Source organism: Cyanistes caeruleus, chromosome 13, assembly GCF_971803275.1.
Source record: "Cyanistes caeruleus chromosome 13, bCyaCae1.hap1.1, whole genome shotgun sequence".
In the NCBI taxonomy this organism is placed as follows: domain Eukaryota; kingdom Metazoa; phylum Chordata; class Aves; order Passeriformes; family Paridae; genus Cyanistes; species Cyanistes caeruleus.
The window spans coordinates 9,565,260-9,682,807 of NC_141713.1; the positions used below are offsets into that span (position 1 = coordinate 9,565,260).

At 41.5% G+C, this 117,548-nt stretch overlaps 5 protein-coding genes and 4 long non-coding RNA genes across 19 annotated transcripts; 5 read left to right on the forward strand and 4 right to left on the reverse strand.

Annotated features, from left to right (window-relative positions):
- The first annotated feature begins 292 nt into the window (after nt 1-292).
- On the forward strand, nt 293-38,503 carry HDGFL3 (HDGF like 3). Its single transcript, XM_086849851.1, has 6 exons — nt 293-717; nt 22,974-23,050; nt 26,256-26,394; nt 27,685-27,843; nt 29,402-29,548; nt 36,172-38,503. The coding sequence occupies exons 1-6, from the start codon at nt 634-636 to the stop codon at nt 36,175-36,177; spliced, it is 612 nt and encodes a 203-aa protein (XP_086705977.1). The 5' UTR covers nt 293-633; the 3' UTR covers nt 36,178-38,503.
- TM6SF1 (transmembrane 6 superfamily member 1) lies at nt 37,317-58,534 on the reverse strand. 6 transcript variants are annotated; one of them, XM_086849847.1, is made up of 10 exons: nt 58,360-58,534; nt 56,357-56,460; nt 55,762-55,859; nt 54,707-54,810; nt 53,799-53,881; nt 52,294-52,415; nt 47,715-47,819; nt 45,611-45,703; nt 44,545-44,664; nt 37,317-38,989 (listed from the first exon to the last, which is right to left on the reverse strand). In XM_086849847.1, the coding sequence occupies exons 1-10, from the start codon at nt 58,449-58,451 to the stop codon at nt 38,918-38,920; spliced, it is 993 nt and encodes a 330-aa protein (XP_086705973.1). In that variant the 5' UTR covers nt 58,452-58,534; the 3' UTR covers nt 37,317-38,917. The 6 variants fall into 6 exon arrangements, with proteins under 6 accessions (XP_086705973.1, XP_086705972.1, XP_023802990.1 ...); XM_086849846.1 differs by having other exon boundaries at nt 37,317-39,109; XM_023947222.2 differs by lacking the exon at nt 58,360-58,534 and adding an exon at nt 57,882-58,118 and having other exon boundaries at nt 37,317-39,109.
- Nucleotides 58,535-60,599: 2,065 nt separating this feature from the next.
- Nucleotides 60,600-66,153, reverse strand: LOC147650689 (uncharacterized). 2 transcript variants are annotated; one of them, XR_015276035.1, is made up of 3 exons: nt 66,070-66,153; nt 63,546-63,576; nt 60,600-61,790 (listed from the first exon to the last, which is right to left on the reverse strand). It is a non-coding gene; the product is annotated as an uncharacterized LOC147650689 (long non-coding RNA). The 2 variants fall into 2 exon arrangements; XR_015276034.1 differs by lacking the exon at nt 66,070-66,153 and having other exon boundaries at nt 63,546-63,597.
- Nucleotides 66,154-67,043: 890 nt separating this feature from the next.
- On the forward strand, nt 67,044-80,187 carry BTBD1 (BTB domain containing 1). Its single transcript, XM_023933932.2, has 8 exons — nt 67,044-67,475; nt 72,292-72,448; nt 72,691-72,796; nt 74,215-74,412; nt 74,683-74,875; nt 75,414-75,501; nt 78,269-78,415; nt 79,294-80,187. The coding sequence occupies exons 1-8, from the start codon at nt 67,081-67,083 to the stop codon at nt 79,450-79,452; spliced, it is 1,443 nt and encodes a 480-aa protein (XP_023789700.2). The 5' UTR covers nt 67,044-67,080; the 3' UTR covers nt 79,453-80,187.
- On the reverse strand, nt 75,383-81,493 carry LOC147650690 (uncharacterized). Its single transcript, XR_015276033.1, has 2 exons — nt 81,239-81,493; nt 75,383-78,685 (listed from the first exon to the last, which is right to left on the reverse strand). It is a non-coding gene; the product is annotated as an uncharacterized LOC147650690 (long non-coding RNA).
- Nucleotides 81,186-83,898, forward strand: C13H15orf40 (chromosome 13 C15orf40 homolog). Its single transcript, XM_086849855.1, has 4 exons — nt 81,186-81,296; nt 81,377-81,503; nt 82,241-82,368; nt 83,245-83,898. Exons 1-4 carry the CDS (start codon nt 81,225-81,227, stop codon nt 83,335-83,337), a joined length of 420 nt encoding a protein of 139 aa, XP_086705981.1. The 5' UTR covers nt 81,186-81,224; the 3' UTR covers nt 83,338-83,898.
- Nucleotides 83,899-100,149: 16,251 nt separating this feature from the next.
- On the reverse strand, nt 100,150-104,456 carry RAMAC (RNA guanine-7 methyltransferase activating subunit). Of its 5 annotated transcripts, none has more exons than XM_086849854.1 (3): nt 104,325-104,456; nt 102,872-103,046; nt 100,150-101,291 (listed from the first exon to the last, which is right to left on the reverse strand). In XM_086849854.1, the coding sequence occupies exons 2-3, from the start codon at nt 103,036-103,038 to the stop codon at nt 101,102-101,104; spliced, it is 357 nt and encodes a 118-aa protein (XP_086705980.1). In that variant the 5' UTR covers nt 103,039-103,046; nt 104,325-104,456; the 3' UTR covers nt 100,150-101,101. The 5 variants fall into 5 exon arrangements, with proteins under 5 accessions (XP_086705980.1, XP_086705979.1, XP_023804598.1 ...); XM_086849853.1 differs by having other exon boundaries at nt 104,311-104,370; XM_023948830.2 differs by having other exon boundaries at nt 103,946-104,333.
- Nucleotides 104,457-104,705: 249 nt separating this feature from the next.
- Nucleotides 104,706-108,001, forward strand: LOC111934079 (uncharacterized). Its single transcript, XR_002867010.2, has 4 exons — nt 104,706-104,941; nt 105,319-105,408; nt 105,778-105,838; nt 107,864-108,001. It is a non-coding gene; the product is annotated as an uncharacterized LOC111934079 (long non-coding RNA).
- Nucleotides 108,002-112,937: 4,936 nt separating this feature from the next.
- On the forward strand, nt 112,938-116,629 carry LOC147650691 (uncharacterized). The gene is made up of 3 exons (XR_015276036.1): nt 112,938-113,048; nt 113,607-113,735; nt 114,110-116,629. It is a non-coding gene; the product is annotated as an uncharacterized LOC147650691 (long non-coding RNA).
- Nucleotides 116,630-117,548: the final 919 nt, after the last annotated feature.

Here is a 117,548-nt window from a genome sequence, read left to right on the forward strand (position 1 = left end):
TTCAGCGGGGAAGGGAGGGCCGGGCGGGACTGGAGCGCTCTCTGCTCTCCTATTTTCATAGAAACCGATCTGTGTACCTAGAAAATAACAGGAAGGGAAAGCGCGGGGGGAGGCGCGGGCGGGGTGGGGGGGATAAGAAGATCCTGTTTTCGGTCGCTGCCCGAGGAGCAATTCGTCGGAGACGGCTCCATATTCCCGGGGCCGCGGCGGCTGCGGCGGGGATGGAGCGGGCGGCGCGGGCGGCGTAGCCCAGCGCGCACGGGGGGGCCGCGGGCAGCGCCGCGCCCGCCGCCGCCGCGGGGCGAGGGCTCCCCGGCCGCCCCCGCCCGGCCAGCCCGCTCCCTGGTACCGGGGGCTGCTGGGGTTGTGTCCAAGGCCTCCCCCTCCCCCGCGTACACACTCACACACACAGACACACGCACACACACTCACACTCACACACACACACACACCCCATCTCCTCCAGCCGCCGCCGCCGCCGCCGGAGAGATCGGGGATCGCCCGCGGCCCAGCCCCGCTCCCGGCTGCGCCCCGTGCCCGGGCGCATCGCACCCCGCGGGGGCTCGCCCGGCTGCCCCCGGGGCGGCGTGCGCGGGGCGAGGGGACACACGGCGGCTCCCGCGGCGGCTCCCGATGGCTCGTCCGCGGCCCCGAGAATACAAGGCTGGAGACCTGGTGTTCGCCAAAATGAAGGGGTACCCGCACTGGCCGGCCCGGGTGAGTACCGCGGCGGGGGCGCCCGGCCCCGCCGCCGCCCCCCTCGCCCCGCGGCCGGGCGGGCAGCGGCCGGGCCGCGGCCAGGAGCCGCCGGAGGCCCCGGCTCCGGCCCCGCCGGACGGGGGGCCGCGGTGCGCGCCCACCCCGCTATTATTGTGCATCTTTTCTTTGATCTGTAGATTTCTCCCCGGCCCCCCGGGAGGAGGAGGAGGTGGAGGAGGAGGAGGAGGAAGGGGGAGGGAGGGGGGCGAGCGCGGGCTGTACCTGGGTTGTTATCGCGGGGAGGAGGCTTGGGGAGCCGGCAGCCCTGCCTGCATGAAAACGATGCTATTTATTATGCGCCCTCCCTCGCCCCGGCCCCCGGCTCCCCCGGGAGACAGAGGGGCCCCCGCCGCGGCCCGGGGCAGGGTAAGGCAGGGCAGGGCGGCCGCCGCCCCCGGGCCACCGCGGCCCAGGGACCGGCCGGGACAGCGCTGCGGGCCGGGCCCGGGGACCTGCGGGGAAAGGGCACGGCCCGGGGCAGGGACAGGTCCGCAGGGGGCGAGGCCCGGTGCCAGGCTGTGGGTGTCCCCAGGGCGGCGGGCTCAGCTCGGCTCGGGGAGGTTGGGTGAGGTGAATCGGGGTCTGGCCCAGGGCAGCTCCCCGGCCCTGGTGCCACCCCGCTGCACCCAGGCTTTTTGAGTCTCCCGCACCTCCCGCCTCACCTTGCCCTTTCCTGGCTGACTTTCTTTCATAGGCCTTTGTCATTTTTTGTTGTACGCTGCCGTGATACAACTGAGGTGCAAAGGCACCGTGGTCATTTGACGGTCAGATAAGCGCTGATTGTACTTGAACATCCATTTCTGGTGTTGCTACAATAACGCGGGGCAGAGCTTTCCCTGGGGGGTCTGGTGCTGGAACACTTGCATGGCCTGTCCCTTCCCTCCTCTTTGGTCACTGTTGTGTAAACTCTCTAAGGAACACGTGTTGTGGGAACTCTTGGCAGGCACCAAACAGTGAGTCTGTATTTACTTGTCTTCCCTGGCCTTGCTGGGATGATTGGGTAGTGCTTCATGCCATCATTCGCTAGTCAAGGAAAGTTGCTGTTCTTTATAGACTATAAAGAGCATGAAGATAGTGAAGAGTTGTATGCAACCTGCAGGGGAACATGGATGAGCAGGGTAGTGATGGACTGACATTTAGCATTACCCTTGGCAAGACAGCCCTGGAAAAGGATGGGTGTAAGTGCTGGAAAGGTGTCCTGAGTAGAACTGGGAAGCAGAAGTGCTGTTGAACAGCAGACACCATACAAGGAGGGAAGGCCAACACAACAGGCTTAAGCAAAGGTTGGTGAAAAAAGAATAGTGACAGGGTTCTAAACATCCAGAAGCCTGGTAATGAGGTGGTGCATGCAATTATTTTGGCAGAGCAGGCTAAAATTAGCATGCAAAAGGCCGAACATAATCAACAACGGGTTGTGGTTTTGTAATTCTATCATTATACAGGTTGGTGGATATACTACCTAAAAAATGGCAATTTATGTCAGCAGAACAGCATGAGCCGCTGAAAATTGACTTCTTTCCTACCTCTGTCATGGTTTAATTTACTGTGAAAATTTTAATGTGAACAGTTGAGACCATTACCACGTTGAAGCATGTTAATCCCTTTCCTTTTTGAGCCTTTGTAAAAGTCCCATTTGTTTACTCAGAAGCAGAACAGGGCCTTTTGTTTTAATGGCATTTTCTTTCCTTTCAAAAAATCATTATATGCCATGCAACTGGTCATAGTTTTTGACTGGGTTACTAAATAGGTACCTGAATGTCAATAATATCCAACAAAGTACATCTTGACTAGGACAAAATAGGTGTGCTCTTCACATAACTCGCTTCCTTTGTGCATTCTAACAGGATGTAAAGTTCAAGTGAAGACAAAGCAGTCTCTAGTTTTAACATGACTTAGCAAGTAGAGGCTGAACCTGTAGAGAACCCAGTCTACCATCAGGTAGGAAGAGAGCTGTCAGGAGAGGGGAGCATTGGTACTGGGTGTTAGTTCAGCTGAGTGTGCACAGAATGTGCTCCTGTACCTTGTGATGCCGTTACATACAACTTCATGGTAGATCAGGCTGATGTCTGCCTGAACCTTGTTAAAATTACAGTTCATGCCACCTTTGCTAGGACTCATCTTGGTTGCCAAGTTTTGCCTGATTCACTTTCTTCAATGAAGGAAAAACCTAGTGAAAGCATTAGTCCTTATTTTGCTTCTCAAAAAACATTATGGCAAACAAATAAGGAGAAAAGAAATATTTGAGTTGAAAATGCAACTCAGATACTTCTGATTAACTGAATGCCTTTTATCTAGGGGATTCACTTGCTTCCAGATCCTTGAGTGGTTGCTAGCTACTTCTCTATTCATTATGCAATTAGCGTGTTTGATCTTTGAATTCTCATAAAAACTTATCTATTTCATGCTAATATAGTAGCTTTAGTAATATGAGTAACAATACATTTAAATGGCAGTGTTATTGCCCATACCAAGTGGTGTTTGGCATCGATGAGACCTTTGGCATGAATTTCCTGTCGAGGGACAAACTTCTTAAACTGTGTTTAATAAACCTGCAAAGTGTTAGAGCAGGACAGAAGTGATCTGCCTGCCCTTTAATGAAACACACAGACATAAGTGACCTGGCTCAGAATCAGCCCTATATTTCTGTGCACATGGCTAGTGTCATGCAGAGGAGGTACCTCAGATCCCAGAGGCTCCAGCTCAGTGACTCCTGTCTCACAGGGACGGTGCTTGTGGGCTCAGCCAGCTCCACGTGCCACAGCACTGCAGACAGACCCAGCTCAGACAGCCCTCTCATTCCCTACATTAGCTTCCCACCCCCTCTTTTTAGAGCTATGTTGATCCACTGATCAGTAAGAACAAGCCTGGCAAACCTGACTTCCATCCCTGTGAGTAAAGAGAGAAAAAACATGCAGAAAGTGGCAAAATAGTGATGAAATGCCAGGGCACCATTGGAAAATTGTGTCTTATAACTGATGGAGTGCTCTGGCAGTCAAACTGCATTTATGTTTCTTTGTGGATTGGTCTTGAATTCATTTGAGAAGGACAGAATTTGCCACACTTAGCCAAAACAATAATGGCCAGATACGTGATGGCTGAAAGAGGTCACTTAGGTCTTATTATCTGGAAGGGCTGCTTTGCATTTTGATATCACATTCTCTTGTGCAAAGCCAAAATTTACTTTAGCTTGACTGGAGGACAACAAATAGGTTTAGAATTAGATTTTAATAATTCTAATTATTATTTATATAAAATTAAGTTTAATAATAATGGTAAAGGAAATACAGTTTGGTTTATCATGGTTTTTATATTTGTCTGTGATGTCTGTTGTCTTCAGATGCTCATCAAAAAGGCAGAATAAATACAAACTGGCCAGGTCATCAATCCAACAAATAAACAAATGTGTTTCCAGAGAGCATGCAAAGAAACAGGGAAGATGCCATTGTGGTTAAAATATAGAAAATAAGAATTTAATTAGTTGTACATTTGATGAGTGATCTTTGCCTTTGAAGCATTAAATCCCCCTGTGTCTTTCTTGCTTGTTTGTAAAAGACAGTTAACAACTCTTGTCCCTTTAAAAAGGTGTTGTGGAGACAAAATCCCTAATGTTTATGAGTTTCTTTGATACTGCTGTGATAGGAGCTGTATTAGAACACATAGACAGAAAAATCTCTTTCTTCAGATGCCCTAGTTTATCTAGGATAAATGTCCTGATTTATTGAGAAATTGCCCCTTGAATAGTCACTCAGATGAGATAAAAGGGAAAAACTAGTAGTAGATTCAGAAAGATCAATAATGGTGTTTGTTTTATGAGTGACCCTGAAGAAACAATAGGCACTTAGTTGCTGAAATTAGCTGCTGATTTAAAAATAGGAAGGAAGCTGTTAATGCAACTGTAGAGAGCAGAGAAAAAGTCTGGAATGACCTCAATAAAATAAGAACATGCCCAAATAAATGGCTGATGCCATTATTGAACAGAAGTCTAGGATTGTGCAGCTGGGGAGACAAGAACTGTATTTGGATAGGCAGCAGGAGGTTGTGTAGGGATGGCAAAGTTTATTTGGGATAGTACAAGAGACCCAAGCAGGTAAGACAATGTATTTTGATGTAAAACACATGGATGTTTAAAGCTGTTTAGAACACGTTGTGCTGGGAGGGGAGCACAGCATTTAAAGTGTTGGTGTCACACCATTATGAAGGTGTATTTCCTATCCTGTCTGGGTGAAGTTCCTATTTCCTGGGCTCCTGTTTGTCTTGTCCACTTCCTTTATTGTAACTCTGAATGAACACGTGCTTTAACTCCAAATTTGCTGCTTAGCTAACAATACTCCTATGAATGCCACTGTTAAAAAACATCTGGCAATAGCAATGGCAGAATGAGATTTGGAGCACTTCAATGTATTAGTTGCAAATGGATGTGGAATTTTCAGTATATTGCTTGGAGTAATACATAGTAAATGCTGTCATTTTAATGGGAACCAATTGCAGTGGCAGGCTGAGCCATCGTAATGTAGTGATTACATGGTGGTTTTTAGCTCAGTATTTTCAATATTGTTGACTGTGCCCCCCTTCCAACAAAGCAGGAAAGTAAGGCACATGAAAGTATAAACTAAAATAATTCAAGAGAATGGTTTAAAGGTAAGCTTATGCCTAAAGACTGTTAGACAAGAGCCTAGAATGGCTCATAACACTATGGTATCGTAATGTAATATAATGTTAGACACTATTGAAAGAAATTACTACTAAAGAGAAACAGAAGACTTTCAGTATCAGTAAAAAAAATTCAAAAATATATTTTGGTCACCCCTATGCAGGCATTTTAGTAAATAAACATCTGCCATGCTGTTCAGTGAAGTGTGGATGGAGCCAGCAGGTTGATTTTGGTTCAGGCGTAGGTGCAGGACCAAGGCTTATGTTCTGACATCATTTGATAAAATACAAGGTACAGAACCAACTTTGGTCTGTTATAATGGCCAGTATGACAGCTTGCAAATATCAAACTCTCCAACACATCATAGAAGAAAGGTTCTGCGTTTTTAAGTGTTTGATATTTAAAACAGACCATTTGTTTTTGTATTAATAAAAGAATAAGGGAAGGTGGGTTTTTCCCTGGCAGAGTTTATCTTTTTTGGCAAAGAATGACAGACAAAAATCAGATTAGATCCAGAAAACTTCAAAGGGTCCATTGAAATAGACAACAGATCTTTCTCTGTGTTTTTCTGCCAAAATTTGGTCTGCAGTCTTTTGAGCTTTTCTCCTTGGCCATTTGGGACCTGTCCAGTCCTTCACCATGTGCTTTCCTCCTTTCCCCCTTCTGGTTGCTCTGGTTTATGACCTCACTTTTGCCATCTTACTAAATATGAGTCCCCTGTGACTTCTCCTTTACCAACTCAGAGCTTCTTCAGTCTCTCTCCCTCTTTAATTATGTACCTCACTCAACATCAGTCCTTGGAGATTTGCAGGCATTTTTTCCTGGCAGGTCTCTGTTTGTTCCTTTCTGAGATGAGACATGAGTTGCTGATCACTGCAAAGGTGTGGTTTATCCTAGGAACTGATGGTGAGGTCGTGGCTTCTTCAGGCAACACTTCCATGAGCTCTGCTCTGGTGCATGGGAGAAGAGCACATTTAAGGCAATTAGTCCTTTAGGGAATTGTTTGTCATTTTTAATTCTTCTGCACCACATTGACACATGTTGCTTACACAGCATTTAAACTTATTTGCAGATACCTGGTCATATCCTAGAGTAGGGATGAATGCATTTTCACTGACTTTATCAGTTCATTGAGTACTGATTCCTTCATTTCATAAAACAAAAATGACAAGAAGTGAAGTATTAATTTTCCTACTGTTTGGAAAGTAGGGAACTTAAGTAGCTGCAAGTCTTTTTCTGTCCTCCTGCAATCAGTTTTAAGTGTGAATTAAAAAGATTTCATCTGAGGATTGTAGCATAAAATATCATCCTTTTTATGCATGAGGTTGAACCATAGCTTATAGTAAAACCTTTGCTCTTGTTTGGCAAACGAATCATTTTGGGGCCAAGATGTTCCATGTTTGTTGTTAGCACAGCAGGGGTATATGGGGAAACATCTTTAAAATTCAGTTCTTTAAATGTCTCTACTGTTTTGTTTTTTTTCCTTTTTAATTAGTTTAAATAATTAGCCCCAAATGTGCAAGTCTGATCTTTTTGTGCATATGACAATAGATGAATACATTTTCTCCTGCAGTGTCACAATTTTAAGTCCAAATGAAGCTAGCACAGAATAAAGACAGTTGTCTCAGAAGTTTTGAGGCAATCAGCAACTAAAGTTTTTCATACTCATACTCTGCAGACTTGATAGATAATTTTCCTTGTTACTTTGAAGCCACTGAATAATTTTCATCAACTGATCTCATGGAAATTGTTGGATATGTATTTTGAATGAAGGAATAGTGCCCCTTTCAGTGAAATCTGTAGCCTGTCAAGTCAATCTGTATGTTGCTATTACAAAAAGATAGGAGAAATATTTTTTCCCCTCATTAATTGACAGATCTCTTTTTTTATTGGGTGAAGAAGCTTTTAGGACCCCCAACCGGAACCAACTTTTTATAGACAACAAAATGAAGACAGAGTTTTCAGGCTTAACTCTTAATTTCCTGATTTTCCTGTCATATTAACACATTAACAAGTCTTCCTGCAGTCAGGGTAATAAAAATCTTGTAAGCAAGAGATTGCTGACAGTAAGTACATATACAATTGTCATTTGAGGATAGGTGAAAGAACTTCCTGATAATGCTGGAGAAGTGATAACAATGGGGAGAGGTTGGACATTTTAACTGTTCCAAATGATGGTGCTTGGGCAGCAAAAACCTTTCCACTGTGTACTTGAGAGGCACGAGGGAGAACGAGGCTGCCTGAGACCTCTCAGTAATACTGTAATTTGAGTGATAAATATAGCAACAAACACTGGGAAGTAGTCATTGTGGAGCAGGCAGGAAGAGGTTGTGGAGATGGCTTTCTAAAGGTGTTAGGAGTTAGCTGACCATCAGTAATGTGCTGTTTCTTTAGGTCTCTTGGTACTTTTCAAGGCTGCCCCTGTGCCATCCATCTCTGATCCCTACTTGGACATCCCATGGATGTGTCCGTGTGTTTGAGACATGCCTGTCCTGTGCACAGGTACACATGGTCCCCTGGAAAAGATTAGATGTTTAAAACACAGGTGTAGCACATGGGCAGGGCATCAGCTGACTCTGGACTCCAACAGAGGCAGCATCAGCAGCCAGTAATTTGGCTGAAGCACAATGGAGCAATGAGAATGAGCCTTTATTTGAAAGATTCCAAGAAATATTTGGCAAACAAGACAGTATCATGAGGTAAAGCTTTTAAAACTTAAAGAAGGAAACAGATCCTTGCTTCCTCCTCTTGGGAAGGTCTCTGCAGTACTGGCTTTGCACATCTGAGATTTTTTCATTCATTTGTGTAGCAGCCAGTTCTAAACCTGATACTGAAATTGGATATAAACTGCAGATTCATTTCATTTTCCTTTCTTCTACTCAGACTGTTTGACATGACAGGCTTGATAATACTTTTGCCTGAAGGGTATATGAGACCTGACTTTGGGGATTGGTTTTGTTTGTTGGTGGTTTGGGTTTTTTTGGTTCTAGAAAACAAAAGGAAGGTAAGAAATTTGGGTAAATACTGCAGTATCTTAACAAAACAATGAGCTCCCCATGTTATGAAGTAGCTCCTATTGCCCCAGTCTGAAGTTTCCCCATCCTTCAAGTGGTCTCAGGTCAACCCAAATATTATCCTTGGCATCAGTGTTCCTCCAAAAAGACAAGTAATGTCCTTGAATTTCTGAAGGATTTTATCTCTGCCTCCTGGCCTTTTGTAAAGCTCTGCTGAAATCTGAAAATGCCTTTAGAGTCAACATAAAGGGAGGACATGATGTACTCTGCTCTGGGCCACACAGAGCCCAACATTAGAAAGGACAGGTGTCCATAGACTTTGGTCTCTGCCTTAGAAAAGTACATTTAAATCTCTTTCAGCTTTCCAGCAGCAGATTGAAAGGTTAATTAGCATACATCTGTAGCTCTGACAATGCAAACTGGAAACAACTGTTTATTTTGCCTTGCAGCAATGTGTAAAGAACCTAGAGAGAGGCTGTTTGCCAGCTCTGGTTTGGCTGCTTGAATATAAGACATCATATAACAAAAGAGGAAAAACAGGGCGAAGAATTATCATACACCAAAGAATTTCCTTAAGACCATCAGTTAACAAAACATCCTACATGCAGCAGAGTAAGGAGAGCCAGGAAGGAAGGAAAAAATTCCAGGCTGTAGGGACCTTACAGATGTCATGGTGGTGTCACTGATATCAACTAGGAAACAGTGTGTCAGCCTTTAAAGTCAGGAACTTTGACCTTCTTGGGCTTGCAAGGCACCTGCCTATGAAGCCACTTAAAATACAAAGAGTAAAACTACACTGAAGGCAATGAGTAGAAGAAACTTTAAGTCTGGGAGAGCTCAAGGTACAATTGCACAATAATGCAAACTATTTCTGGGAATCAATCCCATATCAGACTGGATTACTGAATGTACTAAATATAAGTACATATTGAAACTTAATAATAACACAGGGAGTGACCTTACAGAGATCTGTAGCAGCAGTCTAGAGATGCAGTCCAGGTAGGAGAAGCAGTTCAAAGAGAGGAACAAAAGCTATAGTTGCAAAGAACAATTCTGGAGTTGCTGATGCTTGATATGCTGATGTGTTTTACATATAAAGTCATTGGAACCAAGCAGCTCTTTTTTGCTAGTTTTTCTTCAGCTTCACAGAACTTATATTTTACAGCATTCAAACCTCCATAAAGGGTTATGGTCAACACTTTCTTTTAATTCTTGGAGGACAGTGTATCTTCCTCAACTGGATCTCTTCCACATGTAGAAAACAATAATCCAAGTCTCCATTCCTGACTGTTTCCCTAGTCTCTAAGCTGGTTTTTGGTAACTAGGAGGCAGGTCCTGCAGCTCCTCTTCCACTTAATCCTCTGGGAGATGTTTGGATGTAGGGCACTTACAGTTCACCTTTTCTATGCACTGTGGGTATCTTCTGTGGTGTGGGACCAAGGGAGGGAGGTGCCCATGGAGCAGAGTTTGGACTCAGATGTGCCATGGGTTGTCTGTCCTGACACAGCAGATAAGGTGATGCCAGGAAGTGCAGCACTGTACCTTGAAAGGAGATTTGTATCCTTCCTTCTCTTGAGTTTTGCTTTTCTCTTTCCTACCTCTGCTTGTGCAGAGACCAACCAGGCACGATGGCTGAGGGGAGGCTCTAAAGCCAGCACACATGGAGGGCTGTGTTTGCCACCCCATAGGAAAAGCAAAGCTGTCCATGTATGGCCTCCTTCCTCTCTTGGGATTGAATTGGTTGCTGAACACTGAATCTACCCCACCAGCCTCGCTGATAGTTTTTGGTGTGTGCATTGCCCTAATTATCTGTGTATTTTTCCTTAGCTCCATTTAACATGTTCCCAGTCTGTCCATCCCTGTCCTGCACAAGGGCTGGATCATTCTCCCAGGTGCAGTGGAACCCTTGGGGCTCTCTGCCCACGCTGGCAGGACGTGTGTTTGTATATGGGATCGCTGCAGAGTGCCATGACCTCTGCAGCACACTGGTTATTCAAATGTAACTTGTGGTCCACTATTGGCTTCCTGTAGTATTGCTGCTTCCAGCTTTCTCTCTCTGACATTGCCAAGCCTTTTCCCCAGCTGTGTTGTGTTTTTCCCTTTGCAGACTGAATTCCAGTTTACGTGCAGCTCGTATTTCTCCCAGACCCAGGACTGTGAGTCAGTTGTCACTGGGTTTACAATCACTGGGTGTAGGGAATTAACTGCACATTTCTGCATGCACACCTATGATCCTGAGACTATTTTTGAATATCTGCAAAGGTTTCCACCTTGCTTTCCCAAATGCCACTTCCAGAACATGGAAAAAGGTGCTGAGGGAGGCAGATCCTGGCAAGAAATACACCTAAGCAAGGCATCTCATGCTAGGCACTGTGTCCTAATGTAGTGGCATGTTTTTGTCATCTTTTTCTTAAAGTAATTAGTTGCTTATTGGTTTTCAGCCCAGATGTCATAGTTTCCATCTGAGCCAGTGTAAATTTGTATTTCTTTAAGGATTTCTTCAGACTCTATTATCTGGAATCCAATTAAGTAGCGTTCATTCAGGATTAATCACATGTGGAAGTGTTTGCAGAACTGAAGTTCCTGTGTTCTTAGCAGCCTACTATTACTGCTGTATTTCATTATCCCCCAGTAGGAAAGGGCTGGGGAATTTCATGTGCTAGTTGCCCTGCACAGACCCACTGCAAGGCTGTCCTGGGTGTTAAGGAACAGCAGGAAGAAGATGATACCTTATCCCAGTACTTTGCTCTCTAAAGACCATGTCCCAAAGGCACAGAATGAGTTTGACTGCATAAAGATTCCTTGATTTCAATAAAACTGCTTACATATGTGCTGCCATGCCTGTAGAAACATAAAGTAGGACCACAGCCTACGGGAGAAGGCAGACATTCATATTAAAAAAGAAAAAATAAAATCTGACATTCCTTACTGCAATGCCTCTCCAGATACCAAGACTTTTGAAAGATATTAGTGGTGCAGCAAACTCAAAAGATAATTCTTTTCGTATGGTGTCTGGATCAGGTGACTTGCATATGTGCACATTTTCAGGTACCCCTTTCGCTGCTTTTTATCAGAAGTTCTTTTTGAAAATCTTCCTCTTGTGCAAATTTTATTTACCTTTGTCACAGTCAGTATTTCTATCACAGCTTGTAGAAGAAGGTAGCACAAAGCTATTAGGCCTCATGGTTAGAATTTTAATGTCTGCAAAGTAGTAAGTTTGTTCTGTCTGATAATATTTTGTTTTCTTTGCATTTATTTGTGAGATTCTGCTTTTGGAGCTTTTTAATGTTTGTAAGGTAGTGGGTCAGTTTTGTGAACAGATTTTTTGAATTGGTACTTCTGGTAAAATGACAAGAACTCCTTGTTAAAAGATGAAAACAGATTAGAGAAGACACATTTGTCAGATGGGGCTCTTCAGCATTAAAATGCTGTGAATGTTTGCTCCTTATCTTTTAGAAGATGCTTTATGCCATCTCCTGCCTTACAAATGAATGGATTCACCTGTGTATATAATTGCCATGTTATTGTGCTGGATGGGATCTGATCATACAAAGACAATGGCTTTGTTTATGCTGCCAAACTGTATGCCCAGCTGTGCTTGCTGGATCAAGCCTCTAGCTGTTAACGTTCTAGAAGGCCATAATAATAAAGATTTTAGTGGCAATATGTTCTGAAGAAATGCCAGCTTCTTTAGCAGATGTGGGAGCAAGGGGAACAATTTTTTAATGAGAAGCTTATACTTTTTCTGAAACATTTGCTGCTAGATGATGGTGTTAGTTTGCTTGTCAAATGTCAGCTAGGCAGTGACCTGCTATAATGGCAGGGGTGTTAGGGTTGGAACCAAGGCAGATTTATTGAAAATGATGCCATCCTGAATGCTGCATGTGAGGCTGAACTGGGGATCTTGACAGGTGAAAGCAGTGTGAACTAAAGCACTGTGGTTGTGCAGCGTGGTTTGGACACATCATATGTCATCACCATTGCATTAGAAAGTAAAGGCAAGTGACAGAATTAAAATTTTCAATACTGACAGAAAGGCTTTTTGTCTATATAAACACTCTGTCTGGATCCCAGTACAAATCTCTATGTGCAGTGTTCCCTAATGTCCTTCCTAGTTCCAGATGTGTGTATCACTAACCAAGTCCTCTTTGTTTGTAATTGCCTTTTCCGTTTATTTGCAGAAGATGAGTTAAAATAATACGCTGTTTTTTTATAGCTGCTTTTTAAAACAAAATAGCAACCTGATTTAAAACATGCTTAGTATGGATGCCATCCCTGATTCATAGGTTTTAAATATTTAATATTAATGTATGTGGGAAATAGTACAGTTCCACACATATAATTTGTTCCTTGACAGCCTGGATCCTTAAAATTAATCTTCTGGTTACCTCTCCAAGACTGGGATAGAAATGAGCAGCAGTGATGGCCAGAAGGTATAGAGATGGAAAGGTGGAGAAAGGTAGAGAAAAGGAGGAAAGCAGGTTCTGGAGTAAACTTTGTGACATAACTGCAGCTTGAGTTACTGGGCTTTGTAGGTAACTTGTGTTCATGGCAACACCATATTCTGAGAGGTTCTTTGAGAGTAACACAAAATACTGACACATGCTTCATACATCTATTCAGCTTAACATACTGGATAGAAACAATGGATATTAAAAAGTAACTCTTCATCCTACACAAATATAAACATATAGGCAACTTCAAGCTCATGATTAATCCATGTGAATAAAAAGACTATTCACATGCTTAAATACTTGTATTAAGTGGTTTTGATGTAAAATATATTCCTTATGATGGGCTGTCACCCTAGCAAATCTGGCCACTACCATATTGATGTATTCATCTTGTCTCTGACATTAATGCCACTTAAGTTTCTAAAAATACATCTTTTTGTATTTCATGTTTTCATTATTTCATTTGAGTTATATTTTTCTAACATGGTTTAGTAATTAGGATTTAAGTTCATAGGTCTACAGTACATAATGGAGTGCTTTGTATGTTTCAATATAGTTTCATTCCTGAAAGCTGCTGCTTGAGTTTGGGGGGCTGGGTTTGAGAAAAATGTTAATTTTAATAAATAAGATTGTTATTATTTTAGGGACTATCTAGGTAAATTTCACTAACATAGTATTTAGAGTCAAAACTAAATGAAAATTCTCATTCTGAGGTTTTGGAAGCAGAAAAATGGGCAGGTGGGGAGGGGTATGACTTGACTTGGAAAAACTTGTTCCCAAGTCTCTTTAGACAGGAGGATTAAAATTCCTAAGAGTTTAATCTAGACTGGGGGACTTTGCAAAGAAGGCATTTTACACCCTAATGGCAGCTCCTGGAAATACGGGTAGAGACTGAAAGCAAACCCAGTAAAAATACCAAAGCTGGGTCCCAGTGCTGCACAGAGACCACTGTGACTCCATGAATCTTTTTTCTATCCATGGTTTAGCAACCCAGACGACACAGGCAAAAGTTCCATCTTACCAAAATAGTATGGGGGTTAATGGCTTGTTTTGTGCCATAGAGGGTGACTGAGGCTGGGAGGGTAATGGGAACAATTATTTACACACAGTTGTTAGGTTTAGGGCAACCAGGGGCTTTCAGAGACCCTGAGCCCTCCTGCAGGTACAAGTTTGCTCTTTGGCAGCAGACTGAACAGAAAAACCTGCCTTTGCAAAATTATTGCCAATCACTCCATTTCATTGCCTTTGCAATTAGATTTCATTGCTTCTCATTGCCCCCAGCTCACATACACGTTGTTGTTTTTTACGTGTCGCTTGCATCACAGCAAAACACCTGACTGTGTGCCAGTGATGCTCGGCCATGAGGCTCATCCATAGCCCCAAATACGGGCTGAGGCCTCTCCCAGTTCCTCCATCGACCCCTGGGCACTGTGAGTGCTGAGGTTTGGTGCTGTGAGCGTGGCTGTGCACTCACAGCAGGCTCCAGAGCCACCTGCACCCACCGGTGCCTGCAGAAGCGTTCGTGTGGCTGGGCGCCGCGCGTGCAGCTCGGCCGCACAAACGCGTCTTGTTTGTGCCTGCAGAGGGCTGGGTGGCTAACAGGGTACGTCAGCTCAGCATCCCAGGAAACACAACTTGAGGTTTGAAGGGGGTTCTTAAATCCTGCAAATAGATGTCCTGGTGTGAACACATTAAGACCGTGAGCCTTTATGTTCTTGGGTCCACAGAGAGCAGCGTAATGAAGACAAATACATGCTCGGCCGTGTCTCCATTCCCTCTGGAGGACTGATAGGACACTCATCTCATTTCTGCTGCTGCACCTGAACCTCAGAGGGTTGCAGGATGTACTTTGTGTGGGACAAAGATTTTGTGTTCTTTTGCCAGGTGACAGTGAGCATTTTCTGTATGCAGGCGCTTGTTGAGTGGCCAGGAGTGTTTCAGGCCCCTGATGTTATATCCCTTGTCACAGAGGAGACAAGCAGGAGGGTTTTCTGTACCCAGAAGCCCAGATAATAGTGGAATAGTGGAATTTCCAGTCTCAAGCTTGAATCCACCCTAGCAGGAGCCAGGGGCTGCAGAAAGTGAAGGAGACTGTTCCTTTCTTTGGTATGTGTATGTCCCCCTGTCACAAACTGGAGGGTTGTGTTCTCTGTCCACTGATCATGTTTCCTTATCCAAAACAATCTTAGCCACAAGTCATAGTGTCATTATGGTTCTGTAATGTCATTAGGGTTCTGTGTACTTTTTTGGGAAGATGGACCAAATACTGCACAGGGATGTTCTGTATTCTTCAGCCTGGAAATATTGTGTAAATCCAATTTTTTCAACTGACTTTTTTTGGGGTAGAAAATAAGAAAATAAATGGTAAATTAAGCCAGCCAAGTTTAGGGAACTGCAGTCTTTTGGAAATTTTCTTACCTTTTGGTTTTAAGTGTGCTGATAGGGGTTTAAGGACTATCAACACTTCTTTTAAAAGCTTGGACAGTGGAATATGGAGCTTTGGATGATACAAACGAGCCTCAAGTATAAATTCAGTTGTGTGTAGTTGACCAAATGTCAACACTCTAGGCCAGCTGCATCTTATTGAAAGTGTTTTGATCAAGTTACTGGCAAAAAAATCCTACCTCATGAATATAAAACCTTCCTTAAAACCAAACAAAATCAATGAAGTACTAGCATTCTAGTGTAAATATTGAGAAGCAAAAAAATGTTCCTCAGTCTAAAGGGTTCTTTTACCATCCATGCACTCCTTTGAGCAGATGAGATACAGAAGGTGACAGGGTTTATCTGAACATTTTGGGGAAGGAGGTGATGTGATTTTTAAAGTCTCCTTGGCTTTTAAGAAGAGAGTAGGAGGACAGAAATACAATGTTTGTGAATGTCCAGTCCCTGAAATTTCTCACTTATTGATGTTTTGACTGGTCAATTAATTTTTATTTGCTGTATGTCTTCTAAACACATTTTTATATGTGCATTTCTTGCACACTTGTATATTTCAAGACAAAAATATTTGTGGTAAGATGGTAAAGTAGGATAACAAATTTTGTCATCAGAAACTGCTTTCATTAGGTGCTGGTGGGCTCACTCTGATTTGCTTTGATGGATGTACATGGCAAAAAATATTTTGATATCTGAGGAATAATTCAGATGAAGGAGAACCAAGCTTTCACCGTGCTTAAAGGGAAGGAAAGTAAATGTTAAATGCCTCAGAGCCGGCAATATTTGTTTAAAATAAACAATCTCTCCCCACCCATACACAAATAAAAAGTAATTTTGTGAGCCATGAAACTTAAGAAGTTTATTTTTCTCTGGCTTGCTTTTGTGTGGATTTCCCAGTGTCTGATGTTTTGATTCAGCCTGTGTTGCAAGCTGTCTCTCAGCATATGGACTACTTGTCTGCCTATCTTCTGTTGGACAGCCTATTTATCACAAAACATGGGGGAAACTTAATATCTCTCTGGCCTTTCTCCTTTTGCCTGGTTTGGCAAAATTGTCTGATGTGTCCCTGAGTTATTGCAGATAAGAGTCAGACTGAAAACAGTGTGATCACATCCTTTTCTTTCCTTAGGGGAGAGACTGGGGGGAAAAAAGAATCCTAGTGGTAGCACCAGTGCTTCATTCACAGTAGCAGGGAAACACTTCACTTGGAGAAAACAGAGCATTTCTGCAGCAGCCCGACTTTGGGGTGTACACTGGGAGGATTACAGTGTGGTAGCATGAAATGCAACACTGACAGAGCTGGAAGTATGTGTTATTACTAATTCCTCTCATTTTAGCAGTGGCCATCAAGTGCTTAATAAGGAGAAGAGTCCCATAGTCCCCATTCATAAAAGTGAGACCAGAGGAGAGGCAGTGATTTGTGTGGCCAAGGTCATCCCAGGGGCCAGTGGCAGAAAGAGGACTTGTCTTTGTACCTCTTTAGTCTCCTCTGACAGTCTTCTGTCCACCAGCCCCAAAAGTGCAGAGAGGACTTGAATCACATGAATAGATCAGTTATCTACAAAGTCATGCATATAGATACCAGTCACGCAGAACTAAGCTCTGGCCCCATTTTCATACTGGAGATTAAAGCAGCTCTGCAGAAAGTGTATTTCAACTTTCTGTCTTAAAAATATGCTGCTAATTAGGGATGTAAAGGGGCTGAACTCAGCTACAAGACTGCTGATCTTTCCTAGTGAGACATTGCTGCCAGCATTATTTGGACTCCAGCTAACCCTTCATTGTCTTCTATCTCGTTGAGGTCCTGAGCATGCACAAAAAAAAAAAGGAGGATTGATGTCTTTATATTGTCATTTCTGGCTGTCTGCAGGATACCCTTCAGCCATTTTCAGCAGTGCTCAAAAGTATGCTCTGCTGGTTTTAATCTTGTTTTGCTTTTTGTTTTTGCTGGTGGCACTCTTCTGTGCCCAGAGACTTTTTTAATTTTTACTTTTGTAGCTGTGCAATTCCACCTTATTAAGTTGGATTCTGCTTCTAGTCTCACCCTTCACAGGGTTATCTTTTTTAATGGGTGAAAAAGTGCATATGCCAGCATTCCACACTACGAGTTCAGGTATGTGATGTACACTGGGGAGTAGTGCTCTGCTTCAAATATCAGTCCTGATACATGAGAGAAGAAGTCAGCAGTCTCCAATCAGCTTTAGTTGGATTGCTCTTCAAATTAAGCACTATGGAATTTGAGTCACCGTTTTTAGCTTGAAGCAGGTTGGATTTTTTAATTTTTTTTTTTTTTCATTTTAGGATCCTCTGGGGAAAAAAAAATTAATATTTTACATCTTATAGAACAGTATTTTAAATAATGGTTTAGAAAAGATACTGCTATACTGCTGACTCCCAGTAGCATTAGCTATTAAAAAGCATAATAAATCCATTGGAATAAAAATGTTGTAGTAAAGCAAAATATCCTATTTTAATAATGGATTTTGAAGAGTATTGCTTTTATCCATCTAGAGTTCTGCTAATAAGCTAACTGCAAAAGATCAAGCTGCTCACATGTGTTGGGCAATAATAAGCAACTTGAACCACTTTTCAGCAAATACCACAGGCCTCTGCTCGACTGCTGTGCTGCAGCTCCAGGGATTTCAGTGGGAGATACGGATCTCAGCAATGGTTCTGTGTGCTTTTGCCAATCAAAGGCACTCACACTATGTCAAAACAATCAGTGATTACTGCTCTGCAGTCTTAATTCCCTCTTTTTGCAAAATAAAAGGACTTGTTCTTGTGGTTTCGATGTCCAAATAAGCATCCCCCAGATGCTGATGTAAAGTTTTCTATGCTGTAAATGGGGACCTGATGCGTACTTTTGCATAGCACCTTTTTTATTTTGGTGTAAAATTCTGTTGCAACGCAGTAGGACAGGGTCTGGTCGAAAGGCACCCCGAGAGCCTGGAATTCCTGTTTCTGAGCAGCAGCCTGTGGACAGCACGGAGGTTTTGTGATGCCATAAAACACGACACCTGCTGCCCCTGCAGCTGGCAGGAGCTGCTCTGGGCTGCCCTTCCGCCTTGCTGGGCAGAGCATCCCCTTCCTCCTCCTCTGCGGTAACATCAGCCCCCCAGAGCGGCTGTGCGAGCGCGGCAGAGACAAAGCGCCTCTCGCAGAGATATGCTTCCCATTCTGCAGGGAATGTAGAGCTCTGCAGAGCACAACACCCGGGAGGGGGTGCAGCTTCCTCTGCTTCTGCACCAGCCCTCCCAGCGAGCTCCTCCGCCTGTCAGGAGCACGCCGCGTTATCCCGCAGGCAGGCACGGGATGATTCGTGCTTGCGGGAGCCGCTGCTGTCCCTTCTCGCTGGGCTCCGGCTCTGCAGAGCCAGCCCGGCCCGGCCAGCGGCTCCCCAGGGCCCCCAGCCTCTCATGGCAGCCGGGAAGGGAGCAGGGCGGTGTGAGGACTGCCAAACCCAGCCTGGGAAATGCTCCCTGGGAAGGCAGCGATTGCCGGGCGCTGCCGAGAGCAGAGCACTTGGGCTGCACACACATCCTAAGCAGCTCCTAAGCAGTGAACTGCAGCGTGAAGATCCCGACACGTTCCTTGCATTTCTCCACATTGGTAGTCACTAGCAACACGGCTTGATAAAGCCCCGCTCTGGCTGCAGAGGACCGAGGTGAATTTTCTGTTCAGTGCTCTTGACCCTAGAAGCCTGGCATTTGTTTACTGGAAAAAACCTCGCAGTTCCATCTTTAAAGCTCTGCTGCTTGGTTGGCAAACAAACGCTGGGCAGTGCAGCTCTGCTGAGGTTGTGCAAAAAGAAAGCAATTGTTATTCATTAAGCAGATGACAGCAACGGGAGCTAAGGGGATAAAACTGGAAATCTGAAACCACCTGCTTTAATTTTAGCCATAATTGAAGCGGCTGCCCGTGGTGTTGCTGATGCATGTATCAGATTTGCACGCCATGCAGTGCTCACACTGATTTCTGTGGCAGCAAGCTCCAGCCCGCCCTGGTTCAGGCAGGGATGGAGCTCCTGTTTGATTGCAGGTTACAGCGGGTACTTGAGAATCTGTTTGTTTCCTTCCAGGAGCAAAACACAGTCGCAGTCTGGCTCTCTGATAGACAGATGCTTTAGTCATTAGTGAGGTTTCTGTGACTACAACACGGTGTTCTAGTATGGGTGCTCTTCCCTCTTTTGTTCATGGTTCAAGGCAGCGATGCTTTTTTTGCTCTTGTGCTCATGCGCTCATTCTCTTCCTCTCCCTCCCTCCCTCTCTCTTTCTGTCTTTGATCTTGCTGATATGGGGGAAAATATCGGATCCAAATCTGCAGCATATTTAACCAAAACATCCTGTAGAATGGGAATAAATTGTGACTTGAGTGCAGCAGCAGGAGATTGCAGTATGGTTGCTCGTACTGCTCGCTTTCTGCTACAACAAAACAGCAGCAATTGTCATGGAGTGCCGGAGTTGTTCTGCAGCTAAATAAGCACATAGAGACTCCACATTCACAGAGGGCTAAGGTGGCTTTACTGGGAATAGGGAGACTGAGCAAAGCTCTCCTCTGACAGTCTCTAATGCAGGGATTTGTGTGAAAGAGGTAAAACGGGAAGAGATCGTTCCTAATGGCAGAGAGGGTCTCATCCTTCACTAAATTCCCTGGAGTTTTTGCCACAGAGTTCAATGGCCCTAAGATAACACTGTCACTTTATATCCAACCTTGTTACAGTACTAGCAACATAAGCCCCAGAGCTGGGGAGCTCACAGCAATGTCAGTGAAGTCAGGAAAAGTCTTGACCTCAGCTGCAGAGTGAAATGTTAGAGTGGGAGCATTAACAGTCTCTCCTTTAGCTGCTTGGTGCAGATTTATACTGCATGTGTTTATATGTGTATGCCAACTCCCAAAAGCTATGAAAAGCTTTTTTATGGTTTCCTGTGATGATACATAGTCAGAAGGGATACTTGGATGAATAAAGAAATGCACCACGAAATGGGGAGCAGGTGAGCTGTGTGACAGATGTGTGTTCTGTCCTTTGTTGATTTGGTGCTGCTCCTTAGCTAACAGTATTAAGTGCTGGGAATGAGACAGAAGGCTTAACTCCACTTGGGATACTGCTTAGAGATCCTCACTGCTTTAGAGCATAGCACATTGTGTGATGTAAGATCCCAAATCCCTTCTGATCAGCATTCCCTAGTAAGCATGTCTTCATTCCCCTCCTTTGCTGATCATTTGCAGCTGTTTACTTCATTTCATGAGAGATTCTGAGAGGGCTGAGGCAGTAACTGGGCTGTGCTGCTCTGTAATGCAGCCCAGAGCTGGCGCCGTGTTTCAAGTGGCCAAATGAGATTTGCACTCAAGTCCCAGCAGATACTGTTTGTCTCAGTCAAAGGAGTCCACATTTTTCTGGGGTCTGGTATCTGGACATCTTCCTTGTCACAGTAAAAAGGAGGATGACTATGGCATCCAGACAGTTCAGTGTTACCTCTCCCTTTACTTAGTAAAATCTTGGTAAAGATTTTAAAGTTTACAGCACAGTCTTTTTTCCCTCTGACATGTAGATACCTCCATATTTAAGGAAGGCATAAAATGCTTTACAGACAAGCAGTATCTCCCTGACTTGCTATCAGTTTGGGAAGGGACTTGCAGTGTTTCTAACCTTAAGTCTTTTTATCACTCTTGTAATAAGTCTACTATCTGTATTTAAATAATGAATTCTGAGCAAATAGCAACACTATGGGCACTTCTTTAAAAAACAAATAGTTAATGTTAGAGCTCTGAAGTAATATTTTCAACAGCCTTTCCTCTATGTACTCCTGATGACAGAGGACACCAAAAAGCCTGTCATGTTGTTTCAGTTCCTCCATTCACACAGCTGAGCTGAAAGGGAATGCACGTGTTCATCCTTCACCAGTGTGCATCTTCCTTCTATGTGCATTTCAGTAATAGATTCTCCTTTCATTTATCAAATTATTAGCTTTGTTAGGTACAAGAAACAGGCAATTGCTGTGACCACAAGGCATGTGACACTTGTGACAATCCTGGATTGTCTCCTGCAGACTGTGCTGGGCAGTGGGTGCATGGTGACACATGACCCAGTGTGCCAGAGCCCCACCACACACACCCTGAGGGAATGGTTTGGAAGTGCTCTCAGATCTCCAGATTTTGGTGCAGCTTCAGAGAATGTTCTGGTTAGACCTACAAGATAGGCATCCATTTCTTCTACAGAAAGGAGTCCTGTGATGTTACAGTTCCACACATGGCTCTCGTTTCTCCATCCTCAAGGGGTGTCCTTGCAGAAAGACCAAAAGGGTTTGAATTCTTACAAAAGCTCATACTCCTTTGAAAGCTACGTAACCAAGCAGATGCTTTACTGTGAAAGAGGACATCCTTTCAAAACAATCTGATGCTTATTAATCAGTAAGAATTCAGTGTTAGGGGTCCTTCAGCAAGAAAAGAGAAGGAAAGCACATGTGGGTCTGGCCTCCTGAGTGAAAACCTGCAGGTTCCATCCCTGTGCTCTGCTGAGGAGCAGATTTTGTATAGCACTGTTATGTCAGCACTTTGCTCTCAGTTGCAGTGACATTTGGCAGGATTTGATATGCTTATGTTGAGGCTGAGTTGCCTCAGATCAGGCACCAAGCCATTCACCTGCTCACTGGTACTGCCCTGTAGATACCTAGATTCATTAGCCAGAGAGTTCTCTGGACACTTAATTTCACACACCCACATACACTCAGAAGTGCCATTTCTGGGAAGGCAGGCTCTTAGATCTTATTTAAAGCTTTGTTGTGTTTTTGGTTTATGTGGGTAGGCACCTGGACTCTCTTATTTCTGTTGCAGAGGACTACAAAATTAGACACAGACAAGATTAAGTCCTGGCCCTCACCTCCTGCATCACAAACAATGCTCACCCAGACACTGGGAGAAGGGGTCTGGGCAGTGCTCATCTTGAGGGGTTTGTTCCAATACCAGCTCTGTCTCAGGAGAACACCCTCAGCACCCCTCCTGTCTCTGCTCTGCAGCTGTATCCTGAGAAATACCAGGCCAGGATTAAAATGTGAAAGAAGAGAGAGGGTCGAGAGTGGAGTGGTAACCAAAGCCATTTATCAGGGTGCTGCAGGGGAAGGAGAGCCCCTGGCCCTCCTCCCTGGTGTGCATTACACATTTTACGCTCTGTACCACCATCACCACAGGAAGCACCACTGGGAGATTGTCCAGTGTTCCAGCTGCAGAGTCGAAGAGATATCATCTGTTCCCCATTTGTTGCAGAAGTTACTGAGGTGGCTGTGTGAGACAGGCAGGATTTCCCTCTGGGCTTCGATGCCTTTGATGAGGCAGCATCTGAAGTTAACACTTAAATTAAGCGGACTTGATTTTATTGCCTTTCTGTATTATAATGCCCATGAAATCATTAAAATCATTTGTGTGTGCTCCTGGGTCTTCTGCTGTCTCCCTTCAGTACTTCAGTCGTATTCTGACTTTGTATGACCTGCCTGCCTGAAAAACCAGCAGCTGTCTTCCCTTCCCCACCCCAGCACACACACAGTGGGACTTCCCAAGGCTGCAGGATACCTGTGCTAGAACCTCCATGGCTTGGAAGGGACTCTTGGATGAGGGACACCACTTCTGGGAATAATCTTTTTTCCACTGCTTTCTTTCTTACAGATTGATGAACTTCCTGAAGGAGCCGTGAAGCCTCCAGCAAATAAATACCCCATCTTCTTTTTTGGGACTCATGAAACGTAAGTGAATGAACGTGACCTGTTCCTGTGAAAATGTCTTTTTCCACTGCAGCTGACAACATTTCCTCTGATTTTATTGGAACAAACCCTGACTGAAGCCATTGGGAGCCTAGAGATAGGTCCTGCAAGCCCAACTCATTTGTATTAACAAATGGGAGTGAAAGCTGAAAGTAGTTGGGAATGCTGCTGCCTTCATGGTCTACCATGAGGTAAACAATAAAAGCCTGTGTTTCCTATCAAGAAATGTGTTGGCATGAATTCATTAAAGGGTCCAAAAAAAGCCCTGAACTCAGAGGCAGACATTTTTTACTTGAATATCCACGACAGCAGAGATCAGGCTATCATGTTTGGACTGTGTGAGAACTCACTTGGTAGTCTGTAATATGAAAGGAAGCAGAGCCCAGAGTCTCAGGCAGTCCTCACAGAGCTTTAAAACATGTGCATTCCCAGGAGATTTGTGCTGAGGATATTGTAGGATGGAGCTCACAGAAGTGATAGAAGAACTGAGCTGGCTGAGCTGATAGGGAAAGAAAGGAATCATAGCACAAGAGGTAAGTTAGGTCTCATCATTATTGCTACCAAGTACAGAGTTTCAAGATTATAATGTACATGTCTCTAGTTTGAAATATGTCTGAGTCACATTCCATTTTACATGAAATATTTTAATTTTAAACTTTTCCTTCCCCATTTTCAGGTAACATGTTTTCTAGAATTCATTTAAAACTGGAAAAAAATGAAATTCTGATGATATTTTAAATTCAGTGTTAGAGGCTTGAAGCTTTATTAAAAATTTATTGTTTATTTTTGAATTTTAATATTATTCCAGAACACAATAAGCTCCATAGCTCATACATCACATTTTATTAAAAAAAAAAAAAAATCTTCAAAGGCAGTTTCTGCTTTATAGCGCTCATAATAGCATTTCTTTAGTTAAAATAGTTCTTCCCATTGCTAGAATGAAACAACCTGGTATTTTGATATATTGTTGTCTACTAGTACTGTCAAAAAATAATCTGAGAAGGATAAAGTTCAAATAAACTTCTGATGCTTTCAAACCAAAAACCAAAAATTTATGTAATTCTTTTTGAATGGAAACATAATTTTTGAGAAAAATTTAAGAAAAAAACTGACCACTTTTATTCCAAAATAAGTGAATCCCAAACTGATAATCTCTTTTGGATTTTGTGAGCTCATGATCTTACTGTAGCATCTGAAACAGGAAAATATTTTGTAGTTCCTACCTTGTAAATGAAAAGCCAAACTGTTAAAAATGAGCTGTAGATTGCAGCTCCTTAGTTTTATAGCAGAGCAGTAGATACTTATACTCTCCCAGTGGCAATGAATGCATCTCAAGCAAAGATGTAGACAGTTTTTCAGTGTTTACTTTACACAAAAGGCTGTAGAAACATTTCCATACATTACTGTTGAGCTAAGGTAGCTTATACCAAGTTTCACCCACTTTTCCTTTTGTGTTAGAACTGTTTGTTTATATTTTTGACAACAAGGAGACATCTCCTGGTATTAGCAAAAGTGTAGATAACATAATTTTTTTAGTGTAGCATTTCATATTAATATGACATAGTTTGGAAATCGCTGTTTGGCTTTCAGGTAGAAATGCATTCTTGGCTTTGAAATTATATAATTAAGGTATTTCTCAATATCCAGCTGAGTGTGGATCCCATGCTTTCTCACGTGGAGTTAGAAGGAAGCTCTTTCCTCAGGGACTTGTCATCTGATGCCTTTTTAGCGACCAGTTGGCTCTGCATTGGCAAGCTGCTTGGCCAGTGGGATGATTTAAGTGAATGGAACTTTGCACATTCATAAATGCTGGGCATAAATCAGGCATTAATCTGAAATAATGATTTCAGAAAAGAAGAAATACGATCTTGTGATTAAGGTATTAGACTGAGACTGAATAGAGCTGATTTTTCCTCTCTGCTATCAGTTTGAGTTTGACCTTGGACAAATCTTTGTGCCTCAGAAGCCCATCTGCAAAAAGGGCAGATTCCCAACATCATGGTGAAGTTAAAACAATAAATGTGTTGGACATGGTGGAGCTCCACAATCCCACAGTAATGGAGTCCAGAGAGTTAACATGAATTGTGAGGCTCATCAGGAAAGTAGGACAGTGATTATGGTGAAGGACACTGGGACTTGCTCAGCTCTGGTCATTGATGACACAGAATCTTTACTTGTGTGAATGAAGGGGTCCTTTTGCCTTCATTGTTTTAATTTAACTTGTGATTACAATTTCAACATCATGATGCAGAATACAGTAGATGCAGGTACCCAACAAAAAGAAAGTTATACTTTCTTCAGTTTAAGAGTTAAGAAGTTAGTGTTTTACTGTAATGTGTGTAGAAAAAGCAGGACAAATCATCACTTCTTTTTTTTATAATTATTTTTCCCTGCATTGTGGTGCTTGTTCCTGAAATTAGTTGGCCCAGTGCATAGCTGACTTAGGCAGCAGCAAAGCACAAAATCTGTCCTTCGCTGCGCTGTCTAAAAAACTATTTGGCCACAAGCACCCTGTGTGTCTCATTGTTTCCTTGTATTACTCATCTGCCTATATTCATCCATTGTTTTTGTTCTTATATGAAATTATAAGATTTTTGGGAAAGAGCATTTTTATTGTGTTTGTACAGAATTTGGTATGTGGGGGGCTAATTCCAAGAAAGCAGCTCCCAGGCTTCCTGGCAGTATAGATAATGATAAATGCCACTGCTTTTTCTATCCCAGAGTACAAGGGATAAATTTTGGCTCATGGGTCCTAGGCACTTCTTACATGTTTAACTGTTCATGGGGCACTTTTGAGGCCTTTCTGGATTTAAAATACTAGGATTGGAAGTTTGGTCCCTTACTATGGCAAGCAATGACATCATAAACTCTTCCATAAACTTTCATAAACTGTTCAAGTGTCAGTTCCCAGCAGGAGTTAATAAAATAGAGATGTTTCAGTTGTTTCTAGAGATACCCAGCATGATTTTACTACATCAAACATAGTGATGGTGAGCCAATCCATTAAACCAGACTCACAGCAGTAACTGAAAGGCAGTGTGACAAATAAATAAATAAATAAAACTAGAAAATAAATGATGGAATGAGCAGGAAAAATAGGGAAAAAATTTGCACTGTTCATGTTTTGATTTTTTTGAAGAGGAGAGTGATAAGTCCTTTTTTGAATGTTACCTCTGTTAAAATGCAGTGCGTTCCTGGGGCCCAAAGACCTTTTCCCATATAAAGAATATAAAGATAAGTTTGGGAAATCGAACAAGCGAAAAGGATTTAATGAAGGCCTGTGGGAAATAGAAAACAACCCTGGAGTAAAGTTTACTGGATATCAGGTAAATGAGTTTCACACCTATTCCTCCTTATCTTTCTTGTTTTCTTCTTTTACTGCTTGTCAAAGTGAGCATTTTAAGAGTGATGTGTAAGGTTTTGATGGAGGAAGAAAGTTTCACAGCTCTGGTAATTGTGTAATGTAAAGACAACTGTGGTCTCACACTCTGTGACAAATGGAACTTTAATCATACTGCAGAGCCTTTTGCTTTCAATGATATTCTGGGGTGGTGAAGTGGAAAATTCTGCAACACATTTAGTTAAATTAAAAATGGATGGTTTTATTTACTCCTGTACAAACATGAATAATTTCTGACTTCTTCTTTCTGTTGTTTATTTTTATATCAGGCTCCGTGTATTTTACACAGACCTTAAGGTCACTGCCCTTTTGATTTTTACATTGGTAATGTATAACACAGAGTGTCAAAGCTAAGAGGAGTGAAGAGGTGGAGGGCTAAGCTGCTGTTAGGAGACAGCTGCTGCTGTACAACAGCTCTCCCTGTTGGGTGTCCAGAGCAGAAAGTCAGTGAAGCTGGAGGGGGAGAGGAGTAGTTGGTGGGCCGTATAAAACAAAGAACTTTTCTCATTAAAAAAATGTGGTCCTTTGAAGGCAGGAATCACCTCCAAAAGAAGGCAAACACCTATTACATTATTACCTCAAAACCCTACAAGCCAGAGATACAGACCACCTGCAGAAAAGCTGCTGCCTCTCTCAGTTCCTGTTTCATATTTTCAGCCCAACACATGTTTTGCATACACTTGGGGATTTTAAAAAAATCCAGTGAATAGTTTGTGGGAGATGGGCTGTCAAAGAGTGTTCAGCCTGCTGGTCAGGGTTTGCTTTCCCAAAACACAGAGATCTTCCTCTTTGAGAGGAGTGTAACAGCCATCTTCTCTCACAAAAAAAATCTCTCCTATTGCAGCCAAAGTCTAAAAGTTTCAGTAGTTTTTCCCAAAGCAGAACATGCCAGGTCTCTCCACTGAGCAGCCTTTAGTTCTCCTCCAGCAAACACATTTTTGTTATCAGATCTTCTGTTTCTGTGTAAACCCTTCAGAACATGCTATCCCAGACTCTGCATCTGATAAATGAGTTCAGGTGGTGACTGAGAAAATTGGCTTTGCAGCCTGTTTTCCTGATAATTGCAAAAATAACCTGAGCTCTTCCTAACTACAGCAATTAAAGTGTAAGATGTCCATTTTCACTATTTCTATCTTCAATGCAGAACAAAAATCAGCTAATAGGTATTACTGATATTTTTATTGTTTATGTTATTATCGTTGTTGTTATTTTAAAGGCGATTCAGCAACAGAGCTCATCAGAAACTGAAGGAGAAGGAGGAAATACAGCAGATGCCAGCAGTGAGGAGGAAGGTGATCGGGTAGAAGAGGATGGAAAAGGAAAAAGAAAGAACGAAAAAGCCGGCTCAAAACGGAAAAAATCCTACACTTCAAAGGTTATCTTCTGACTTTTCCTGTTGTTACCCATGGGCATTTATAATTGGAATACTCTTCACCTCATGGAAATTTGTTCTTCCTCCTTTAGCATTTTGATTCTGAAACCACAACAGTGGTGCTCAAATAGGCAAAGGGGAGTGCTCTTACTTGGTAGACAGCCTTGGTGAGACACCAGTTGAAATACTCTGCCCTGTTCTAGTGCCCTACACTGAGAAGGAGGTGAAACTATGGGAAGGAGATCAGAAGGGCTGGAAAGAAAACCCATGCAAAGATGGATTGATAGGTTTGATCATCTCAGATAGATGTCTCCCCAAGAAAAAGGAAAAAAGCCTTAGGAGTGGGCCTCTTGAGTGTCATGAGTTCAGGTTTGTTTCCTGTCCTGGAGAACTGAAGCTTCCCTCTCCCATCTCCCAAAAAGATCTGGTATGGTCAGATGTCCTCAGCTGCTCCTCTTGTAGCTGAGAGTAAAATACCTCAGTCCAGAATAAAGAATGGGAAGGAGGAAGAACTAATTCATGAAGCAGGGAGTAGGATGCTCAATTTGTATATGTAAGGTCTGCACTGTAGTACATACCAGCCTTTTAATGTCTTAAGTAACAGTGTAGATCAGAAGCTAAGAGTAATGTGCCTGTCTTACAGTGGCTGGTGGACATAATCCTCTGAGAAGTGCCACCTTTGGGTTCAGATAAACTTCTCACTTGTCACCTAGGTAAAGGGGAGCAGCTTTATAGTCACCTCCTCTGGTTCTGTGTGTGCCTCCAGGGAGACACTTTGCCTGAAAATTTGTGGAAAGTGTGGCAGAGTCAATTTATTCATATTCATGTTATTCCCTTCTCTGAAAGTGAAAACTAATTGAACTGAGAAGAAGCAAGCAAACAATCTGATCCAGGCACAGTTTGGGGGAGAGTGTGAATTTTTGTGGTTGATCCACCGAACAAAATGTATTTTCACCCCTTTTGTGTGTTTTACATTAGAAATTCAGGTCTGGTCTACCATCTTCTTTCCAGAAGACTCTGGGCAAACAGAGGATTATGAAAATGGTGGCTTAATGCCACAATTTATCCTTTTGTACTGTAGAATTGCATAACATAAAGGGAACAGAAAAGATGTATTGGTTCCACATGGCTCTAATGTTAATATATTAAAGCTGACAGCACTAAAAAAAAAGTATGGAAAGCAGCTCTGCTAATGTTATTCTCATTTTACATCTCTGTGTTTAATCAAAACTTTTGTCAGGCTGGCACCATCTGTTTCATTAACTAACAAAACCTACAGGTGACCCAACACTAATACCCAGCTCCTATTACTGTGTCTGTCTTTCAGTCAATTGAGCTGCCAACCTGTGCTGAGCACAGAATCTCACAGAAATTTCCTTCATTGGTGGCAGTAACTCCAGCTACTTCACCTGAAAAATGCTTTTCACCCTATGTATCCTCCCCAGTATTCACCTTGAACAGGGAAATGCATGATCAGACAGCATTCCACATACATTTCAGAAGTGTCTTTCTATGGCTGAAGCTCAGGTTTTAATTTTAACTTTGTTGTTGATCATTTCAGAAATCCTCCAAGCAGTCACGGAAATCTCCTGGAGATGAAGATGATAAGGACTGCAAAGAGGAAGAAAATAAGAGCAGCTCTGATGCTGGGGACGCAGGCAATGACACAAGGAACACTTCTTCAGACTTGCAGAAAACCAGTGAAGGGGTAATTCCTGTAATTCACTTCCCGTACACTTTGCTCCCGGGGGTCTTTGGAGCCAGGGATGACCTGTGTCTACCACATGCCACCTTCTTGGCTTACATTTCAGTGCTCAGAATGTGTCTAGAACAAAAACATGGACTTGCTGCCTGCAGTGGTACAAATTTTGCTCTAGAGAAATCACTGAAAAAAGAGCATTATTTTTGTTCTGACACTTGCATAGATGTCAGCTGAGAGGAGCTACTGAAAACCATGAGCTGGAATGATGTAAAATTGATGTGAGAGCAGAATCAGACCGTTTGCATAATGCATGTTGGCTCACTAACAGGGAGAGCCTACTTACCCTCTCACACTTGTTTAATTTGTGCAGTCCCAGTGTCTTCTTCAGAGTTCATGAGGGTTCATGTGCACATTACAGACTCTGCACACTGCAGCTCCCAGGGCAGATGCTGCCCTGGGCTGTGACCTTACAAGGACAGGATATACAGAGTGTATATCCAGAGCAGCTTCATATAATCTCCTTGTGTGTTTGTGTCAATTGTGTGTTCATATCAATATTACTTTGTTGTGACCACAAGACAAGAAGGCTGCTGAGCAGGGGGATTAGCATGGCAACTGGTTACTCAGCCACCTTTAACAACCTCTGCTGTTTCTGAGCCTTTGGAGCAGCAGAAGCCTCTGCTCCAGCACTTACAGCTCCAACTCAGATCCAGTCCTTGTGCAGTTCCCATGCCAGGGCTCTGCCACGTGGGCAGCAGCCGGGCTGGGCTGTAGCAGGAGCTGAGTGACACAAATCCCCAGGTGTGAGAGGCAGCCAGCCAGCACAGGCTCTCATCTGACACTGCTGAGGTGCCCTAGCACCCAGCTGCGTGCTCAGCCACAGCCCTTGCTCACAAAACACAACCTCTGGGGAGCTGCTGCTGCCTCCTGCTGAAAGATTCCTCCCAGAGCTTCCTTCCCCCATGTCTCTCTTCCTTATAAAGACTTTGATAGGTAGCTCATGGGGTCACGAGGAAAATGTGCCCTGAGTGTCTCCCATTCACTCTGAACAAGCTGCTGGCTTGAGGCAGAGACTGATGCAAGGAGACACTGCCCAGCTGTGCCCTCCCAGCCTGTCACCCACAGGGTGTCAGAAGCTGATGAGTGTGGCCCATGTTCTGCCTAGAGAGCTCTGTGACACTTCTATGTCTTCTGATAGGTATTTGAGTGGGAAAACTGTTTGTAAGATGCATCTGAGGTAGCAAGAGATTCAACAGGGCCTGCTGTGTTTCCTGTGTTTGTAGCAGTGACAGGGGATATGTCTGTGAACTTCAGACACATTTTCCATGTAAGGACAAAATGCTTACTGAGTAAGTCAGTCACAGACTAAGTGGCTAAAATGTCACACAGGATGTTGGCTTTGTGGCTGTTGACATTCATATGGCTCTTTCTTCTGGGTGTGACATGCCTGGGAGGTGGAGTCCAGCATGCTACAACATTGTGATGCTTCTCAGCATTTTTAGGATTTACAGGTATTTTAGCCTCTGTGCTGAAATATTGAAATACTGAAACACTGTCAACAGTCTTATGCTTCCTGCCAGCACCAACTTCAAGAAATACTCACAATCAGTACTGCCATACCCATGTGGGGAGATGGCTCTGCTCTGCTTCTGCATCCCCAGCACCCAGCCTTGAACTCAGACCAGAGCAACCACTCCGTTACTAGGTCTTGGATGCTTTTAACATTATGGACAGGTGGAGTTTTAATAATATGGATTAAAGAGACAATGGGCATGTGGTTTTAAGGGCAGAGATAAAAGCACTGATAAGTTTGGAAAAGTTCACATCCTGATCCACATATTTCACCTTGGGTATTTCTGCTGCAAAATCATCATTACACACATGAATCTCCAGCATTTCATCGAGGTTTTGTCAGTAGTGCAATTCTCTTTGAGGACCAGGAGGGGACACTCCATGTCCTGCTGCTCCTCAGAACCACACCAAGTGGCTTTTTAGAAGTTCTGCCTTCAGAAGATACAGGACACTTGGGGGAGGAGCAGCAGGTTCTCTCATTTGGTGTTAAACAGCAGTCCTGCAGCAGGTCCACATTGGCCAGCTGGGCCACGGGGCCAGCTGTCCTGCTGGACACTGCAGCCACGTCCTGCTGGACACCCAGACTGAGGCTCTGCTGCAGGGCACTGAGCTCCTCCAGCCCACACTCTTGGACTTCTCTGCTGTAAAAAGGAAGGCTGAAGAAGACCGACATGTGCCTGCAGAGTTCTGTTCACACACATGAATTCAGAAGAATGTCTCAATCTGCTAAAAGACACCACCATAGATGGGAACATGGTCTCTTTAGAGTCACTCAGCTCATGAGAAGAGCCCTGGGCCAGCAGCAGGCAGTGTGAAGAGGATGGGCTTCCTCTCCTGTGGTGTGCAGACCTGCCCCAGGTCGGCTGCACCGGGACCTTGGTGAGGGCGTGAGACGGCACCAGGACCCTCCGGAACAGCACGGGGTGCAAAGCAGTGCTCACTCAAAATAAAGTGTAGAAAGATACCCTGAAGGCACAGACAAGCAAAACAAGGGTTCAGGGCCCTGATCTCTAGGAGAGGAGTGTTTCATCCCCATGGTTTTGCCGCTGTGACCAGCTGCTTGAGAGCTGCCTGCTCATGGAGGCTGGGCCACCTCTGGAAGGCACACGGGGCTGGGCCACCAAGCTCTTCTCTTAATAGTACTATTAATAATGAGGTAGTAATTACCTTTTGTAATGCCTGGACTGTAGGCTGAAGGCACATTTCTCCTCCTCAGATCAGATGGAATCTTGCCTTTTAATCACACTCTTACCCTCAGCATTATAGGGATCTTCTTGAAGGGCTAACAGCTGAAGCCAAATGATTGCAGAAGCACCTTCACCTATATTTTTTAATGAAAATTCTAACCTCCAGGTGGTAGAGGTAAGCTTGAAAATGCGAAGTGATGGCTTCCTGAAGACTCAAACCCAGAGCAAATAAAAGTACTTTCAGAGCTATTATATTTTTTTTTTCAGACAATTTCATACTGTTCAAGGGCTCAACTTGTGATTTTCTTTTTATCCCTTGGGTAGACAAAGGTGCTTTCTGTTTTTATCTCCATCCCTTAGTTTCTGAGCTGTTCTGCAGTACTACAGGCACTCTCAAGAAAGAGACATTTTCTCAGACCCAACCATAGTTGGTAATTGTGTCCCATCCCTACCTGTTTTTCAAGCTCTTTTCTTAACTGCTGTTCTTTGTCTGATTCCTTTCCCAGAAAGAGGCAGAACCTGAGCCTCAGGGGTTAATCATCCAATATTAAGTAACTAACTAACAGCTAAGACAGCCCATCCCAGAATTTGCTCAAATCTTGGTCATAGAATCACCCCAGAACTGTTCTCTGCTGTTAAATGCTAAATTGTTTTGGCTTTCTCAGAATACCATGTAAAGAGAATTTTCTGTGGAAAGGTATTCATGGCTCTATGTTGTTTACTTTCATGGTATTAAGTTAGCTCATAAATCAGTGGATTCATGGCAGCAGATTTACATTCCTCATTTAAATATCTGGTGACTTGTGTCTTCAGTTCTTGACTGGCATAACTCTGAATCTTTGTAACTGAACACCTAAACTGCTTTTTACTTTTACTCTCTGGATGACCATGTACTCATGTTTGAAAGCTGGCTGTGGTTCTGGCCTTCTTAGAGAGTTTGAAGGTCAGGGTTAGCACACAGGGTATGTGGCAAGTTTTCATTTTGCTATTCACTGTTTCAGTGACAGTCTGGTCAGTGTGCTGGTAAAGGAGGCATTTGCTTGGTGTACAGGTGCAGGAGGTGAATGATTTTACTGTCTTCAGAGAAGAATAAATTTGCTGGAAATGAAATACATTTTCTTGCTCCTGGTACAGCCTGAATATTAAAATGGAGTAAAGGACTGTGATCCTTTTACTCACACTGACAACCAGTTACCAACTGAGTCAGTGGATCTATTTGTGGAGGCAACTGCCAGCATGAATAAGGGGATCAAAATCTCGTCCAAAAGTATTGCCACCTGACACCATTGCATTTGGGAGAACATATTTAAAACAGCCTGTGTCTAGGCTTTTTTGTTGTGGTGTTCTTGTGGGGTAGCAACAATCCCAGTTACTGCTGTGAAGTACAAGTGCAATGGCCAGAGAAACACAGGTTCACTGTGTCCTTCTGATGTGGTTTTGAGATGTTTGGTTACTTTGCTCTTCTTTACTTACCAAGAATAATATTGGTCAGGCTGCATAACAGGTGTGGGGGGCTATCAGCATTGAAAGCATAGCATTTAATGCTCGGTTCAATGTAAAAGCATTTTGTACAAAAAATGAAAACAGAGTATGTTTTTCTGTCTGATTTTATTTTTCTGCAATTTGAGGCATGCTAAAATTAACCCTTCAGAGCAAAAAATAACATTTGTAGGAATGTGTCTAACTATTGCACAGTAAAGATTTCTATGTAAAAATCAAATAGTAGCATAGTATATGGCGTAAAGAGTTGTGTTGTCTGCTGCCTTCCTGTAGCTCAGAATAACAGCACTGCTGGCTAAGGACATGGGACATAACTCAGAGGAAACATAAATGTCTGAATGCAAGTTCAGATTAAAGCAACCAGTACAGATGAAATATTTGCAGCTCTGTGTACATCAAATCCCATAACCACTTTGACCTCAAACCAGCATGGAATAGCAATTATTGTACAGAGCAAGTAAACAATTATCCTTCTGCCCATGCAGTTTTAAAGTACAGGATGGCTGAATTAGTTGCCAGACACTGTTAAGGAAGAAATTTTCAGTGCCAGAAAAACAGCTGGCAGTCTGTGGGTTTAGTTTTGTTCCCTGCTCAGTTTTCTCTGTGCTGTCGTTGATAACAGAAACTTTGCACTTGAATCAGTCAGATCCTGTGCTCTTTCCTCTGTGTGCAGCAGTGCTGGGCAGCATGGCACACGTACCATAGCTTACAGTGAAGCTGGGAGACTTGTTCAAACAAAGATGTTTGAGAGTTGATCTGTTTCTGAAGAGATGTGAAACCATGGAGACCAGGGGATGTGCTCAGCTCTGCCGCATGCCCGATCAGCGGCTGCGGCAGGGCCGGCAGCGGGAGCTGCAGGGCAGGGCTGGCAGAGAGGCCTCCAGGGGTTCTCTCTGCTTCTGGGGACCAGGCACCTGCTGACTTCTGGGGCATCTGCACTGCACCCAGGAGGCAAAATGTGTGTCATGATGGAACATGGCACTGGAAACTGTGAAAACCCTAGAGAATGACTTGCATTATCTCTCTTTGTCGTCCCTCCCATGCCCAGCAGCTGTGTCTGTGAGACAGTGTGGAGGGAAGTGTTAATGTTCCCAGCACCCCACGTAAGAATGATCCTACCCAATCTTCTGGACATAGCCCAGAAGGGAATTGTGGTTAATAATTGCAAAGGTTTCATAGTCTAAAAGGACATCTTTCTGTGCTGGATCTGAGAGTTGCAGCATAGGAACCAACCGTGTTAGCAGTGGGAACCTTAGCAGAAAGCAGGGTTTGATTGACTGATCATGTATAGTTGTTTTAATGGTGTCTGAATCTGAAGGGAAAGGAACAGCAGTGAATCCCCTCTCAAAGCATCTCTAAGTGTGATCTCACTGACTGAAACAGGAGAGGCCTCTGGAGTGTGATGTACTGGATGGGCAGCACATGGTTACACCTTTTGTGGGAGTCAGGGCTCCGGTAGTTCCTGTAAACCATGGCTGCACGCTGAGCACTTGCTAATAACCCCTGATTGTGTGTTGTTATTTAGGATGTACCAGGAGCTCCCACACAGAAAGCACAGGTTTCCATTTTTACTGTTCACAACCACTTGTCATAGGAGAGAACTTCACTGTCCAAACACGGGGTAGTGTTGTACTGTAGTAGTTGTAGTGCTGTAGGAGAAGGGGTGCCTTGGTCAGAGGTGGGTGGTGATGGTGCACTGCATGCTGTCATGTTGCTGGCTAATGTAACACGTCCCAAGGCCATCAGGTGAATTCTGCCATCTCTGTTCAATTTGAGGAAACTGAGGCTCGTAGATATTCACCATGAGCAGAGTCTGAGCCTGATCCCGCTAATGTCAGGGAAAGCAAGAGCTGACCTTGACTCAGCCGTGGAAGTAGGAGTTCCTTCCTTTTCTGTCATCACCTTACAGTGAACTGGAGCCAAACTGTTTCCTTTTCAGAAGCAGCATCTGAATCCCTTAGAGATGAAAATGTTTATCTTTGCTCATGCTTGCTAAGCTTTTGTGTATTTGAACAAGAGGGTGTTCCTGTGGCTGGACATCCAGGAATGCAGCAGTGCCCAAGCTCCTGCATGAAGCCCATCAGTGATTTAGTGCAGTGAAAAAACCCACCTACACACATCACTGGAGCTGCCTATTGAATACAGCCCTAAATGTTTACTTTTAAACTGTGCTCATTAATATTTTGTAGTGTTATGTTTAGTTGATGTAGCAAAGCAGTTTTCTCTAGGAAAAAAAAAATTGTTTGAACAGACCAGGTGTCACTTGTACCTGTGACTTTTAAGTGTGGAAATATGCCATCAGTTGTATCAAGTTTGATGAGGCATGTTATTTCTTACATTAAATGTGACTTTTTTCTCTTTCTCTTTCAGACTTAACCAACAAAATGACTGCTGAATATTAAGGGAAAATACAAGAAGGTTACATGTTTGGTTGTCTAATATTCTTGGATTTGATATGAGTCACCACATCTGTTCATTAGTACCATCAACAGCATCCCAGTTTGTATGCACATTATTCACATTCCTATCTGTTGTGTTTGCAGAAATGACATTTTTACCCTTTTTTCTAAGGGTTACTTTTTGATTTTCATATTATTTGGTTGCATGAAGTTGCCCTTTTTCCAGTGGCTGAGGTTAATGAAGATATTGCATACTTGAACATGTTTTAGATTCCTTTTCTAGACAGAAAAGGCATAACTCTAAATTATATCATTCTAAATCAACATTTTTTAAACACAACTAAATCTTAGAAATTAGTCCCCTCCATACAATGCTACAATAATCTTCCACACACAAACATAATTTTAAATTTTCCTATATCCATTCTCTCTTGGGTTTTGATCAATTTACAACATAAAAGAAAAATTCTTCTTCAGCTGAAATCACCGCCAAGTTCAATAATATAATAAAATACCTTTCCTTATTAGAAGTACCTAGCTAGTTATACTCTTAATACTTCTCCAAACCATGATGTAATGTACACTATCTGACTTAGTTCCTATATGTGGAGTTAGTGAAAGTCTTTTTGTGTTTCTTTAGATTAATACAAGGATTTTTCCAATGCCAACACAATTTGAAATCATTCATTTGGATGCTTTCCATTTTTAAGCTTACTGTGATATACAGCCCTATGGGAAACCAAAACAAAACATCAATTTTAAATAACGAAAGGCTTAAAAAAGGATGCTGTCATTCTGGCTTTTTTTTTCCTTTTGGAAATAGAACTAGACTAGTAAGTAAGCATTCCAAATCCATTACTCTGTGTACATTATTGTTGCTATTGTGATAATAGAGATTTTTATTTATTTTTATGCCAGCTTTTATTGTGAAAACATATTTAGTCTGGTTTTATCAATCCTTGTTATGCTTGTCCTTGGAACATCTTTTGCGTATTCAAGGTTTGTAGTTGATGAGTTTACTGTAAAAAACTAAAAAAAAAAAAAAAAAAAACCACAAGGAAAAAAAAAACAAAAAAACCACCAAAACAAAACAAAAAAGGAAACAAAAAAAATGTATTGTTTTTACAGAATAAATTTATTGGAATGTGTATTGGGAGTAAGGTTTGAGGTTGTAAGCAACTAAGTTAGCGTCATATTTGGCTTCATACGTGTAATAATGTGAGGTATTAATGTAAGTCAAGTATTAAAGCAAAACATTCTGTTAACATGAGTTGACCATAATAGATACAAGTGCAGGTGAGATCTTTATTTTTTCTGTACTTTGCCTTTTCTGGATAACAGGAGGTCATTAAATTCACCTTGAATGTATTCAAAGTTTCTTTAAAGACACCAGAAGTAACATCAGAGGCTCGAATACCTGTTTGTGAGCCAGCACGTCCTGTGACAGCCCGGCAGCACTGGGTTTGTTTCCCTGGGAAGAGGCACTGGGATGGAGCTATCCCAAAGCCTGAGGAGCTGCACCAGGGATGCTGGGTGCCAACAAGCATTGCCTGAGGTGAGCTGTGGTTGTTTTGAACCTGCCCCTTTGGTTGGAGGTGTAAAACCTGGGGCGTCTCCTCTGACTGCTGGTGGGACCTGCACGGTGGTGTTCAGCAGGAGAGCGTTACAGCCTGAATTTCTCAGTGCTCTGAAGGTCCCCTCGTGCAGGGTGCAACACACAGCCATGTGAACTGCTTCCTTGTTACTGATTAGGCTTAAAAATAAAATTCTTTCTATCAAAACACCAAGAAGTCAACATACCCAAATAAAGTGTTTCCAGTTAAAATGTTTCAGCTAGTTTCATCTGTGAGAAAGGCACTAGGGGTACTGCTTTTAATATAAATACACATAGAAGGCATAGAAATAGCTGTAATTGCAAACAGAAGCATAAGCTGCCCAAACCAAGGTCGCTGTGTTTGCTGCTGCTTGTTTCTGAGCCAGCAGCATTAGCCAAATTAGCTGCAGAGACACAGCCAAAACCCCTCCTCTCTGGAAATGCACGAGCCAGAGCCCACTGGCTCATGGCCCTGAGCCCTCTGTGCCCAGCCCACAAGTGCTGGTGAGCACCTGCTCGGCTTCAAGCAGGTGAGCAGTCCTTGCAGAAGTGAATCCTGAAGAGAATTAACAAAACTATATGATTTGCTTATCATATATGGAGTCTTACCATAAGAGTTGATTGCTTCTTAAAAGATTTCTTGGGATTTTTAACAAGGTTGACCCACAAGACATACTTTTTGACAAATAAAACATGTGCATGTGACAGAGTTATGTATGTTAATTTTTCATGCTTCATAATGCTGACCTTCATGTTGTGCAGTAGCTCTGTGCAGGGACTGCTAGCACTGCTATTCTTCAGCGTGCGGAGGCTAAACACTGACATCATTATTATTATTTAACTTCATGCAGTATTTCTAAAACTGTCAAAGCAGCTTACTTAAAAATAGCTGTGGAAACTGGCAATCCACTGCTGCGCAAAGTCACAATGTTGAGAAGTGGTGCTAAAGGCAGTTGTCTTTATTTTCCCTTTTTCAGTAGGATAAACAAAGCAGACCGTGCGACTACACAGTTGTGCAATTTTACACATCTTACACGCTTCGTCTGGGTTCCATTCAAGCAGTTCAGTTACATCCCAACCCAATTATATACATAGCCAAGGACAGGAGCTGGAAACAGTTCTGCTATTCTGTTTTTTCTTCTTGTTTTGGTTTCATAAAAAACTCTGGCTTGTTGACACACCTGTAAGCGAACAGCTGGGGAAGAATCCCATACATTATGTTCAATATCAGGAAAAACTCTTTTGCTTCTTCAGGGACTCTGTAGATGTAAGGAGTTCGAGCATGAAGAGAAGCACCAATATGGGAAAATTGAGCCTGTGGTGTGTATATAACACATATATTAAAAAAAGGTAAAGTTGATGTATATTTTTGGAAAGATGGCATAATCTGCATGCAAGTCTGCATCTCCAGTGACATTTTCCAAGCCAGCCCTTATTCTTATTTCAGAATTATCCATCATACTTTTGCACAGTGGTATAAAAATATAGTCTAAACTAAAATCATTAATATCTTGGTGTATGAAGCATAACTGGAACCATCAGTGGCATGGTAAGAGGTTTGTCTTATGCACATGGTGGCACTGATCATTTCATCAGGATTCCACCCCGGCTTTCTGGGTCATAACTTGTGATAGAGGGCCCATGATCCTTCACCAGAAAAGTGGCCACTGAAGGGCACATCCCTGCAGAGCCCAGACATGGGGAGGGCTCTCACCCACCTGCTTGGGAGGGTTGTTGGGAGTTAGGCATCAGTGGGAGCAGCCAGACACTCACTCTGAGTAAAGTTAGAAAGGAAAGTCTTGGAATCTATGTTAGTTCTGGTTTGGGCTTGGATTTTTTAATTCTTAACCTAGACTGCTCCAGATTCTGATCTCAGAATCAGGATTCTGAAATCCTGATGATTTCAGAAAATGTCTTCAATATTTGGGTTTTGGGCTGGAGCTGTTCTGAAGTATAGACTGAGCATACAGTGAAGGTTATAGGCACAGACAGGCTTGATGGCCTGAAGCATATTTTTAGCATAAACAAACATTTAAAGATAGAAGTGTCAGGATAGTTGGTGTCTTTTGTTTCCATCTGTTACCTGCTATTTCAAGCCACAGCTCATTCACATTAACTATTGTATGTCCAATTTTTTTATTACTATTTAGTTAGTTAGCAGTGGAGGAGATCTGAGAAGATAAAGATCAGTTTGATCATAAGGAGTGCACTGGGACACCAGGAATTTAGAACACAGAGGAGTACACTATGGCCAAATCACATCCTCTGCTCTGGCTTCAGCAGGAGTCATTTTGGCCTCACATAGAGCAAGGTTCTGGTCACAGCAAAGTAGAAAGGAAAATAAAGTGCAGGTGTTTTAATACACCACCCTAGCAAAAGGTTAGGCTGAGACCATCCATCAAAAAAGAAACGGAAATTGGTTTTCAGGTGATTCCAACCACCTCAACTGAATTGGGAGAGCTCATTGAGCAAACCTGAGCCAGGAAACAAAGTAATCAACGAAATCAAATACAAACACACTTCAGCAGAGTGCCACTTAGTATGTTTCTGTAAATAGCTATTGCACAGCAAACAGATGTTCAGGGGCACACTGTCACCAGCCTTTTTATATCATCCTGGTGATTCACTCTGTCTCTTGCAGCCCATTTGTTCTCACCTGCCTCAGGCAGGCCCTGCCTTTGGCACCTGGGTGGGCTTGCTCAAATCCCTGCTCCCTCTCCTGGTGTGGGAGCCTTCTCAGCCCAGGCAGAGCAGGCTGCAGGCAGGAGGCTTCGGCTGTCTGGTGTTCCCCCAGACACTTGAGAGCTTCTGAGTTGCATTTTAAAGCCTTATCTGGGGTGAAGAAGCTGCAAAGCTGCTACTTCTCTGTGGAGGATTGTGAGGCCTGCCTGTCTGTGAGAGTGGCCAGCTGTGCATCAGAGTAAGTTGATAGTAAATTTCTCATAATTCATAGTAAGCTTTGTCCAAAGGGACTGTAAGGGGATGCTTCTGAGAGACCCAGAACTCCCAGAGCCTCCAAGATGCCTGAGTATCCAAGCCTTACTGTGTGGTCTTGTCTCTTACAGGAGTTGTGGCACATTAGTGAGCTTTAATTGTTGTAAAACCAAAAAGCAGTAACATGATGTCCTGTCTGTAACCTAGAAAGATTTTAGTAGTTAATGATGCACCATATAATGAAGTTATTGCTTATTAGGCTTGTTTTTCACTGTAACACATGGCTTCTTTCATTACCAAGGAGGCTATTTATGCCTGTCAAGTCTTTTTGTTTTTTTCTTTTTATTTATTTGCCTCTGTGAAAATTGTGTTATGCCTTTAATCTCCTGTGTTTCTCTTCTATTACTGTTCTCTGCTGCTACTTCTTTTTTCTTTCTTTCACCTCTTTTTTTTCTTACTTGGAGCAGGGGATATGTCTTAAAAGCAGATCTCTCACTCATCAGTAGCTCAGGCCTGCTCTTCCTTCAGGTACCAGGCAGACTGGCACCAAACCCCTAATTCTGAGCTGTCAGTCCCTGCAGAGCTCCGTGCCTGTGTGCAGTAGGGTGGGCTCAGTGAGAGAAACCTTGAGTCTGTTACCTCACCGTGATTGGGGTCTCTCAGAAAATAAGCCATTCCTCGGTGCTTTGTTACTGATCCCCTCTCCAAGTGGAGAATTTTGAGGTTCCAACATACCCCTGAGCCTTGGCTGAGAAATCAACCAGATGAGATGCTGCAGGTAACCTTCTAAGGTAGCCTTACATGCCTGACATCCAGCCTTTGTTACCTGAAGCCTTGGCTGCTCTGCTCCTCGGGCGTTCCCACAGCAGCTGGAAGCTGCCTGGTGCTGGATGTGGCACTGCCCAGCTTGGCAACTGCAGTCTGTGTCTGCCTGCTTCTCATTCATCTGCTTCTCTGTATGAAGCAGTCTGGATTTGGATTTTTTACAATATTTTTTGCCTTCTTGCCTAATCATAGGCAATACTTAAAGTATTTTTTACCCTGAAGTTAAGGACAGAGAAGGACCCAGAAAAAGGTTAGGTGTCCTTCTTCACTCTGTGCCTTCTCTCTAAGGCTGACTAAAATCAGGCAAAGACTACAACTTTGGAAGGGTTTGGACCTGGTTTCATGAGCCCAAGAAAGCCATCAAATAGAGGGGGAGTAACCTAGAAAAATCCATTCCTTGGGTTTAGGGTCACTGGTAGACAAGAAGCACTGCAGAAAGCAGCCACCAAAAATGGCAGGGTTATGGAAAACACTAAGAGGGAGCAGAGGTAAACTTTCTGTATTTGAGAAAACAGAGAAATGTGCTACAGAGAGTTGGGACAGAATGATTTTGGCTAGCAAGGCTGTGACTCTTCATCCCTTCTCACGTGGCTCACTTGCATAGGGAAATACCAATTTCATTAAGTTCAGAGGCTGTCCCAACCCTTTCGTATCATCAAAGCTCCTGGTACTTCACTCATCTGAAATTCAAAGAGCTCCTCCTGAAGCTTCAGAAAGTCTAGAAATTATTGGGTCACAACTGATTTTGGAGTCTGAATGTTAGTAATGGAGTCATTCAAGCTGAGAGTTGTTTGTAATTCTGAAAATCAGTAAATGTGTGTCTGTGTGAAAGGCTAGTAGGCACTTTGGAGGTTCTTAGTTTAGATGCATCACATGGTATTTTGTGACTTGTTTTTGTAAAACGTACATCATAATGATAGAAATAAAAATAATTAAAATCTCCATGTTCCCCATCTGTAGGAGCAGTGTTCATTCCCAGGGAGCAGTGCCCACTGCTTCCACCATCAGATACTTGCCTTTATTGGACCTTTGTGTGTCAGAGGAAGCAAAATGTGTTTTGGTAACTACATATGTTTTAATTATCAATTAAACAAGTGTTTTAACTTAAGATAACAGTAAACAAACCTGCAAATGTATTTTTTGCCTCAAAATGACAAAACACCCAAGTAATCTAGAAAGAATCCTCAATTCATTCTCACATTTTACATCCCAGGTTGGTCACAGTTTACCAAGCCAAATCAATTAAATCATGTTCACTTGTAGGATGACTGAGGTTCATCCTGCAGTTCATTAAAGTAAAAATGACAAAAAACCCTCCCAAATGTCAACTACTGTTTTTTGAAGCAAGAAAAAATATGAAAAGTGCACAGCAACATAGAGTTCTCTTAATCAGTTTCTGTCAGCCCACAGCATTTGCTGGTGCCAGGATGAGCTTTAAATAGTGAAATGGGAAATTTTGGGTGTTAGTCTAATGTTCAAATGGACATCCTGAGGCCAAACCACAATGAACAACAGAGGGGTTTTAGACTTCAGCCACAAAGTGTAGCGTTCACACATCTAAAATGTACAAAGGGCTGTTTAAAAAAGTGATTATTTGTTACAGGAAACATACAGAAGGGGGAAAAAAATATAACCCCAAAACAACAAAAAAAAATCACCTCCAGACTGGGAGGCTGAGCCTTCTGGTAAATTTGCAAGGTTGTGATAGTTGGCACACTCTGACTAATGATTTACTGTTTGTTGTGTTAAAAAATCTTTGAAGGAGAGGTTCCTTTCCCAATTGTCTGGGCAATTTACGGAACGTGACAAATCTCAGAGGACAGTTCCTGACACAGCCTTGCCTACATAGCTAGCTTGTGCTTTTTTTTTAATTAGATTTTGGCCAAACACAGTTGTAGAGTATTTATTATACCTTTTGATCATCTAAACTTCCTCATTAATGTTTGCTAGATTCTGTTTTGATATTACATGATAGTTCAAGATTCTCTATAAACTTATAGGGAAGAAAAAAGTCCTATTCTCTGTTAACTGCTCCCAGATAGAAAATGTCACTCCACCCTTCTTACTGGGCAGTTAAAGTGGATTGTGGTGTGTATCCATGATTATCTTAGACCTGAGGAACCAAGTGTTGGTTTGTGTTTGTCTCATAGTGGTATTTGAATTACAGTTATTGCTGTGTCCCTATGTTGTCAATATTGTGGCAGGATTATTGTGCTTATTTTCTGCATTTCCTGGATGTTCTGAGCACACACATTTCATTTCCTATGTACAGAACAAACCAATTGTCCCTGTGTCTCATCTGTTTAATGCTCATCTGTCTGTCATAAGTAATTTACTAGTTCCTGTTGAATTGTTTTGTTTTTGTCAGCCTTCTCATAAGCATCAGCCCCATTTAGTAATTAACTGCAGTTGTTTATTTAAGAGAAACAGAATGAAATGAGTAAAAGAAATATGATCATTGTCTGCCTTTGGCAACACAAACACATCTGGGTGTTACTGTGGTTCGTGGCCCAGGAGGTTCCCTGAGTTCTCTCAACATCATCCACTGATGCCGTACATTTTGTATGACAAGGAGATACTATTTCCATTTATATATTTCAAACTACCTACTTGGCCAACACATATTATGGAAACAATGTATTGTGCTGTTGTGTCATGTTTGGGTTTTGTTGGGTTGTTTTACAACTGACTGTCACAGCTTTAAGACGGGCTTCCTTCATGATCCCGGCTAAAGAGTGTGTGGTGCTTAATAAGTTTTAAATGAGCCCAATAAAAACATTGTGTAGAAGGAGAGAAGTCTGCTAAAGCAAGAATGTGGTCATCAGAGGGTAGTACATTTGATTCTCCACCCCCTTAAATTAAGGGGTTTTTGCAGATACTAAAGGTGATCTGGATTACATCAGCACAAAACCTGCATGGGCTCCTTACTGATTCTATAGGTCTCTACTTATTATTATGTAATTTAAAAGAGAACATTTTGCAACAAAATACCTGAGCTAGTCCTCCAGCATGTATAAGGGTCAAATCAGGCATCCAGGAGCAACCAGGCACCAGCAGGCCATAGAGAGCAATCACATAGTATGGCACCGAGTAGAACATGTACGCCAGCATCTGCATTTCAAACACAAATATTAGTTACTTTGCAGTGTGAGGGAGATGCATTTAAAAATCAGTCAGCTGCTTACTGAGAAGTTGAGACTACTCAAAACTACACTTCTGGCAGCAATGATTCCCAGGCTTTTTTGTCACACCTGGATACCATTGACTGGATCCAGATACCCGAAGGTCTCTCCTAATATTGGTGGCTGTTGTCTCCTTGCCCCATCCATATCCACTTCATCCAGGACATGTATTCCTGCCCCTTACTATCTTGAGAGCATGCCTGGCTTAACTCCTTGTCCATACAACACAGGGAGATTTGTCAGGCTCCACTGCACTCTCAGCTGGGAGACACATCCACGCCCCCCCTTTCCCAGAAGGAACTCATCCAGCAGTGACACTTGGTTTTTGCTCATTTCTTTACCCCTGTGTCCTCTGACTGCTTTGGGGCCTGTCCCTGTGCAGCAGCCAGGCCTGCAAAAGAATGTCAACATCAAATACTACAGAACTGAAGCAACACAATCCCTCATCTGCACTGCTTTTTGTATGAAGTGCCCTTTTTCAAGAGTGTGCCAGTGGGGACAGAAGTGCAATGTGAGCTTAAGGAATCTAGTCTTATTACACCCCTTCTTGCTCCATAATTCCAGACTGAAAGCCTACTTTACCTTTCTAAGGAAGAGAAATGAACATAAAAAGCATGCAGATCTGTTTCATGGGCTGTATTAAAAGAACCCTGAGTAATTAGATGTGTAGCTCCATGTAACCAATCTGAACCTAAGATAAGCTTATCACAGCAAGGCATTTGTATCCTACAATGGCTAGAATTGGTACTAAAAATACCCTTTAACTTGCCATGAATGAGAATTCCCATATTGATCTTGTCATGTCTGAAACCCATGGCTTCATCTTCGCAGCAGTTTACAAATCACTCCTTACCACTGCACAGTTGGTGCTTTACCTGGAGCTTGGGATAGGCAGCGGGATCCTTTATGTAGGGCTCGTGCAGTTGGATGTACAGCCGGCAGAGCTCAGCAGGGCAGTCCAGGGCAATCTGAGAACAAGTTTTAAAACTTCCAGTGATCAATTTGTTCTGAAACAGCCAACCTGATGTGTGTTACCATCCTGAGAGGTGCATTCACAGTCTGCAGCACAGCTACCCTGGAGCTTGCAAAGGTGATTCATGTGATCACCAATTAAAAGGTGAAATGCAGCCTCCTCTCAGCCCCTGCTCAGTGGGCTCGTGAGGAAATTCTGGCAGCCTGCAAGAAGATTTTGACTGGAAGAGAATTTAGTCAGTTGGTTATGCTGTTGTGAAGGTATAATTGCTATTGATCTGCTCTGATAAATAGCCTTTGATCCCACCAAATGAACTTTCCAATGGAAAATTTCTCTAAGAGTGGAAACTTCAGGATAAGCACCCAGTTTTAGGTTAGCAAGATATGGATGTAGTCCAAGAAAAGAACTGCACTGGGACAAGGTAGCAGTGGAGAGCAGTGCATGAGACAGGTGTTACTTAAAGTAATAAATTTTGAGAGTAGAAAAGCAGAGATTATTTGATTTTACATTCTGGTAGGAAGAAAAAGCTCCAAATGAACATGGAAAGATTGCAAAAACAATTCCTTTTCATGGTAGGCCTTAAAACTACTACAGAAAAGTCTGCTCTAGATTGAGCTATCCATGTGAGCAGCTGTCCCTGGGTGTATCTGTGGCATCATTAATGCCTGAGTTACAGGGCTGAACTGTGAATTTTGCACAGCTTGATTTTAAATGATGCACATTTTATTGTGTGACTCTGAGGGGGTAATGCAAACCTTTATAGTCAATTTTCCTCTCTGTTCTTTCCAACATGGACATCCAAAAAGGAGGTCTGAGTGGACTAAAATGGATTGTGTTTTATGAACTTTTGCACAAAATTATGGTTCCTGCGCCTCACACAGAGATGTTCAGTTGGTCTCTGTATGTAGAAGCAAGGCCAGTAAGCAATTCCTGCTTGGTGAAGGAAATATATGAGGAAATTACCCCAGTTTCAAAACCAACAAAGGAAATTCCTCTGAGAAATTAAGAAAACAGTCCACAGGTTTTACAGTTTACAGGTAAACTGTAAAAGCTGATTTAACCTGTATCTGTGGTGTTCTGAAGTAACATGATCTGTAAGGTCAATAAGAAACAAAGCAGTCTGACAAATCGGAAGAAAAAAATGTTTGAGAGGCAAGTTTTAAGATAAACAGGAGGTGAGAGAGGAATGTGAGCAGCACAACTACAAAAGGACAATCTGCACTAGGTAAATAAAATGTTGCTGGGTATATATCATCACCTTCTACTTGAATTATTCTAGAAAGGATCAAATCTACAAATCAAGCAAGCAGGCAGTTATCTGAGATGCCTAAACATTTGAGCTGTGCTCACTGAATGATACACAAGCTTCATTCTGCTTAAGACAGAAAATGCATTAGAGCTGACAAGGGAATAGGTTTACCTACTACTGGATTTACTCCTGAAAGCATTTTCACTGCTGCTTCCTTCCCTCAGAAATTTTAATTCGATCTACTATGCTTAGAGAGCAACCATTTTTAAAACTTGTCTCTTGGTAAGTAGAAACAATGTGTTGTTCAGGTAACACGGATAATATTTTTTCCTTTTAGGTGGAAATGTTCTCTCTCTCATGCAGTGTAAGCTAACTTGGTTTTGTATATAATTTTAAATATGCATTATTGCTTGGAAACACATGAATACAGAATTACTTTAGTTGTTTTGTCTCCATGTTGGCCATAAATGGAACAGACTAGAAAACAGTTTTAGGTGGTGTTGATTTTCTCTTGGGATGCTATTTACTCTGGTGATTGTGCACCTTCTTTTGAAAAACATGCTGCACACAGCACAAAATGGAGAAGCAAAGCACCAATAGTTATCATGTATAATTTATCCTTTTATATCTGAGGCTTACTTGAACCCAAATGTTACAGGATTTCCCCTGACCACAATGTACATGCTTTTTCATACAGACTCAAATTTAAAAGTTCAACTGAAAATTAGCTTAAATTATTAAAATATGTTCAACTTACCATGCCCCTAAATATGCAGAACCCCGTGGCTAGGATGAGGTATGCAGCTAACATTAAATCTATTGGTCGTCTTAAGAGTCCTTTCTTCTGGACTTCCTGAACCACCTGCAACACAGAACGAGTTCAGTCAGTACATCCTGGTCCCATGTCACTCCAGACAAGTATTTCACTCCAGATCAGTCACTGCAAAGAAGGTGGAGTGATGGAACACCATGAAACATCACATCTATGCACTGATTTCAGACACAGAAAGATTTCCACCTAAAAAGGTGGCTCCAGACTTTACAGCATGTAGTGAAGAAAATTAATCTGAATAAAGTCTAGAAATGGATGGATCCAACTGAAGCCATTTCAATAATTAGTGTCATTTCAAGCCACCCAAATCAAATGAACACTAACTGTGCAATTACCTAAGGCTTTAAAGCAGAGTAACTTCTTCAAAGTTGTCTTTTTGTAATTGGAAATAATTTGTTTTCCTGAATGTCCCTCTGTAGAAAAGCCTTAGAGAAATGTAGGTTTGTCTCAAACTTATTGAAGTTAAATCTAGTATGCTTTGTAAAAGGATTGGAGGATCATCTCATTATTGAATGCTGGTTTTCAGCAGCTTGTGACACTATTAAAATTAATGAACTATCACTGGCATAAAATAAAAGCTTTTCTGTGGCTGGTTGAGTCCTCTCCTGAGTTCAGTGAGCAAATAATGTATCTTAGTGTGCAATGCAGAAACAGACAATGAAAGGTGTGTGTATTGAGCGTGTGGAAACCCTTCCTTTTCCACTTCTGCCACTGAAGGCTGTGCATTCCTGGGCTGGCACTGAGGCACCTCCAGCATCAAGCTCTGATCTCGTGGCTGCTTTCCTCAGCACAGGAATCCCCCCTGCTGCAGGGCCAGAGGGGAGGGGATCACACTCTGCACAGCCAAGGCCATTTCCATGTCTAACAGGGGCTTGGGGGAACCAAAGGCATCTCTTTGCCTACACAGTAAAACCTACAAGGCCCATGGAAATAATTTGAGCTACACTTTCTGCACTGTGTAGTCACAGACAACATTATAAACACATCAGAGTATCTTTCTGTAGCTCAGAGGGAAAACTTCCCCATGAATATTTGTTACTCATTTCCTTTTCCTTTTTATTGGCCGTTTGTTGGCATGTAGACAGCAAAAGAAAAACCTGCTTTCCTTCCTGTTATACACTTGTGGAATTGTCTCCAAAGTGCAAAACAAAAATTAGGATTCAGGGGCACAGTTACAAGCACACAGGATCAAGATATAATAAAGTTATTGAAACAGGAGAACCAATGTTGCAAGCACAATTTCTGAGTAAATACTACAAGATCTGGATTACAGATTAACAAAAACAAGGCTGTGGCAAACATATAAGCCATCCCTTTCATAGCAGTATTTTTCTGATTTTCTTTTAAAGGATCTTTTCCAGAAAATAAAACTGACACCTTTGTTTGATTTTCAAACACAAGTAACAGGTTTTGGCAGTATGGTGTCACTTCACAGTATTCAGTGTACTGGTGTGGGAGTATTTTTTAATATTACCTGCAAAGAATGTCTATATTCAAATATTTCTTCCTATAAAAGAAAAAGGTAATTTATGGATGAGTTTCAACTAGAGACTACCTAGGATAATGGAGAGTTGATACATTTTCTTTCCCTTTTGGACTATGTATGAAGCTTATAGACACATGTAATCTCCTCTTTTCAAATATTTCAATATTCCTCTTTAAATGTTAAATGGATGTGCGTATTTACTGTAGTCACAAAGCTACAATAGAACTTTGTGCTTAGAGGGTTTTGAGACAAAGCCAATGTAAGTGGAATCAACCTTTGGTGCAGTACTAATTTGTGAAATTGCCAGGGTACAGAAAATTCACACCTTTTTTCTTTATGCAGGTGTGCAAACAAAATAAAAATGCAAAGCTTAAAAATAAAAAGGAAAAAAGCTGAAGTAAGGATTTAAAAGACAGGATGCACTTTGCTGACAGGCCTCAGCTACAGAGTAGTTTTTCCTTACCTTTCTTTTACCCAGCAAAGTCCCATCACCCCATGCTAAATTGAATTACGTGTTCAGAGCACTGGCCAAGCAGAGCTGGCCTGCCACAGGTTTCCCATGTACCACAAACAACGCTGAATCTGCACAGATCTCCCAGGGGTTCTTTTGTGCAGCAAGGAAGTGGGTAGGCACACTTGGCAATTTCCCTCACTTCCAGGAAAAAGCTATTTTCCATAACTTCTGAGAGGCTTCTTACATCATCAGTTTTAAGGAACTGGAATAATCTTGTGTGCTGTCTGTAAAAGTCAGTCCCTTCAGAATTCATGTACAAATCTGGGTTTGTGTATTCTGTTAAAGAATTTTAAATTATATTAAACTTTTCTGAGCTGATATACTTGCAGATAAATCTGTTGGGCTTTATAAAGACTGCAGCACAGCTTGGCTTGATTCCAAATGAGGGCATAGCTCCATTCCACTCCCCTGCACGCTCTCCTCTACTAGAAAACAACCAAAATTTGAATACCTCTCCTCTAGCCCCACAGTGATTATATTTTTTAACAAATGGGTTTGTAATAATATTATAGCAATGTATACCTTGGCCAACAGAATACACTTTGCTTTTGTTGCTTTCATGTATGTATTTTCCTGTATACTAACAACAGCATGTTTAAAACCATTGTTATATTTTCTTCCTAAATCTTTTAATGCCAACTCTGAATAATTATAGTTAAAAAAAGTTTAATTTTACAGCTAATTCCAAATGATCTACTGATATGTTCAGGACTTACAGTGATTAGCTCACTGATTAGTAGCATTAAACACAATTATTTCCTGAAAACAATTCTTAATTTGGGACTGAAAGAGTCGCATGAAAAATTCATGAGTAGTCACATTAAGGTTTAAAGGCATGCTCAGATATGGAGCATAACTTATCTGTGAAGATTAAATGCAACTTCTGAAAAACAAACAGCTTGTGTGGGCTATGAGGTCCCAGTAAAAGGAATCAAGGGTTTTTCTACAACCTTCTGGGCAAGGAAGTTTAGGTTTCCAAAAAAGTATTCACAAAGAAGTGTAATCTTAAATTTTCAGGTCACCAGCTTTTCCTGCACTCTCTTTTTGGAATAGACTATTAAATCTAAGTTCCTCTGAAATACTGAATGAATTAAAATATCAAACCTAGGTAAGCACTTTATCTCTTGGCAAGCCCAGGAGACATGGCTATATTTCAGCAAATAATCAATCCATCACATATTTTCTATAATTTCTATTTCTGCAGTATTCTTAATACCAGGAAAACAAACTGAAACCTTCATCCATGCTCCACACAAAGGCTGTTGTCACTAATGTGTGCAGTAGAAGTTGCCATCACTACCTTTAACTACACCTGATGAGTCTAAAGAATGTGTTCCTGGCCAGAATTAGTGACTCCTTCAAATAAAGCAGCTCAAAAGGCTTTGGAATGGGACATGTGGTTTCCTATAAGCCTGTGCAGAAGGTTTAGCATTTGAAGATTCCTCTAATTTGCCTTCCATTGGGATTTGCCCTAAAAGGTGTGATTCTGCAGGTATTCTTCAGCCCTGAGGGGATATGAACATGTCTCTATGCTCCTCTTTCCTCCTGAAGAATGGGTGGGTGGCTGGCTGGTGTTTCACACCTCTCTGGGAAGGTCTGTCCTGCCTGGCCTGCTGTCACTCTGTGCCACAGGCTCTGCCACTCGCACTCTGGCTGCCTGCTGCCTCTGAGCAGCCACTAATCCTTCATCTCTGCCCATGTTTGCAGGTACAGAATGAACCTGACTGAGACTCAGGAGCTCTTGGGATGCAAAAATAATAATTCATTATATTGCTTACAACTGGTACAGAGTGCTGTGGCAATAAACTGGCTTGCTTACAGCCACTAAAAGTTAAAATATCTGTTCTGTGCTATGTACTGCAGGGATTTTTAGACTTTTTTAAAAATAAAACAGTGCATGAACTATTAATGCATTGTTTTGATGGCTCAGTTAATCTTATTACAACCCATCTAGTTATTTCAAAGGCAAAAGTCTAAGAAGTTTTAAGTAAACATTTTTACAGATTTTTTTATAAGAAATGTGTAAAGAATTTTCATATCAATTTATGTACAGTGTGTCACCTGTAAAATCTTACATTAGAGAAAGGACATACAAAAATTATTAAATTACATTAAATCTGTAAGTCATCTGCAGAAGAGTACTTTACTGCACTGTTTCTACAGGATTTTGTGGTGCTTTATGAAGCTGGTAAATGCCAGTATTTTCATCAGCTAAGAATCTGACACAGAAACTGAATAGATAGAGGGTAGAAATACAATCACACCTATGAATGGCTTCTTTACTCTAGACATGAAATTCTTTTGCTTTTTCTTTATTCCACCATAATGAAATAGTCCTGCAGTATAGATATTTTGCAGTCTTCAGAGCCAGACAACAATTGTCATAAGAGTGAACAGTGACAGCCCATTCCATGCTTGCCAAGGGACCTATAAAACCCACCAGAATCAGCCAGCACATTTCAGCTGCCCTAACAGTAGCCAGCACTGAAATACAACAGAATTACCTTGACTGGAGTGTCATGAGTCACTGAAGGTTGGTTATAAATCCTGAACCCAGCCCATATGGGGAGGCACACATATGGTATGCTTAGGAAAATAGCAGGACACACTTTTGCTCCATATTTACCTGTTAAAAAATTATTACAAGATTTATGAGAATTTGTAAGCTCTGTTGCAGAGGAATTAAAAAATATGCTATGTAACATCAAACCTGAAGCAACTATGGTAAACAAACATAAAACATTAGAAATCGCTGTTAACACACAAATCCTCTTGAAAATCACGTGCTCAATAGAAGCAGAGATGCAGGTAAAAGAGAGCCTGTGAGACAGGAAGCCATTTCAGAACTAGGGACTTTTTGAGAAGATGGGAAGCCCCATCTGTCACTCTGCATTGGGTAATCCCACAGGATGAGACAGCTTCCAAATCTCTCAATGGAACCTGCTTCAAATAGAGACCTCATTCTTTCTAAAATGGGGGGAAAAAAGTATCCATTTTTCAAGATCTGATACTGCATTTGTTTTCCCAAGTGCTGATTTCTCCCAAAGGGCTGTATTGAGGACAAAACTTTCAGAGAGCTCTCCTCAGCCTCAGGTAAACCAGAGAAATGTGCTGTGGGTCAGAAAGGAAGGTGGAAGGCATGCTCTTGAGAGGCTTTCTAAGAGGAGGGAGGAAGGGACAGTCCCACTAAACCTGCTCTTCTCTCTGTGGTGAGCGTATCTGCAGAGAAGGGAGCTGGGCTGGCCCCAGCCTGCACCATGAATATTCCTCCTCTGGCATAAAAAGCAGCACCAAAGAGACCTTCCCAAAAGCTGGCTGCAGGATTCAGACACATCAACTGTGTGTGTGTTTTTCTCAGCTGAGCATTTGTCAACTAAAGCTAAAAAGTTTAAGTTCAGCTAAAAAGGAAATCTTTTCTTCAGAAAGGTTTCACCCTTAATGGATCACCTGCCAGTAACAATGATGTAACTATTTTTATTGCAATCCTCACCTCTAACAGCACGGCTATGCACATGTTTAGAAATGCACGTGTTTATGTTAGAAATCTAGGAATGTTAAATTTAGTTTGAAAACAGAATAACTTCCAGATTTTACTTTTAAAGGTGATTTGGATGCCCTTTGTAAGCTGCTGAAAAGTCAGACTTCTAAGCAAATTGGAAATTTTATGCAAAGTAAGATTTATATTTTTTTGATACTAAGAGACATTATTGTCTCATTACTTAAACCTGGTTTAGATGAAAGCCTTATAGATATATCAAAACACAATACTTTCTTTTTTCCCCTTGAAAGCAAAGTAAATTTAAAGGTGTATTTTTTTCCCCAGTCTCCATCTTTTCTTCGTCACAGTTAGATTTTAGAGTATCTTGTGTCTCTTTACTGATATTCCTAAAATTCCTCTTTCATGTTATTACAGAAATGAACCAACACTGCACTAAAATATAAATAGCACAATGCTGAATTTAGAAAATGTTTCACAGGAAAAAGATGGTCATATAGATTACTTCCTTACCCACAATATTTCCAGGCATAAAGACAATGATGCTCATGATAATGGAACCCAGCCAGTAGAGACCAATGGTTCTATAGCTTTGTCTGTTTACAAAAGAAAACAAGACATAATTATTGAACTATTTCTAAAAATTCCCTACCCTAAATATTATACTCATTGCTGGGGTTGTATTTTAGCAAGCAGAGGCTTTTAAAATCTGTACCACAAGTCAAGAGTGGATTTTGCCTCTGAGAGAGGTCATGGAGAAATCCTGCATTGGTGTGGGACAAGGTTATCACATGGACACCACAGGCTTTGGGCATACTCAGTTATTTGCTGTTGTGTCACTCCTCTGAAGTATGACTGCATGAGTTTGCACATCACATTCCGTACAGGACAATAAAACAATTAATAATTAATTTCATACTGTTAATGCTATTATTACCAGCATGTACATTTGCCTCTGGAATTTAAGTACTTATTCTCTCAAACTCTTTATTCAACAGCAAGAAGCATAAGAATCTTTAGAAATAACCATTTTCTCTTAAACTTCCCATCACTTTCTAACAGGGATAAGAGATCATCATGGTGCTAAGCAATACATGACTCTTATCATAAATTTTTTATTTGAAACACAAGTTATTTTCACACATGCACATCATCTTTCAGCTTTCAGCTAACACAAAGCCATGTAGATGTGCTACATTGCTGCAGGGTGAAGACAGGATACATCTTCATGCATGTTCTGGGCTCAGTCAGCTGAGCGGAAGGGTAGAACCCCTGAAAGTAATGAAATTTTAACAGCGTTGCTTCAGCCTATGACACGAAACCACCCCAAAATAAAAATGTAAATAGTGCATGGGAAAGAAAGGCTTTTGCAGATGATATGAGAATGCAAGCCAAGTGAACAGTGCCCAAATGAGACTCACTCCCATGCAATAGCTGCCACCATCAGCAGGTACATCAGGTAGTGCGCGGAGCCGTCCCAGTAGCAGATGACGTGGCCGTAGGCGGTGTTCAGGTACGGCTCACCCTGCCATGGTCGTTTGGGAACAGATACAGTGCTTAGAGCAAGAGTAACAATTAATAAAGAACAGCAAGAAACAAGTTCAGAAAAGTAACTGGAGATCCTTCTAGCAGTGGTAGGCTTCAGACTGACAATAGACATTTCCAAGCAGAGACCTGACCTAGGCAGGACCAGGCACAACTGAATGAGTTCTACATTTTGCAATAAAGGGTGCAAGATGGAAGGGAAACTCCTGTGTGTGACTGTCAGCATTACTCTGCCACATTATGAAAATATGACTTTTCCATATTTTAGTGATAAAAAACTATGAAATAAAGACAGATTTAGCATAGAACAAATGCAGATATATTTAGCAACCTGGAGATCTACAGCAGTACTGAATATATGGATGTCGACATATAACCTTGTAGGATCCAACTCATTTCATGCTTAAGTTGATGGAATCTTTTCAATGACTTCAGCGACTTTCCTGTCAAGCTCTTACTGAGCTATTTTTGGTGGATGTTGATATTCAGCAGCCAACAGATTCTGCTGACTAGGTATCTGGCATCATCATTTTTTAACTCTACTTTAATTCCTTTTAGTAAAGTGATTAGGCAAAAATAAAGGAGTAATTTTGTTTTCTTGTTAATACATTTTGGTGTGGTAACTCATCCAGTCCTGAGTGTTATCTGCGGATTTCTGCAATCACGTGCAGTCCCTTCAGTTCCCACAGAAATTTAACACAGAACGGTGTTACTGAAGTTAACTGTGACAGCAATGGAGCTTGAAAGCTACGTTATTTCTCCTGGTAGATTGCAAGGCAATGAAGGTTTTATCCAGAACAATAATGAACCAGGTCCACTATAAAATTCAAGAAGATCATTTTGAAAGTATAGTGGCTATTTTTCTGTGACAAATACACAGAAAAGTTATTTATAGTGAAGATTTTATTTACATTTACAAACTATTATTTACCTCTCTCAAGTAATGAGTCATGAATCCATCAATAATTCCATCTTGTTCCAGCCCAATTATTAGATTCACTACACTGGTAAAGGCAAATACAGCATAAACTGTAATAAGAAAAAGGAAAAAAAAAATAATAAATACTTGGAATCACACAGTTTCTTTACAGTCCAATAAATTGTCAGGCTATTCAGATCTATCGAACTGGATGTGTCAGCTTTGAGGTCACAGATATTTAACACACAATATGACTTTTCCATATAGCTCAGGATTTTTTAGAGGTTGGTGAACACAGCTCTTAGGAAGCTTTTCTGAGGAATGTGAAATTCTGTAGAGCTGTAGGCACAGCCTCCACAGAAGTCCAGTGTCTGTAGAAAGGACTGTGCAACCTTTCAAATATCTTGGGCACATGAAGTTTACAGCCTTGACTGTTGTCATTACTTGCAAAGGAGAAAGGACAACCAAAAGGAGGCGGAGAGGAAAACACAACCTGCCATTTTTGCAGGTGAGCAAGGTAAAGTGCACGAGCCACAGCAGCCTAGAGCAAAGCTATGAGTGAGCCTCACTGCTGTGAGCCAGGACATTCAGCTTTCCCAGGACATACCATAAAACAGAGGGTCTTTGGGTGGCTTTCTCTTGACAAGAACACGAGCCGACAGAGCAATAAGAACCAGAACCAGCAATCCAACTGCAACGATTACCCAGGGACTGTAACAGTATGTAAAAAAAAAAAAAAAAAAAAAAGGGGGAAAAAAGGGAAGAATTTAAAAGATAAACAGAATTTTACTTCTTCAGCCAGCTCTCCTCAAACACACATACTCATAAAGTAACTTTGAATAATTTAAAATACAGATATTAAAGTTTATTGCCTAGTCTACCATAATATTCATGCTATAGTTTTGCAGAATTCATGTGCTTCTCTTTTCACATGTGATCAGCTAAAAAAAGAAAATATGAAAATAACTAGATAAACAACATATCCAGAAATCTAGATTTATCTGACTAAAATCAGTTTTTATACTAAGATAAACAGAAACTATGGGAAAATTAAAGGGCAATAAAAGATGAGGATCAAACCCACAGACATTCCAAAGCCAAAAAGGATCATTTGGGACATTTTGTCTAACCTCAGCAATAAATTATCTATTCAGGAAATTACAAATTCAGAAAGAAACTACATCAGTCCTGTGAAATAGGAGTAGCAATGTGGGGCACCTCTGATGGATCTGGGCTGAATGGTCAGTTAGGGAAGTGCTACCAGAGATTTCTCCAGCCCTACAAGGCAGGACCACTTGAGTGGGTTCAGTGATCAGTGCAGGTGGGCTCAGGGAAAAGGATCTTTTCCCTGGAGATGGAGCTATAATGTTACTGCATTTACAGTGGGAGTGGCATAAAGCACAAAAAAATCTTTGACACAAAGCAAATTTGTCTCCTTCTCCAAGAAAATGAAAGCTAGGAAAATCAATTTAAAATTGTTTCATAGATCTAAGGGTGTAAATTATCTTTAGTTCTCTTTAAGGGAAGATTCTCCTCCTCAGTCTTCACTTTTGTCCTTGTGCAAGGGAAAAAAATGAAGGGGAAAATTTGGTAAAGTCCAGAAGCATAAGCTAAAAATATCTGGTACATCATTTCATGCATAGTACCACCCTGTATCAAGAAAACAAGTTGTGTATGAACGTATTATATTATGACAATATCAACCTTAGTGAAACTTGACTTAAAATTATTGCAAAGAATTCGCAAGACCAAATATTTCAGAAAATATGCACACATACTTTCTAAGTCAGGATGAGCAGTACTAGCTTGTTGATTTATTTTATGCTTTGAATCTTCTGCTAGTCTGTTTTCCCAGTGATGAATTTCTTCATACCATTACAGCTGTTAATATAGCAGTGACTTTTCACTGCAGTCTATCAATTTGAAATAAATATTGGCAGTTAATCAAGTCAGTCACCATGTGTTATTTGACATTACTCTAGCAATGAGAAACAAAAAATTCAGTTATGGGCCAGAAGGAGGAAAATGAGGAAGGAACAGATGTAGCTAAGCCCTAAAAACAAGAAGCAAATATTTGTGCAGTAAAGTTGCAAAACACCCCGGGCTGTGGGATCACAAAATACCACACAGACCTTTAAGCGAAGCGGTTTTTGCTAGGAGGAAAGACTTTCCTTTTCTAGACCTGCGGTTTCTCCCGGGATCCTGGTTTTTGGCAGAGCGAGGGCACAGGGTCATTTCCAGCGGCGCTCGCCGTGGTGCCCGCGGGCAGCCCGCGGCTCGGGAGCTCTGCGGGGCCGGAGCTCTCCCACGGCTTTGACACAGAGCTGGATTCTGCTGCCGGCTGTCCGGGGGAGGCTGCGGGTGCCGGCGGGGAGCGGGAGCCGCCCTCGGCGGCAGCGCCGGCCCGGGAGCCCCGGGGGAGCGGCCGGGACGCGCTGCGGGCGGTGGCCCCCGGCGGAGACGGGGTCCCGGGCCGAGCGGCCGCCGCCGCCGCATCCCGGCTCGGCTCCCCTCAGAGGACGCGGGCAGGACCCGGCCGCTCCGCCGCCCGCCCCGTCCCGCTCACCCCGCGCCGCCGGTACCGACCCCGCCGGGCCCGTCCCTTCTCACCTGCCGGTGGCCGCCAGGCAGTTGAAGAGGTACGTGACGGGGATGGCGGTGAGCGAGAGCACGAACACGCCGGTGGCCGCCGAGGCGCTCATCCCCGCGGCGGGAGGCGGCGGCCGCCCTGCGCGCCCAGCCCAGCCCAGCGCCGTGCCCGAGGCGCCGCCTCGCCCCGGCCCCTGCCCCGGGCCTGCCCCGGGCCCTGCCCCGGGCCCTGCCCCGGGCCCTGCCCGCCGCCCGCCCCATCGCTGCCGCCCCCCCGCCCCGCGCCGCAAAGGTTAAATCCGCCTCGGAAACCGGAGCCGCCCGGCGCTCCTCCGGCGGCTCGGGGAGCGCCTCCGCCCGCCCCGGGCTCGCCCCGCTGCCCCTCGCCCCTCGGACAGGGGGTGCGGGTCCAGCCCCGAGGGGACGGACGCTCCTCCGGTGACCGAGAGAGCCGGCGCTGAGCAGCGCCACAGAGGCTCGCGGGTCAACCGCGGGCTGAAGGCGCGGCCAGCAACCGGGGCGGCCGCGGCCCCGCGAAGCGATCCGGTCCCATGAGAGGTGCTGGATGGAGAGAGGATCCCTTGTCCGGCTAGTGCGGAACTCCCTGAGAAACCCGTAAAAAAATTACGCATCTCTTTTGAGTCAGTATTTAGCTGGGTTATTAAGAACATGGACATTAGCGTTTTTAAAATATTGGGGGAAAAAAGACTTAACCTTTTCCATTTAAGTGCCAAAAGAATTTTAGCAAAAGCTAGGTATATATTTGACCTTATCCATCAGCCTTTTCTTTCTGGCTTCAAACTTTGCCTATACCTCAGTATCAACACTGAAGTGTCAGTGGTGGAATGAGCCTTGTGTGCAAGGCAAACAGAAATGAAAACCGCTGTTCCTAGAAGTTACTGAGTGTTTAATTCCAGGACCTTGGCAAGTGAGAATGCGTTGCCTGAAGAAACAACAAATCCACTTCTAGCGTGCCAGGCAAGCTCTTTCTGGAAGAATTTAACACCATTGTAAAAGCACCCTCTGCAATAATGGGCACAATTCAGACTCCCTCGTGTTGAAATGATACAAAGACTGCTAAGGTGGCTGAGGCTGACCTGTCTGTCAGGAAAGGCTGAAGAGCTTGGCTTAGAGTGCTCTCTGTAAATACTTGAGGAGTTAACACCAGTGAGAGGAAGAACTCTTTAATTTGAAGGACGAAGCTGTGAAGAAACTGTCACTAGTTTCCAGAAACAGCTACGAGCAGTAAAGAGTATTCTAAGTATTTTACAGTAAATTTGGTCAGTTTAAGCAATAGATTGATATAATACTTCTCACAGAAAGAAACTTGGTGACCCAGAGTGTATCTATGTCTTACCTATTCTATACAAACAAATTCTTGCATAGTTATTTCAAGTGAGAAAGATCTAGAATCTGGCCATAGGTATACAAATGGGTTAAACCATGCTCAATCAAACTATCTGGTAAAAACATGATGCAACTCCTAAAAGTAATTTAGTCCACCCAAGTGTCAAAATTGCCATTGGATGAGTCAGGGCTAAATTTACCACCTCCAAATGCCTACCTTTCAATGCACAGCCGGTTTACTTCTCAAGCTTTCAAATGTATAGGCTGCTTGTTTGTATGTGCTGCCACAGCGCAATCTCGAGATTCATGTCTCAAGCTTTGCTTCTCAATTCCTGTGCCTCTGAAGTCAAACACTACATGGGAAACTTCTTCCTTGCCACTCTGCCAGCATATTCCAGCTCTGATTTGCATCCAGCTTGTTCCTCAAGTCCTATTTAAACTTCAGCATAGAAAATGTCAAGGCACATCCTGTGGTAATCACATAGCAACTCAACAGCAGAGATGCACTGTTTGAGCCTTTTGTGTTGAGACCTATCCACTTTTGATTTGAAAAATAATTATGAGCACCTGATAGCAGGAGAGACCCCAGAAATACTCTATTTGAAATGTTTGTTCAAAGGACATGTTTTCCCCTTTCATTTTCATCTCTCACCCTATGAAAGAAACATTAGTGAGCCCTCCAGCTCCATTGCTCCTTTCCATGTCCTGACAGAGGAGGCCCCCAAGTCCCCCCATGTCCACCCATGATAATGCTGAACATTTGATTGAGTGGATTCTGGTGTGCCACACTTTCCATATCAGAAACCTTTTTTTTTTTTTTTCCTCATTACAGTTCCTTCTAACTCTGGCCTTCCTGCTCTGTGCCAAAATATCCTGGCTTCTATTTCAGGCTTTAGGAAGAAAATAAAACCACCAGCATTCTCGTTAACTTTATTTTTACAGATGAAACCTATTCTAGAGAAAAAGGAAAACTTGCTTGGTTGGCACAGTCCAAAAACCACTGGCCATATTCCCCAAAGGCAAATAGTTCAAAATTTCGCTTAACTTAGAAATTAAGTTAAAGAACAAACAATCTCACTGATCAAACAACACCTTCCCTTGAAAACCAGGAGTCCTCAAAAACTAACACATGCATTTTTTGACAACTCCGAGTGTTCTTGTGGGGGAGGAAGGGGAAAGAAGAACTTCAACTTCAACTGCTTGTAACACCACCCTCTATTCACATGTACCAGAACAGTGATATAAAAATGAAGGTAGGAATAGGGTGTCTTTAACAACATAATTACTAATCACAGTGTTACATGAAAGCAGTGTTGATAAGCTGCTGTCACCAGAATAAATGTAACCTCCCAGCTCCCTGCCACATACTCAATTATATTCATTTCTTGATGTTGCAAAATCTTTTTCTCTTTATTTTTTCCCCCAGATTTTATAAATGGTAACATCAAATTGAGACATGTGAATGCCCTAGCTTGTAGAAAATCAAACAACTATTTAACTATTTAGCAATACTAGATGTCAGGATAAGATAGAAAAATACATGTATCCTACACAAACTGCATTGAAGCTTAGGAAAGCAAAATGGAGTAATGAAACATGAAAACATGAAAATGGAGGCTCCTTCCCATGCAGAAATTGTCAGAGGATCATATTTACAGATGAGATTCCTAGAGTTCTGAACTTTTGTTTCATGGGAAAGACAGTCCCTTCAGCAACACAGTGCCAAAACTGGTGATCCTTGACCACACTGCAACATTCTTGTGTCAGAGGCTATGTAATTTCTGTCTAAACAGCCATTTTAAAATAGGCAACCCAACTCTCTGTCAAATCACAAGTATCAGCCTTATGGCACATGTCAGATTCCTCACTGGGGATCCTGGCCACAGCAAGAAGCCAGTTCCACTTGTGTGGCCCCTCAGCTGGCAAAGCTCAGCTCACGAGCAGTAAATATGCTTGGGCTGGCGTTTGCTTGCTTCTTGATTAGAACATTAATCACATCTTATCATATGGAAGTTGTTTCTCTCCAGTCTCTGTACTAAATGGTGGCAGATCAGTTCTGATGTCAGGACTGAGAAGGCATTTGTAAGTGTGCCAGCAAAAGAACACTGTGGAGGAAATAAAAATAGGTAATTTATTAATTGTCAGCTATAAAGTAGGAGATTAACTTGCCATTAGGTCTTTGTGTCTACTTTCAGCCTGAGAAACAGCTCTTACTTTTAATTAGTGCCCATTAAATCATGACTACTTGTAGGATTTAACATCATATTAAAACATAGTTGTCTTAATTTTAAGTCAAAATCACAGTAATCTAAACAAACATAGGTAGCTGAACCTTAAGCAAGTTCATGAAGATCAATGCAAGGATTAAGAGACACTATTTATAACTCTTGGAAGCACTGCTCATGTGTTCACACAGGCCTCTGCCAAGCAGCAAGCTTTCATTGCATTATGATGCCAGCTACAAAATGCCATCCTGCTACAAAACAACTTGTGTCATTCAATTTTTATGGAGCTAAGCTGCTACATTTTGGAGGTTCTGCTTTCCTGTATATGCAAGTGAGTTTCTAAGGCAAGAGAAGTCAGTAAGCAATAGACCAGATAAAGATTGTGGATTAAAAGGTGAATTAAGAGATGAATTAAAAGCTTCATGTTTGGGTCTTTTGTTAATGTTTTGTTAATGTGTTAATTTGCTGAGGGAGCATCTTAGGCCACACATAACTGCCATCCTCTAACAGTTTTAATGCCAACCTCTTCTGTTTCTGAATTTCTTGTTAGCTGAGGGTGTAACAGGTAATAAGGGATGCTGTATTGTAAATCTCAGACTGCATGGTGCATCAGAGGCAACATAATGCAGCTCACATGGTATGCACTGGGGGTCAGGAGGCCATGTGCTGATGATCTGCTGAGGATTTGGGGGGATTCACCAACAGCAACCACAGCATCAAAGTAGAATCCAGAGAGGAATTAGTGATCTGACCATTACATTTACAAATCTGAGTATCAGTACCTCAAAAACAGAGCTGATTTTTGTGCTACAACCTCTCTATTTACCAAACAATGATGTTAAGAGGGAAAAAAGACATGCCAGAGTAAAATTAATAGGCATTTCATTAAAAGGGAGGACTACAATTGTACTATTTATCTTAAACTGGAAATGGCAAGTGCGATTTCTTGTTAATTATGTGGAAATTAAGCTGCTAGCTAAATACCCTGGTAGAAGTGCAGGAAATAAGGATTCTGTCTGGAACACTGCTGTGTCTCAACACATTTAAAAGGGATTGAAAGGTAAATAGCTTCACAAAATAGCCACTGCTCAGTTATAAAGACATGAGGGTAATAACAAATAAAATAATTTCCTCTACTTTGTTTCTTCAGCTATGCAGTAGCAGAGTATTTTTAATTCTTCAAACTATATGTCAAAGTATAGCATTTTTCATAGAATCAGCCACATCAGTATCTGAAATTATATGTAAAATAGGCATGTGGTGAGTAGAATCTTCTATGGCTTAAATAATTGGTTTTGCATTTTCAAGAGAAAAGATGTGATGAATGTTGCTGTTGCCCCTTGTTGTATGTTTTTGAAATGTGTAAATGTGCCAAATGAGAAATGAAAGAGCCACTTCCACAATTGGAGTCCTCAAAAACTTCCTTGTCATATTTGTATCAGATGTACACATCTCTAAGCCACAATTCTGAAAAAATTCACAGAAATTCTTTGATCAGCAGGAATGTTTATGGTAACAGTGTACTGTAAGTAATAATTACTATACAGTAATAGAAATTAAAGTACAAACCATTAGTACTGTCACTAAAAATGAGAAAAGTATCACTATAATAGAGGGCACAACATACATAATTACCTTAATACTCCAGGACAGCTAGCCAGCACAGCTGAAAATGTGAAATAAAATGCTCAGATACAAGAATTACTTGTAGAAATGATAGCCAAAGAATTATTATGAATTTTAAAAATTCTGAGAATGTTGCATTCTTATGGTCAGTTTTAGAATGCAGGGGAATTGATACCACAGAAAAAACCCATCAGTTTCTCTTATTATGCCTTTTTAAAATCAACATTATATAAGCACTTTACAAGACATAAGAATAAAACTTAACCCCTGCCCTTAGCATTACTCAGATCTAAGACTGAATTTTCTGTGCATGAGTGGATCCTGTGCTCCACAAACTGAAACTGTTATCTGCAGACCCCACATCTGTGCTCCACAAACTGAAACTGTTATCTGCAGACCCCACATCCCAACAGTACAGGCTAATGCAAGCCAGAGAAAAGATAACCATAAATACCACGAGGAAAAGCCCAAGGATACAACATTGTTTTTGTGGTTGTTATTAACTGTAGTTATTAAAAATTACACATTTGAGCAACTGTAATGCTACTGGTTATTCAGTGATGGGAATAGTAATATGCATGTCTGTCATTCACAGCAGTGGCATGGATCAGATGTAGGCAATTTTAAGAGTCTAATTGAGCATGGAAAGGAAAATATGTCACCAAATGGCCCCAGCCAGGAAGCTTAATCAAAAACAAATCTGTGATTTACTCTGAATTATTCCCTTCCCTCCTGAAGCAGAGAAAGGATGCTCACTGCTTATGAGAACAATTGCTAATCACTGTGAAAATATCTGCCAGCTCAAAAACTCTGATCTTAACAACAAACAGCTCCTTGGAGCACACACAAAGCTGAGTTCATGTGGGGAAAAGAAGGAAAGGGAGGAGAATTTAAATCATTTCAGGAACAAATGGTTGAAAACAATACTCTTAGTAACCTAAACCTTTTTGATGGCTCTCAGAGCTGGCCCTGTTTCAGGGGCAGGGGAGGCCAGGGCCACTGGGCAGGCATTCCTGTGTCCCTGGGACACCCCTGGCATCACAGGTATCTCAGAAATCCCTGCAGTTTGATCACGGCATTCTCTGCTACTTCTTCAGTACATGTAAACACACTTTGTCCTCTCTCTTCCTGCTGACAGGTGAAGGAACCTCAAGACTTGGAGAGAACTTCTTTCACGAATTTCCACAGAAAAAGAGGCACCAGGTCAGCATGGGCTTGCTCAGGCTATTATATAGACCTTGAAAATTAGCTGCTCAAAAAGTGGAGACACTCCCTGACCTTCTGTTTTGCTGGCTAGAGATCAGGACAATCTTCACAGCTACATAATATAATACTGTTGAACTTTTGTTTGCAGCCCTTGATTTGTAACCATTTTGATATGTGAGATCAAACAAAAAAATATCTTCTTGAACTGCTTATATAAATATTTTTTATCCTGTACTAATTTCTGCTATATTTCCTAGACAAAACTCGAACACATCAAGAAAGCAAATAATGGGATGGCATTTTAGTGACATTCATGTGTAGCCCTTTTGGGAAAAGCATTGTGTATTATTTCTGATCTGGACTGGCAAATACAATCCTATGACATCACATTTAAAAATGGCTGTGATCCACCCACTGAGAATGCCAAAGAAAAGCTGGCTGATTTTTATTTTTTTTTTCCAAGGAAGCTAGCACAAAGATTACAAGGTGAAACAAATGTCTGAGGCTCATTGTCTACATGAAGAAAAGCTCAGTGTGAAAAGGAAATATGTTACTTAATATTTTCTTAGTTGCCACTTTCAAAACTGTTTCAATTAGTGCATTTGGCATTTAGCTGAACAGATCAGATGGACATCCTAGTCACATTCCTCCTTTTCTTTGTCCTTTGCCTTTTTTTCCCCTCATTTTCATTCTCCATTTTCTTTCTCAGACCATCACACAGGTCTTTCCATTTTTTTTTCCTACGTTGCATAGCTTTTCCTTCTTATGACTGATTTTTCATCCCTGAAGCTGTCTTACACTTTTTGTCTGCCCCAGCCGACCTCTTTTACTTCTCTGGTGTACCTTTCCCTTTTTCCTCAGCCCACTCCCATCCCCATTAACTTCCTCTAGAGTGTTACTGACACTTTCTGCAAACAAGACTCTCTCTAAGCAGAGCAGTCATGGCTTGTTGGCTCTCAGCCAACAGATTAACCTGTGAGTGAGCACAGAATGATAAAAGAAAAAAGAGAGCAGTGACAGAAATGCTCATTAATACGCAGGCCCTCCCATCACTGAAATAAAAGGTCCCATTTAAACGAAAATTATCCATTTGTGCCCAAGGTGTCAGTGTTTCACATCTCTGTCCCTAAACTATCAAGGGTATGTGGGGCTCTCCTTCCTTCTGTTCTTTGTCCACCTTGGGACAAGAAAAGTGCAGAGATGATACCTTCATTCTTCTAACTCAGCAGTATGATTTTATTTTTAAATATAGCCTCTGTGCAAAGCTATCTGCTGCTTTCTGGTTGGTACTCTATATCTTCTGGTGCCCTTTCCCACTGTAGTTTACCCTGTTGAAATTGCTTCCATCTTGCTAAAGGTTCTCAAAAACTTGTTCTGCGAAACGGACCACATTCGCTTGGTCTCAATTTTGTCCTAATTATAAACCTGAACGCAGAGCGGTGACATGTTCTATTCCTCTTTTAGCCACACACTTCCATAAATGCTGACAAGCCGGGAGCGGTGACAAACATCTCCCAGCGCCGGTGGAAATCGCCGCTGTGGTTACAGCACAACCCCAGCAGATGGCAAAAGGAATCGCCTCAGTTCTGCAGCGGTTTGACACGACTGGGAAGATGCAAACACCTCTTATTCCTTTCCCTTCTCTTTGCTAAAAGCCAGCACGGCAGTGCACAGCCCCCGAGGGTTAATCCACCTGCCCACAGCCCTGCTCCAAGGGCGGTGAATTGCCCGGGTGCTCTGGGGCACGAGCGGCCTCTCAGCTTTGACTTCTCCAGGTTAAACACGGAATGTCCGGACACACAGTACGTGTGTAAGGACTGCGAGCTGTACGTGCCTGAAAGCCGCCGATGTTTCAGCTCCACTTCACAAGTATCTAAAATAGCTCACCAGCCCTTGTGCTCCCTGTTACAACAACGAAACGGGCGTTGTGAAAATGAATTTGCACTTCACGTTCCTAAGCACGATCGATGCAATTTATTCGCTGCCACGGGTAGCGTTATCAGCTCCGCGCCTGCCGCGGCGCTCTGTTCCCTGCCCGCCCGTGTGTTCCCTCTCCGCGGCTCTGGCAGCGCATTCCCTGTGCACGGCCGCTCCCAGACGCCTTGACGGGCCTGGCGAGTGGCACAGTCCCGAGGTACATCCCGAGATTCATCCCGGGGTACGTCCCGGGCACACCTCGGGCCCGTCCCGGGCCCGTCCCGGCTCAGGCCGGGCGGCGGCTCCGGCGGGGCCTGCGCGGGCAGCGGCGCGTGCGCGGAGCGGGGGCGGGCCCCGCGGTGACGCGGGCGGTGCTGACGGAGCGCCCGGCGCGGCCCGGCCCGGCGCGGCCCCGAGGGCGATGGCGGCCGCGGGGGGCGGCCCGGGGGTGCCCGCGGAGACGCCGCCCGCCACCGTCGCGGGCGTCGCCGCCGCCGAGGCCGGCGCGGTGTTGCAGCGGGAGCCGCTGTACAACTGGCAGGCCACCAAGGGCTCGCTGCGGGAGCGCTTCGCCTTCCTCTTCTCCAACGAGCTCCTCAGCGACGTGCACTTCGTGGTGGGCAAGGGCAGCGCCCGCGGCGGCGGCGGCGGGGCGGCGCCCCCCGGGCCCGGCCAGCAGCGCATCCCCGCCCACCGGTTCGTGCTGGCGGCCGGCAGCGCCGTGTTCGACGCGATGTTCAACGGCGGCATGGCCACCACCTCGGCCGAGATCGAGCTGCCCGACGTGGAGCCCGCCGCCTTCCTGGCGCTCCTCAGGTCAGCGCGGGGCGGGGGCGGCCGCGCACGGAGGGGGCTCCGCGCCGCGGCCCCGCTTGGCCGCCCGTGCCTTTTCCTCGCTCCGCGGCCCCTCCCGGCGCCTGTCCCCACAGAACCCGGCCTGTCCCTACTGCCCGTCCCTGCAGGGACATGCACGGAAGGCGCGGAAATATCTTGTGGGCTCCACGCAAGGTCACACCGCCCCTCCAACGTGTTTTGGTCCCTTCTCGCTCTTTACCCTGCACTCTTTTCCCAAGAGAAGTGCCCTAATTCCATAGCAGCTGACTGTCCGTTTAGGGAAGCACTCGGTGGGTGTCTGGTTGGGTTCTTGGATTCAGTGTTTTGGTTTGTTAAAGTAAAATGATGGGAATTAGTGAGCCCCCTTGGTATGGCAACTATCCAGCCATCTTCTAATAGTAACTAAGAAGAGACAGAGGCTGTTGTACCAAGCTTTTAGTTTCATTTGATACTTACTTTGAAATTTGATACTTACTTTGAAGTCTTAGTCATCTTCCTGTTCACTTTTCTTTGTCAGCGATGATAGTAAGTTGTTATATCTTTTTGCCATAATGACACCCATTGTAATCATACTTGGGCAGAGAGGGAACATGCAGCAGAAGGCAGTAACCAGCTGATTTTTACTCCCAGAACTTCCTGAGTATGAGACTGGGAGCACAGTGATAGCAAAAAGGATCTAAAGTGTGTCAGTGATTTCTAATTTGGGCAGAATAGGAGCCGCTAGTTTGCATGCTCACAAAACTGATGAGTTTGCCTATAATTTCTCTTTACTCAGTGTAGTGGCAAATAAAATTTATGGTGTTCATAGAAACAATTACTAATAGTTTATTTGTACCTCGGGCTGTGATGTGGTAATACAACTAAACTGCATAACTTTAAGGTTTTTATCAAAGAAACCACTCTGCTAGGCAAAAAATATAAACTATAAAATATATAAAACAGTTCTCTGTAATGAATATTAGGGTGAAAAGTAATACTGTCTGGAAATAAATATGTAGTGTCTCAAAGATTTTTGTAATAGGAATAACTCCAAAGCCTTGGCAACTTTCTTCTTTTGCTGAGGCCTAGGAGATAGGAAAAATTAGAAGGGTCACCTGGTCCTTAGGTAGTCACAGGCACAGGAGTTAAAGCAAGTGATGTGCACAAAACCCAACAGACCCCCATGCAGATGCAATGTCCTTCTGTTGCTGTTGGCATTCTGTGCATTTTTTTGTGCAGAGGAGCGAGAGGTAGTGGGAAGTATCTTTCAAGCAAATTGGTTTCAAAGGTTAAAAGTAAATGACAGTGCACATGTATGCGTTTGGCTATGTATATGTGGCAAAAAACACTGGACGGTGGAAAGTGGATATAATAAGAGAAGTTTGGGTAAAAACAGAAACACAGAAACGGAGATTTCTAAATAAAGATAAGAAGGATGGTATTTGAACACTGTGGAAGTGAATGAAGAGATGCTGTTAGAAGCAAACAAAAGCATCTTGTGTTGGTAGGGCTGCCAGTGCGTCATGACCAGGGGACTTGCGTCAGTAAACTGATTGTGTTTGTATCTTGTCAGAACATCACCACACTGGTGGACTGCTGAAACCTCTCAGGTGTGCTGTCTATGCCAGCTCTTTAGGACATTCTTCCATGCTATGTATATTTCTTTGAATTTATATTGAAATAAATATACATTGCAATATGTATAATGAAGGGAGAACTTCTGTAATACATGCCAGTAATAGATTTTTTCCATGCTGGGAACAACGTGGGGTCTTTTCTTGACTGAAAGGGGCAGGAGTGATACCTTGTACTGTTGGCCTCTTTTATCTATCATTAGTAAATCACTCAGATAATGATAGTTACCTTTCACAGGGCATTTCTTTAATGTTTGTAAATACCAGTTTGAGGTATATTGGCTAGAAATTAAGTCAGGATCTTTGAATACACATAACAAATGAGCATCAAATAAAGGAAATGTTTAAGTAATGCAAAACTTTCTAGGCATAATTTGCTAATTATTTAAATTTAATATTTATTTTTAATATTAAATTTTAATATTAAATTTCCATTTTATTTACTCATGTTGTTTGTTAAGTCATGTCTGTAGTTTGTGTTTCATGCAGATCTACTGACAAATGCTACTTGTAAATTAAAGGGAAATATTTTTTTATAAAAAAAATGAAGTAGTTTGACAGATAAATCCTTAAGAGCTGAAATAATATCAAAGTCACAAGATTTGAATATATTTCCCAATGAAACAACTGTTTCTAACTACAAATTGAATAGCAACAATCAAGAAAATTCAAGTTGTCTCAGTAGGGTTCTGCTAAGTTTGTTATTTTTAATTTTCATTCATATTTTACAACAAGCTAACTTGTCCTTTGATCACAGAATAAAGGAAAGTGATGATATGGCACAAGTTAGCAGTTTGTCTTCCAAAAATCTTTTCAGAGAATTTTGGCATGCAGTAAATAAAGGGGCAATCATGACTAACTTGAAAAAAAGATTCCTCTGTGCTTTTATAATGGTGAAAACATTTCAGCTACTGAGAGGATGCTCACACAAGGGTAACCTGAGAGTAAAGAAAAGTAACATAAAATGTATGAGAGGCTTATACAGAGTGAATGATTGATTGGTCACTTAGAAAAATTGTTTGTTCTTGTCACTAAAAATGCTCTTCCACTATGCACTTACACCCCCAGCTTCCCGTTCCCTCATCCTGGATGCCAATAAAATTAGGTTGTTTCTGTCTCAAAGGGAAAGAGAGAGGGAAGAAGGCAAGGGGGAAGGAGAAGTGATTGTCAGTCCCACTGAGTTAAGTGGAGGAGGCACAGTGGTGAAACATAAAGCTGTGCTAGTTCAGGCGTGCCACAGAGGGGAGAGTTAACACAGAGAACTCGTGGCACGTATGAGCAGGGGATTTTTAGAGGCAAGACACACCTAGGACTGCACCCTGTTTCTTTGGAAGGTACAGCAGAAAGTAAAACACAAGGCAGATGATCCCCTCTGGTGTGTTGCTTCATTGGATTCACTTGAGGAATAAAACCAAAATCATGTTCCAAAACCAATTTGGGATTTGGGGTTTTTTTGTTAGGTAAAATGCATACTGTAGTTTGTATGGCAATATTGCTTTTTTTACAGCCTGATAATCAACTTTCACGTGATTTGGACTTGAAGCTCCTATAAAGTCATACCACAAAAGTTACAGCATTTTAAAGTGATTATTTTAAATATTAGAACCAAAAAGTAAATGTACTGTTTTAGTGCTTTAATGAAGAAAACTTGTCAATTTAGTATGCAAAAGTGCACCTGTGAAATATTTGTTTGTTAAAAGTAAATTTGTCAAGAGTTCTGACAAACAAGTCAGCCCATCGTTTTCATTAACAGGTAATAATAGTTCATAGCTTTCATAAATCAGTTCTAATTGAACTGTGTGAAACTTCAAAAAAAAAAAAGTTAACATTTAATTAAATTAATTCTCCCTAAACATTGTTTAATTTAAATCCAGTTTAAAAAAAATAATCTAGAGCATCTTTCACATCTCCAAAGTGATGTGCAAGCTGGCTGTTTGTATAGACTGGAGTCTCTTAATGGTAAATATGTACCTGTGTTGTGGCAGCAAATTTAATGCTGAACACTATATTTAGTTGTGTGTTCGCAACTCGTGAGCATTAGAGTTTTCTTGGAATATAAGAAATATAAACAGTGACATTTCAGTTGAAACTTTAATTCTGGGTTTATATTACTTCAATTTCTCCATGTTGCAAGGAAGTTTAAAGAGTGTTATTTTTACAAGTTTCTCTTGTTAGATACAAACTGATTGCTACATTTAAAAACCCTTCTAAACACACCTGTCTCTGTGTGTCATTCATTTTCAGGATGTTCTGAACAACAAATACTAAGAAATATAATGGAAAGACTTGGTTTTCATTGTGGAATTCTTTCATTCACTAGTGTGCCCTGATTTATTATGTTTGATGACGAATGTATGTTGGGGACAAATGTACTTTTGTAAATCACAGATTACACTTGATTGTTATCTGAAAGGCTGATGAAATTTTGCTAAAATTATCTTAAATGTCACCTGTAAGAAAAGTTATTTTTAAAATGTTGTATTTTCCATATACAAACTTAAAACAAATCTTACCTTGTCTAGTCTCAAATAACAACTGCTCAGGAAACAGGATTTTTTCCTGGTATTGGTGGAGGTTCCTATCTTGTGGTTCACAGCTGATGCTAAAATCTCAACCAATCCTCTTGCCTCAAGCAGTGGAGACAAGCAAGAGTGACAGGAATAGAAGAGTCAAGGTCATCTGCTAGAATGTACTCCCTTTTCTCTCTGAATACTACAAAGGGGTAACTTTGACATAAGATGTTCTCACAGTCTAAGTCCTTGACACTATTCCCTTATGGAGGGGAAGCCAGTGTGCACTGTCAGTAAATTAATTTCAGGAACATTGCCATAGAGGATTGTGCATTGATATTTTCCTGATAAACTGAGAGCATGCATTCATAGGTTAAGTAATTCTGCAGCTCAGCTGTTGTTTACAGTTGGGGAGCTATGTATAACTAGTACAGCCAGATCAGTCCTAGGGAGTAATACATATTTAAAACAAATGTATACCATTAGGTTATCATAATAGTCTTTCTTGAAACTTTTAACTTACCTTCTTTATTTATAAAAAAGCTATGAGGTCAACTGTTGCACTGTTCACAGTAGAAATCTTTGGCCTCTTTTCTAAATGCAAAGAGACTGTTGTGTTTGGCTGCTTCTCTAAAGATATGTTTTTATGATCTGTATTTGTGTATTGATTTATAGGTTTCTTTATTCAGATGAAGTTCAGATTGGTCCAGAAACAGTCATGACTACTTTATACACTGCTAAAAAGTATGCAGTCCCTGCCCTGGAAGCGCATTGTGTGGATTTCCTAACAAAGCATCTCCGAGCAGATAATGCCTTTATGCTGCTTACTCAAGTAGGTAAATTTAAGCTTAGTTTTGATTTACTAGGAGAATTCCTAATTGGAGAGAAATTACTAATTCTCCTTAATTATGTACTCCTTTGAGATTTCAAGTGCTCTTTAAGGTATAAAAACAAAGAGTGCTTAGACAAATTAACTTATTTTAATTTATATCTATACTAGAGGTAAAATGCTTGCTTTTTAAGATTAGCAGTTTGTCATCTTTATGCTTAAGATGTATTTCTTTATCTTTCCAGGCTCGATTGTTTGATGAACCTCAGCTTGCTAGTCTTTGTCTTGACACAATAGACAAAAGCACAATGGATGCCATAAGTGCAGAAGGCTTTACAGATATCGACATAGGTAGGTCACTCTTTGTGTCCTAAGCATGAAATGACAGTACCCCAGGATAGTTCCTTCCTCCACCTGAGTATGCAGAGTTCCAAGCACTTCTTCCCTTCTTGGCCATCCAGCCCTGCAGTGCTTTCCTTTGAGTTTCACTCCTGAGCTGGGTTCCACTGCACGGTGTCCCCATTTGAGTAGTGGTGGTGTCCCAGGGCTCACACTGTGGTGACACCACACTTCATTGAAGCCAAAGCTTTCACTTGCTGAGGGTTGTGCCACATCCCTGAGGCATCTATACCTGCTTTTCATGTGCAACAGGAATCACACTGTTCTGTTGCCACATGGTAATTATCTATTCAAAGTTGCACAGATCAGGTACAATAAAGGAAATCTGCTTTGAAAAATGGATGCATAAACTGCTGGTTCTCTGTTTAATCTTCTATCAAAAGCTAGCAGTTGTAAATTTACTTACCCAATTTCATTGCTACTACATGTATCTAAGGTTTTACTCCAATTCAGCTAGATTGTGGGAAAAATTCAGACTGGAGGAAAGTGTTTAACTGCATAAAGAAGTTTTAAATCCATTGTTAACTCATCTTCAGTAGGATTTGTACTTATATTGTGAGTGATCTTTAGTCTTGGTCTGTCTCAATCTGTTTTGACTTTCTAATATGCTATTTTCTTTAACTGCACACATGCTTTACTTAAATTCAATGCAGATAAAAATTCCCAAAGACAGAAGATTCAGAATATAAAAACCCATTAATTTTTTTACTTGTATTCTGTGATAATTTGTGCATACCTGTTATTCAAAGAAGGCCAGAAGGAGTAAAAAATACAGGATAAGTTGCTTTAAAATGTACCTTGCCTCAGATCTTGTATTTCACCTTCAGACTTTGTGGATAGCAAATATATCAGGTCTTAAGATGACTTTCTTGTATCTTTAAACTGGTTTTTGTGTACCACTGCTGCTTGTGGCTATAGCTGACCCAGATGGGCAGGTGGCTGCCCTGATGAGAGTATGACACTGTCATCTTGAGTAACTTGGTTTTTTAGTGTCATCATGAGTAACTTGGGTTTTTAGTAGTGTGCATTCACTGGTCATTTTCAGTTTCAATCTTGCCTTAGCAATGGGAATTCTTCAGGATATTTGTTATCACTACGGAGATTAGTTACACTCTTAGGAAACAAGAAGAAAGCTCATATCCTGCCTTCATAGCAGGAAATTGAATTTTTAGTTTGAAATCTCTGTGTCATTGAAAGATTACTTTTTCTGTAGGATAAATGATATGTAATATGTGCACACATATAACATATAATAAGACAAAGCTAATAGTTTTGTTATGAATATTCTTAGTGTGTAATTTGTATTTTAAGCTTACATAATGTAGCACTGTTACTGGCCTGATCTAAAGCTGCTAACTTTTTTTCTTTAGACACATTATGTGCAGTTCTAGAAAGGGACACTCTCAGTATTCGAGAAAGTAGGCTCTTTGGAGCTGTTGTTCGCTGGGCAGAAGCAGAATGTCAAAGACAACAACTGCCGGTGACATTCGGGAACAAACAAAAAGTCCTTGGAAGAGCTCTTTCCTTAATCCGTTTTCCATTAATGACTATTGAAGAGTTTGCAGCAGGTGAGTTTTGGAATTCTTTGTCTTACTGTTAGACCATCTCTCAGTGCTGTATAACTGTGTTTAGATGCTTAACACTCAATTCTGTCATTAATATTTTACTGATAAGAGTTGTGATGTACAAATGAAAGCAAAACATTCTGCAGATTATGCTATGGCCATTGGAAAATATTATTGTTGTCTTTGGTTTGTGAGTATTTGTGGTTTATACACAGCAACTGGAATAATGCTTCAAATAATTTTAGTTGTTTTACAAGTTTTATGTTTTCACAGGCCCTGCTCAATCTGGAATCTTGTCGGATCGGGAAGTCGTAAATCTCTTTCTGCACTTTACTGTCAATCCTAAACCTAAAGTAGATTATATTGACCGACCAAGGTGTTGCCTTAGAGGAAAAGAATGCAGCATTAACAGGTTCCAGCAGGTGGAGAGTCGCTGGGGCTACAGTGGAACAAGCGACCGGATTAGGTAGGACTTCAGAAACTATTTGAAGGAGAGACAGAAAGACGTGGGGAGAAAGGGAACAAATCATTCAACTTTGACTTTTTGGTATAAGATACAATAGCAAACATGCTAGCTCTGTTGCACACATTTGATCTTTTCCATTTTTTTTAATAACTTAGGCTATTGCACACATAAAATACAAACAAGAATGAGGTTTAGGAGGACTAAATGGGTGCATTCTAGAATGATTGAGTGTTATATGTATATTTCTTTATGAAATGCCAAGTCTTGATATCTTTTTATTTTGGAGATACTGAAAAGAATCCGGTTATGTTTTGTTTAGTAATACTAAATATCTTGAGGAATTAGCAAAGCTTTAACCTATAAAGCTGGCAAAGCATTTTTCCTAGTATTGAAATCTAAATAAAAAATGCTATTTTAAAAAATATGCAATGCCATTCTCAATTTATTTCCCTACTCTTCAGTGGGAGTTTTTTCCCTACTTGAAATAAGGTAACACACTCACCAAAGTTGTTTGAATTCCTTTCTTGTGTCTTACCAGGTTCACAGTTAACAGAAGAATTTCCATAGTGGGATTTGGATTATATGGATCTATACATGGACCCACAGATTATCAAGTTAATATACAGGTACAGCATATTAAGTTTAAACAGGCTTGTACACTTGTAGGAACTTGCAAAAGGAAGCTACACTTGTAGCATTAATAAAAGGTTTGGTCTATATTTGGGAGGGAGCAATTGATAGGCCAGGAGTCTTAACTGTGTTTTGTCACAAGTGGCCATAAGTGGGTGATCAAGCAAAAGAAGGACACTATGGAACTCTGCTCCCTTTCTCTTGTATTCTCCTGTCCTTCGATCATTTTCAGTGTAGGTGTTTCCCAACATCCAGCTTTTTCTCCCTTTTCTCAAGCCTCTCCTAATATGAAATATGTACTGATACTGTACTTGTGTACATTATGTCCTTCAGTAGCCTGCATGCCTCTTAAAAAGATTTGATTTTTGTAATTATTCCTTTTAGTTTCTTTTGAACAAGCTTCTTCACTTTCCTCTTTTTGAAATTTAGCACAGCTGTGGGGGATTTGCTTTTGTTGTTCATGTGGGAGTGTTGTCTCTAAGTATATTATGGACACTGTTACATAGTGTTTCCATTATGAAATTTTGAATCTGATCCTGCTCATCACTCAGTACCAAATCAAGGGTTGCGTTTCTTCCTGCTGAGCAATTGGTTAGCAGGCTCATGAAGTGGCCAGTGATAGCATCTAAAAATGTCCCCCTGCTTCGTATCCTGATGTGACCCTTGCCTGGTCCCAGCAGGTAATTGAAGACGCCACTAAAATGGTATTTCCTGCTCTTGTAGCCTGTTAGATCCTTTAGCATGTTGTGGTCAGGATTGTCTTCTAGTAGTATTGATCCAGCACTATATTTTTTTCCCCCTTTTTGAGTGTGGAATTTCAATCTATTTGAATTCTCTTCTTTGAATTTCTTGTAGAGATCAGTTTGTTTTGATTCTAAACTTTCTAACAAGATATTAGGATTCCATGACTGGCACAGTTTTACCCTGTGCTGAGCATTTCATAACCTGGTGCTATCATATCACATTAATTTACTAGGTGCATGAGAAATTTTGTGAAATAGTCTGAGACTTCATATAGGGGCAGAAATTCTATTGTCCCTATCTTTCCAGATTTCTAGCATGTGCTGGAATTGCTGTTTCAATTTATTAGTGGACATTCTGTTTAAATGACAAGTTGTCTTCTGCTTCCTATTTGATGATTGTTATCTGACTACTCTGTACTTAAGGACAGGGATTTTGTGTCTGTCTCCTAAGGAAAAAATGTAGTGCCTTTCCTCTTAATGATGTTCCAAACAGAATATACCTGAAATGACATTTTGAAGAAATTTGGCTTTTCCACATTCCTCACTTTAAAAGCTCACTTGCAAATTCCTCTCTTTGAAGTGTCTTTAGTTTGTGTTTGTCAAACTATACATCCATGTAAATTAGTAGCATAGTGCACTAGACAGGATCTTTAGAACAAAAGAGTTGATCCTGGGAACCTAGCAGCTACATACCTGGGGATTTTTACTTCACTTTTTTGAGCCTCTCAGCTGAATTCTTGTTAGCAGATGCAAGCATTCGGTGTGTTCCCTCAGGATGTTTGCTGGATTTATTTAATCTGAAAAGAATGTAGATTTTTTTCAATGTAAAACAATGCATATTAAGTGGGAATGATTGGAAGATTCACTTGAAAAAGATCCTCCTGATTCAAAATGAAAGGCTAAGTAAACCTTTATGGTTCATATTAAGGCCATCCATCTTATCTAGGTTCTCTTTATCCTGGAAGGATCCCTAATAACTGATGAATCTGAAACTTTCTTGTCACAGTCTTTTCAGACAGTTATTTAAGTCTTGTGCCTCTAGCTTTCTTCTTGGCTCTGCAGCAGTACTGTCAGAGCTTCAGAGAGTTAAACATTTAAAACTTGCCATAAAACAATGATAATGTATACTGCAAAAACATCTGTTATGTGAAAAGGGCTTAACTCTTCAGCATTTTAATTGTTAATATTTCTATTTATTGTGGGTGGGGAAAAAAATTCAGTACACTTTGCCTAGAGTAAAGCTGCTTCATCTCATGCATGGGTAATACTAAAAAGTATATGGCAAGTTAATAAAAAAATATAAAAACTAATAGGATTCTTCTTAGTGCAGGAATCACAAGAAGTGCTCTGCTATAGAGCTCTGATATCCAACTTCTGCAAGAGGTATTGAGCAGCATGGATCCAGATTTCAATCCAAAATGGGAAGCAATCTGCTATTACTACATTGGAACTAGTGGTTCTTACTTGCCAGTGAAATTGAAGGCAAAATAGATACTGTGTCATCTGAACAGAATTTTTATAATGAATCAAGAGTAGAAATAAATTGTATAAGACATAACAGCACAAGTTCTTGTTTTGTTTTATGAAGGTGTCATTGACTGCCTACATTATCTGTAAAAACTTGTTTTCTAAACTGGCCACAGGCAGCAAATGAGATTCCCTCATGTGGGCTGTGAATGTGCACAGAGATCAGCAAATCTAAGAGCAGGATTACATGTTGTTTATGAAGGTTAGAAGCTGAAGGCTGAGAGCTATTCCCCATCTCCCAAGCACAGACTTTAGCCTGGCTGGAGCAGTGCCCACAGCCCGTGTAGAAGTCGCGAGCCGTCGTTCGGAGCTGCTGCGTCAGCTCCAGCGGTATCAGGAAATCACAGCTCCTTTCCAGCTGAGATTGCACTGTCCTTGCAGTTAGGCTGGGTGGGGTAGGCAAGTGTTTGCTTGTAACCTTCTCATGTGCATACAATCAGAACCATTCTCACGCTTGTAAACATAAAAATACAATGTTCATGCTTTTGTCCAGATAATTGATTATGAGAAGAATCAGACGCTGGGACAGAACGACACTGGATTTAGCTGTGATGGAACAGCCAGTACCTTCAGAGTTATGTTCAAAGAGCCCATAGAGATCCTGCCCACGGTGTGCTACACAGCTTGTGCAACTTTGAAAGTAAGAATGTCTAGCAGTGCAGAAGAAAGTGTTACTTTGATGCAAGAGTTATTCTTTTATCCATCTTCTGATGGGAAAGTGTCTTCTAGATCTTGAATTTATTTTAAGTTTAGGGCTAAAGAAGGACGTAGTTAAAATTCCACTGTAATTTGTAAGGCTCTTGTATCTCTTCTGTGTCACAGCATGGAATTCATAACTTGATCCTTTGTGCGTTCCCACTTTTTTGGTTGATGTAAGAGTTAGAATGAGTTCTAATGGAACTCTCTGGTTCTGTGGGGGAAAAAAAGCACTATCTAGAAAAGGTAATCTGGCAGTTCTCTATCGAAATTTAAGTTTGATTTATTTTATCAAGGATATTCTAACAGATAGCTAAATTCAAGAAAACAGCTTTTTTTTCATCTCTTTTTATATACTAGTGCTGAAATATAGGCAAGAATTACTTGTTCTCAGAAAGTCTCCCCATAGTGTTGTGGACAAATGTATTTCTCAAAAAAAATTTAATATTCATCTAAATAAAATTCCCTCTACAGAAATCAGAATTTGGTGAGTTGTAAAAAATACTGCACATTAAAAGCAGCTGAGGCAGGGAACTATAAGAATACAGACAGCCTGTGTGATAAGGAGAAATTCTAGAAAGTATTCATTACTAGTTGGATAAAATCAACTGGTGTAAGTCTGCTGTCAGAGAAATACAATTTTGTTATTTAGACACAGGACCCTTGCTTCTGTTGCCTGTGATTTTTGTATATAATTTATATGATGTGAGTACACAAATTTTGTACTTCTGAAATAACCCAAGTCAGCTGTGTTTGACCATCAGCAATGTTTGGGTCTTGCCCACTTCCATTCTGTTGCTAATCTCTTGTGATGTTTTTCAGGGTCCTGATTCCCATTATGGAACAAAAGGTTTGAAGAAAGTGATCCACGAATCTCCTACTGCTAGCAAAACATGCTTTGTCTTTTATAGTTCACCAGGTAACAACAACGGTACATCAATAGAAGATGGACAGATACCAGAAATAATATTTTATACTTAGTTTCACATAATGATGTGGAATATGTTGTTGTCTCAGTGGACTTCAGGTCACTACTGGCAGCAGTTGAAAAATTCTGTTAAATTACTTTAATGTGTAAAAACAAAACTAATTTGTTTGAGGGGTACCAGAAAAGCTATTTTTTTTTCTGCATCGTTATTGGTAGATTGTAATTTAGATTTTCCTCTAAACAAAATGTAAAGTGGAATAAGTACTCTGTATATTGAACAGTTTGTTTTAAGTAGTACCTTGTGGTTAATTATTTTGTGTTTTCTCCCCTTTGTTTCTCATGTAGTAAAATTCATTTTTTGAACTGGAAAATCCTTATTTGTTATGAACAACTTGTGTATGTTTTCTCCAATCTGTCCTTAAAAGACAGTAAAGCTGCTGCTATAGTCCCATCTTGCGCTTCTTTCCAAAATGACCTTGGATTGACCTTATGGACATGGATTGCTACTGTATTTTTTTTTTTTTTTAAGTACATCAGCAAAGCTGCATTCATATTTCCATCATCTTGACTTTTTCCAAGAGCCGTGGAGAATTAATGGACTTTGCACTGCAGAGAACATCTGCAGCTGCAGTGAAGAAATAAATACCAAGTCAAATTCAGCAACAAACAGATCTTTCCAGAATCTCTTTTAATTCAGAAGGGCTGTTTTGGAATATAGAAATGGTTATGCAAATAGCCACTGTATATACATATGTGCCTATAAAAAATGTATAATGTGAAAATGAGAATATGAGCCTTGTAATGCTGTTATTTTATCATTGGATATTCTAGTACTAAAAAATTAGTATAAACCCAACCATTATTGATGTGCAACGAGTTTTACAGATTGCATACAATAATTTGATGCAATTGCTGTATGTATATAGTATTCAGCAGTATGTACTGTGTAGTAAGAGAATGGCTTCGTGTACAAAGACCTGTAGCTCCCCCACGTTATACTAAAGTAATAATTTGAAAATGCAAGAGAAAACATTAGAACATTTCCTTTCTTAAGGGGGAAAAGGGGGAGGTCACGCAGGTTTGGGGTGTCCAAAGGCCGTGTGTAGAACAAGTGTCTTTCAAACGGCCAGCTCTGTGCCCACACTGCCAGCGCGTTCCTCTCCCTGTTCCGAGCCAGGGATGGGCACAGGGCCGGGCCGTGCGGGAGAGCCGCTGCGGGCACAGGGCCCGGCCGTGCGGGGAGAGCCGCTGTGGGCACAGGGCCGGGCCGTGCGGGAGAGCCGCTGCGGGCACAGGGCCGGGCCCGGCCGTGCGGGGAGAGCCGCTGCGGGCACAGGGCCGGGCCGTGCGGAGAGAGCCGCTGCGGGCACAGGGCCGGGCCGTGCGGGAGAGCCGCTGCGGGCACAGGGCCCGGCCGTGCGGGGAGAGCCGCTGCGGGCACAGGGCCGGGCCGGGCCGTGCGGGAGAGCCGCTGCGGGCACAGGGCCGGGCCGTGTGGGGAGAGCCGCTGCGGGCACAGGGCCGGGCGGTGCGGGGAGAGCCGCTGCGGGCACAGGGCCGGGCCGGGCCGTGCGGGGAGAGCCGCTGCGGGCACAGGGCCGGGCGGTGCGGGGAGAGCCGCTGCGGGCACAGGGCCGGGCCCGGCCGTGCGGGAGAGCTGCTGCGGGCACAGGGCCGGGCCGTGCGGGGAGAGCCGCTGCGGGCACAGGGCCCGGCCGGGCCGTGCGGGAGAGCCGCTGCGGGCACAGGGCCCGGCCCGGCCGTGCGGAGCGCGCAGGCGCCTCGGGGCGGGCTCGGCGCGGTTGCCGGAAGAGCCGCCCCGGCTATGCCGAGCCTCACCGGGTTCCTGCGGGGCCGGGCGGCGCTGGTGCGGAGCGGCCGGGCCATGCCGGGGAAGGTGCGGGCAGGGCCAGGACAGAGAAGGGGCGGCGGGGGTCGGTGGTGCCCGCGGTGACCGCGCCTGTTCCTCTGTTTCAGGGCAAAGCAGCCGCCAAGGGCCCCGCGGAGCCGGGCGCCGCCGCGGGACCGGTGGTGGCGGCGGGCGGCGGCTCCGTGAGGGTGGCGGTGCGCGCCAAGCCCGGCGCCCGCTGCAGCGCCGTCACAGGTGGGTGTGTGCCCAGGGCACCCTGAGGAACAGGGGCGGAGGGGGGGAACGCACAAAATCCCACCCGGAAAGTAAAGCGAGGAGTTCGGCTCTCCGGGAGGAGCTCGTTCGCGCCCCCCTCTATAGCGCTGGGTGGCGCGGTGAGCACGCGGTAAATCCCGATCCTAAATCCTTCAGTTCGGCATCTGTGGTTTCGTGCAGGCCGTTTGTGTCTCAAGGGTCTGTGCTGTTTTATTAGAGCCATAAAAGTTGGATCCAATAAAACGTGTTCTCCGTCTGCATTCCTGGGCTTGCGCCCGCACGGCCCGGGGCTGCTCTCAGCGCTGTGGCGGTGTCCGGGCCCTCGGGGACACGGGGAATTCACTGACAGCCAGCTCGCTGAGCAGACTGCTTGAACTTGCGGCTTTTCCGGGGGTACCCTGATTTGAAAAGTGTTACGTGGTGCCAAGCACCACCTGCACGAGAACGGGCAGCTCAGAGCGGTGAGAAGGCTGGTAACTCATGACTGCACCCTGCTACAGCATGAAGGCTTCACTGCTCGTATTGTCTAGAGTTTATACTTGATTGTACTGGCCGAGGGAATTTATGAAATGTGAAAATGCCATCACCTGCTAATCTATAAATTTACTTGGTTTTAAAGTAAAATGCTTTTGAAAGCCTAAACATTCATTTTTAAGAAACTATGACTAGATGTTTTGAATATTTTGAGCATAAAATTCTCCAACGATTTGTTACAGATGTGACAGCTGAGGCAGTAGGAGTAGCTATTGCTGCACCTCCATCAGAAGGGGAGGCAAATGCAGAGCTGTGTCGCTACCTCTCTAAGGTGCTCGAAGTGAAGAAGAGTGATGTTATTTTAGAGAAGGTACTTCCTTTTTTCCTATTTTCAGTTTTACCCTATTGCAGTTGAAATTCAAGATTTTGAAACTTACACATTGAGTAGAGTACTATGCCAAGTTCAATCTGAAACACACTTTGAAAGGTTTCGTTGAGTTAGTGGAATGATTCATTGAGAACAAACCTATTGTAAGAAGAACTATGGCTGATCTTAAGATCTTTTAATCAGAGGAGTTATCCTGACAATGTTTTGCAAATCTCTGTAGTTCATGTTTTCTGTGTTCTTCAAAGATTCTCTTCATTTCATGTCAAATGAGTTCACAGAATTCATTTTTTGTGTTCTGCTGAGAATGTGCATTTTATTAGTAACTTTTCACTTTTTTTTAAAATACCTTCTGTATTTGAATCAAAAGATTCTGACTTTTAAGTGTCACACAAACAAGTGTATGTAAGCCCTTGGGTTGTAGCTGGGCCTCAAGAGTTTCTCTGTATTAGAATTTATATGTCTTACTTTGGTGAGCAGAAACTCTTTGTTTTATTCATTGCACTGAATAAATAATTTGTTTTATTAATTTATTATAATTGAAGTCAGTCTTTCCAGACATTTCCATTTATAGTTTATGAGCATAAGAGCACAATTAAAATTGGTGGATTTTGTTTTTATCTGTTGGTTTAATGGAGTAGTTGTAGAAGTCTTTAAGAGTAGTGGTGAAGGATAAGATGACCAATGAATTGAGCACTGTGTTGTGAAAAGGTAGAGACAGAACGATATTAATCTTGTTTTTTCTGAATCATGGGCAAACTGCTTAATTTGTTTATCAGTATTTTATAAATAGTACTGTTTTCTTACCTTAAAGGGTGATTCTCTGAAAGATAGGTTTTTCCTGTGCTTGTCTTAAACCAGGGGGGTAAATCACGTGACAAAGTGGTGAAGATTTTGGTATCAGCAACACCAGATGAAATTTTAAAAAAACTGAAAGAAGAAGCTTCCAGTTGACCTAAAACAAGAGCAAGAAATAGGAAAAAGCATCTTGGTATATGGACTGGTATTCTGTCTTACTTAATGTAGTGCTGTTGAGAATGTGGGTAATGACTACAGGAAGATACTTCTTCCCCTCCCCTCCCCTCTAAGTGAAGCAAACGTTGGTTAACAAAGCAAGAGGCTTGGAGTGACGCCTGCCATGTGGGAAGTGGTACCAAAGGACAAATCTGGATGGCAGAGACATAAAGGAGACTGATCTCTCTGGTATCTCACAGTAGGTACTGTGTGCAGCTTTTCACTGTGGGCACTTACAGAGATCTAAAATAAATGTCTTTGAAGCCAGTGTGCTGTTGTTGATTACACAGACAAGCTGAAAGTAGAATCACCTGAACAACTGAAAAAAAACCAGAAGTTTTCAGTATGAAAAGCCAGTGCAGAACCTGGTCATTGCACATGTGGGGTCACTTTGTAATAGTTTGTAAATAGTTTCCTTAAAAGTAGAGATATGTTCATATATATCTTTGCCAATTGTATGTCACCTGTAATGACTGTTTTTAATAAAAGAGGTAAAAAGGATTATCAAACTTTGTTTTGTGTTTATATTTTTAACAGAAAAAAAAAACAGAAAATAAAGTTGTTTCTTAGAAGTCTCTTCATAGAATGCTACTTTCAAACAGCCTTTTTTTTACCATTTTTCTTTAGTCTGAAAATGAGTAGCAGTGTGACCCCTAGAGAGCTGAGCAGAGTAATTTGTAGAACAGAACAAGTCTGAAACAAAATTGGCAACTATACTTCAGTTTCAGGGCTGATGAGAAAAAGGCTGAACTTCTCTATTTATCATGCTTCAGAGATCAGAGTAAGATTTAACTGACATCTCCCAAAAATGTGTGTGATACCACACATGTTTCTGGTAGTTTGTTTTTTCCTTCTGCATCACTGTTGATGTCTGAAATAATCCCGTATTTGTTCTATGACTGTCATGGTAAAAAAAAAGTAATGGCTAAAGGAAAAAAGATAAACTATTCTGAAGGTTTGCTTCAGGTTTGTCATACATTCTCCTGGAGAACAATGTTATGAATGCATAAGCATTTATGCAGATGCATTTCCACATTAATGCAGTACAAGCTTCATTGCTCATAATTTGGGTTTTTCATGGGCAGAAATATTTTGCTTTAGGAAACTCTTTCAGTGTCCCGTTATCCTAATATTGCAATAGCTGCTATTGGAGTTAGAGAACTGGTGTTTGTGAAGATTACAGTTCCTTCAAGGTGACTCATTTTAAAGGTGTTATGAAAAATGTTAGTTTCTGGAGAAATAAGTCTAAATTCTGAATTCTGTTTGTTTAATGGTTTTCACCTGAGCCCCTTATTTTCTCAGGCATTTGGGCAGCCGTACATTGCCTCTTTCCTTACTTATCTTCTCAGTCTTCACAGGCTGATTTTGTTTTACTCTTCCATCAGTTTTGGTTCACCCCTCCCTGCTGTTAGATCTGCTCTTGCCCAGTAGAGGGGTGCCGTGTCTTGCAGAAAAATTAAGGCAGAGCAAACCAAAACAAAGTGTTAGTGGTTTGTCTTTGGGAGTTTTCCCTCTTACTCCCTAAACTTCTTATTATAAGTAGAAAACAGCAATAAAAAGACTGAGGAGTTCTGTATTTATAAATTACATTTAGAATTGGATGCTGCAACAGCCGTTATAATTTTTTTTTGAAAGCTTATATACTCTGTTGAATTAATGTATTTCAATACACTTTCCTGTGACTTCAGACACAGCCTGAGGGAGGAGCTGTGTGGACAGATACAGTCCCTCAAGTACAGGATGATACATGCAGAGTGGTTGTGTAAGTAACACTGGGGTGTTACCGTATAGAATCACAGAATCTTATCTGACAGTCTCTTATGTCAATGTTTTTTGTGCTGTCTTCCAATTATATCCCTAATACCTTGGTTGTGGATTTATGTAACCTGGTAAAATGCCTGGGATGGAGGAACTGCTGGTCCATTGTATATCAAAAGAGGTAGAGAGGAGCTAAGAAACTTGTATGACCAAACAGTGCCAAAACTGTGATTTAGGCCTAGGTCCTGCAAGTTTTGCATTGAAATCCTAGCTTGTCAACTGTTTATTCATGAAAGTAGTAAAGTGTATTTAATTCTATTAAAAAAATGTGGTAGCAAATATCCCTTACTCCAGCAGAGTATGTTTTAATAGAGCAGAGCTTTGTGATATTGTAAGAAGCTTCTTCCAAGAATTACAAAACACTTTACAGATCCCTGCTCAAAATGAATTCTTATTTCTGGACCAATTTAAAAACATGGTGGTGCCGGTGGCTGCCTAACTTTTACCTGTTGATACCTGCTTTATCCACATGCATTAAGCTACATGATTACTCAACTATTGAAATCAAACACTGTCCTCTTTCCCTAATGCATGGTCTGACCAATTCCAGTAAAATTCATCTAATGGTGATTTAATGTCTGACTGCTTGCAGACCTGTGCTGTCAGTGCAATTTTTAAGTAAAATTAAGTTAAACATTAGCAAAATAGAGGTTATCTGAATAAATTTTATGCCAGTCTTACAGCATAGAAGAGTCATAGTCTTTCATCCACTCAGTTATATTTATTTTCTAAAATACAGCTTTGAAAGTCTGTTTCATTGTAGTAGTGTAATATACTAATTAAGGATATTTAATTGTACCCTCTGAAACTGCCTCTTTGCTCTTTTTCTTTCAATCCACTCCATTTATCATCTGCAGCACATTCCTTTCTCCCCTTTTAGTCCCAAGTGTTTCTAACTCCTCATTTCTTTGGATATCATCAGTCTAAATAATCCTGGATAATTGACAACTTTGTCAATAACTGGCAGCAGCAATTTAGCAGAAAGCACAGTTTAATATCTTCCTGCTTCCAGGAAGATAAATACACCTGATCTTCCTGCTCAGTACTTCACATCTCATTCTTGTTCCCACTCTCATAATGTTTATTTGCATGTGTAAAACTTGAACCAGCTGAGTTTTTAATACTTTTTTTCTGCATTACTTCTACCTACTGTATTCCCCTCTTAATGTTTTAACCTTTATCCTGGGAGGATGATTCATTGCAATTTTTGACAGGTTTAAAAATGGGCTTCTCTTGTCTCCTTTGGGGAACACAGTGCTTTATCCTCCTGTAAAACCTGTCCTGGTTGTTACTCTCTAGGAGGGGGCTGCACTTGAGGCAAAGTGCTTTTAATACAACTGAGGCACAATAAAAAAAGCTGCTGAAGAAATGAAATGCTTGCCTGAAAGGAGGAGTCTTGTACTTCTCTGAGATATTGGGAATTTGTTTCTTTCTGGTCCCTTAGGTATTGGCTTCTCAAGTAATTGTTACTGAGCTGTGACAAATTTTCTTTCATCTATAAATGCTGCATTTATTTGTTCTTCCAAGAGCTGGGGAAGTTAGAGTGATGATTTTTCCACTGTGCCATCTTACTACAGCCTGAGGGTGAGTTTTTGGAATATTGTTTAAATAACATTCTGAGTTTCCATATCTGAAGTATGGCAGGTGAAAAGGGAAATATATTGAGTATCAGTTCAGCAGTTGGTCACTATAGAAACGTGCTGTAAAGAGAGCAGTTAGCCATGGATCCAAGGAAAAAAGAGCAAACAACAGAGGGTCAAAGCCTCATTTCATGCTGCTCTGATAAAGCAGTCATCTGCCTTAAGAGAATAACCAGGGTTACTACAATTCTGGGGTGATTGTCATTAAGTTGATTTTTTCTAATACCTCGTAGGTGTGCAGTGCATGTGGGAAGGGCTGCAGCAATGCTGTTCCTTTGGCCAGCTTTTGTTGCTGTAATGCTTTGCAAACCAGGATGCACTGAGGCATAATTTATAACAAATTTCTAAGCTCTCAAAATGTCTTAGTACATACTTTGTGCCCAGCTGTGTGACAGGGGCATTGCCAAGTTGAATTTTATGAAACAAGCTATTTGTGTGGAACCTTTTTTTTTCCACCAGTACTACTTTCCAAAGCTTGTCTTAAAATCTGTGAAGTTTTTTGCTTCCTTTCTGCTGTTCAGAAGGTCTGTGGGGTTACATTTGATGGAGGTATCAGCACATATGGTCAGCCCCAGCACCTTCCTACCACATCTGGGTGCTTTTGCTGCCTCCCACCTTCAGTTCTGCTGCTGCTGTTGCAGGTAAGTGCCCTTCAGCAGGACCAGGCTCTCTGGGGTTGTTTCTGCTCTCTATTTGACACATCAGCATTGTTGCTGATGCTTATCTCCTTAGATGCCACCACATTTTCTGTTCTTTGGGCCTGACAGCCCTTAGAGATGCATTCATTAAGGAAGGAGGGAAAAGACTTTGTGATACAATCTTTGCAATCAGAGGGCAAACCTGTCCCTTCCAGTGAGGCCCTATGGCAGCTCTTTGTAGCCTCCTGGCATTTGCCCTTTAATGAAATGTCTCCTTTTGTCTCCAGTCAATCTGACAGCAATCAGCCAGCACGTATGTGAGGTCATGTTCCTGCTATGAGGAGAGATTGCTGGTACCTACTCAGATACACTTCTGAACAGGCAATTTTCTTCAGTTTCTTAACTGCCTTTTTACAATGGAAGTGCAAACTGTTACTAATAAACCTGATAGGTTTATGGGTTTTGAGGAGATTTTTCCTTTTTGTTCGAAAAACTTGATTAAGCTAATCACTGACTGAATATAAATGCTAATACATAGAGAGAACCAGCCAGGCAAATTGCACTTGGCTAATTTCACTTAATGAGAATGTCTGATTCTGTTCAGTCACTTCCTCCCTGAGTTAGGGTTCAGCTGCTAAAGCAGACCCAGGAGCTTTTTGTTAAATATTTTTAAAAGATGATCAGCTTATAATAATGTTCTCAAAGTCTATGACTTCTGTTTGCTGTGATTGCTGTGACGTATCAACTAGAATAATTTTTTTCCTTTATTTAATATCATGCCAGACAATATTTCTGGCAGGAGATAAATGCAAAAATAGAACATCTGAAAACATGAATTTGACAATAGCTGTTGTTAAATTGTGGATGTAAGGCAAGGCCTGTCTTTCAGTAGTCAAGTGCCTGTGTGTATAAAAGCAGGGAAAGTATAAGATATAATTAAACACTACTTTCAATAGTCTGAAGAGTATATAATCCTAAATACACAAAAACAAATGAAGTGATCCTGTCAGAGGAAATGTTGCTATACATTTTATGCACTTAAAGACAAAAAGAATGAGTAATACCAGAGCTTGCCATAAGCTGTTCTGCCAGCTTTATGGGACCACCTTTGCAAATCTGAATTTGAAAGGGTTTTTTTCACTGATCTTACTGTAAGGTAGGCCTCCGCAGGAAACCTATAGAAAACCTTTGGATTCTCAGCTGCATATAATTCCTGCTCACTTCAGTGAGCCAACTTGGTATTTTGACCTTTGGGGAGGAATTTAATGAAGTGCTCCAGATTTTACACACTTGGACTTCCAAACCTAATAAGCAAATCCTGTTAGCTCATTTTCAGGACTTAGTGATCTTCAGGCTGGGTTTTAGGCTTTGCCCTGTGATTATCCAATGTTACCTTGATCAGACCATCTGAAGAAACAGACCTTATTTGTTTTATATATTTATATATTTATATATATGTATTTGTATATTTGTTTATATAACAGGTTAACTTCTCAAATCAAAAAATAAAGAAAATAAAACATGATGGGGAGGCGTGGAATAATTTGGTGAAGGGTAATTTATTGGGCTAGGAGCAATTTTACTGGGTTTATGGGCTTTGCAGGCTTGTCCTGCATGTCCTTCTAAACTCTGCTGGGAGGGAAGATACACATAATAGAGGATGTGATAGACTCTTGATGTTTTATAGCACCTCCTCTGCTGTTTAGCACTCAAGTGAGAAGGGGAAAAAAATCCTGTCTGGTTTTCAAAGAGTGTAAATCTAATAATTTACAATATAAGTTTCACAGTTATTTCTTACTGGCAATCTGTGAATCTAGGTGGTAGAAGGATATTACCTATGGCCCTTTTAGTGTGACTCCTGAGTCTTACCAATCTGAAATTTTCAAACAGGAAAGATTCATCTTCTAAAAAGATATGTGCATGTGAGGGCCATTGATGTGAAATATGGAAAGAGCATTTATTGATGAGTTTGTTATTGAGAGTTGTGTGGGTTAAAATACAAATTCAGATGAAAAAGCTGATGAACTGCTCATCTATTCTACCTTCCCATCTTAGGTAAATTGATTCTACAAAGGCAGCTACATCTTGCCAATATTTTTTTGTGTTGGTGGTTGAACTGTTACTGCTCGCAGCAAGGCAGGCCTAACACTCTGTAATTGCTGTGAGAGGCTGGACAACTGCAGCTCCTGGCTCTTGTCTTACCTGCAGAGCTTTGTCCAGAGTGTTGTGCAATCTCCCACAGGTTCACCTGAGGCTGAATTGGCAGTCCTGGGAGCCCAGCCTGCAGCTTTTGCACCGGGAGGAGCTGCTGCCAGAAATGCTCAGCCAGGTTAGTGGATATGGTGAGCTGGCTCTGCCGGGGAAGAGAACTCTGGACTGTATTAAAAAATATTTCAAAATACAAGACATGCTCTTCCGTGTCAGAAAAGAAAGTGTTAAGATGGTAATTAAAGATTAATTTTAACTTGGAAAAATTCATGGCCATCATTGGCACCTTTCACCTTGGAATTTCATACCTAGCCTCTCTGCTGCATGGATTGTCACTGCTGGAAAAAGTGCAAATACCAAAAGAGGATGACACTTCACAGTTTAAGTGAAATCACTTGAGAATGGTTAAATCAGGTTTTCTGATTAACTGACTCACTTGATAGTGTAGTGCATGAGACTGCAAACACTTATTTTCCTTTGCTCTGCTGTCTGTGAACAGCACTGAGCAGAAGAGACACCCGTCTGTCTTCCAGATTACATGCTTTCTCCACAAAGGAGCCTTTGGTCTACTGCTACATGCTTGTTCAGTTTCAGAGGATAAATACAGCCCACAGTTTTAGAGGATAAATAAATCTGTGACTTCTTAGTTGCAACAAAAAAGTATGACTGGAGGCAGGTTTGGCAACAGAGAATAAGCGATCGAGGCTGTCACAAATGCTGGATTGGCAGCAGAGGAGATAACTATATTTAAGGGTTTTAGAGAAGAGCTTGTCCTAAACAATAAGGTTTCAGCCAATTGTAGAGAGTAGGACTGCTGATTATCCCATATGCCTTATGTGTCCATTTTCATCAAGGAAAGAATCTTTTCAAAAGAAAAGTGTCAGCATTCTAAAGTAAGAAAATAAGAGTATATAAACAAGGTATAGCAACCTCTGTGTTTTGCCCCTATTCTCCATTCTTTTCTGTTTATAATAACCTACAAATTCTCCTTCTAGATTAGGTGGGGGTTCTTGGAGATGCACATTCCTCTGTTCCTTTGGTAAAGCTTAAAATCTCTTGTTGCCCCTGTAATACAAATAATAATATGAGCATAATCAAGGTTGTATTTGTTTTGTGATTATTCTGAACACTGGAGAATAACAGTAATTATAATACCATTAAATAGTAATGGAAAAAGATTTAAGAGTGAGACTCCTGGAATGAGATGAAAATCTTACTCAGTTTTCTTCAGTACTGCATTGCATTCCTCTCTTTTATGGCAAAAAGAGGAACCTAAACTGATTTCTGGAATGGTAGGGATCAAAAGTGCCATGTAAAAGACAGGATTGTGTGGGGAAAACTTAACAGAAATTAATTCAGTTACAATAATTCTTTTCCTGTCATTTTGGCAGTGCAGTAGTGGTCAGAGACAACTGCATTTAGAGCTCAGAAACAGGAATATAAGTGTGAAGAAAACAACTCTTCCATATACCTGTATACCTCTCACCATGCAATCTGATTGCTTTATGAATCCACACAGCCGGTGTTTTCTTGGAGTGTGTGGATGTGAAAGCAGTATGTGATACGGCTCTGTGACCCAGATCTTTGCTCCATGAAACAATACTCATTCCCTGTGATTTGTACAAGGTGCTGTGAGGTGGTATTTATCTCCAGTCTCCTTTCATAATGTGTTCATAGTGTAAAGCTCCTGTCACATGCTTGAAACTTTGTGTAATCCAAGGGATAAGGACACTGTCCATCTGGAAGCCAGTAATAGAATTTTGTGATAACTCTTATTGGCAATATCCCTTGGGGCCAGAGGTGTCTGTGTGGGTTCTGTGCTTTGCATGTAGGATAGACCAGCTCCAAGGAGCCTTGCAGCAGCTGTGAGGCCATTGCCTTGCCCTTGCTTTGGGATGGGTATGTTCCAGGGAAAAACAGATTTCTTTTGTGCAGTTTAGTCTGCCTGCTTTGTCGTGTGTCAGCCACAGTGTGTACACTGGGCCCTGATTATACAGTGTCTCTGTGGCTGTTGCAGTGTTGACAGTGATCATTTGTGAGGGAGAGATGATATACATGACCCTGGTTAATGATCCTCTTAACACACAGTGCTTCCAGTCCAAACTGGAAGACAGCATCCAAGGAGGAGGACAGCCTATGCATGATAAATACCTCTTCTGCTGCACAGTCAGAGTAGGCTCATCACAAATGTGAGAAATGGAACCTCATTTTCCTTGATCTTTTCAATTCCTTGTTAGTACCTTTCACAGAGGAAATAATGTTCTTTGTCAAAATCATTATTATTTAAAGCCATATAAATTTGAAAACTTTCAGAAAGTTACAAATGTGAATTAAAATACCCATATTAGTTGTTTCTTCGGTATATGATCTTTGGTTTCTTCCTTTATTTCCTGCTGTCTATAGTGAAGTTTCCTGAAAAAGAGTCAATGAAGAGAATTTATAAACTGAGTTTAGTATAATCACAGTCTGGCTTGTATCAGTATTCAGGATGTATTGCTTATCCTAATCTGAAGTGATGTGTTAATTTGTCTTGGAATTGGGTAAGATGTGGACACAGAGTAAACAATTAAATTAATTAAATAAAATCATAACTACAGACCAGTGATTCTGCTACAGTGTTTTGCTAGTTAAAACAGGAGTTCCTGCTGTTCCTGCATGGGAATGTGCAGTTTGTCAGCTGCTGGCAGACCATCAGCCCTGTTACCAGAGTGTGCCCAGCTCTGCCTGCAGGCTGGCAGTGCCCCGGCCCCGGTGTGGCACTGCCCCACCCAGCTGTGATGCAGATGTTTCACACATAAGATCCTTCATGTGGTATAACATTTGTTTAGGCTCTCAGCATGCTGCAGTGCACTGACTGCTCCTATATATTTATGTCTGTTATGCTCATAGAAAAAAATGTGGTTTATTTAGCAGCTTAATCCATAGGAATTCAAATAAATTCTTCTCTTTCAACCCTTTCTTGTTTTCAAGTCCGCAGTGTTCTCCACCCTGTCTGTATTAACCCAGGCAACTCCCAGTGAGGTGTCAGTGGTTTTTATTACCTACAGTAATTTTCTTTGTTTAATAACCTTCCCTCAGCTTTTGAAACTGAGGCACTCTTGTTTAATTTACTGAGATTGTATTATTAAGCTCCTCTTGTCTTTTAAAAGCAGTGGTAGGGGTGCTCCATGGAGGTGTTGGTAGGTGCTGTAAGGATGCTGAACTCAGCTGGGATCTCTGAATAAGCTGTTTTTATCCCAAATGGTGCAGACAAAAATACTACAAAGTCACTGCCACACATGAAGTTCCACAATGAAGCTGTCCCAAAATAACCAATCCATAGCTGATGATAAACAGTGTAGTGGGTGAAGAGCTCTCAGGCTTAAGCTATTGTTGAGAGAAGGAATTGGCAATGAGCTCCAGGGGTTCAAAGAACAGCTTTCAGAGGGAATCCTAGTAGCAGAAAATATGAAGAATCTGAGAAGGTTTTCTGAGCCATGTCTTGGGTGGCATGGTTAGGGACAGGTTCCACCTTTTCAAACGTAGTATGGGAGGTGTGATGGGAAGAGACAGAAGCTGTTCATCAGCCCATGTTCCTGGCACTGCTGTGTGCATTATGTTCAGCCAGAGAGCAGCTGAGTGTGGACAGCTTTGAATCCAAAGTCACGACAGGACCTGCTGGGATGTCTAGGATCCTCCCCCAGACCATTAATGAGAAATAGATGCCATATGGAGGAATTCTTTTGCCAACGGTCTGTGATGCTGTCTTTGTCTTCCAGTTCTCATCAATTACAAATTACTTTTAAATAGATTTTTATTTTTACCTTCAGTTATATGATTTAATCTTCTCAGCTACTAAGGACACTGACCTTCCAGTAGACTCTTCTAGAATTAAGCTTTATTTCTGATAAGAGACTTTTTTTACAATGGCTGATCTGTCACTGTCACTCTTCCATTCCTCCCATCACCACTGTATTTTCATTTCTTTTCCTATAGGTGCAAAGAACAACTTTACATTTTATGTTTTTGAAACTCAGATGTTTAACTATGTAATTTTAGTTGTTTGCATTAACATTTTTGCATCCATCTGGGTTTTTTTTAAAAAAAGCAAGCACTGTAATACTTCTAAGTATTTTGAATACTTAGAATTTTGCTCATCTTTGGTGTGACTGTATGGTGTGTGTGAGAATGTTTATAAAATCAATTAAGTATACAAGAATAGCACATTCAAAACAGTAACTGTCACAAGTTTTATTGATGTGAAATATAGTTTGAGTAGATTGTCCCCTTGTTTTTAATTCACCTCTATATAATTCAGTGTTAACTGTTACGTTGGACTACCCACACCTCTTAGCTACAAAGAGGCTGTGTTTATGCTATTTAAATTTTTAAGGCCTTTTCTACTATACTCATAGGATTAGGATTACTTATATATATTCTATATGACTGTGGAGTGACATAAAGACACTTTAAAACAAGTCACTGCCTTCATAGTATCTTTGGGTATAGTTAAAAAAAAATATTTTTAAATCAACAAACAAATGAATTTGTTCACCAGAATGTTTCTAATACATTGTGTTGCAACATACAGACCCCAGCTGAGATTTTTACACCATACCTATGCTTTATATGAAGTAGCTGCTGCCTAGTAGGTTTTGTAGCCAAAATGCAAAGCACAGAAGAGGAAAACAAGGCAGAGAACCACAGTTTTACAGATGGAAGCTGACACGTAAAAGCATTAAATGTGGTTCATAGCTGAGCATGTAACATGCATGTCTGGTTCTATTTTTGAAAACATCCTTTTCACTTTCTTTTTAGTTCTGGAAGAATGACTGGAACTAACTGTGGCAAAATTTTCTTTTTAGAATTTTAAAGTAGCTTTAAGAGTTCTTGTCTTCAGAAGTGCTCAGAATATGAGAAACTAGGAAAACAGCTATATCTGAAATAAGCAGCCTGGTGCCAGGAAGTGGCAGGGATAGGAAGGCTGTAAAAACAGTATCAGATTAAAAAAAATTTAGGTCAGTAGTAAGAATATGTCTAATGCAGGTATGGAGAGAAGTAAGATTAGGCTTAGCTTTTATTATGTAGCACTAAATCCATTTTGTCTCTAAAAACTAAAATCCTTCTGGGTGGGGTCTAAAGTGCTTCTTCAATTGGATTTACCCAGACTGCAGGATATGTAATAAACTGTGATTTGTTTATTGTCCCTTGGATCTGTCCTCCTTACTTAAGGACTTAAGCCATGCCAGTGTAATGAGCCAGCTGCTTAACTGCTACCAGATTCTGCATCCTGCCAGCTTGTTCTATGATGGGAAGGTCCCTGGGGTCTGTGGAGGAAGGAATTTTCTTTGTTGTTGGGGTTTTTTTTAATTTAGTTGGTTTTTGGTTTTTGTTTCCCACCCTCCCGGCTGTGATGTGGCCATAAAGTCACTTGATGACCAGCAGTCAAATCTCAGCATTTACTCCCTTTTGCAGGATACCTGGGAAAACAGCCATGAAAGAATCATTTAACTCAGCCATGCTGCTTCCCTTCATTACCAGCCCTGTAACAACACCTCTCCACTCCCATTTTCTCTTAGAATATAAAAAAAATAAATTACTCCTGATGGAAGTATCCTCTGAGCCACAAGCCTGGAGAAATAGGATTTGCTCATGTTGGCAATTTAAGGTAAAGCTCCTTTCCATTCTTACAGGAGTTTAGCTGGGGTTTAGAGGAGCATATGGGTACCCCAGGCTTGATGCTCCCTCAGCTCACTTCAGAGCTTGAGTTTCAAGTGTGTGGCTTGTAAATGAGTAATATGAGCTTCATCTGAGGAGAATGTGTGTCCCCACAGAGCTCTTGCACTGAACTGATCTAAACTCCAGAGGTTTTGTATGCTGTATTTAAATGCTCATACCATTAAAACCACTGAAGCAGTATTCTTGAATGTACTTTGGTTTAGGTCTCAGTGGCCTTCATAAATCAAGATGACATGGTGACTGAAAACCAGGCCTTTGCTGTGGAAAAAATAATTTTCTTGTTACGTAAAAAGATATGTAATCATTTGGGGCTGGTTGCTTTTGGCAATTACTACTGTAATTATATTTTTCTTGAGCACATTTTCAGCAGAAAAATGATCATTTCAAGGATTTCTTCAGAAACAAACATCAGGCATGACTTTGGACAAAAAGCATCCACTTTCTGATCATGTTAAACATGGCCAAAAGCTGTGTGAAATGTCTTACAATATAGTTAGGCTTTTAACTTTTACCTCAGCAGTACTGATTATAATCTTAAGTATATAATTTATGTGGATATATAAGTACCATATTGCCTTTCCTCACACAGAACAAAAGCAAGAAAAAGCTTAGTGTCTTAATAATTCTTTTAACATGTAACACGCTTCTGTTTGAAGATTCTGCTTGAATCCTTGAAGGTTTTTTTTTCATGGGTGAGATTGAGCTTTAATTATTTTTGTAGTTCTATAACAAATAACTAAGTTATTTTCATGACTTTAACTCATTTCTTGAATAGATAAGGTTTTTTCTTCAAACAGTGAGCAGAAGCAGTTTTGATCCTTGTTACTGAGATACCTTTTATTAATGAAGCAAAGTTTGAATTATACAATATACAATATCCCACAATAAAAAGGAGACCATACTTGGGGGGGAAAAGTCAGCTGCTAAAGTGTGATTTGATTAAAGAAAAGGTATCTCTGTGTTAGGATAAAGACAACATTCATTTTTTTTTTCATTCTAGTCACAAATGACACAGAAGTTATGCACTGAGGATGATGATATGATTTCTCCTGTTATGTGTTTATTAGACTTGGATTAAAATGTAAGTATTAGCAACTTTCACCATCTCTTGTAATAAATGTGCATTTTAACAGGTCAGGGTACTTAGTCAGGGTGAGCTGTACTGAAATAACACTTCAGCATCGCTGTTTCACACAAGCAAATGAGGACTGACAACCACTAAGTGCAGTCCAGGCTTTCTGAAGAAAAATATAGGCCATGGTAAACACAAAAATACATTCCAGCCTGCGGGGCCTAATCGAAAAATAAAACTCTTGAGAGGCAAGATCATTGTGCACCACCACAGCACGGTTGCCATTGACTCTCCTGGCAGTGCTGGAGCCCCTGGACTCAGTTTTGATCTCTAGATTTACCTTTGTGTGCCTCGAATCAGGCTGCATTTTTCCTAGGTGCTTTCAGGGAAACCTGATCTGCCCTATAATCTTGCCGAGCTTCTGGGCATTAAAGCATCAGCGCTGTGCATAATTCAAGCAGGGTTATGTGGCTCTCTTCTAACGTTCAGGGACAAGGGGACAGATGAGAGCAATTTTTCCTGATTGGCAAATGAAAGGCAAATAAATGCAGTTTTGCCAAATTGCTCCCAAGGTGGTCAGCACCTGCAGTAGGGAGCAGTCCTGTTTTCCCTTCCTTCTTGCTTGATGTTCATACTCCTCTCATTTGGGCGTTAGAGAAGGTGTGACAGCACAGTTGGACCAGACAGAAAAATTCCCCAGTGTTGTGTAATACAGAGATTTTTGTTTTACCTAAGAAATAAGGGTAGTGGCAGATAAAACCTTCTTTTTTAATTTCATACAAAAAGCTTTTCCCTTCCAACATCTCAGTATGAAGCAAATGTGGACGTGTTCCTTGGTTAAGTAGAATATTTATTAGCAAATTAATAGTATGAGTTTAAATATAGTCAAATGTAAAACTGCTGCAATATATTAAAATATATTTAAACTGTAGATTAAATATCTTCCTTGTTCCAGGAGTTGAATGTTGATTATATTTATATTGCAAATGACATTTGTCTACCCGGCCTGAAATGTCTATTAGAGAGCTTTTTGAAAGTAGTTCAGCCTCTAACTAACCTTTCAAAGCACATCTGCACATTTCTGTTCCCAGCTGCACAGACAGAATAAAATAGAAGTTGAATAGCACTGAAAACTTGAAAACTGGATCTCACAAATCACAGTGAGATTTTTAATTTTTTTACTGTGCACGTTCTTTTGCATTCAAGTTCTTAGGGGCTTAGCTGTAATTTGAAAGCCTTTAGCATTTTTTAAAATGCTAGTTAAGAAATTGTATAAAAGCTATTGATTTTTCTTAGTTAATTGCCAAAGTACCTGTAATTTAGCATGATTATTCTTCAGTATCAATTAACAATCCATGCAAAATCACTGTGTGTGTTCAGGAGTGGATTTAGAACTACTGCAAAGCCCTATTCAGAACTCTGCATTCACACTCTTGGTAACATGGCAGTCATTTTAAAATACATAACACTTACCTTTGTTTTATTCATGATAATAATGATGTCTAGCAAATGTCAGATTCCAGACACTGAATTTTAATGTTTACTCTGCAATCTCCAGCATAGTTAAAGCAAACAGTTTCTGTAGTGTTTGAAGTTGCAAATATTAAAGTTACCCAGTGTCAGTTTTATCACCTGTAACATACTGTAATGCACAAACTGTAATTGCAGGCAATTCTCAACTTGTTTTATTTAGCTTGACAGGGACAGTAAACTGGACTTTATCATAAATGCAATTAATCTAAGTGGAAAAATTAAGTAATATATTTTGAATTTTATTTATCTTTATGTCTGATGCATATATTTAGCAATCTATTCTTCTCCCCCTACCTCCCCAAATTAGACTTTTGCCATAATTGTTTCAAGGAAAAGTTTTGTAAATACTGACCTTTAAAGTTGAATTGAGAGGTCCTCTGCTGGTAAGGAATCATGAATATAAAAACACAAAGTGGGAAGTTGCACTGGCCTCTCTCCTGATCTCGCTCAAGAAACTCAAAAGAGAGCCAAAACCATGGAATTTCTAATTCATAACTTCCACCTAGACTATCCTGATTTATCTGCTTATACAGTTCACCCACAACGCTGAAGATTGGATTTGCCATTTTCTAGAACACATTTTCTAGAACAGCACCTGGCATTTTTTGGCATGCTTTGCTGCACAGCCAGCAAAGTGGGATTCATGATGCTGTCATGAAGACAGAGCAAGAGCTGGAAAAGAGTTTGGGGAGACCTTAGAGCACCTTCCTTAGAAGAGGTGCTTTTCTCTTCCTAAGAGACCTTAGTGTGCCTACAGGGGAGCTGGAGAGGAGCTTTAACAAAGACATGTAGTGACATGACAAGGGGGAATGGCTTCAAACCGAAAGAAGGCAGCTTTAGATGATATTGGAAAGAAATTATTTCCTGCAAGTGTGGTGAGATACTGGCACACACTGCCCAGAGAAACTGTGGATGCCCCATCCCTGGAAGTGTTCAAGGCCAGGTTGGCTAGGACTTGGAGCAACTTACCTAATGGAAGATATGACAGGAACTAAATGATCTTTGAGGTCCCTTCCCACCCAAACCCTTCTAAGGACTCTTTATTCACTAGCTGAAAGATAATCAAAATAATAAAAGTTACTGAGCTTGAGGAAAGGCAACAGATGAAACAGATCTGTTCTTTCTGCTGGGTTTCATTTCAACCTGAGATGCTACTCCAGATGGTGTGGAATCAGAACATCCTGGCACAGCCTGACTTCCGCATAGCTGGCAGCGTCAGGCTCTTTGCAGGAAGAGGCTCTTTGCACTCCCTTCTTGGAGGGGGAGCCTGGGGTATTTGGCACTTTGCACATGATTCTGAATTAAACAGAATTCCACCAAAGGTACCGACTTGCAGGCTCTCCACAGAGCAGACGTAAGGACTTTGCATGAACTCCCTTTGTAAAGGCTCCAGTGTATTAATGCGGGTTCAAAGCAGTGCATTTCATCCAGTACAACTCCTTAGCAGAAAAACAAACCTCTTGTGAAAGGTTTCTAATGGAATTTGAGACCAATACTTCAGGGAGTAGGATACTGAAACCTGTATCAGAGCGAACAGTGTTGTATGAAAAGCAGAAAAGAAATACTTAGCAGGTAGGTGAAGACACTTGTGTTATCACAGCCTATGTAAAAGCTCCATACAGTGGCTCTTTCTGTGTAAACACACCCTTTAGCTCCTAAAAGCATCTGATCAGCTAGGGAACTCTGCTTTTGAGTTCTGTACTTTATCTTTAAATCAAGATGCACTAATTTGTGCTCCTTTTCACATAATGCCATGACTTTTACAGCAGTCAGCAGGGATGGGGCCCTGTTTCTGCACAGCAGCTGAAGAAAATGTCAAGTACAAAGACACACATTGCTCCCTTGATACAAATTAGCTGGTCACGTAAATGGGGAAACAGGGAACTCTGACCCTATTAGAGCAGAATGCAGAGAGTGGATTAACACTCCAGACTTCTAATTAATCACAATGTGTCTCATCCTTCTGCTTGCAGCTGAGTAGGCCGTTCTTCTAACTGAAGCCCACAGCTGTCCAGTATTAGCACTTCCCTGTCAGTCCAGCTCCTTGTTCAGCTGCTGGCTGAGAAGACAATGTTGCAATCCTGAATGTCTCAAAAGTAGGTTTCAGAAATGCTCAGAAACATCCTTACATGTGAATTATACTTTTATTGTGTGAATTCTTAAAAAAACCCATAAATCTTAAATTCTAAGGACTGAGTAACACTCTGCACTGTTTATGCTATTTTCCCATACAGAAAAAAGTACAGACCAGTACTGATCATAGTTCATTTTTTCTATAACATGCACAAAGTATTTCATACAAACTACAATAGCATCAAAATTTTACAGCTTTACTGGAATGGGAATTCCAAAATTTATTACGCACACACCAAATTTATTTGAAGATGTCACGTATTAATCTAAGTTTGATATTACTTCTCAGGTAAAACTTACATATCACTGAACTGCTACAAGAAGATACATATTTAACTACTTTTTTTTTAATTCAACGTTTAGACCACGCTTCAAGAGGAATACTGCAAATGCATTGAAGCAATTGAGTCAACAGACACTATGCCGACCCCATAAAATATTCCAGTAATAGGATCTCTCTTCTCAGTTTTAAGGCATCTGAAATTCAAACCAAAATGAGCTTCTCACTGTCAAAAGCCAAACTAAGAAATTGTCTCCACAGAAAGACACAGAATGTTATTTTCCAAAAGAGCTGTCTTAAGGCAATGTGCCACTGCTACAGGCTGTGTACAAACCACAGCAATCCTATCCTCCCCTCACCTATTCTGGTTTCTAAAATGTAACACAGAGAAATCTCAGTGATGGAAGAAAAAACATGCACAATACATATTCAGACAAAAGAAGGAGATAAAAAATTAATCTAGAATCTACAGACTCTAAACAAACTCCATATAATACACTTTTATTATTCATAAAAGGAGTTCACTTTTTCACACTACAGAAAAACAGCACTGGACTGTAACACTGATTCTTCAGTTATCTATAAAATGGTGGAAAAAATAAGAAAACTAAAAGCTAACTGAATTTGTTACATAGCATCACTGGACTTTGAACCCACAAGGATGTCAGTAGGGATGGTAACGAGGCCCTGGGTTGTAGGAGTTGTAGCCATATTGTCCGTAGTGGGATGAGTAGGATTGTCCTTGTCTGTACTGCTGGTAGTTGTTACCCCAGCCTCTATCTGGTCTCTGATTAGCTCTGTAGTCACCTTGCCAGTTGTATCTGTCCCCTCTAAAATATCTGCCATCTTGAAACCTGCAAAGAGAAGATATATCAAAGCCTGACATAAATTATATCAAGTCTAAAAAAATGAATTATAATGAACTCTTATGTTTGGCAGTTTTCATTAAAACTGTCATGGAACTGTAAATACACTCAAATATTTATATGTTTATATGACAGACTCATGAAAACATACCTACAGTCATCTGAGATCACTCAACACAACATTTGGACAGTCTGTTTCCTAACACAAAGCACTCCCAGGCATTAGGTGAACTGCTGGAAGTTTTAACAGAGACTCAAACAGACCATAAATCTAAAAATCAACCCCAAGGCACATCTGTAGTGCATCAAAGCCAGTTTCCATCCAGAAGCTTCATGGCTGAAAGCTTTGGCAAAGCAGGCTTCAATACAGTTACAGCTACCTAACAGCACTGAGTCCTGGAATTTGAATATTCCCTAAAATACATACTACTGCTAAAACACTGCTACCACAGTCTCCTGTAGATTCCCACATTCAAGACACTCTACTTTATTAGTGTATTTAGCCATTGTTCAATCTAAATTTTGTCTTTTCAGCCCTATCTCAGTTCCTCTCAATGTCTGAGCTGCCTCATAGTCATTCTGTTTGCAAATGGTGTGGTGCAGACAAATAACATTTGCAAAAAGCTCACTTTGTGACTATAGTGTAGGTATAAGAGTTCATCAGTTCAAAGAGCCACAAAGTTTTTAAGAACATATTAAACAATCACCTGTTTTTAATCTGTGGTTCTGTGTTTAACTTAATGACAAGCTTCTAAGGTGAGAAAAAATTACAATGTTGTCCCCCTTTTCTTCAGATAAGGCACAAATCTTATTTAGATATTTAGCTAAGGAGTTTTTCTAATTGTTGGCTGGACTGAGTTTAACTGCTTTATATTAAAGGCTGATGTTAGTATTACCGAATGTACTATATGCTGTAATTTTTGTTTTTCAGTCACTCAAAATTCTGTCCAAAATTCCGTAAAAAGCTGCAATTACATCTTGAAGAAATAATTCAAAGTATTCTGCTGTGGCAGGTAACACTGTACTTTCCAGACAGATGGGATGATTGATTTTACAGTCACTTCTACTGAATAAAAGAAATACAGGCTAATCTTAAAAAGTACAGGAAATATTTAGCTTACAAATGAAATGTTTTATGGGCAGCTAGTAACAGATAATCACACTAGTAGCTGCTTCTTTTGCATATCTTTCTGCCAGTTATCAGCCAACATAAGATAGGCTGCTTAGTTTTGCAGAAATCTCATCTTTTTCCCTCTGGAAAAATGTTTCTGGCTGAGCAATAACAAACCCTAGAGCAATGGGTTCAGTGCTTCTAGCTCCTTCTTTACTAAAAAGCAAATAATTTAGTACTTTTATACACAATGCAAAAACTTTCCCAGTCAATATAGAGGAAATGTAAAACCTCATTGCTTTTCAGAGAAGATGGTATTTCTCTTAAACATTGTTACTTACAAAGTAACAAGGAAATACTTCAATGAACAGAACAGACTCCTATGCTTCTTCTGAAATCAGTTATCATTTAACTGTATTTATGTGAAATTACCACGATTAAAAGGAAAAACCAGTACCGATCTCTGTTTCTCTGGTTGCCACCAGATCTGTTCCTCCACTCTTCAACTATAGGAGGGGGATCCGCAGGGCGTTTTAGATATTCTTGGTATTCTTCATCATCCGATGTGAATCGATGAGCAAACATCATTTCATAATCTGGGGGCATGTCAGCCAAGGAAGCCATTCTGAAACCTTTGAACATGAACACAATGAAAATGGCTTTAGCAATGTATAAGACTCTCATCGTAAAAGCGACCAAAATCCATGCAGTGAAAATGAAGGACAAGAGAAAGCTACACTCAGATTAACACAGCTGTTGGGCTTTGGGAAGACAGCATAGATGCCTCAGGAAAAAGTACTTCAGAACATGCTCCCCATCTACTCCTGATACTGACTTTGGACAGGAAAAAAATTCCTACAGTCAACTTCAAACGTTTGCTAAGGTAGAATAACATGCAAAGCCTACAGATACACATAATCAGCACGACAGGCAAAATCATCAGATTTATTCACAGTAATTTATGTGTTAATAACTTGATTCAGGGAAAGGTTAGCACCTAAGAGGATGCTAAATTACCTCATAATATGCCTGTCTGATGGGATTTGTGTTTAAGGCCTTAGTTTCCTTTTTTTTGTATATATGCATTTGCCATTCAGATGGTGGTGTTATCTGGTACTGTACATCAGCAAATTCTAGTCTTAATAGCAAATCAGAAAGGCTCTAAACCCATTGTTTTAACAAGTCACACAAAATTTAGAGCATTTATAGTATCTGGCTCTGGACTTCCAGAACAAGCTCTTCTGCTGTCTCCCAAAGACTTGCTGGCAGGACCCCAAGAGCTAAAAGATATAAAATATACACCCTCAAAGACCAAGCCTGGTCTGGGGCTTCTCCATGAGCAGCCTGGGCCCCAGGAAAGTGGGGTGTTCCCGGGGAATCGCTGCAGCGCTCCTGTGCCCCAGCTCCCCTTCAGCAGCCTCAGACATCCGTGTCTGCTGCCTCCGGAGCCCCGGGCAGCCCTCCCCGAGGCGGGTGTAGGAGTTATTCCTGCAGGAATAACTCATCCTCCTTTCCTCTGCCAGGAGCTAACCTCATTAGTTTTTTATTACGGGCTATCTCCAAGGAACTTCTCTCCCCAAGTCTATGGCGGTCGGGCTGAGGGCGGCGGGGGTAGCACTGCCCGGGGACCCGCCGCTACAGCTTCTCTCCAGCTGGAGCTGCTGCCCTCAGTTTATCCTGTTAATACCACCTTCATCCCGCGGGGCCCGTACCGGGACAGCCGGCACCCCCCTGCACCCAAGGCCAAGCAGAGAGCGACGGAAGGGGCTGGCTCCCCAGGAGGGCTCCGCCGGAGCCCCGTCCCCTCACAGCGGGCCGGATAAAGCTGAGGGCGGACGCGGGGGTCGCTCCCGCTCCCTCCTCCCCTCACGGCCTCGCTCCCTCCCCCGCACCCACCCGCCGCCCCTCACCGCGCCTCAGCCGCCGGAGCCGCCGCCGCCGCGATCCGCCTCTTCCGGGGCGGGACACGGGACACACCGGGGAGGGACACGGGGACACCGGGGAGGGACACGGGACACACCGGGGAGGGACACGGGCACACCGGGGAGGGACACGGGCACACCGGGGAGGGACACGGGACACACCGGGGAGGGACAGGGCACACCGGGGAGGGACACGGGACACACCGGGACACACCGGGGCGGGACAGGGCACACCGGGACACACCGGGGAGGGACACGGGGACACCGGGGAGGGACACGGGACACACCGGGGCGGGACAGGGCACACCGGGACACACCGGGGCGGGACACTGGGTCGGGCACAGGTGGTACCAGCGATTCCCTCCGGTCAGGGCTGGATACAAAGCGCGTTGGCAGGAGTAGTATTGAGGCTTGTGTGGCGCTTTCTTTCGCTGCCACATGGCTTTTAAAGAGGCGACACCTGAAATGTTTGGGTTTTAAGCCAAGGTTAAAGGTCCAAATGAAAAAGGCGAAGTCAGCATAGCGTCTGTGGCTCTCTATAATGCCATTTAAGTGTATTTCTAGTATAAAAGACTTCGGGGTGTGTTGACTGCTACCTGAGGAAGGTAAGATTACGTGAAGCGTTTTGGCAGGCAAGTAACTCGGTGTAAACCAAAATAATTCTGTGCTGGTGCTTGCTCCAAGCAGCACATTTGCGCTGCCGCCCAGTGCTGCAGACAGCGGTCAGCCTTGTCACCCTTCATGATGAAGATGAAGTTCTGTGTGGGCCTCAGAACTTCAGGCTTGTCACCTTTAATGCGGGTGAGGTTAGGACATCCAGACCTTCCCTCAGCAGAAATGGTGTCGGTGTCCCTGGTCCCCAGTTTGCCTTGTTCCCACAGCGACGATGTCTTTGCAGTGCTGACTAATTTCCCCAACACTTAAGCCAATGAATTTTAAACGATCTCCTGTGCTGTTTATAAGAAATGTTTTTTTTTTATAGGACCCTTACAGAAAACAATGGTTTTTTACAAGCTCTGCTAGAGATTCTATTGCTCGCAGGCACAAGCAAAGCATGGAGACTGATAATCAGGTAGATCACTTGAAACAAAATACCCCAGCAACAGCAATAGCAGCATCCAACTCTCCAAAAATACTAGAACGAAAAAGTGTCCTTTGTTTGATATAAACAGCAGAAATTGCAGTCTGCTGTCCTGTGTGATCTACAGCAGGTATGTATTGTCACTTGCAGAATAGAAAATGATGACCTCAATCCAAACAGCATAATGCAAGCACCTTTGCCTGGGTAGCTAGTTCTAAGCCAAACAAATTGTCATTGAGCCTGAAAAATAATATCTTTTCGCCTAAGTTTCCCCTTATAATCCCTCTCCTACTGATTGCCTCTTTGAAATGGGCAGAAGTAGGATTTTATTTCTTTTCCAGACATGTTTCATTATTGCAGTTTCAGGTGTGTCTACAGAGGATTTCACGCATAAAGTTAAGGAGATGATTCTTAATAAAAGGTACACACGCCTTTATTTTTGTGGCTCTAGTCTGCAGTTTCATGGGTGACATTTTTCATTAAAAGATCAAACTTTAATATTAAACCTTTAATTATAGACTCAAGTCATCCATACAGGTAAGTATTTACATAATTTAGGCATAAATATAAGTTTGGTTGAAGGCATGGGCCCCTTGTAATCCTATAAGCAGTATATTTCCAAAATTACAGTTTTGGAAAAGTGCTCTCATCATATTTTGCATAGAAAAACACTTGTAGGGAATGGCTAAACAAGAGTGGCAAACAATTATATATAATATATATTTATGCATGATACTTTTGATTTCCTTTTTGTCACATGTGTTTATGCCTACTTTGGGTTATATCAAGAAGGAGATCATGATCCAGTCAAATTCTAGGATTTCTCATAGGTGTTATTCTAAAATTCAAACTGCATATGAAAAACCTGAAGTGACAGATGATTTTTAAAGGAATAAAGGCACTCAGAAATGAGTATTGTCACCGAGTAGAACTTTCAACTCCCACGAAATGCCTCACATAGTGCATACCTACAGACTAGGTGCCTGAGTGCTTTAAAGGTCAAGCTCCAAGTGTTGTCAAGACAGAGAAATTGATAATCCACTCTTGCAATCTTTCTGCTCACTTCAAGGCTCTCTATGTAATTAATGTGTTGTTTCTGTGTGAACACGATCTCGTAATCAGCATCTCTGAAGTCTACTGCAGTGTGATAAAGCCTCAAAGGGTTTGCTTTTTTCCTGTGGATTTCATTATGTTAAATAACGTGCTGTTAGATGAAGTCTTATCTTCTAAAACTTAAAGTAAGACTTCTTCCTTGTAGCCTATTGGAAATTAATTAAGCTTTTGTAGAATGGATCTTCCTGGCTGAACAAAGGAGTATGTGCTAAAACTAGGGAAGTCTTGTTTGCCTTGAAACAATGGAAAATGACAGGGGTTTTAATAGCTATTTAGCCTTGCTAACTCTTGCTGTTCTGTCACAGGCCTTTGTGTGTGATATTTTGCCTAAATCCCCAGCTTCAGTGGGATGTGTTTTCATGTATTTTCATTATACTCAGCTTTCATTTGAAAATTAATTTCTAGCCCTTCTTATTACAGACATTTCTTGGGTAAAGAGGTAAATCTGATGTAGAAGATAACCAGCCTATACCAAGGAGCAAAAGGAAAACATTGTTCAAATTTTATTTGTTTAAAATCTTACATATTTTGCAATTTTCTGTTATCTTTAAGACTGTTTTCATTGCTCTGTCTCAGTAGAGCTTGACAGCTGTGACATTTTTAATGAAAAGTCAGCATGTGTCTATCTCAGTAGCAAGGGAAAAGGAAAATGACTTTTATTGGGGGGGCATTTCTATATCTTTAAACAGGAGGAATTCTTTTTCTCTAGTGTTAATATCTACTTTGAGAAATCAACTAGGAAACTAACATAACTTGTAATCACGGCCTGTCTGATTGAGGGAATATTTGTGTATAAACAAATAAGCAGCAAAAAAGCATCCATAGATGGTTATGGATCCTGCTGGGGATTTTTAATGTCAAGGTAACATATCGGAAAAAATTTTGGTGAAAATTTGTCTTCAAAACTCTGATTTTTTTCTTGGCTTGCTGAAACTTCTCAGTGGTTTCCTGTCAGCCAATTTTCCTCTCCCCACGTTTTTTGAATGTCTCAGTTACTGTGTAACTGAAAGCCTGGCTTGTTTGTACAAGGAAACCTGATTTCCCCAGGTAATTTATTCTAGGAAATGGTGATGTCTGGCACAGCTAGGGAGAGCAAGACTTTGTGTTCTGGCTCCAGCAGGTACAAAGGGCATGCGTGGCAGCCTTGTTATTGATTACACATAAAGGAAAGCTGTGTTTCTGTGGGCACGAGAGGCTGTAAGACCACCAGGGGACATCTGACAATAATGAGCACCAAGTGTTTGCTCAATCATTCATTGCACTGGGAGATAGGTAAGCAGAGATACTGTTTAGCCAATCTGCAGAAATATTGGGGCTTGTGTTCTTTCTCTAGGACCTCCTGCACTCAGAAGATGAGTTCTCATAGTGGGATTTTATTCCTTTGGCTGGAAAGGATTATTGCCTAGATGAACCTCACTTAAATAACAAGAAAGATGGAGATACAACAGCTGCTGCTGACAAATGCCTCTGAAGCCCATGCAGCTCTTCTGTCAGATCTCTGCTTTGCCTTTGCTGTTACACTGTACAGTGTCACTGAGCTTTAGAGTGTCTCTCACACACCTCCATATGGTGTTTTAAAGTCCATAAAGGAGCAGACCGCACGTTTCTAATGACTTCACTAAACTTAATACAATAAATGTTTCCTTCCCATAACAATGACCTTTAAATGTTAACTGGCTAAAAAAAATAACATTATCCTTTTTTAAAAAAGGGGGGAATGCAACTTCTGGTGCTTGATTGTGTTACAGAATGACAATTTCGGTGCTGCAGGGCCCAAATCCTTTGCATTAAATTTGAAACAGTATAATGTTTGTTTAGAAGGAATTTATTCCTAATTTATGCCCTTATGAAAGAAGGCCTTTAATTTTCCAAAGAGCTACTTCTGCTGTCTGTCTTTTCAAACTCACAGTCACATCAAATTATATTTCTAGCATATTGTTCTTAAAATCTGACTATCATTTATCCATATTTATATACATATATACAAGTTTAAAATCACTACATTCTAGCTGCCTTCTTTTATTTTCACCTTTTAAACTGACTAAGCCAGCTGTGCCCTTTGGGGTCTATAAGAATGAATCATTTTTATTATTTTTTTCTCTCTTAGACAGTAATTACAGGGTAGTATGCTGTCTCTGGTTTTTAATATTGTGGTGCCATTTCAATCCAAGGTGCAACACCATTAACTTCAGCAGAGTTACACTAGCTATGAATTTGACCCCAGGAGGCTTTTCTGAATGTTTGGTTCTTTCCTCGTGATTACCCAGAGGAATGGAGAAGAAGAAGGCAAGACAGAGGACTCTTTGATAGGAGGAATGTAGTTCAAAGTGAAGTCTTGTTTCTGCCATTCATGGTGCTCCATATGTTTCTCATTTGGGGTGGAGGTGGGTTAGACCCCGTGGGGCACACATGCTAGGGCTGGGGGGCAGGCAGAAGTTTTACACAGCACATCTGGTGCACAGGTTGTTTCCTAGATGTAGATACTGTACAAATTGGAAGAAAAAAAAAAAAAATTAAAAGAAAAAAGTGGGAGGAATATTCAGGCACTCTGCATGTACTTCTGTGGAACTGCTTGAGAGTATCCAAATGCTTAGATATCAAATTCATCATGATCGTCAGGCTGTCTCAACTCCAACTCAGATGCTTTTTAGATGTCAAGTAATTCTGCAAGTGGGGACGTATGAATCAGTGCTACCATGGATTACCTATTGTTAAGACAGTTGCAAAATACAAAGAAGGTACTTGCAGAAGTTTCTAGCACTACATTCTGTTCAAACTCAATTTTCTTTTACAGTTGGATATTTAATTTCAGTTTTGTCTCATTTCTCTTGTCCATATCCAGTCTAAAACATTCAAATCCCCTGCAGTATGGAAACACCAGCTTTTAAGTTAAATACCAATCAGTAGCACCCATCTGTGTTTGGAAGGGGAATTTAGAGCATTTCCTCTTTGCTGTCAGGGAGCAGAGAGGGACAGGAGGGTAGCATGGCCAGCAGGGTGGGGGCCCATCCCACAGCCCCCGAGCAGCGCTGGCCATGCTTGGCAGCTGATGCTTGTCAGCAGTGCAGACAAGTTCACAGGCATGAGACAAGTCCAAGGCAAGGCAGAAATTCAGGTCAGCACGTGGGTCACTGCCCAGATGAACAGGCACAGCAAGGCTGGATCTGCAGCCCAACAGAGCTGGGCAGGGACCGAGGGCCCCCACGCCTGGGGCAGGGGCGCCAATTACGGGCTGTCAGTGCATTCAGGGCCCCGACATGCACATCTGGTAGCAATTGCTGCTGTGTTTAAATCAGAAGCTCAGATGCTTGCAAAACCCAGGATCTAGCAGGGGGAAGTGGTTATGCCTTTCAGCAAAGGTTTGGTGTTTCTCCTGAGTTGGACACTTGATGCAGCTTGCCTGTTGCACTCCAATCAGTTGCCTCGGATACAAAGTCAAATATTCAACCTCTAAAGAGGATACCTAGGTCTCCTGTTTTACTCCCAGGGTCTCCCTTCCCAGAAGGGTGTCATTCTCTCAGCACTGGAACATTGCCCTGAGGCTCTCGTGCTCTCTCTCAAGCCCAGGTCCGAAACCTGCAGGTAGATGTGCCATGAGGCCCCTGCTCCCACCTGTCCTGCTGTCGGTGTGTAATGTGTGAGCACGGGTTCAGGTCCTGCTAAAGGCACTGAAAGAGAACAGCATTTCAGGGTCTTGTTCCCTCTCAAGGCTGAGGTCAGTGGAACTGGTCTAAGTAATGCTCCTTCCATCAGATACGTGGCTCTTCCCAGATGGCTGTACTAAGAATCTGACAGGAATTGGTCTCCCTTCTTGTCTTTGCATGTAAGGAGAGTTTCTGAATGTTCTTTGTAGCTCCTCTTAAGGGCCATTAGAGAAAGCAAGGGCTTAACTATAGGCCTGCTTTGTACTAACTCAAACTTAAATTGAGGGTGCCTTTTTAGTGTTAAGTAACTGTTTTTAAAAGTTGCAAATCAGAATTTTTCCAGACATACCAATCAGCATTGAGACCACACTGTGCTACAGTGAAATAAGGCATAAGTGAATTAGCTGAGCTGCAGAGAAGCCTGCAGGATTTTGCAAAGCTGGACTGAGCAGTCTGCTCCCTGTTGGGAGCACTCCTCTGTTCATCCCTGCATTGTGCCTTGCTCTACACAAAACCTGGAAACTCTTTGACAAGGGACTATCTTTTCAGTTTATGTCTGTGCTGTGTGGTGCTTGGTGCTTTTCTGGGGGTCTGGGCCAACACTGCTCAGAGCAGTAATAACTCTCCCTCCTGTTACTAAATTAGGATTTGAGATCATTCTTTCCAGCAAACAAGGGTTCCTAATCTTTCAGGAGATTATATATTGGCTGTTCCCCCTCTGCATCCCCTCCTGCCCTCCCAGGGCACCCCTTTGCCTCAGATGTGTGGGCACAGCATCCTTGCCTCCCTTAGTTCTGCTGTAATTCCTTCTCCATCTTTGCCCCAGCCTCCTGCAGCAGTTTCCTCTCCTGGAACCTTTCCACAGTGCTGTTCTTGTGGCCCAGCTCACCCTCCCCATTTCAGGTCTCTCTTTCCTGCATTCTTGAGTTGTAGCTGTGTCTTCCCTGTCCCCAGTCCACCTGCAGAGCTCTGCTGTGGGGGCAATCAGCTGCTCATGGCAGCTGAACTTTATGATGCTGGTGGGGAACTAGTGCAGAAGATCTTGCTGACTACTCAACAGTCTAAACTTAAAAATACAGAGATCATGGAAAATGCATGGTTCTGATAGAGCTTCTGATGGAGGCTCATTACAAACAAGCTAAGAAAATCTCACATATAAATTAAAACCACACAGTAGATCTTGGTGATATGCTGAATATGATTGTTCCTTATGCTATGGCTGCCCATTTTAAGAATAATACACAGTTATTTTCTTGGTCTTAAATGGTAGTGTAGAGATATCACAAACCTCCCAAGTAAAAACTTTAATTAAAAAGCAAACATTAATCTCCAAGCAGTAGCATCTGCAGCATATTGCAAGATAAAACTTCACCAACCTGAAGAACTAAGCACGATTCTAATTAAATCAGGGGGAAAAATGATGAACTAGATATACGATTTATTTAAGGATAGCAGTTACATAAGATATCAAAGATCTCATGGTTGCTATCTGATGGGAAATGTTGCTGCCAGATCTCACAGACTATTTCCAGGCAGTGAAGTCCCTGTTCCACTGGTTCCAAGTACTGTTGTGATTTTGCATTCTGTGGGGTCAGGACTTTGCAGTGGCTCTCTGTTGGATGTGGGAGCCCTGTTGAAAGCTGCAGATGATCCAGCAAGGAAGCAATGTGTTCCTGTGGCAAGAGGAACCACCACACTGTGTGTGCTGCCACTCTTCCAGCGAGGCACCAATACAAACTCCTGACTATTCATGGTTATTTAAGGTCCCAGCACACCTTTTGAAAATTAAGTCTCTTAACCCCTGTATGCTGGCCAAAATCTATTTTAAGTGATGCCACTCAGCATTTCCTGTATTGTTTCAGATGGAGATAGTGTTGCATCCTGTTTCAAACTGCATGTTGGGCTCCTCTGTTTTGGAACAGCTGATATTTTCCAGAATAAACACCATGTTGCACTGATGTGTGAAGTGATCTCTGTGTATGCCTCCTTGTGTCACAGGAATGGAATGAGGATTAATCAATTATGCCCAAATCATGATCCCAGTGAAGTCAAAAGAAGGGTTTCTTTCCATGGGTATCATGGGGGCCAGGGCTGGCTTCTGTGTGGATGCTGTTGCTTTGCATGTAAAAACAAAGGAAAGTGCAAAGCGTCACCTTGTTGAAGGTGTCTGTGTAGTGAGAATTCCTTCAGCTGGAGAGGAAAATGCATTTTAGCAGCTGTTTTCTCAAGACTTTAGTTACTTGTCACAGCAGGCATTACTGTGCTCGAGGAAATTCTGGTTTGTGGAATGTAGCTTTAAGCATGTGGTGCTGGCTGGCATTTGTGGCTTTGCATGTCCTGTGCATTCAAAACATACTTTGTTATGCTTCCAGGGCTGGCTCCCGCTCCTTCCCAGAACAGCTTCTGCTGTGGAATTGTATCTCAAAAGCCACATTCTTAAATCCAGCAACAGTTCAGCTTTAAATATTGGAAAAACATTGAATACTGAACACTGATAGCTGCAGGTTATTCTCTATGACCAAGTGTTAATTATTTTGGGCAAACAATCAGGATATAAAAAAGAGTGATTCTGGCTAGATTTTTAGGAGACTGCAAAATATTTCTTGCTTAGATCTCCTGTCACATGCCACTTATGATGTCATATTTAGAACTGTAAATCCATTTACAAGTTGGACAAATGATATCACTGAAAAACATTTTTGGAGGATCACCTAACTTCTTCCATGCAAATATAATAATAGTACATCTCTTGTGCAAATATAGGGAAGAGTGGTCATGAACTATTTTGGGAAAAGGGTACTCACCAGATGGACAAAGAGAGACTATTCAGTCAGAAACAGAGGAGCAGAAGAACAGAAATAAATATTATTAAAGGTGGGTGTAGATTAAGATTATTAGGCTATTCCTGCAGGAAAATGATCAAATTAAATTTAGAAAAAATGTTGGTATGTTCACAAGATAAATCATGTGCTCTCCTGCAAAGAAATGGTAAATGAAAAACAGAGAATATGTGCCATCCATACTTTGTAGTGTTGACTTAATTTTCTTTTTTTTTTCACATTTTTGAAGCATGTACATTAATATTTCTCTGTTGGCTAAAGACAAAAATAAAACACAGTTAAAAGCTTTCCTGGAAGTTGTAAGTGTTCTGCTCCACTTTGCTCAAGTCCTACAGTGTTAAACTGAAGTTTTGCTCTGATTTTTTCAGAGCATGGATTTTATACATCCCCCCAAGGATGCTTCCAAAGAACAGTGGAATCTGTGTTTACCATTAGATACAAGAACTTTATCACTTCTGTTATGTGGAATTTTGCAAGATTGAGTTTAAGATTGTTGGCAGTAGATACTTTCTGAGAAGAAAAACACTGAGCTAAAAAAAGAAAAAACATTTTATTTAACTGATTGGTAGCATTTATGTATTTTGTCATTCAGGTTTTGATGCAGAACAGAGAAATATTGGGTAGAATTAGGAATGCAGAAACTCTCCTTGAATTATCCAGGAAGATAACCAGCCCAACTTTCAACCCAATTGAGGCCTTTAAAATGTATTTTCTCATGAAGGTATTCCTTGTATCTTCCTTTGTGGGAGCTGTAATCTTGTTATTCTATTGTCAAATAGCTATTTTTTACATTTTGAGATCTGAGTTTTTATATAGTAAGATCAGTATGATTGGTGGCCCTCTAGCTTCATTTTTATTATTGATTTTTGTAGTTTAGCATGACTTAGACAAAAGGACTGGTATAAGTCAAGGTCTTTAACTTCATTTGAAAGTGATAAAAATTAAAACCAGTAGGGTTTGCTTGTTTGTTTGGTTGGTTGTTGTTTTGGGGGATTATTTGTTTGGTTTGATTTTATTGTTTTTATTTTCTAATCCATTTTGGAAGCATAAAAACATTATCCTACTTCCTAAATGCATCTCAATTGGTTTTCACAGGACAGTCTGCAAGGTGAAAAGCTCAACATTTTTTTCAGAGAATGGTGCAAAAATTGTTTCTGTGGCGACAATTTTCTTCACAAATGAAAATTATCCCTGTCTGTGAAAAACGCCCATAACTGATGTCCTGGGCCCTGCCAGCTTCCAATCTCTGAGCCAGGTCTGACTTCACTGAAGTCAAGCTATTTTTCACAACAGGAGGAGAAAAACCTTGTGCTGTGGTGCCACTTGTGTCTTTAAGAGGTCAGGTGAATTGTTTGGGGTATTCACCACTACACCTCAACCATCCGGTTTTGTGAATGGGCTTGAAATCCTGTGTGGCTTCATTCCCACCACCACTGCTGGTGCTGCTCAGTCCTTGGGGGATTCATCCAGACAAGGATCCACACACCTCAGCCTATGAGGAAATGCATAAGGAAATACATTAGGGCATTCCTGGAAATGAATGAGCCCTGTGCTGTGCCCAGGAAATCCTTCCCTTTCCAGTCAGGCAAGCAAGGAGCTGGTTACGGGTTAAAATCCACCAATGAGTAAGTCCCAAGGAAACACAAAGGATGAGGCATTTTGGACCATATTTGCAGCCAAGGCAGCAGTTCTGGAAAACTAAAATACTCTGAAATTTCTGGCCCCATTCTCTCTTTCTGTATAGTGTTTCCTTGAGAGAGAGACAGTGGGACACAGTGATGAGTGACCCTTGGAGAGGAAGCTGGGGGATAAGGACCTTCCTGCTGGCACACACAGACCCTGGAAAACAGAGTGACTTGGAGAAGGATAGGCTGAAAAAAGAAGAAAACACATTTCTCACTACGTTCTCCAGGAACACCCCACATTTCCTTCTCCTTCCCTCCCCTGGCTCCTGCAATGAGCCTGGGGGGATCTTTGCCACCTCCCCTCTTCTTTCTGTCCCCATGCAGCAGGACCCTGTTGCCCAGCTCAGACCCCCAGCAGACACTGCTGCTGTCCTGGAGAGCCCGACACAGCCAGCACTGCACAGTGGGCTGATTGGGAAGGCAGCGTTGGAAATGCCACTCTGTGGTTGCTTGGAAATGAAATCCAACTTTAGTATTATTTTTGAGCTTAGATTTTTGAATCCAAAATTCCATCTGACGGAAGAGATGGGTATTTAAACAGATGTCTGCAATTTCTTTAAAAAATAGAGATTGAGTTACAGATGGTAGAAAGGGCCTGAGAATTAAAAACTCCCAAGCTACAAGAAAATTTACATGTGAGCAAAATGTTTTGCTGAAATGTATGGTCATACAATTCTTCATGTTTGAAAATCAAGTTTTTTTCACCAAAAATGTGAATATCTTTTCCCTTCCCTATTATCTGCTTCTCTGCTGCAGCCTTGGCTGTCGCCGTCATTGTGACAGCCAAGGCGCAATATGAGGGTCCTGTTTCTAACAGACAAGACATACAGTCCTTTCCTTCTCCTTTCTCTTCTATAATTTGGCCTGCCAGGACCAACAATTTTGATCTGAATTAGTTTAAAAGAAAACTAATCTACCCTGTTTGCATAATTGGTGCCTGATTGCTCTAACTTTCATTTTATAAAATGCGAATAAAAGGAATTTTATGATATAAGCCTGGAAGGAAACCAGAGTCAAAATCTGTATTTGCAGATTAAATGGAACCTTTTCTTCTTCTCTGGGGATTTAAAAAGAAAACCCCCAAAATAAATTTTGAATGAAAAAGCTGATAACTTCTAAAGTGCCATATGAAATGCAAAGCACTGCATATTGGAAGGGGAAAATTGAACATATTTGGTGCAGCTTTGAGGAGTAAGTCAGGATCCATCTCATCATCTGGGAGACCTGTACATGCCTTTGAGCAGCTTTATGAAGACCTTGACTCATGCATGTGTGCTCAAAAAAGCAGTATTTGTGTGCATATGAACAAGTAAACAGACTCGAGTACAAGCTGTAGGGACACCCACATGCAGAGCTCCTCACCCGCTCTGCAGAGTCCCAGTCTGTCCCCTGCCAAACCAGCTCAGATTAGTGTGATCCAGAGCAGAGCAGCAAGAGCCACCACATACAGAAGAAAGCTGTCAGGTGACCAACATTATTTCCTTTACAGTGGAGTGGACATAATCAAAGTGTCTACATCAATGAAAACATTAAGAAGGAAAATTGGGATTATCTGTTTGTCTTTACTAGGTAAGCACAAAGAAAAAGGTCTGAATAAGGTTTGCTCCTAGGGTGGGACCACCTCTACAAATGTTCAGGATCAGTGTGCACTCCAAGGTGTGTCCCAAGCTGGATTTCTAGCAGACCAAAGCACAAAGGATGCCTAGAGGATCTGTTCTATTGTGCATTAATGCTGACAGATGCTCTCTGACTCTGCCAGTGGTCAGCATCTCACACTCCATCAGCCTCTTACACTTCTGTAGCCTTCAACACCTTGCTGGGTACTCACATCCAGGTTGGAGTCCTGTGCTGACTGTAGGGCATTGTTCTGGTTTTGCTGGTTTATGTGTCCATACATAATAAGATCTCTCTAAGATCTTATTTGAAATTATTTTTGGTTGGCTGCATTTGTCTTTATTGAGAGGGCAACATATACCACAGTGTGACAACAACAGCTCTTTGAATTTACATAAACTTCTGCTTTGAATTGCTACTCCTATATTTCACAGGACAACTCTTAAAAAAGTGAGGTAGAAACTGGGCATGAACCTTCTCTGACTCCAGTTAGATGGATGCTTCCAGGCACTAAGGAAATATAAGAATAAACTGCAAAAAATAATGAGAGCATGCAACCCATTTTAAAGTAGATTGACAAATTGCTTTTAAATTATTTTATCTTTTTTTTTTTTTTTTTTCCTTTTAAAAACACAGAAAGTAATCCTATTATTTTGGTTTATTTCTGAAGGAGACTGGAGAGGAAAACTATTTTTTTCTTAAAAATCAGATGTCTTGCTGGAGGACTTGTTGAAGTTCTCATGTTTATTGTGCGCTCTGACATTTTAATTGAAAGGACAAGAGTGTTCATTGTTTTAAGCAAATAGATCTTTTGTCCTAATTATTTATTAGATATCAGATTAAGTAGGTTTTAAAAAGAAATACTGTAAATCAGAGTGTTTTCTACAAAGTGATTTTAAATCTTTTCTTTTCTCAGTTGCTCACCTTTAACATTTTATATCATTATATTAGTTCTCCATTTGTCAGGAGGTTTAAAAAACTAATTCTCTGTTTCAAATGTAAAAATCAAGAATTCCCCCAAGCTTATTTTGGTTGAACTCTAGATAACATTTAAATCTAGAAAACGGTTGCTTATTTGTCAAAGGTGGAAAAAAAGGGAAATGGCACAGTCCTGTTGGAGTAAAAAAATGCAGATTTCATCAGTCTACTTGGAAAAAAGAAAAAAAATCACAGTACTGAATATTTTATTTAATACTATCTGCCATGGGAAATAGAAAACTACTTCAAGTATAATA

Excerpts from the sequence above, each read along its gene's own strand:
- HDGFL3 (XM_086849851.1), top strand. The coding sequence starts at position 634 with ATGGCTCGTCCGCGGCCCCGAGAATACAAGGCTGGAGACCTGGTGTTC. Across the intron at positions 23,051-26,255 it reads TTTTTTGGGACTCATGAAAC|TGCGTTCCTGGGGCCCAAAG; the intron begins GTAAGTGAATGA and ends GTTAAAATGCAG. Across the intron at positions 26,395-27,684 it reads TAAAGTTTACTGGATATCAG|GCGATTCAGCAACAGAGCTC; the intron begins GTAAATGAGTTT and ends GTTATTTTAAAG.
- TM6SF1 (XM_086849846.1), bottom strand. The coding sequence starts at position 58,451 with ATGAGCGCCTCGGCGGCCACCGGCGTGTTCGTGCTCTCGCTCACCGCC. Across the intron at positions 54,811-55,761 it reads TGACTCATTACTTGAGAGAG|GGTGAGCCGTACCTGAACAC; the intron begins GTAAATAATAGT and ends CGACCATGGCAG. Across the intron at positions 52,416-53,798 it reads TATGCCTGGAAATATTGTGG|GTAAATATGGAGCAAAAGTG; the intron begins GTAAGGAAGTAA and ends ATTTTTTAACAG.
- BTBD1 (XM_023933932.2), top strand. The coding sequence starts at position 67,081 with ATGGCGGCCGCGGGGGGCGGCCCGGGGGTGCCCGCGGAGACGCCGCCC. Across the intron at positions 72,449-72,690 it reads CCTTTATGCTGCTTACTCAA|GCTCGATTGTTTGATGAACC; the intron begins GTAGGTAAATTT and ends TTATCTTTCCAG. Across the intron at positions 72,797-74,214 it reads CTTTACAGATATCGACATAG|ACACATTATGTGCAGTTCTA; the intron begins GTAGGTCACTCT and ends TTTTTTCTTTAG.
- C13H15orf40 (XM_086849855.1), top strand. The coding sequence starts at position 81,225 with ATGCCGAGCCTCACCGGGTTCCTGCGGGGCCGGGCGGCGCTGGTGCGG. Across the intron at positions 81,297-81,376 it reads GCCGGGCCATGCCGGGGAAG|GGCAAAGCAGCCGCCAAGGG; the intron begins GTGCGGGCAGGG and ends CCTCTGTTTCAG. Across the intron at positions 82,369-83,244 it reads GTGATGTTATTTTAGAGAAG|GGGGGTAAATCACGTGACAA; the intron begins GTACTTCCTTTT and ends GTCTTAAACCAG.
- RAMAC (XM_023948829.2), bottom strand. The coding sequence starts at position 103,056 with ATGTTCAAAGGTTTCAGAATGGCTTCCTTGGCTGACATGCCCCCAGAT. Across the intron at positions 101,292-102,871 it reads AACCAGAGAAACAGAGATCG|GTTTCAAGATGGCAGATATT; the intron begins GTACTGGTTTTT and ends TTCTCTTTGCAG.